Raw genomic sequence first — 142214 nt, 5'->3', positions numbered from 1 at the left:
CCGCACCCTCAGAGCGGGTGAAAAGCTGCCGGTGAAGCGTAAGGCCCATACAAGCTTTAAGACACACTAACATTCAATAGACTTAGACGAAGGGTTTTTAAAATATATATATGAAGCGTCTAGAGATATAGCAAAAACTAGTGAAACAGAATTTATCCAGCCTGACTACAAAACCCTAAAGCCAAGTTCAGGGGGTGTGGCCAGCTGGGGAAGACACAATTCGGTGCACGAGAGGAAAGCCCAGCGAACACAGCGGCCAACGCGGCCGGTCTGAAAATACTCTACAACCAAAACCACCCATTTGTATGCTGATGGAATTTAATATCCAGCATACCGGGTCCAGACCTGGGTGCTGGGAGACCAACTCTCACGCAAGCTGGACCGGTCCCCAAGGAGAATGCACAAAACAGACCAGAAAAGTTAGCCACCCCCTGTGATGCGCGGCAGCCTGCTGGTTGGGGAGGCCGACTTTGTGGTCCTCCCCCAAACCCACCATTGACTGGCGGTGTGACTTCGGAACAGCCGCGTAACCTCTTTGCACCTCTGTGTTCTCATCGGAAAAATACGCACACTCTGGCAACTACTCCAGTGAGATCATTCCGGGAAGCACCCTGCCCGTCTCAGAGGTCCTCGGCAAACTCACTCGCTGATAGTCATTACAGTCTTGTCGTCATCAGCATCGGCATTATCGCGGCGCTGGAGAAGGCATCTGGCCCAATGGGCCCGACAGCCGGTTTCTGATACGTGTTCCCTGAGAGACAGAGGAGGACCGTCTGAGGTGCGGGGCGGGGTGCGGCAAGGTATCCAGGGATGAGGGGACACCCCACTCAACAGTGACCACCCTCTGATAGTTTGATTCTGGCACAGAAGGTCTGGGTGTTGACCTTGAAGCACGTGGCTGTCGAGGTGCACAGCCGAGGAAGCACCCGCACCACCCACCATGTGTGGAGGCCAGCGCCCACCTGTGCCAACGCTGGCTGCCCCTTCCCTCACACCGCCTGTGGCTCCAGTACTGACTGGCAGAGCAGGTGCCATGCCATCCCGGTGCCCCCAATGAAATGCCCCCCAGGAAGCCCCTTCCCCTCTGGAGAACCAGCTGCCCTGAGCCCCAGGCTGGCCACACCCAGCCCCGAACACCCAAGAGCCCTGTTCCTGGGGTGGGGGCAGCTTTCGACCCACCAGGAGAGCATCACTGGACTCACGCCAGCGGAAACCAACTCATCACGGAACGTCCTTTCTCCACCATGGTCCTCGAAACCCTTCTTTTAGCCCCGTGACAGTCCCTTCTCGCCGGATTATAAAAGCAGCATGTCTCACTCTGCAACATTGGGAAGATGCGGGAAGGTAGGCAGCTGTTAATAGCCCTCAGCCCCCCAACTAGAGCTAAGCAACGACCGTGTTACGGAACACGTACCTGACATCCCTTTTCCAACGCTGGGCTGAGGAGATTCCCTGCACCCGGCGTCCTTTCTGTCACTCACCATTCCGATATGCAAATTTTCCACCTCGTTAGCTGAGCCACAAATCTGTGACTGGCACCCCACTCCACGGAGGGGACTCACGCATTGGGCCATCCCTTGTTTTAGCTACGTATGGAGTCGCGAATGTCTTGGGATTATACACACCACTGAATGAACACCACTATGCGCGGCTTTGCATCATTTCTTTAGGATGAAATTCTTCAGGATAAACCTAGGCGTTTTTCCAGTAGATTTTGCCTTTTAACTTGACATGCTATTTTTAATTTGCAAATATTTTCAATTTAATAGAGTCAAACCTATTGATCTTTGCCTTTCTGGGGTCTTCCTCATTCTAAGATCAGAAAATTATGGTTCATTCTCTCCTCTCTGATTCTTTTGTGAGACTTTTTTATTTTTTCCACATGGAGTTATTTAATCAACACGAGATCTACTTTGGTGCATGATGGGAAGCGGAGTTCTAGGTATTCTCTCCCGAGCGGTAACCTCATAGTGACCTGGTGCCCGAGCACCACTCACTGAAAACCCACTCTTTCCCCGCGTCGGTGAAAGGTGCAGCTGGTCCTATTCTAGATTGTTTTAAAATATGGGGACGTTTTCTCTGTTTCAGGTTTTGTCCTGTTACTCTAGTGTTTTCCTACAATTTGACTTAATATTCCTTTATAATACATTTAATGTGGTAGACCAAATACACCCTGAATTTTCTTTTCTAAAAATCTTTGTCTGTTTCCACCTATTTGCTGTTTTCTAAGGAATCACTTGGTCAAGTTCCAAAAGCCCCCTGACATGATTTGACTTGAAACTACTTATATATTGTTATTAATTATGGAAAAGTGTGTATTTATAACATCAGGTCTTCACATTTGGGAATGCGGCATAACTCTCCACTTAGTTAAATGAAAAAATTGTGGTTGTTTTTCATATGAGTTCTGCATCTTCCCTAAATTCATTTCAAGATATTTCATATACCATAATAAATACCATCTTCCCTCTCTTACATTTTTAAACTAATTATTGCCACATGTTGGCTAATGGTTTTATACTGTAACTAGGACTTTAGAACAAACTGTTTTAGTAGTTCCAATAATATTTTCAATTTACTCTCAAGATTTTTTTATGTGGACAATGAAAACATCTATAAGTTATGGTTTGGTGTTTTTTCCCCCTTCTGCCTTCTGGAGGTAGATATCATTCCTTATGTTTTTCTTGTCTTATTGCACTGGCTAAAATGTGTGGGCTAATGTTAGAGTAGGAAACTCAGCTCTCTTGTTTGTTCTTACGTTTAACCAGGATCTTTTGACTGTTTACCCTGGTGTCTGACGTTGGGCTTCAGTTTAAGACATAGAATGTTTACCCAAGTTAAGAAAGAATTATTCTACTCCTCACCTGCTAAAACTTTTTTTTAATCATAAATAGAGTCTCTCAGAAATTTATCAAAATGAATATTTTGTTTCTATCCTTAGCCTTACTGATGTTATAAATTATACCCTTTACGACAGCATGGATGGAACTGGAGAGCATTACACTAAGCAAAATAAGCCAGGTGGGGAAAGACAAATACCATATGATCTCAACTATAAGTGGAACCTAATCAACAAAACAAATGAGCAAAATAGAACCAGAAACATGGAAATAAAGAACAAACTGCCAGTGACCAGAGGTGGGAGGGAAGGGGGGTAATGGGACAAAGAAGGTGAAGGTCAAGTCAAGGAACATGGGTAAAAGACCCAGGGACAAAGTCCACAGTGGGGAGGATTGAATGTGGGAGAGGGGTTGGGTAGAGCAGGGGAGAGCAATGGGGGGAAAATGGGGACAACTGTAATTGAACAAAAATTAAATTTTTTTTTAAAGCCTACTATTTTTCAAAAAAAACATACCCTGTATGAAGCCATCATCTCATCTGTGACATAAATCCTTTTGGAGATCAAGGTGGGTCATGCTTTTAATATTAAGTAGTATTTTATTCACAGACTAATGCTTCTTACGCATAAGTGAAAGCGGTCTGTAATTTTTCATACTGTTTGGTCAAGAGTTATATAAGAATTATGTGAACAGTCAAAGGACGGGGAGGGAGGCTTCTCACTTGGTGTCTGAGAGAACAAACATGAAAACAACATGAAAATTATCTTTTCCAAACCAACAATGACACACACCTGCTCGAATGGCCTAAATCCAGGCCCTGACAACACCAAGTGCAGACGAGGACATGGAGCAGCAGGAATGCCCACTCTCAGCTGGTGGGGATGCCACACGGTGCAGCCACGGTGGGCGACGGCTCTGCAGTTTCTTATGAAACTAAACCCACTCTCCCCACAGGACTCAGCAGTCACGCCCCTTGGGCTCCACCCAAATGATTCTGAAAACCTACATCCACATAAAAACATGCACGCAAATGTTTGTAGCAGCTGTATTCTTAATTGCCAAAACCTCAGAGCAACGGGGATGCCTTTCAGCAGTGATGGGTAAATAAACTGTGGTCCTTCCAATAAGGGAATATTACTCAGGACTGAAAAGAAAGGAGCTATTGAGCCATGAAAAGACAGAAGGAACTTCTGAGGCACATGAGTGGGTAAAAGAAGCCAATCTGAAGAGGCTACCTCCTGTGTGATCCCAACTCTATAACATCCTGGAAAAGACAAAACTGTTGAGACAGTGAAAAGGTCAGGGGTTGAGGGGTGAAGCGGGATGAATAGACGGGCCACAGAATATTTTTAAGGCAGTAAAAATACTCTGTATGAACTATAATGATGGAAACACGTCATTATACATTTGTCGAAATCCATAAAACATACAACACCAAGAATGAACTCTAATTTAAACTATGCACTTAGGCCCTGACTGGCGGGGCTCAGTGGATTGAGTGCCGGCCTGCAAACCAAAGAGATGCCGGTTCGATTCCCAGTCAGGGCACATGCCTGGGTTGTGGGCCAGGTCCCCAGTAGGGGGCATGTGAGAGGCAACCACACACTGATGTTTCTTTCCCTCTCTTTCTCCCTTCCTCCCCCTCTCTAAAAAGAAATAAAATCTTTAAAGAAATAAAAATTAAAAATAAAGCATGCACTTGGGTGATGATGGTGAGTCAGTGTGGTCTCACCACCCACTGTAACCGGGGTACTACTGGGGGTTGGTCAGGATGGAGGAGGCTGGGGGGAGCAAGGGGGTGTATGGGAAATCTCTGCACCTTTCTCTCAGTTTTGCTGGGAGCATCAAACCGCTCTAAAAAATAAAGCCCGTTAAAAAATATTGTCTCTTCCCCGAAAGGGTGAAACAACTAGCCGCTCAGTGTCTGTGTCCAGAACTTACATTTTCTGGTTTAGAGGTGGACCTTCGACAGCATTTACAGGGGTTCCAGGACATCGACCTGTCTGCGTGTGGAAGCTCTTATGGAGCCAGTCTTCGTGTCACCAGGAAACAACCCAACTTCCCCAACCCTACAAACTTACAGGCAGAGAATTACAGCCATAAACGTTCCCAGGTTTACGTTTAATCACTTCACCCGCACCATCATAATTTCTGATTTTCTCCATTTCTCATTTTATGCATTTGTGCTTTCTTTTTTAAAATATGACTTTTTCAGATGTCTTTATTTCTGCGGGGTTTTTTGGACAGAGACATGCAAAACGATGAAACTACCTTCTTCCACCACACACAAGAATAAACTCAAAATAAAGACAGGACTTAAATGTAAGACTTGAAACTATAAAAATCCTAGAAGAAAACGTAGGCAGTAAAAGCTCAGACATTGCTCATAGGAATATTTATTCTGATATGTCTCCTCGGGCAAAGGAGGCAAAGGAAAAAATAAACAACTGGAACCGCATCAAACTGGAAAGTTTTTGCAGAGCAAAGGAAACCATCAACAAAATGAAAAGACACCCCACTGAATAGGGGAACATATTCGCCAGTTATATATCTGATAAGGGGTTAATACCCAAAATTTATAGAGAATTTATAAAACTCAACACCAAAACCCAAACTACTCAATTAAAAAATGAGCAAAGGACCTGAACAGCCACTTCTCCAAAGAGGACAGACCGAGGGCCCATAAATGTGTGAAAAGATGCTCAACGTCACTAATCACCAGAGAAACGTAAATTAAAACCACAAAGAGATACCGAGTCACACCTGTCAGAATGGCCACCATCAATAAATCAGCAAACGAGTGCTGAGAGGCTGTGGAGAAGGGGGAACCTTAGTGCACTGGTGGTGGGAATGCAGCCGGGGGCAGCCGCTGCGGGAAACAGTCTGGAGGTTCCCCAAAAGATGAAAAATAGAACTGCCTTTTGACCCAGCAATCCCACTCCCGGGAATATACCTGAAGAACCCCGAAACACCAATTTACTGACATATGCCCCCCGACCTGCATGGCAGCGTTACCTGCAGTCACCAAGCTCTGGAAGCAGCCCAAGGGCCCGTCAGTAGTTGATGGGTGAAATGACTACGGTGCGTTTACACCGTGGAATACTACTCGGCTGTGAAAAAGGAGGAAACCTCACCCTTTGCGACAGTACGGATGGACCCAGAGGGTATTATGCTAGGCGAGGTAAGTCAGACACAGACAAATGCCATGTGACTTCACATATGTGTGGAATGTAACGAACAAAATAAACTGACAACCAAAATAGAAACAGACTCACAGACACAGAGGACAGGCTGGCAGCTGTCAGAGGGGAGGGGACGAAGCGAAGAAAAATACCTCCCAGGCACAGACGACAGTGTGGAGATTTCCAAAGGGAAGCAGGGCAGGTAGAAGAGGGTGAAGGGGGGTGGACACACAACACAATATACAGATGATGTGTTCTAGAATTGTACCCTTCAACCCTGTGTAATTGTATTAACCAAGGTCACCCCAATACATTCAATAAAATTGTTTGAAACGGACAACAAGCACTGGTTTAAAATCTGAAAGCTCGCAACTCATGGGGTTGCCAAATAAAAATCTCACCCCCACCTACAAACAGACGCCATCCCCTCCTCGCAGAGATGTGGGGGGCGAGGCCGGAGTGCAGGGGCCGTTCCCAGCACAAACCACCAGGCCTCTGACCGCCGGCAGCTGCCCCGCCCCCAGCAATCTGCCGTCCACGACGCCGTTCCTGGCTGAAATGCTGGCACAAGTCCCTGGGGGGACAGAGGCCACTTTGAAACAAAGTACAGGTCGAAGTTTCCCAGTGACCCCCTCGTGGCTGTGGGGTGGGGAAGACTCGCCTGCCCTGGACCCTGACCCTCGCCGGCGCCCTGGCTGGGACACAGGCTCCAACCCAGTTTCCACATGGCTTTCTGCGCTCCACGTCACCCCGTGGTCCCCCGTCGCCCTGCCCCGGGCAGTTTAATCATTTCTCGAGAACAATGCCCGTGGAAATCAAAGGGATGGGGACCCACTCCAGGGCTGGGAGGCCTTGGCTCCTCGTGGCAGACAATAGAGGCGAGACTGCAAACAGATAGGACAGAGAACAGGATTAAATCACAGAGGTGACACGAAATCAATAGAAGCCGGGCTGGATCGATACTTGCTCCCTCCGGGCCGCAGCGGAGGCTCCCGCGTTCTTTCCGATGGCTCTGGGGTTGCTTCCCGCCTGCATGGCCCAGAGAGGGGCTTTGGGGGACTAAGGGGGGACCTGCCGCTTCCCTAAATGCCTCGCTGGATTCTCGGGGATGGAGGTACGTGTCTGCTGGGTTCGGCGGTGCAGCCAGTCACTGCCAGCCCTGTGCACCTGTGAGACCCCAGCACCCTGGACAGCTGGGCAGTGACCAGACCCAAGGGACTCTGGGCCGGCCACTGGGGAAATGGCGGAGCTGCCATCACCGCTGGAATGACCAGGCTGGTGCAGATCCAGGCCAGGCGAGCCGTCCCCTTTCCGCCCTAGGGCTCTGCGTCACTTGAAATGGGACGGTGGCCGTGGTCCACACAGCAGACTCCGTGGCTGGAGACCCACGAACCTAACAAACAGGTGCTCTCCCCAGGCGCATACGAGAGGCACCCTATCAACATTTCTCTCTCTCTCTCTCCTTTCCTCTCTCTCTAAAGCAATAAACATCACGTAAGGGCTTAAAAACAAATTATCATCCTGTAAAATTTGGACGGAGATGACTGTGAAGTGTTGTCACCTGGCGGTGACCAAACCGGGGCCATCTGGGCGGGGCCCAGCACACACCTGAGCAGTGAAGAGAACCAGCCAGACGAGCTGTCGCCGGCCATCGACCGCGCTGGGAGAGGCGGCAGGAGATGGCCACGGGTTTGCATTTGTTATTAATAGGAAGGCTGAATTTTCAGGACAAAAATAACATTATGCTCTGAACGGAGGAAATGTGGAACTGTAAATAAAATATGTGCGATCGTCAGCGACGGAGAGGAGAGCTGCGGTGGCTCTTCAAAGACGTCCCTCCTCGGGTCTCAGGGACAGAAAGGTGCCGGGTCCGAGTCCAGCCTGGGGGTGAGACTCAGCCCCAGGGACCCCGGGCTCGCTGTCCAGAAAGACTGAGACCAGATTTGCAGGGTCACATGGTGGCAGGAGGGGAAACAAAGTCCCACGCGGACACTCCAGGAAGCCTCTGCTGCTGGGGACCTGTGAGGACAGCGTCCACCTCCACCCTGACAGGGGCAGACAGCCAGCCTGCATGCCCCCCCACACGGCCAGGGCCCCCACTATTCAGACCCCAGGCCAAGGCGGCAGCCTCCGGGCTCCTCTCCTCCCAGGTAACGGGGGTGCTCACCCACTTCCTGGGCAGCTGGAGGCCAGAGCACCCCGAAAGGCCCTGGGAGCCCAGCTCAGCTTGCACAGATGAACTTCCGAGGGCTCCGGCCCCATCTTTGTCTCTGCCGCTTGCTTTCGTTTTCATCTTTTGGCGTTTTAAACATTCCCAGGCCCCAGGGGTCCGAGCCTATGCTTCCAATCAATCTCAAAGACTCAGTCTTTCGTGAGCCACGAGATGGTTAAGTGTCCACCTGCCTGGTTTTGCTTATTGCCTCAAAGGTGCTTATTGTCTTCAAGGAATGGCCTCGATTTTCGTTTTCTTTCCGGGGTGTGTTACGGGCTGGATTCTGTCTTTCCCCAAATCCGCACGTTGGAGTCCTGACCATGGAACTTCCGGACGGGGCCGTATTTGGAGAGGCAAAGTCTCTACAGAGGTGATTAAGGCAGAACGAGGTCATTTTGGGACCCTGATCGCACAGGAAGAGAAGATTTGGATGCGGACGCGTACAGAGGGACAGCAGTGTGAGGACACAGGGAGAGGACGGCCGTCCACATGCCCGGGGGAGCGGCCTCAGGAGGAACCAGCCCCGCCCCTGCCTGGGGCTTGTCTCCCAGCCTCCGGTAGGACAGGCACCTCTGTGGTTCAGGCCCCGCTGGGGGGAGGCACTGTGTCAGGGCAGCCCTGGGAGACAAGACAGGACCAGAGAATGGAACTGAAACAGTCGGGGGAGAGAGAGGCGTGGCCAGCCACTCATCCACTGCAAGGCAGAGAGGGTGCAGGTGAGATGCCTTGGCTCCTCCCACCACGAGGCAGGAACCCCATCGGCCGGCAGCCTCACTGGCCCAGGACAGACACCCCTAAAATGCTGGCTGTGCCGCTTCGCTGGTGGGGTGTTCCAGAGCCTCTGAGGAGTGGACCACGTGGCTGGCGAGGGATGGTGGGGTGAAGGAAGCCGAGTTTGTGCCAGGTCCCAGGGGGTCAGATGAAGAGAGGGAGGAAAAAGCATTCCGGGGCCAGGGGCAGGTCACCCCACAGAATCAGAAAAGGGGGCAAGTTCGGGGATGGGGAGCAGGCGGCGTCAGAAGGGCCGTCAGTCCCCCCGCTGGAACGGAGGCTCTGGGCCCCAGGCTGAGCCGGTAAACTTCACACACACATGAGGCTGCCTATATCTGAATCCCGATTACTCTCTCCTTCACCCCAAAAAGAGAAGACACAGGCTGATTCCACGTACGTGGGTTATTCATTTAAAAATATTTGCATGGGCCCTCCAAGATTTTTCAGGAGAAAAGAATTACTGAGGACATTTCCCCACCTGGGGAGGCTGGTGTCCAAGAAGGGAACCTGTCCCCGATGACCTCTGGCCAGTGTGCAGGAGTGGGACATGCCGGGCCGAGGGGTGACGTGCTTTCAAAGCCCCCACCCAGGTCAGCGGCCCCCACTGCAGGCTGTGGCAGCTGGACACGAGCCCCCACCCTGCCCCGGCAGCCAACCCGGGAGCTCGCCGACCCGAGAAGATTGCAGCCCCGAGGGTGCACCTTCCCGGGAGCTGTCCTTGCAAAACCAGACTAATTACTCCTGCGCCACGGGCCCAGCGGACAATGGTGGTCTCTTCTCCCCCCGCTGTGTGAGAACGGCCGAACAGCCATGGAATATCTATGACCCAAGTCATGCCTGGCCACCGCAGGGCACCGGGGCCCGGGGGCTCCTCTGCCAGCTTGTCCCATGAGCTCGGGGCCCCACGGCGGGTGAGAGACAGCCTGGGACCCACCAGGGGCCTGCCCAGTACATGCTGGGCCTGAGGTCCTCAGACGGAGATGTGACCCACTCTGCCCCCAGGGGTGATGTCCCCATTTGGAAAAAGAGAAACGTCTGATATCAAACTGAGGTCACACTCGAGGTCACAATGCACGACCTCCGGCCCCTGGCTGGGAAAATGGCAGCTGAGGGGCAGTTGTAGAAAGAGCCCCAGCCTTGAGTAAGGGGAGGCACGAATGGCTAGTTTGTACTCCTGCCCCCAAAGGCAGGACACCTGTCTTTCTTACCTCTGTGTCCCCAGTAGTCCCAAGGGAGGGTATTCTCTCCAAAAGTGAGAGTCGGTTAAACATGGGCAGCATGAGTGAGTGAGTGAGTAAATGACTGAATGAGTGAGTGAACGAATGAGTGAATAGATGAGCGAATGAATGAATTAGTGAGCGAATGAACAAATGAATGAGCGATTGAATGAATGAGTGAATGTGAATGATGAATGAATGAGTGAACAAATGAATAAGTGAATGAGTGAGTGAGTGGATGGATGGATGGATCCCAGTGTGCGTGGGGAGGACCACGTTGGCGTGACCCCTAGGGTGCACCCAGGACAAGCAGTGACAAAGATGTCCTGATGGCGCAGGGGCCGTGTGTCTGGCCAGGCAGCGCTGGGACTGGGTCTGACTTCTCTGCTGTGGGCGCACAAGCAGCCCCGCCCACGGGGGCCAGGTGAGCGCAGCTGCTGCTCTGCCGCAACCTCACTCCCGGGCGTTGACACTTGAGCTTCCTGCCATTTTCACACGCATTGGAAACACGCTGTTCAGCTTTCGATTGTTCTCCACCAGGTACACATGTGAACCCGGCCCTGGCTGGGCGGCTCTGCTGGTTGGGCCTCGTCCCGGGCACCAGAGGGTGGCAGGTTCGGTTCCTGGTCAGGGCATGTACCTGGGCTGTGGGTTGGGTCCCGGTCAGGTACAGATGTGAGGCAACCGATCGATGTTTCTCTTTCCCTCTCCCTTCCTCTCTCTCTAAAACCAATAAACACACCCTCCAGTGAGGATTAAACATAATAATAGCGATAATAAAAAAAAATGTAAAAACGACTCCTAGCTCCACAGTCACAGGAAATGACGTGGCTGGCCAGGTTGGCTGGCCACCGGCCCGGCGCACGGCAGAAGACACCAGCAAACCCGGGCAATTCTGGGGCAGGAGGGAGGGCAAGCCACACATTTCATTCCCAGACGTCCGTCACGGCGGCACGCTCTTCTGCCGGCAACCCAGACCCTGAACCCGTGGCCACCTCCACCCGCCCCCACCCCAGGTTGCAGACGAGAGCTGGAAGGAAGGGCCACATGTCACATTCCAGAGAACGCTGCGGTGTTCGTTACATGGCAGAACCTGTCCATGCTGCCGCTTCGACCCCTGGGTTTGCCACGGCCCGGCCTGAGAAGTGACCTCTACTCGGCGGTGAGCACACAATACAGCATATCGATGGTGCGTTATAGAACTGTGCCCCGGAAACCTGTATCATGTTATTAACCGAGGTCACGCCCGTCGATTCGATTAAAAGTAAAAAACACAGGAACGAGAAAAGGAAGTCTCTCTTGGGGGCACCCTGGGAAGTGCGGCCCTCCCTGCCCCCTGCTTCTCACGGCCCCTGAGACCACACAACTGCACGATCATCATTTGTCTGTTGCTTGACCTTGACAGTGTAGCAGATGCCCTTCTACCGACTTGGTCTTCCCGCCCTGTGAAGCAGCTCGTCCGTCTGCCCCACCCCCACCTGGGCCTCTGCCCGCTCCCCACCATTCACCAATTTCACTTCCATTGTTACCTGTTGGGAGCATCGACATCGGCGTTCCATCCCCCGGCCGTCATTAAGTCTCCTGGACCTTACTCCATTTGAGAAGACAAATAAACATTTCTAAAGCCGGTGCATTTCTGTGATCGTGGCTGTACGAAGACCATTCCCTTCAGACAAGGGGTTTGGCCCAGCTGCATCATCTGTGGGTCCCATGTCCAGGTGCTCTGCCACCCAAGGGAGGACGCTCCGGCCACCGAGGGTCCTCGCCTGCCTGAGGCGGCATCCCTCTGAACTTGTGGGCCAAGTCCACGTCATCATGGACTCCTGTTGGTGTCGGCGGCTGCCTGTGCTGGGCGCTGGGCTGGGGAGGGGACCGACGAGAGGCAGAGCCCTGAGATGTCCCCCGACGGGTGAACGACGTGGCTGGCTGTCTGCAGCCCCAGTTCCTCTGCACCCCACATGGAGGCAGCCGCGCCCCGACTCCCCGCAGTGCAAGGCTCCTGAGCACTTCGGGTCTTGCAGAAATTTGCTGAAACGTCTCCTGTCCCATCCTCCCCCTACGCGGTGGTTGTATTCCTTTGTTGTCACCACTGTCCCTCCGCAGGAGGACAGACGCAAACACAGGCTGACAGCTTCTCAACGTGGATGGCTTCCTCCGCTGAAACCCCAGGCTCTGCTGCTTCGCTGAAATGTGTTTGTAGACGTTTGGGAAATGAAACACAAGCCCCTCCGGCGCCATAAACCACAGCGAGCAAACCTCGGTGGAGCCCAAGATGACGCTCCCCCCGGGGCGTGCAGGACACAGCTCTGAGCTGCGGTCCCTCCGTCCAGCCGTGCTGGACAGCTCCAGGCCACTCCAGCTGCCCAGCAGCCCATGCGCCCCCCGCTTTGCACTGTGAGGGGCTGTCAGCACCCTGGAGTGGCCTCGGCACCCACAGGGAGGCAGCTGTGGGCAAGTGCTCCCTGCTGAGGGGCAACCCGTGGGTCTGCCTGCCCTCAGGTGGGGTCCGTTGGCTGCCCAGGGACGCCCTCCATCTGTTCTCCCTGCCCCAGGGTCTCCGCTCTCTCCTGGTTCCTGAGACCACCCCCAATGATGGCTCCCCCCTCCCTGGCTTCTCCCACGCTCTGCACAGGGCGGACTGTTCCCTGCGTCTGCATGCACGGTGATGTTTACCGGAAGGGGCTGCATGGGTGGAGACGAGAGGGCAGGCGGCCTCGGAGGCCACGTCTGGGTAAACAGGTCCAAGTGCAGGAGGTCAGGACATCTAGATCCAGGGAGTGGGGGGAGGGAAGGGACAGTGAACAGGGATGAGAGGATCCCATTACAGAAGGAGATCAGTGTCCCTGGGGCTCAGGAAGGACGTCCTGTGAGCCCCGAGGTGGGATCCCATTCAGAGGCAAAGCCGTGGGAGTCAGGGCCAGCCCCCAGGGCAGAAGCCGGACCCGGAGCCCCAGAGCCCTGGCCAGGCCAGCTCAGGAGGCCGGCTGCCGGGAAACCGAGTGGGAAGGCGGGGCTGCGCCGTCTGAATTTTATCTCCACACTATAACCAAGAGTCGTTTTCAAGTTGAAGTTTGCATTTAACATTTTAAAAAAGATTTTGTTTATTTATTTTTAGACAAAGGGAAGGGAGAGAGAAAGAGGGAGAAAAACATCAATGTGTGGTTGTCTCACCCCCTACTGGGGACTTGGCCCGCAACCCTGGCCCTCGAACCAGCAACCCTTTGATTTGCAGGCCGGTGCTCAATCCACTGAGCCACACCAGCAAGGGCTGCATTTAACATTTTTTAAATTGCAAAAAACTTCAAGGCCCACACTTGGACGAACATGTGACCTGCCATCAGCGACCCTCCCGTCGCTCGGGGGCATCGAGAATGGTCATCGAGGGATGTGGGTCAGGAGTGAGAGGCATACACGGGGCTGAGACACCAGCTCAGCAAAGCAAATGTTTGCATTCATTACGAAAAGCGCTCTCGTCCATCAAGATCGAATAATAAAATCAATACCTCCGGAATCGAGCCACGGCGGGCAGGGCCTGCTTCCTCGGCCTTCTGAGGGGCGACCGGGTAAGGAGGCCCTCCAGTCCATCCACTCAGCACGCTCAGGCCGTGTCCTGGGTGTGTCCATTGTCACCCACACTCCTCTCCCTTCCCTCCCTCCGCTCTGAGCCCTGGTGGCTGTCTGCGCCCCCCCCCCCCCCCCCCCGCCCCGCTCTGGCCCCCAGCTCAGCAGGAGCAGGGGTAGGCCCCTGGGTGCTCTGGGTGGAGGCATGGAATGTCTTTGAGTCCCTGCTGCCGCCCCTCCCTCGGCAGCTGCTTCCTGCTGACACTCCCTGAACGCCCAGGACGGCCTCGCACCCCGTCAATGATTAACCACCGCCTTCCTGGGTGCCTGTGCCAGACTCCTGGGCCGCTGTGATGGATTCCAGTTTCTCCCCTGTGAAGCCTGAGAACCTCTGAAGGAAGTTACTTCATGGGTCTCCCCGACACGATCTATTTCTGGGCTCTCAACCCAACAGAGGTGCGCCCTGAGACAATGCACTAGAGACTGCACGAGGCTGCAGAATGTTTATATCGAGATTCACGGTGACCCTGGCTGGTGCGGCTCAGTGGACAGAGTGCCGGTTCGATTCCCAGTCAGGGCACGTGCCTGGGTTGTGAGCCAGGTCCCCAGTAGGGGGCGCATGAGAGGAAACCACACACTGATGTGTCTCTCCCTCTCTTTCTCCCTCCCTCCCCTCTCTACAAATAAATAAATAAAATCTTAAAAAGATTAAAAAGGGACGGTTTCTGGTTTCTCCTTGGACACAGATATTTCCTGGGCGAGGTCACCTCACTGTCCCTCTGAGCAGTCGGCCTCTCTCTCTTCCTGGGCCCTTGCTCCTGTGCCAGCCACTGGTCCCTTCGGTCCCTCCTCTTTGCTCCTTTCTGCCTGCCCCCGAGGAGACACACTTGGGTGACAGGGACCAACTGGACCTCGGATAGAAAGGCCAGGGTTATGTTCAGGCTTCCACACCAGGAACCACCTCTGCTATCTCTGGGGGGCTGCGCCCAGGCCCCCAGGGGGACAGTCAGATGGAGCCGAGCTTGGGTCCCACTCTTCCTCATCCCAGCTGTGTGGCTTTGGGTGAGTCACTTAACCTCTCTGAGTCCTTCCAGCTGCTCGGTGGACATTTATCCGTCTTGGTGCCGGTTTCTCCTGGGACATGGCTGCACAACCCTCCCCCTCCCTCTCTGACATGTGACCCCAGCTCTCCCCTGGGTGACCCATCTGTAGGCAGATGCTGAGTGTGGCCCAGCTTCCTCACAGGTGCACTGATGCGCAGCCAGGGCTGGCCGTGGGGCGCGCTCAGCGGAGGCGCATCAGACAGAGGCTGAGACTTCAGTGGACTCTGCCAGTCCGCAGCATCTCCTCACAGGCGTGGGAAACGCCTATGTTTTGAAGGTGGCCCTGGGCTGTATGAGGGCCACCTTCCCAGCTGGGCTGTCCCTGGGCTGTTCCGGGGTGACCTGGAACCCGAGAGGCCCCTCAGTTAGGGCCGCCCGGTCCCCGGGGGCGGGAGGGCTGGGCAGAAGGAGGAGGGGGTCCATCTGCATGACCTCATCCTGCCACCACTTTCTGGTCTCCAACCCAAAGCTGACGTCAGCACCTATTTGCAATCCTTTCTCCTCTGCCCTGCAAGACAGCCCCTTCTGCGGGGACCGCACTTGGCAGCCAGCCCCGTTGTGGGCGCAGTTCCATCATGGAGAGCATTTCTCGATGGCCCGCGGCGGGGCCGCGAGGGATGTCCCCGGCCAGTGCCACCACCCCCAGGGCGATGCCGAGGGGCCAGGGCTTCCGGGGGGGCAGCTCCTCCAAAGGGGTCGTCTCGTCAAGAAGTGGAGGTCGCGGTCCTGCCCGCTGAGCACGGGCTCTGGGGAGGGGCCGCCTCAGGAGTGGACAGCCTGGGTCTGGGTCATCTGTCGGGGGTGGTGAAGCAGAGACGTCCCGGCAAGGACCACGTGACCAAACTGCAAGGACCCCTGCTCCCAGCGACGGTTCCAGGTCTGTGAGTGCGTTTCCGCTTCCTGTCGGCCAACCCCCGGCAACCCCCTGCAAGCCCCAGAAAGAGCGAGTTGTTAAACTCATCCTTCTGCTGCCCACCTGCCTGTGGGGAGAGCGGCCCACCGCACACCTGCCCAGGTGTCCGGAGTCCCCCATCGCCATGCCAATGACCCGTCCATCTGGAGGCGATCAGAGACACCCCACGCCCCATCCCAGCAGAGGGGGCCCTGCCCACCTTTCTCTTCAAGTCGCCCCAAAATTGGTCCGGTCCCAGGCTTGCATCTCACCTATTCAAGGTCAGGGGTCCCTACGGGAAGGACAGCCATGGTGAGCTCACAGGTACTTCTGGATGGTGACAAGACCCTGGGGGAATAAGGGGACATTGTTCTCACAGGTTTGCGTTGCATCTCGTCTTCATTTGGGACCTCTGGGACAACGTCCACCCCGACCGACCGCCACGGGCACAGGGGCCACTGGCTACACACCAGCAGCCGGGGCCGGCAAGGCCTTCTGGGGACAACCCCCAACGCCCACCATCCAGTCACCCCGAGTCACTCAATGTCCACTGCATGAGTGCAGAACCGATTCCAAGTTCAATGTCTCCCCACTGTTTCTGAGTTAAGGGGTGAGTCTCAGGGAGGAGACAGGCGCTAAGTGAAGGGCAGGCTGATCCCCCGCAGCCTGCTTCGGACACGATGCCCCCAGGGGCACACTGGCTGCAGGCACAGCGTGGGGTTGGGCTGGCTCCACCGGCCTCACCCGACCCACAGGGATCCGCTGGAGCGGCCAGGGACCCGGGAGCAAGGAGAAAGCAACGGCTTCAGAGGAGAAAGGAGTGGAAGCCGGTGCAGGCTGACCTCTCATCCACACAAACAACCCAAGGCCGCTTGGAGGACAACGCAGTCCCGACTCCGGATGGAGCGCAGCAGCCGGAGCCCCCGCCCACGCCTGCACATCTGGGGAGGGACCCAGTGTCCACGCAGGCCCCGCGAGGGTCCGTACCACCCCCATAGCAAAACCCGGGAGGTGGCCGCTCACGCAGCCCGCTGGGGGGCCCGGGGCCAGGACCACAGCGCAGGAGCGGGTCGAAATGAAGCCAGCGTGAGCAGGCCACACAGCCCCGGCGTGTCACCGGAGCCCGCCCGGTGAGGCACAGGAAACTCTGCAAGGCAGCGCCACGAAGCACAGGAGTTCTAACCCAAGAGGGGTCCGGAGAAGACCGTGGCCACAGCCACCGTGTGACACACCCCAGTCCTGAGGTCCCGGCTCCTCCCATCAGACAAGGCGGGTGGTGTCGACCTGCACGGCCCCATTCACACCGCTCACGCCTCCCACGGGGCACTGGCCTGGGACCTGAGTGTACACACGGCAGACATCCTCGAAAGTGCCCAGTGGCTGCCCTTCAAGGCTGGGTGCCACTCCTCGGAAAAACCGGCAACGTCAGAAGTCAGACCGCGATGGGCTGCAGGGCAAGGCCAGACTGCCGTGAGGGCCCAGCGTGCTGCTCCAGGACCCGGCAGGGAGGAGCAGCGCTGGGGTCTGGTCACATGTCATCTCCTTCCTGGGGGTTGAGTGTGCATGTGTGTTCCAGCATGCGTGTACACACACATCCACATGAATGTCGCTCTGGTTCTGAGGCCCGAGCCGGGTGCACTCGCTCGCAGGCCAAGGCCCCGAGTCTCACGGTGGCGGCCCCTGCAGCCAGTCCCCCTGGAGAGCGCACGGGCCTCCCCAAGGATTTGGCTGTGGGTGCGAGTGTTACCTCCGCCCTGCTCAGACTGGAACCTGCCTGAAGGCGGCCCACATGCCCGTGTGTGGCACATCGGGTGGGGACCTCGGGTGGAGAACTGGTCACAAATTCTTCGAACTGGGGGGTTTGTGAGACCACAAGGGACAGAAGTGCAGGGGTTTCGTAGTCAGGAGGGCAGTGGGGTGCCGCCCCCTGGAGGACAGGCCTCCGGCGGCAGAGCCTGTGTCCCGCCTGCATCAGACCACGGAGCGCCCCCCTGGAGCTGCCAGGCCGGCAGGTCCCACCAGCCCGAGCAGAGTCCGGTGTGTGGGCATGAAAGTGTCTGGCTGTAGAGTCTGCTCGGCTCTGCAAAGAGCTGCTCATGAACCCCATCTGAGAGCTGGGGGACGCGCCCGCCAGCGGAACAGGCACATCCGCCAAGTGCAGACCCAGCCTTTCCTGTGTTTAGTAAATTAGCGGAGACACGGTCTCCTCGTGGCAGTGTGCCAGGCGCCCGGCTACATCTCGGCCCCAACGGGCTCGGTCTCCCCAACCCAGGGAACGCGGGACGGTCCTCATGTCCACGGTCCTGAGGCCACCAAAGCCCACTGACAGAGTGCTGAATTCGTGACTTGGTTTCACACGTCTACACAGCATCACACCGATGTCTGTCACCTCGGTAAGGTCAGCCAGGGCTGCTTGCTGGCTGCGGAGACTCTGAGTCACACGACGGTGACTCCGCTGTACCCGCAACAAAGTGCACACACGTGTCCCGGTTGGCTCCCGGGGTGCCGGTGAAATAACCCGCGGGTCTGACCCCAGGACCATGACCTCAGGACATGAGGGAGGGATGCCCTGCTTCGTGGTGACGCAGAGATCCGAGGCCAAGCTGTCCACCGCCCCCCCCCCCCGGGTTTCACGGCCTCGCCAGGCGGAAGCTCCGTTTTTCAGAGCGCCCGTGAAGGGCGTCTGTGTCGGGGGCGGTCACCAGAACCAAAATGGCGTCTTCGATGAAAATGTGTAAGTTTCTAGATCCGCGATCACAGCCATAAGCCCGAACATCCACAAAAAGTCACCGAACCAAACTCGATGATTCCCGAAAAAGTCCTCACTTTGTCCTTCCGTTTCAGGGTTTGCGTCCTTCTGCCATCTGATGGTGCTTGGTGAGGGCGCCCGACGCTTGAGAAAACGCCACAGGACAGAAGCTTGACTCCGAGGGAACTACACCCACTGACTCGTGTTTTTAACACGTTTCTTCTGATTCCGTTCAGTGAGCTTGAAGCTGCCGTTTCAGGTAACAGTTCAGAAGCAGCCGCGCTGCCCCAGTTGGAACTCCGGTCCCTCTGTGCAGGTCCAGAGCGGCGTTTTTGCTGACTCGTCACGGGGGCTTCCTGAACAGCAGCTTGCAGCCTAGCTCTCGGGGGCCAAAGCTTCTCTCTCCTCTCCGCTCATCTCTCTGGCCTTCGCTCTGGCCGAAGTCTAGATTTAGGTCCCAGGCGTGGAATTCCTGACTCCGACTCCAGCCCCACCCCGGTCTACCACCAGGGGGGCACGGGCGGTCGGCGTGTGGAACCATGGACAGCTACCACCAGCTCCTGCTGGCCGTCCCACCGTCCTGGGCAAAAAGGAGACCTGCTCTGTGCCAGAGCCCAGCTCCCGGGAGGGGTTACAGCTTGACGGCGTCCCCCTGCCCAGGCCCCATCCAGGCCTCCATGGGCAGTGGGGGCCTCGGGGCCTGCTGACCTGCATCTCTCGACACAGCACCTTTGGGAACAAGCCGCCCTCAGGCCAGATGAGTCCGGTGGAGGCATCGAAAGTGCGCAGACCAGAAGGGGACCAGGTGAGAGTCTCCTCTCCTGGAGGAGGGGGGCGCCGGCTGGGTGCCTGGTACGCAGGAGGGCCCTCGCTCTGGGGTTAGGAGGCCCCAAGCTCCGGCCTCCAGGGGGCCCTGCCCTGAACAGCCTCTCCAGCCATCCTCCTCCCCACACTGAACCCCAAGCTGGGGCCTCGTGTTTGTACCGAAGGACGGACCAGGGGACTAGGCCATCTCAGCAGGGAGTCGGTGATGTGTTTGGGACACAATTGAACTGGTAGGCGTACAAAGACACAGGGAAGGGGACCAGTGACCAAGCTGCCCCGGCCTCTCCACGCCCAGGAAATAAAGGGGGTCGTGGCCCCTGCACCCCAAGGCTGGCTCAAGCCTGGCCTCTGTCCTGAGGGCCGCGGTTGTGAGTTCTAGGACTGCCTTCGCCCATTCCAGCCCGTGGACGCGAGCCCATCCCTTCCCCATCCTCAAAATCCGGGGTTGGGGGGGATGTCAGTTTCCTCCTGGAGTTCTGACCTTCAACAGAGCAGGCCAGAGCTGACATCACACGAGCTTGCTTTTTTTTTTCTTTTCTTTTTTTCTTTCTTTCTTTTCTTTTCTTTTTCTTTTCTTTTTTTTTTTGATGAGTCAGAAACTCGGAGGGGTCCCGGGAGGCCTGGGGCCCAGTCCACAGCCCTGCCCTCTCTCCGGCAGCCGTGTCTGTGCCCTCTGCGTGTTGGGTTCTCATCTCCGCTCCCTGAGCCATGATTTATCTGGCTTTCAGAACAGAAGGCTGAGAGGCCTAAATGAGTGTGTGGCTTCTGAGGTTGTTTCAATTTATAAATATTTTAATAGGACTTTTATTCCTTCATAACAAATACCTTCGAAACCTTCGTACCAGGAGCAAATTCCTTGTTGTTGCTTTTTTAACAAAGCCCATCCTGAGAGACAGAAAGAGAGAGAAGATTCAAGAAAATTGTCCCCATTTTTAAAGTCCCTAAAGAGTACCTGAGGGTCACACCTGGTTTATACCCACCTCTAGCGTTCTGATTACAGTTGTCTGTTATTCTTACAAAGCTCTGCCCCACCCGAAGCTGCAGGGCAGCTGGGGACGCAGGGGTCACGATTCAGTGAGACTTCTTAAGGACCGTCCTATGGAGGGAAGACACACTAGACCCTTAAACCTGTGGCTGAAGGAGCCATAAGTCCGCAGGAAAGCTCGGACCTGGCAGTGGAGCTCACAGGACCCTGGTGAGGACAGCTGCCCCACGCTCGGGGACGTGGAATCCAAAGTGAAAGTGGACAGTGGTCCCCACGTAGCCACTCACTCCCACGCCCGTTTGCACTACATGACTTGGCCACGGAGACACGGGCGCAGGTGGGACTTTTGTCTCTGAACCTGCGGTTCTCAGCTGACCGCTGACCGGAGGCCAGCTTCCTGCCTGCCCCTGCCTCCGTCCACAGCCTTCCTCCCCAGAAGGATCGCTTCCCTAAGGCTGGGATGTGTCCGTGGCACCTGTGAGTTCTCTGAAAACGAAGAGAGATGGTGTGTCCCAGACACTCGGGCAGTTTTCATTCTGCAGACACGGACTTCCGTGCGTCGGGGTGCAGAATAACACAGGGGGGATGCATACTGTGCACTGACTGGGTGGTCCCGCCCGCGCAGTCCACTCAGTGCTTTGAAAGCCACGGTGGTAACATGTAGTCCTGTCCTCGGAGCCGCTCGGGATGATGTTATGATTCCGGAAGCCAAACGATGACAGCAGAATTGAACTATTGCCCAAAAGCAATTACTGATTAGAATTGATTATTTCTACAAACAAAGGTGACCGATAGATTAGTTGTCACATTACAGGGCATTTGGGCAAAACATCTGTAATTGTTGAAGGGACCGAGCGTCCCGACGTTACACGGGAACAGAAGGCCATTAAGTGCCAAGGATGCTTCTGGGTCCGTCTGTGAACTTGGGAAGCACAGGGGCCCAGCCGCCGGGGTCTCCGGGGCTGTGCTTGGAAGATGCCTCCCCTTCCCCTCAGGAGGAACTGTGCTGTGCCTGAGGGGACGCTGGGAGACGGGAGCCAGCCACGCTGCAGAGCAAACCTCAGCCGTGGCTTTTACTTTAACAGGGGATTATAAAAGTGCAGACCTCATTTAAGCACACAGTCAATTAATGGGAAATGATATGTGACTAAATAGTTGAAATTTGTTGCCGCGTCTTATTTGATTCACCTAATTACACACTTTACTGCTGCCTTTATACAGCTGTTGCCTCAGGTAGCCACCCCCTCATGCCCACCTCTTCGCTAATAGCCGAATCAAAATGCCACGTGACCAGGTTGGCATGCAGTTGTAAAATCGCTTCCAAGCCCGCTGACGTGTGCGCCCTGCAGGGGGGTGGGGGCAGCTCTACCAGCCTCAGGGGGTGGCATTTTAAGAACCGGCGATGAGCAACCTTTCGCACCCTGATACAAAAGGATTTTGGGCCGCTGCCCCCTCTTCCACCCCATGCTTGCTCCACCGAGCACAGTGCAAGAGAATGAGGGTGGAGATATCACACCCAGCACATTCTCTTCTCAAGGAGAAAGGGACGCCGCACGCAGAGGGCAGGCTGGCCCGAGACATATCCGCAGAGGTGGCTTCAAGGCTGGAAGTGCTGAGCTCGAAGGAGCCCTGCACAAACCCACCCGACTCGGAGTCGAAGGCCAAGGGATGGCAAGAACGTCGGGTTAAAAGACAGAGACTGACCGGGGAATGCTGGGGACCGTCACCCAAGCTCACTCTCCACCCGTCACATGGAGAGGACAGCCTCAAAGCATCGCCGCACGGGTCCCGTAATCTTTGAAGACACATCGCATTGCAGACGCAGCACTCTGAGGCCACACAGATCGTCACAGAAGTGTCGTGAGGAGCCAGAGTGCAATGGAGTGTCGTGCTCAATGACACTATGAAAGAGGTCACCCTTAAGAGTAAGGGACACAGCCCTGGCTGGTGCGGCTCAGTGGATGGAGTGCCAGCCTGCAAACCAAAGGGTCGCTGGTTTGATTCCCAGTCAGGGCACATGCCTGGGTTTCGGACTGGGTCCCCAATAGGGGGCGCATGAGAGGCAACCACACAGTGATGTTTCTCTTCCTCTCTTTCTCCCTCCCTTCCCCTCTCTCTAAAAATAAACGAACAAAACTTTAAAAAAGAAGAGTAAGGGACACACATCTAGTGGGGTCTGTCCCATGCGGTCCCATCGCTGCAGCTCGTCCCCACTGGCTGTTGACAGATGCAGGAACCCAGCCTCCACAGGAAGTAAGATTATTTAAATTAACTTCATTTGGCGGACTGTCCTTTCTGTCCTCTATGAAAGAAGGGGCCCATGGTAGCCCCGCTCCATTTATTTATTTATTTTTAATCCTTGCCTGAAGATGTGTTTATCGATTTTATTTTTTCTAAGATTTTATTTATTTACTTTTAGAGAGAGGGGAAGGGAGGGAGAAAGATAGAGAGAGAGAGAAACATCGATGCGCAAGAGATACATCTGTCAGTTGCCTCTCGCACGCCCCCAACAGACGACCCGGCCCGCAACCCAGGCATGTGTCCTGACTGGGAATCGAACCAGCCACCTTCCAGCGCACGGGGACGACACTCCAACCCACTGAACCACCCGGCCAGGGTCCACTGTTTAAAACAGTCCCATCACATCACACCCCAGTTGCTTTGGCCTTGAGCGTATTTGCACCTCAAAAGTGGCAAGTCCCAAACGCGAAATTGCTTTGCACGGAGCAGAGCGGGAGTGGGTTGCGGGGGTGGGGTCACTGCCCCCTTTCAAGACAGCAACGAGGGGGGTGTTTGCTAGAGGGAGGGGCAGGGAGGACGAAGGCATGCGGCTGCCTGGCCTGTCTCAGGGGCTGGGGTGTGGGACTCCAGGGCGCCCCCGCCGGCCCGACACCACACTCGGCTGGGCCTCTGACAAGTGCTGAGAGGCCCCTGGGAAGCCATGCTGAAGCGGAGGTCATCCCCCAAGCAGGGTGGAGGAGCTGACGGGCGCACCTAAGGGACCAGGAGGGGCATGCTCACAGCGGGGCCTGGGGGCCAGGGGCCGGAGGCGAGTCTGAAGCACCAGTTGCCCTCTGGAAGGGAACTGTGGCAGCAGCCTGGGGGCTGGGCGTCTGTCTCTGAGGGCCTGAGGAGATGCGTCCTCCCTCGCCAAGGAACCACGCAAGGGAGCCCTGCAAGCAGCCACTGACCCTGCACACAAGTTCAAGTCCTTCCAGAAAGTCCATCCCTGAAAGGCCTGGGGAATCCAGAGTCAGATGGGAGGACCAGCCAGGTGCGGGAGGAGCCCGGTCTGACTTTCAGGGGAGTCAGGGCACACGCTGCCGCCCCGCTGGGTGCAGGGCGGGGGTGGGGGGTGAGTCTGAGCTCCCTGTGCTCCTCCACTGGCTGCCAGAGGAGCGCAGCCGCCGCTTCTGAGTGTACCCACACCCGTACACACTCATACACACACAGCCACAGACACTCGTACACAGAGCCACACACAGTTACACACTCACACATGCGACACGCACTCATACACACACCCACACATACGAGGTCTGTCCAGAAAAAACCCAGCATTGTTCGTATAACGACAACGGTTTGTGTGACATCGATGTAACCTGGCAGCCAAGGAGCGTGGACTGGAATGTGCATGTGTGAACAATGATGACTTCACTGTACTGGTCAGTGGGGGCAGTAGACGCCATTGAGTGAGCAGGTGCACTGTGTGGCCGTCGCATTTAAAATGACTGAGTGAGCAGAGCAATGAATCTGCATCCAATTTGGCATTAAGCTTGAACATTCCTCCACAGAAACTACTTGGATGATGCAGAAGGCTGCAACTATGGGCGACTGGTGATTGGCAGCTTCATCACGACAATGCACCTGCTCATGCATCACGTCTGCTGCAGAGTTTTCTGGAGAAACATCAAATCCCCCAGGTGACTCAGCCCCCCACAGCCCAGATTTGGTGCCCTGGGACTCCCGGCTTTTCCCAAAACTAAAATCACCTGTGAAAGGGAAGAGATTTCAGACCATCGATGAGATTCAGGAAAATACGATGGGACAGTTGTTGGCAATTGGAAGAACTGTGAGAGGTCCCAAGGTGTCTACTTTGAAGGGGACTGAGGCGTCATTGTCCTGTGTACAATGTTTCTTGTATCTTGTTCAATAAATGTGTCTGGTTTTCATGGTGTGTGGCTGGATACTTTCTGGACAGGCCTCTCTTTCTCTCTCTTTCTCTCTCTCTCTCTCACACACACACACACACACACTTACACATACAGCAGGAATGGGGCAGAACTGTTGGATGGGGGTGCAGCCAGGCCTTGCCTGTTGGGTCCGTTCCTGCATAGGGTCCCCAGGTGACCCCCCCCCCCGGTGCAAGGAGGGCTCATGGAGCTGCCCTTCCCAGGTGAGGGCAGCCGCGTCTCACCTGGGCCCCGGCAGCTGGGGCACCCGGATCCCCGTCCGGCTCCACGTGGGCCCACGGATCCCTGGCAATGGCTCTGACGCCGCCTGAAAGCTGTAAGGGCCATACACTCTGCAGGCGGTCCTGGGACCTGGGCATCCACTGAAGATGGGGTGGCACAGGGCGGAGGAGGACAGGTCGTCGGGGAGATGAAGTCCAAAAGCAGCACCCAGGAGGCCCAGCAGGCGCTCTGCCTGCACACTGGACCCAGCGCGGCCCCTGTGTCCCTGTCTGTCCCCCGCACCAAACCCTGAGGTCCATACCTGCTCTGCATGCCCGTATGGGGTATGGGAGACATGGGAGGTGAAAGGCGAGACGGGGGGGGGCCATCATGGCCTCCTGGGGGGAAAGAGAAAAGTCACCAAGAAGGTACCCCCTCCTGGGGACAAGCACATTACCCTTGGGGCTCCCGCCCCTCCAGCGGGCATACTAGATGCTCCACAGGTTTGCCGAGTGGACTCAGCAACAGCGAGGGCTGGAACCACAGGCCCCGGGGAGGGGAGGGGCTGCAAAACATCCCCTGTACCTTTGCTTCAGAAACTCACTCAGAGCAGGAAGGTGCAGGGCCTCCCCGCTGCGTGGTACAGTGCGTGGCGGGTGCCCACCTGCCATCCCCTGGCCGTGCCTGCTCTGTGCTCTGCTCCACTGAGAAATGCTACCCTACAAGCCCACGGGAAGCCACTGCCCGGCCAGCAGAGGTCTGTGTGTCCGGGCGGCCTCCTCCCTGGCATGGTGGGGACCGGGAGGCAAGGAGGCCAGCTGCCCAGGGGCTCTGGGAAGCTGGAGACTCATCCCTCAGGCCCCGGGGTTGCGCCCTGGCAGGCAGTCACAAGGAGTTATGGAGGCTCGGGGCCTCCATGTGCTGGAGCAGGCAGAATCAGAATGGAATTGAGAGGCTGGACGGAAAGACGGGACGGAAAGAGCCTGCGTGGAAGGGCTCCCAGGAAGGGACATCAGAGGGGAGGAGACCTGGGGAAGAGGAAACACACACAGCGAGCCGTACCCCAGAGAGGCGCGGCCACAGCAGCCACAGCAGGGATGCCCGAGCTCCGCTGAGGGCACAGCGGCGGCACCAACCGGGGCAGGGGTCGCAGGGACAGGTGACCAGGTCAGGGCGGGACAACCAAGTCGGTAACCCCACTCCCAGGGGCCTCCCCACTGGGTCTGCTCTGATTCCTGGCCGCAGAGCCGACCTGAAGGCAGAGTCAGGAGGCCATCTAGCGGCGGGGCCCGGCGGGGCAGCAGGGGCCTTGGCGGTGCCTCCTGGGGGTGGGGGCAGGAGGCAGGCAGTCACCCGTCCTCAGCAGGGATGCTGGTGAGCGATGGAGGGGTGGGGGGAGGGGTGCGGGGACCGCGGGGCGGGGGGCAGGGCCCAGCAAATTAGAAAAGGATCCTGAGGGCGACCTGGGGTGTCTGGCCAGGTCAGGCAGAGGTGGGGTTGGAGCCTCTGGCCTGCGCCCCTGGAGAGGGGGAGCCCTCTGGTGTCTGGAGTCCGAAGAAAGGAGAGGAAGGGGTTCACTTCTCCGGGTGCCTTACCGGTGCCCTTGTGGCCAAAACAATAAACAGAAGCCGAGGTGGAGTTTTGCCCAGACTCCCCACCCCCACCCACCCACGACGGGGAAAGTCCTCAGACAGAGGTGTCAGGAACCAGGATTTCGGTGCATCCGCATATCGTTCCTGAGGCTTTCCAGACCCCAGGCCAAGTGCAGCACCACGCCGGGCACCCCAAGCAGGGTTCTGGCTCCCCCTGCGCACAGGCCGCGGCCGGTGTGGTGGGTCTGAGGTCCCTGCATGCGCCGGGTCACCCGCCCGGGGGTGCGCGCCTGCCCTCTGCCTCTGCGCACCAGCGGCTGCAGGGTCGGGTCCGGAGCTGCAGCCCTTGGCCTGTGGCTGGCTTGGTCAGTGAGGGAGAGCCAAAAAGTGGGGGGAAGGGAAGGGACTGGGGCCTGGCCAGACACAGGGCTGCGGCAGGGGAGGGTGAGCCGAAGGCCGGGGTCCCCAGCGCCCAGGGGCTCTGAGGTGCCCCTTCTCTGAGCCCTGTGCCCCATTCAGGACGACCCTCCCAGGTCCAGGAGGGCGGGCCCTTCCCGCGCCTGTTCTGACCCGGACGCGTGGCCTGGACACTGAGTCACACCCCTGCACCTGTCTGGTCTTGGGAGCTGCTTGCCCACCGTGCTCAAGGGTGGGTGTTCTTTCCAGCACCTCGACTCACCCCTCATAGGGCAGAAAAAGCAAGAAAGGTGGGGTGGGGGCTGGGGTCACCAGGGAGGACTCGGACAAGGCCCAGCTACGTGGCTCTCGGCAGGTCCCCTCCCTCGCCCCCACCCAAGCCATCATCTGCAAGCGGGCCCGCCGGGGCGGCTGAGAAGGTCCCATTGTGCTTCGGCCCAGGCTTCAGACCTGGCCTCTCCCGCTCCATACGGTGGGGCTGGGTCACGGGACAGCCCTTAACGTCACAGGGGACAGTCCAGGGCCTGGCGGTCTCGGGGCCAGCATTTCCACCCCACACAGAGGGCTCTGGCTCTGTGACTTGTTCCAGAGCAATTCCTGCGAGAGTGGGGGAGGAGAGGGCATGTCCTGGGGGGGGCATCTAATTTCATTTTTCTGCTTTGATGGGACTTTTTCTCTGAAAGACGCACGGGGGTAAGAACACCAGTGTTGCCAGCTCTGAGCACCAGGCCCTCGTCTGTCTGTCCATCCAGATGCCCCTTCTGACCACAGCGCTGCTCCCCTGCTGCCCCCAGCGCCCGCTGCCTGCAGGGCTCCACGGACAGCCAGCTCCGCACGACGTGGAAGGAGCCTGAATCCCACACTCTGCTCGTCCCTGGCCTGCACTTTGCTCAGATCGATAGACCGTGGGGGTGGCGTGTGCAGGGCCTTGCCCACTCCCCGCTGCCCCCAGGCACAATGGGCTTCCACCCACCTCGCCACTGGCACCAGCCAACACCCTCCCCCCCCCACTTCTGCAGGCTGGGTGCAGCGCCCAGACCCTCTGGGCCCCGTCCTGGGTCACTGTTCCTGAGCACACCACAGCCAGAGGGTTAAAAATAGTGCATTCCCTGAAATGCAGTAGAGGAGCCGAATTCTCAAGTTTTCCTGAGGTCCTGAAAGCACCTCGAATCTCAACGCCCTCTGTGGTGGTCGGTGAGAACACCCCTCCATCCATCTAAGGATGCAGAATACTCCGAAAAACGCACTGACCCTCTGTGTGGAACAGGCAGGCAGACCCGGGCTGCACGCTTGAGTCTTTGGAAAAATAAAAACATTTACGTAAGACCTGAGCAGCCCTGCCTCTCCAACTCGGGAGAGAAGTCTTGTTTGATGGTGGAAGCTGGGGCAGGGGGCGGGGGGCGGGAGGGCGTCTAGACTGTCCTTTAAAAACTTAAGTTTGTTTTAACTGAAGCACCTACCATGCTGGAGACCCTGAAGGGAGAATGGGGAGCCCTGCAGAAAGCGGGGTGCTGGGTGGCCGTCCACGCAGCAGCCGCCTCCCTCACGCCCACCCTGGTCTTTAGCAGAGATTTTTTTTTTCCTTTTAACTTGAAGCCTTCAGGTGAAAATAAAGCAGCAGCAGCCACAGAAAAAAAATTCTAGTCTTTTTTAGGGTTAACATCAGAAGAGAAAGAAGCTTGCGCTGCTGTGGCCAATCAGATGCGCCCCTGCCAGCTATAATGTAGCACTGGAGACAGGCTCCCGCACAAGCTCCCCAGGCTTGCTACCATTGAAAATCAGACTCTTTTTGTCTTTGATTGCTGCCTCCCGCCCCAACTCCGATGTGCTCCGTTATCAGCGACCAGCAGCAGCCTGCCGCTCCAGCCCCCGTCTGGGTGGGGATCGGCTGCGAGTCCCCCGCGCCGGCGGCGGCAGGCAGGGTTCTATAGAAAGAGAAAGAGCCAGCCAGCGAGCGAGTGAGGGAGCGAGCGAGGGAGCAAGGGAGCCAGCAGCCAGCCAGCCGCCCAGCCAGCGAGCCAGCAAGCGAGCCAGGCCAGGGGAGCGCACACGGAGCCAGCCACCCGCGCATTCGCGCACACGGACCCGCGCGGGGACGGCTCGGGAGTCGCCGGTTTCCATGGACGAGATGCTGCTGGTGGCGAGATGTCTGCTGGTTGCGCTGGTCTCCTCGCTGCTGATGTGCTCGGGGCTGGCGTGCGGACCCGGCCGGGGGTTTGGGAAGAGGCGGCACCCCAAAAAGCTGACCCCTTTAGCCTACAAGCAGTTCATCCCCAACGTGGCCGAGAAGACCCTGGGGGCCAGTGGAAGATACGAAGGGAAGATCTCACGGAACTCGGAGCGGTTTAAGGAACTCACCCCCAATTACAACCCCGACATAATATTTAAGGATGAGGAGAACACGGGAGCGGACCGGCTGATGACTCAGGTAGAAACCCAGCGCTGGGCGTGGAAGGTGTTGCGCGCAGGGGGGCTCTGGGGGACCGGGCAGCTCCAGACCCAGCGTGTTTGCTCTGCGGGCAGATGGCTCGGCGACTTCACCCTGGCCTTCCCCACCCACCTGCCTGCCGGCCATCCCTCCCTCTTCCTGGAGGGAATGCAGGTGAAGGGTCCAGTGGCACAAGTTCAGGGTGGGGGTGGGGAGGCCCACAGGAGACGTGGTCCAAGAATGGCCCTGATTTGGTCGCTCCGGCTGGGATGGCCTTCGCACCCTGCCTCAGCACTAGCTGGTCACTGGGGGAGACCTTCACTGGGGTGGGGGGGGGGGGGCGTCTGTCCTTTCCAAGTTTGCGGTGGACGTGGAGGGAGGGGGAAGAAATCCCCCCACAAACATGGACTGGCTTCTAGGTCCCTGGACAGATGTAGCCTCTGGCATCAGACTCCTGAGCTCCTGGGCTCCCTTCTCTGTGCTTTTCTTTCCCTCCCCCCGCACCTGCCGCTGCACCCCACCGAAGGCCCTCCCTGGGAAGAGCCTGGTGGTGGTTCGGACCACAAGGCTCCAGAGCCTGGGGGCTGGTCCCTGGTGGTGTCACACAGCTCTGCTGCGACTCCCAGGCGGCAGTTGTGCCCGTCAGGGCGAATGTATCGATATTTCTTTAAGGATGCGCTTCCCTGCTCCCTGCCTGGTACCTGAGGGGAGGGACTTGGAACTTACTGGCGTCGCATCGGTCCAGCTTTCAACCTGCTCGCCTGGGGACTAGGGAGGGGGCTGGAGAGAGGAACCGAAGCGAACGCGCGCCCGCTCTCCCTCCCCGCCGCCGCTGGAGACCGCGGGCTGCCAGTCTCCCCGCCCAGGGTGGGCTGTCTGAAGCTCCGCGCACGTAGGACTGAAGCTAGAAATGGATTTCCTGGCGAATATAGGTCAACATCCTTTTTATTGCCCTATTAAAATATTCAAGTCCTACCTTTAGGGCTAGGAGCGCACCGCGGCAGCGCAGCTGATGGAGCGGCGCTGAAGGGGCGCGAAGGCCGGGAGGGTGGGGGTGGCGGGACCGAGACGCCACCACCGGGCCCTCTGCCCCCAGCCGGAGCCCGGCCTGGCTGTGGAGCGGAGCCAGGACAAGCGCGGGCAGCCGGGGAGCCGGGGGAGGAAGGAAGCGGAGAAGAGGGCCCTTCATCCTCGCTCTCTCTCTCATCTGGCCCAACCACCTTAAATCTGGACCGCGAGTGTGGCCGCGCGCGAGGATGCCCAGAGCGGCGCGAGCCGCGGTTAACTTTGCGCAGGCCTCGGGGCGCTCAGCGCGCCGCCGGCGGCGGGCAGTCCTCCAGCCGTCCGGGGCCCCGACCCCGGCTCACCCTGCTCCTGCGGGAGGGAGGGGGCCTTCTCGGCGTCCCTCGGAGCCCGGGAGGAGGAAGGCGAGGCTGGGGCAGGCGGGAGGCGGGGACACCAGAGGTCCCTGAACGGGAGGGGTCAGCATCCACCCGAGAGTGCGCGGTGCAGACGCCGGAGAGGGGGCCCCGGCCTGGCCGCCGAGCTGCGAGCGCGGAGCCGCGCGCCCAGGCAGACGCATTCGGCTCCACTTACTGCGGGCCGATCGATCCCGCGGCTCGGGTTTCAGCGCACGGGGCGGGCTGCGGCCGCCCCTCCACGCGCCCTGCGCCGCTCGGCCCCAGCTCCGAACAGGGCCCCGACGGCCCGGGTCGCTGCGCGCGGGCGCGGAGGCGGGTGCCAGGGCCGGGGCGCAGCGCAGGCTTCGCGGTCTCCGGGCCTGCAGGGCCTGGGCGCCTCGCCGGGGACCCGCGGCCCAGCGGCCCCGCGCACTGCCACTCTCGCCGCCGCGTGCGCTGGCAGCATTTGAACTTCTGACCTTCTGTCAACTTCCCTCAGACGAAGAAACGAAAACAAATACTTTTTTTCCTTGGGCAGTGGCTCTTCCCGTTCCCAGGACAAAAGGACGGGGGAGGGGCGGCCACCGTAGGGGTGGGTGGGGAGAGCCAGGCCCTGATGGGATCACAGACCGCCCAAAATGTCCCCCCAAATCGTAGGTGGCGAGGGGGCGGCCTGGAAGGTGCCCTTGGTTTATCCCTTTCTGTGCTTCCTTTTGCTCTGATTCCACGAGTTGGGGGGGGGGCGGGGCAGTGATGGGGGAGCAGACGGAGGCCGTGGGTGGTGAGGGGCAGGGCCGGGGTGAAGGGGTGAAGCAGGGACCGCCTCCCAGGCCAGAGGAGTTTAGGGCTCCTCCGGGAACCCGCGCGCCGCTGGCCCCTCAGTTAGGACACCTGGAGTCCAGGCTCAGTGCGTGTCCCTCCTCCCCTGTCTCGCCGCCCCTCCGCGGCTCCGTGCGTCTCTGTCTCCCCAACGTGACTGCGGCCCGAGTTCCTCAACCATGGCAAGATCGTCCCCAGTGGAACTTTGAGACCAGCTCTGGAACGCATGAGCTCCTGGTTAATATTAACTCCGCGAGGGGGGAGCGCAGACAGACGCCCTGTCCCCGCAGGCCGCGGGTGCCCGGCGGGGTGCGGAGGCCGGGGACTCGCAGGGGCCGGGGGGCCGCGAGGGCATCGGCCTGAGACGCCACGATGAGTAGATTTCTGGGTGCGTGGCGGCCCCGGGGCACCGCGCTCAGGTGTGGGTTTAAGGAGTGTTTTCCTGTTTTGATGGGTGGGGTCTGGCTTTCCGGAGTGGGGAAGGAGCTGGGGGGGAGTGTACGTCGGGACTGGGGCGGGGGGCCTCTTTTGAAGTTGAAGGACCCCTCCCCCGCGCTGGGGAAGCCCTTGGGCCGCAGGCAGTGACGGTCCCTCTCGGGCGCTAGGCGCCCAGCGTCTGCGCAGACGGGGGAGGTGGCGGGAGCTCAGGCGTGGGGAACCGCTCCGCTTCCGCGACACAAAGCGGCCGAGCGGCCCCGCTGGGCTTCACGGTGGCTGCACAGAGTCGGGCTTGATTCACGGCACACGACCCAGTGAACTGATGGCCGACCGGGTCTCAGCGCGTCCTCGCCGCCGCCTGCCCAGGCCGCGCCGGGGGGCGCCGGGGAGGGCGCAGAGGCGCGGGGCGCGGACTCGTGCCTGCCTCGGCCTGCGTCCTGGCCTGGGTCGTCCACCTCTGGCCCAATTGGCGCAGCTCAGGGCGTAGGGGTGGTCCTGTGTCCTCCCCACCCTGCCCCCCCCGCGACCGCTGCCCCGGGGGTCGCCGTGGAGAGCTCCAAGTGCCCCCAGGAGACCCGCGCTGCGGTGGGATGGGGGCTCGGGACTCCGCGAGTGTGCGTGTCGGCGCTGTGCGCCTGCGCCGCCGGCTCCACATCCCGGCTCTTCACTGACCCTGGTTTACTGATTGATTTTCATGTAAAACGCGTTCAGTCTTCAAGATGACCTCACTCAAACTCTGCCCTTCCGACTTTTTTTTTTTTTTTTTTTTTTTTTTTTTTTTTTTTTAAGAAAAGGGCTGTCAGGCCCAGAAACCTGCGAGCGCTGACCTGTTACCCCGGCCGCCCCTCCCCCATTTGTTGGATGTTTAACTCTACAACCGTATCGCTGGGTTTTATTGCTGCCCAATACACAGGGCTTTTCCTGTGGCACAATCCATCCCACCCCCTCCTGCAAGGGCGCCCCCTCCACTCTTTAGGAAATGAGCACCGCCCCCCACGCGGTTATCAGGGTCCTGGATGGGGCCGCCTTTCCAGCCCAGCGCCCGCCGCTTGCAGGAGGCCAGCCCTGCCCTCTGCAGACGTCGCCTTGAAATTGTCGCCCCCCCTTCTCCTTGAGCCGGCCTCTCCAGGGGATGCCCACTCTGTGAAATCCCGCACCCCTAAGCAGGATACGCGTCCACAGAGTTATGGCGGGGGGCGGGGGGCGGGGGCGGGGGGGGCGCACAACGCACACACTTGATTCAGCTGTTTTCAATGCTCCCCTCCCTGGGACGCGCGTTTGTCCGGAGACCCCAGCTGGGCGCACCCCGGTGGGCGCCCCGCCTGCTCGTTCCCTGACTCCCACAAGCAGCTTCCCTGAGTGTGTGTGGGGGGAGGAGGGGTGAAGGGTGGTGTCCAGAGGGAGACTCCCCCAGGCGAAGGGCTCCTAGGCCTCAGGCTTTTTTGCTGGCTCCCCATCCCCCACCCTCCCGCCCCACCCCCTTCCTCCCTCCCTCCACCTCTGAAGTTCGCTCTTCAAACTGGCCGGACACCATTCTGCGCCTCTGCGCCGGGGCCAAGAAAACAAGGGGGGAAGGGAACAGGTTAAGGAAAACAAGAGACACAATCAGACCACAGAAACGCCGGCAGAGAGAGTTCTGCGGGGCAGAGGAATGCGGCCGCCCAGATAAAGGCTGTTTGTCGTCCAGCCCGGCCCGCACCGAAAATCGGAACTCGCCCGGCTGCCTTTCACTGCCGTCTCTCCCTGCAGCCTGGCTATCAGCTTCCCACCTCCTTCTCTACCTTTGGCTTCCTTCTCACCTCAGATAGGCACAGGGCAGGAGGGAGGGTCCGCAGATAAGACAAGGCTTTTAGCTCTTTAAGAACCACCGTGTGTTTTGTTTGATTCCTGCAGAGTCGCACCCTGGGCCCCTCTCTGGCCTCCAGGTGAGGGAGCGCGCCCAGGGAGAAGGGCGGAGTCCCGTACAGGTGCAGGGCAAGGGGGCCCGCAGCAAAGGGGGGGGCCCTTGCAGAAGGAGGGAGGCATGGCCAAAGGTACCCCAGGTGGGTTCTCCAGCCTGTGCTTAAAAACACATGCAGTTTGCTTGTTTCCAAAAAAAATCTGATCCACGCCACACGCGGGCCGGGTCGGAGCTCCGCTGGGCCAGGGCTTGGAGACAGGCCCTCAGCTCAGGCCTGTGAGGAGCTGCTCCTCCTGCAGCGCCACCCCCACCCCCCGCCCCAGCCCAGGGCCACCTCCTCTGAGCCGACTGGGCTCATTCCAGGCCTTGTCCTCCCACTCCTCCGCTCGGCCCTTGTCCTTGGGGCAACGGTGTTGGCAGATGCTGATGTGTCCACCCCTCCTCTCCCCACAGAGATGCAAAGACAAGTTAAATGCCCTGGCCATCTCTGTGATGAACCAGTGGCCCGGCGTGAAGCTGCGGGTGACCGAGGGCTGGGACGAGGACGGCCACCACTCGGAGGAGTCGCTGCACTATGAGGGCCGCGCCGTGGACATCACCACGTCGGACCGCGACCGCAGCAAGTATGGCATGCTGGCGCGCCTGGCGGTGGAGGCCGGCTTCGACTGGGTGTACTACGAGTCCAAAGCACACATCCACTGCTCCGTGAAAGCAGGTGAGTGCCGGAGGCTTCCCACGGCCCCCAGCTCATGCCTGAGACATGCCCACGAGATGGCACCTGTGTGCCCCTTGGCCTGATTGAAGGCAAAGCCAAGAAGCGGGGAGGACGACTGAGGGCCAGGGAAGGGAGGGAGGTGGATGGGGACGGATGGCGTTTCTGGTGGGCACGCACCCTGTCAGGCTCGCCCTGGCCATGAGTTGCACCCACCCCTCAAGACCGAAAAGGTCTGAGGCCCTCTGAGCCCTGATGCCCAGGGCGTATGGCCTCGTGGGCTGTCCCCACCCCTGTTTCCAGAGCCCCACTGCAGGTGGGGGAGACAGGGAAGAAAGATGGGGGCACTTTCCTGGCGCAAGACTGCAGCCCCGCAGGGTCAGCCAGGTCTGGCCTGAGCCTCCCTCTCACCCAGGGCTTAAGGATCAACCGCCCCACCAGGCCCCCTGCCTGCCCCAGAACAGGAGGTTCTGTCTAGGGCCTAAGCCCCTCCAGCTTGCCCCTCCCCATGCGCGCCTGTGGATTCTAAACTCACTTAACTCACTGGCTAAGCCTTTGGGGAGAAGCCTGGTGGGAGGCAATAAACCCAGCAGTCGCCACTTCCAACATCTGGACGCCGCAAGCCCAGAAGTCCCGGCCCAGCTCGTTAGAAGCCAGCTGGGCTGGCCTGCTGCCGCAGGCAGGGCCAGGAAAGCGGAGGCTGCAGCTGAGGCCCGGCCGTCCCACCGCGCGCGCGCGCGCGGTGCGTCGATCCCTGGGCCTGCAACGCCACACGCGGTCGCTGGCGAGGAATCGCTCTGAAAGGAAGGCTTTACGCCAACGCGCACGAATATCCCAACTTGGCGACTGTTTGTGCCACGTCTCGGTCTCAGAATAAGTTGGCGCACTTAGCAAAACAGTTCACACTGAATTCCGGAGGAACTGTGTCTTCCCTACCCCCCTCCCCAGTTTTGCCTGTTTGTCTTCTAAACTGTATTTTAATAGCAGATGTGAGTAGAAAAACACTTTTGAAGTGTCGAGACACACTTCGTAAAGAAAATAGTGGCTTCCTTACACCACAGAAAGAAAAGGAGTGTCGGGGGACGGTGGGGAAGGGGTCTCAGTCTTGGAGGAAGGGAAGGCGGCACCCCCGCTTCGCGCGTCTCCGCCAGGGAACCTTCCGCAGGCTTCTCGCTTCCCGCCGCGCCCCTGCCCCATAACTGGGCGCGCCCTTCCCCGCACCTCGCGATTGTGCTCAAGAGCGCGCGCGCGCGCGCGCACGGTCCCCCTGGGGCCACCCCTGTTCGCGGGGTCCCCCTGGAGGGGGTGCCCCTGGCGGGGTGGGGTCCCTAGAGGTCTCTTCGCAAATGAGCAGCGGTAATCCGGCCCCAGGACCCTGCCGGGGAGCAGAGCCCGGCCGCGCAGAGCCGCTCATTGGCATTCCGCGCACACGGTCCGCGGCGCAACGCGCTGCGTGTCAGGCAGGGTCGTGCGACTCGACGACTCCGGCTAGTCTGCGTCCAGGGCCGCATTCCGGGGGGCTCCGGCGGCCCTCCCGTGGCCAGGCCCGCACTTCATGCCGGAGAAACCGATGAGAAGATTAAAAACCCTCTGTAATTCCAGCAGGAAGATTCTTTCTCGCGATCTCTATTTGCAAAAAGCCTGATCCCAGAGATTGGAATGCAAAGAAGACTGGGGCCTCCGCGCCCCTCCTCCCGGCCCCCCGCGCGCCGCCCGCTCCGATCATTGTCCTCGGGACAGAGAGCCACCGAGGGCTCGAGAAAGCGCGTCGTCAAGGGGCCTTGAGAACCCGGCGGCTTCCAGCGCTCTAGCAGGTCCCGCCATTTAAAATTCAAATACACATCTTGAGAGCTTGGAAGAGTGGCCTGGTTGTGCAAATAGCGCCTGTGAGGCCCGGGCTTCTGGAGAGCCCGCGTGTGAACCGCGGGGCGGGGGGAGGCGGTGCACCTGAGCAAATAGGGAGGGGGCGGCCGGGAGCCCCAACGGCGAGAGGAGACATGGAAGTGTCCTCTCTTCCGAGAGCGGCTCCCTTCCAGCGCAGCCATCGCAACCGCAATGCGGGGCCCTTTATTGGATTTTAATGGGAAAATCCACACAAGCCCCGGGTTTTCACACCTCGGCCGGTTCTCTGGAATGTTTGTCCAGTTGCTACAACTACTGAAGCTATTTTCACCCCCGCCCCCGTCCCCCAAAACACGGACACCGAGGCCCCTGGCTGGGCGCTGGGGGCAGGAGGGCGAGGGGTCCCCGCGCGCAGCCGGGCGCTGGAGCGCGGTGGGGGTGGGGGAGTGGGGGGTGGGGAGCGGGCGGGAAGGCGCCCGGGTGAGCTCAAGGAGGCTTCCCGAGGAATCCAAGTGGAGAGCAAATACCTCCTGAATTCGTGGCGAAGTTGGGTGTGTACTGAGCGGGGGGTGGGGCGGGAGGAAGGAGGAAGGGAAGGAGTGGGGCCGGCCTGCCTTTATCACCGCCAGCCCAATCCTGAAAGAGTCGTGAAGGAATGTGGCTGCGTGTGAAGTTTGTCGCCCGGGCGGTGGGGCTCCCGGAGGGAGGTCTTCTTCGTCCGACCATCCCCTAACCTCTCCCCGGAGCTGCGCGCATCCCCGTCTGGGCTCGCGGGACACCGAGCGCGCGCCGCTCCCCGCACACGGCTCTGTCTGAGGACTCACCGTCCTGTCCGCTCTTCTTTCCTCCTCCCCGCAGAGAACTCAGTGGCGGCCAAGTCGGGCGGCTGCTTCCCGGGCTCGGCCACGGTGCACCTGGAGCAGGGCGGCACCAAGCTGGTGAAGGACCTGCGCCCCGGGGACCGCGTGCTGGCGGCCGACGACCAGGGCCGGCTGCTCTACAGCGATTTCCTCACTTTCCTGGACCGCGACGACGGCGCCAAGAAGGTTTTCTACGTGATCGAGACGCGCGAGCCCCGCGAGCGCCTGCTGCTCACCGCCGCGCACCTGCTCTTCGTGGCGCCGCACAACGACTCGGGCCTGGGGCGGCCGCCGGGGGGCGCGCCCGGGCGCCGGGCGCTCTTCGCCAGCCGCGTGCGGCCGGGCCAGCGGGTGTACGTGGTGGCCGAGCGCGGCGGGGACCGCCGGCTCCTGCCCGCCGCGGTGCACAGCGTGACGCTGCACGAGGAGGCCGCGGGCGCGTACGCGCCGCTCACGGCGCAGGGCACCATCCTCATCAACCGGGTGCTGGCGTCGTGCTACGCGGTCATCGAGGAGCACAGCTGGGCGCACCGGGCCTTCGCGCCCTTCCGCCTGGCGCACGCGCTGCTGGCCGCGCTGGCGCCGGGGCGCACGGACCGCGGCGGGGACGGGGACGGCGGGGGCGGCGGCCGCGCCCCCCAGCCGGCGCCGGGCGCGCCGGGGCCAGCGGACGCGTCGGGGGCGGCGGGCGTCCACTGGTACTCGCAGCTGCTCTACCAAATAGGCACCTGGCTGTTGGACAGCGAGACGCTGCACCCGCTGGGCATGGCGGTCAAGTCCAGCTGAAGGCTGGGACCGGGGTGGGCGGGCGGGCGGGGAGCGCGGGGTGGGGGGCGGGGGCAACAGCAAGATACAGCAAAAGACACACGGAAAAAACGCACGGAATGAGACGTTAATTATAATAATAATTAATAATAATAATAAAGTAGGACAGCCCAAAGTAGACTTTAAGGAAACCAAGGCCCCGGGGGAAGTTCTGGCATCGTGTTTAGTTCGGTTTTTTTTTTTTTAATTTTTTTGTTATTGTTTTGATGATTTTTTTTTTCACCTCTCCTGGCTATTTATTTGTTTGGTATGAATAGATGTTTTAAATAATATGAACCGGACCTTCAAGAGCCTTAACTAGTTTGTGTCTCGGATAATTTATTATTGTCGTGTGAACTGTACTCACAGGGGGAAAGATTATTTTGTGAGGCCAAGCGACCTGCTCAGAATCTATTTTTGTACACGTCCCTGGTCCCGCCGCTCGGAACGCGCGCGCCGCGCTCCCCGCCCTCCTGCGCTGCTCCTGCTTCTCAGCCAGTGTACACGCTTCGTGGGGGCCCACAAAGTCTATTTTTATACACAGAATTGTAAATTAGATTTTTTTGAGAGATCAATACTTAACTGAATTACATTTCATTTTTGAAATAGTGTAAAATATGAAAATATATTATTTTTAATTTAACTAATTTCCAACATCACCGCCGTCTCCTCTGGTGTCTTCCTGGTGTGAACTTTGCTTTGTCGTCACCGTTTGGGCCACATTCTTGGAAGTCAAGACTGTTACACACTCACACACACACTTTCCCTTCTTCTTCTTCTTCCTCCTCCTCCTCCTCCTTCCTCTTCTTGTTCTTCTCTCTGGACAAACTGGAAGATCTCTGTTATTTTTAACTTCAAAGAATTTATTAGAAAATGATATTTTTTAAAAGCGCACATAGCGATGAGCCCACGCGGATGGAACCTGTCGTGTGTACAGAGATAAACAAGGACGTTTTGCATTAATAAATTCAGAATAACTGCTGTAAATTTACTAAACTGTATTTTTGAATATTTTGTAATAGTTTTATAGAAATAAAACGTGCCACGCACAGCCTGGTCAGTAAGTAAGAACTGAGAACTCCTGTTGAAACCCTTTCTTTTCGTTCCGGCCCCACGCCAGCCCCCCCCCCCCCCCCCCCCCCCCCCCCCCCGTTTAGATCCGCTTGCTTACGCTGGGAATTCAGGTCCACGCACTGCCGACTTCCATCCCTGGAGAAGCCTCAGCTCTGTTTGTGTTTATTCCGTGACCGCCTTCCTACGCTCCACAGTTTGGGGGCGCTGTGCTGGGCACTGCTTGCCCCCTCTAACTAGCACAGCCTGACTGGTAGGCCCAGAGGAGGAGGTGGCCAGGGGCTGTCACCCGGAGCTTCCTCTCAGGCTCCCAGTTACGGTTGGCAGACCTTGCTCCAGGGGCCTGGCTGCCCAGGTTGGAGAGGTGAGTTCCCTGGCCTTGTCCGAGGGTCCTTCGCTGCTTTGTCAAGTCTTGGGGGCCTCTAAGGGGGGTCCCCCAGGAGAAGGCAGTATGTTGATCTGTCTGGGCCTGCCACGCCTTTCCTCAAGGCTCCTGGCAGGACCCAGGGCAGGCCCACGGCAGAGTGCGCATCCAGCTGTCCTCTTCCGGCACGGCTGCTAGGGTCTCCAGGCCACGCTGGTGGCCTCAAGTCTCGTTTGTCTGGAGCGGTTGTTCAGCATGGACTTTTGTCCCTAGGGCCCAGCTCTGTGTCAGTGGGTGCCTGCGTCCCTGGGTATGGGGGAGGGGATCCTCCACGCTCGCTGCTCCACCCAGAAGGCTCTGCTCTGGGCAGCCTCGGCATTTGGGAGGCTGCCGCCACCCGCGCTTTGTGCTTCCAGCCCTGGTGTCTGCACAGCCGACCAGGCTTTGCAGGGGCAGCTCCGGAGACGGAAGCAGAATGGGGCCTGCCGGCGTGTCTGGGGAAGCTGTTCCGGAGGCTGGGCCTGCGTCCTCGGGGGCATCTATGCCGAGGGTCTGGCGTGGCTTGGCTTTTCCAGGGGGCTGGGACCCGAGTACACCCAGGGCAGGGCCCTCTGGGCAGCAGTGGTCCTCGGTTTCCCTGAAGGAGATTTTTTTCTGGTCCTGGAGGTGGTCAGCAGGCTCAATGTTAGCAAGCCCTGGTGGTGTTCGGTGGTTCCCGTCTGTTGCCTGTTCCAGTGTGCATGTAAGCTGGTCGAAGGTAAACCAGAAGCCCCGGGCACAGCAGCGTCTCTGGCTGCAGTGACCAACCTGAGGAATTAGCAGTGCGGCCCACTGGGTCGGGAGCTGGCAAGGCCCTGAAGTGCCTGTGTCAGCGGCAGAGTCCTGGCCACCAGTTCTGGGCAGCGGGCCCTGCGCGGCGCCCCCTCCAGGCCAGGCACAGCGGTCATGTCCCACTGGTTACTTACCCAGCACCCCCTCCCACCGCCCTGTCCCACTTTCAGCTTTACATGAAGAATTCTCTTTTTCATGGGCAACAGAAGGGAGCCACCTCACAGAGGAGCCACACCCAGGACACGAAGAGGGGGCCCGCTCCGCCGTACGAGGCCCCCACGTCTCTGTCCGCAGGGCTGACGTGGCCATGAGGCTACCACATGTACCCCAGGCCCCGTGCCGGTCCCTCCTGTCAAACACCTGTGTCAGAATGTACTCAAAACTGTTACCTTTGTGCTCCCTTGTTTGAACCATTAAAGAAGTTAGAGACTTCCGGTGTGTCCGTTCTGTGGCCGAATTCCCGTCCCACCCCGCCGTCTGCGAGCTTTCACTTCCTGCCACGGGGCTGCAGGGGAACTGTAAGAGGAAGGTCTCACTGAGCACCCTCCACCCCCCGCAAGTCCTTTAGGGGAGGCCCAGTCAGGCCAGGGGTGGGGGCGGAGGGCAGGAGGCACCTCACTCTCCCTTTGCTGTCGGTTCGCAGTCTCATGGGAAATATCGAGCGGACCTGCCAAGAAGCCCAGTTGGTCGCAAGATTTGGCAAGAAAACAACAAAGGGCCTGCCGGGCCGGGCTGGGAGCCCGCTGTGGGGGCTGGTGCCGGGCCTGGCTCTCAGTCAGCGTTCTGGGTTTTCTGGTGGCTCAGAAAAGGGGTCCATCCTTAGGAAAGAACAGCCCACTCCAGGGGGCTGGGTGAGTGGCCCAGGGAGGTGGCTTTCCAATGACGTCTTACGAGCAAATCACAAAACACTTCGGGAGCCTGGATGTCTCCCAGCCTCTGACGGAGGAGGTGCGTGCTGGGACAGGGTGGAGATGCCTTGGCCCAGACCCAGCCCCCCGCCTGGCTTTACACAGCCCCCCCGGCTTAGACTGGCTTTGCATTTTTGAGGGGTTGGGGAGAAGGCCTATAGGAGAGCAGCAGCTCATGCCTGGTGGGACATGGGTGAGATCGTAGATCCAGTGTCCATCAGCAAAGCCGAGTTGGAGCCTCGGGGACCGCCGAGCTCCCACAGGTTGGTGGGGGGGGTGATCAGCAGGTGCACCAGAGGCTGTGACCCGAAAGCACGGCCCACAGAGTCCGGAGTACTTGCAATCCGGTCTTTACAGGGAAGTCTGTCCCCTGCATGCAGATCTCGAGAACCCAAACCACACTGGGCTCTGGGGTAGAGTGCGGGCGGGGCCGGGGCGTGTGCAGCGGACAGGGTCACAAGCATGGGGTTTGACTGGAATCAGGAGGATCACCACTGGATAGCATGCCAAGCTGTGCCGGAGGGGCGGGGGAAGGCCCGGGGGCAGCCCCTCAGGACTGGCCTTTATGCCGAACAAGCTGGAGCTAACCTGGAAAGAGGCACCCAGAAAGTAGGGGACCCCCCGGGGCCCGAAACATGGTCAGAGGTCGCCCCCCAGCCTTTATTCTCCCGACCCCGTGAAAATCATCTGTCTTTGGCGAGAACCTCCTTTTCTCTTCCAGCTGAGCTTGATATTCTTCAGTTAAGAAGAAAATCTTAAAATCCACATTTCCACTATAGAAATGAGCTCTGGGTCCTCTGACTAGGACACCCTGAACATCTCTGGGGCGTTGGGTTCTCGGTGGGCGTCTCTGGTTTCCGGGGTGAGGGCGGCTCTGTTCCCAGATCGGGGAGACTGGTTTAAACAAGGTTCAGAAATCTGAAAACCGAAGATCGATTAGAAACACTATGATGCCAAAACCCCAAGGAAGACCCCCACCCCGCGCCAACCTGGTTCTGGAGTGGGGTCCCGGGTCCCTTTGCCCTGGGCGCTGACCTTCATCCCCGGGGGAGGGGCCAGGAGGGGGGACTCCCATTCTCTGGGCCCCAAGAGAGATGCAGGATTTCTTCCAGAAGCCCTGCAGCTTGAAGGCAGCAAAAGCACCCAATGTCTTTGAGAGGGAGCCCCATACCCAGGGTCCCCATAGTCTGTCACCCTGCAAGCCCATGTCATCCAAGTCCCAGCTGAAACCTTTCAGCAGGCGGGTGCCGGCCTCCCTCACTCAGCGCTGGGCCCAAGGATGCAGGAGCCCAGCCCCGGGGGTGGGGGGACCCATTGGCTGCCTTAGAAAGAGTCTCAATGGGTCAGCATCAGCGCAGGGGCAGGGCTGGGGTGGCACTGTTACCAGGACTGGGTGATATGGGTGGTATCAGAGCCTGGGGCTCTGTGGAGCTGAGTGAACCTCGCTCCTGTGATCCCAAAGTCCAGTGACCCCAAAGGCCTTACCTGAAGCCCCTTCTCTGCTGAGTGCGGAGGGGCCTGTGCGCACATAGCATCCATTCTGCATGCTTCCCGCCCCCCCCACCTCCCCGCCTGGCTCAGCTCTGGGTCCACTGAGAACGCAGTCTCCTCCTCTGCCTGCCAGGCCGCGGAGGCCGCACGGGCAGGCCTCGAGGAAAGCTGGCAGGAGGGGATACGGGTCCTCTCCCTGCCCCAGGCCTGCTCACCCACACGGGTCCAAGGACCCTGAAGTTCGGTCTGTGTCCCCGAGCCCTGCCCCTGGCAGGGTAAGCGCCAGGCATGAGAGGCGGCCGGGAGTGGCGGGGCGTGCCTGGAGAGATGCGAGGTCTCGGGCCGGGGCGGGGGCCCCTCTCGGTTCACCCCTGGTCCTCGGCCCCCCTCGCCAGCGCGGTGCGGACTCCCAGAGCCGGCGGAGGCGCGCGCCTGGGTGGAGTCCGAGCGCCCTCTGGTGGTCGCGGCGGGACGGCGCGGGCGCGCCCAGGCCGGGACCCGGGCGGGAGCCCTCGGGGCCGCCCCGCCGCCCGCGGCGGCTGATCCACGCGAGTATCCGAAGTGTCTCCGCGGAACGGAGGGCAAGGGACAGCAGGACACCCACAGACTGCAGTGTCAAAGGCCTGGCGGGTGCAGTCAGGGCGGGCAGTGCCCCCGTCCCGCGTTCCCTTTGCCGCCCCCAACAGTAGCCTCACCCAGCCACGGCACCGGGCCCCTGTCCTGGCTTTCTGCGGGAAAGGGAAGCTTTGTTCTTCTTAGATTCCAGCGGTAAGAAAAGAAAATAGAGAAGAGAGAAGAAGAGAGAAGAGAGAAGGGAGAAGGGAGAAGGGAGAAGGGAGAAGGGAGAAGGGAGAAGGGAGAAGGGAAGGGAAGGGAAGGGAAGGGAAGGGAGAAGAGAAAAAAAAAAAGAAAAGGAAAAAGGAAAGCCATGTAGGGGACACTGAAGACTGCAAGCGCGGCTCCTATGGCGTCGGAACGCAGGTGCTATGTCCCGCCGCAACCTTTTAGGGTCCCAGGACTGCAGGCCCTGCAGGGGGCGGCCCATCGGGTCCTGGGTCCCGCCCGCCCGGGCCTTACAGACCTCGGGGGCTCTCGGTCCTCCTCCCCCAGGCTCGGGGTGGGGGGTGTCTGGAAGGAGCTGCTCGCAGACTGGGACCCCTCACTTAGCTGTGTGGCTTCCCTCCCTGGAAATGACTCCCCACACCTCGAGGTGAGCAGATGACCTGTGAGAAGGTTTGTACACGTGGACAGTGGTCATGGTGGCCTCTCTGAGGCCACATGCCCTGTCCTTATGTGTGCACAGCCCTCCCCAAGAGGCCACTGTGCCCCCCCACTAACCAACCCTGGGACTAGGAAGGCCCCATCCCCTCACAGTGGGGAGGCAGGGGTCATCCTTGGGCCTCACCTGCATCCAGGTGAGCTGCTGAAGGAGCCTCTGCACTCAAGAGGAAACTTGAGTCTCTGGAAGTCCCAGAGGTGCTCGGTGTGCCCGTCTCTGGGCCGGCCCCAGTGGGGTCTGTGATGTCACGCAGCTGTGTCCTGGGTGTCTGTGGCCTGGGCCCAGGGCTGGCAGTGCCAGAGACACAGTGACAACAATGGGAAGGGCAGCTCCGTGGTCAGCCCAGCCCAGGTGTCCCCCCAGCTCCTCCTGGGGCCCGGGGTGCTGTCAGGAAAGTGCCCTGTGGCTCAGCTGCAGGGCAGAGTGTGGCCTGAGCAGGTACCAGGGCTGTGACTATCAGGGGGGAGGGACAGCTGGCTGGCCCCGAAAGAGCCTGGGAGGCAGATCTGAGGCCCCAGGAGGTCCCACCGCGGCTCTGGGATTGCTGTCAGGAGGAGCCCGCCTTTCAGCGAGTCCTCTTTTAAGGAAGATGTTTTGGTTTAAAAAGAGCCTAGCAGACAACGGTCGCTCGTTGCTTGCCCTGCCGTGAGACGGGCGCTCTCAGCCCACCTCTGTCCACGTCACCACAGCCGAAGTTCCGGAGGAAATCCCGCCCCTACTGCCTGCGAGGTGCTCCGATGACTCGTTCTTTCTGTTCAGATCAGGCCACAGAGCTGATTTCACAATCACTGCCCCCCACCCCGGCCCCTGGGGAGCTGTGTTAGAGACCCGGGGCTCGGTTAGTGATGAGACGCAAAGGGGGAAGGCACCTCCTCCATGCAGCACCCAGCATTGCACCACTCTCCTCCAGGGCCAGATTCCCCTGGGGCCTATTCCCCCTAGGTAAAGACCCCTGGTGTGGTCCCCCAGGTGTGGGTCCCCAGGTGCAGGCCCCCAGGCTTGAGCACAAGCTGCCTCATGCCTGTCCCCTGCTCTGCTCTCTCTTCCTGGGGCTGGAACTGCCCTTGCTCACCAGGGCCGTGAGTGACCCTGAGGCCGGGCTGGAGGAAGCCGGAAGGAACCTAAGTACTCGTTCACAAAGGGGAGAACACAAAGGGGAAACCGAGTCATGCCTGGAGTGGGCAAAGGCGGAGTGGGTGCCACCCGAGACCTTGCCCAGCAGCAACAGCATCCCCAGGGCCAGGCAGGTAGGGCCAGGGTTTGGGTGGGGGGGTGGGCACGTCCCCAGACCAGAGCCAATTCTTGAGGCATCAGGAAGCTGGCAGCAGAGATCGGGGTGTGTAGCCCCCCGCACCCCCGTGTCTTGGCCAAACTGGGACAAGGTGAGGCTGGGGTCACCCACACCCCACACGGGAGGGGCTCAGGGATCTTGTGGATAGGGCCACATTCGTTCTATATTTTGTATGTTCCTAGGTCAATGCAAGGAGCACACTCATTGTTTGAAGGAATGGACGTGATTTCAACTTGTGGAGCTAAGATCCTGCCTGGGGCCCCCAGCCCCACAGCCCCCAGGCTGGGCCACCCTCTGGGCCGCCCCACAGCTGCGCTGAGGGGCAGGACAGGCAGCAGCAGGACCTGGGGGCGACGGAGGCCCATCTCATCTCTTCCGGGTTCTGTAAGTGGGTTTAAACAAGCTACACACCCCCTCATGGGCCCCAATGCCTGCAGGGGTCTGAGCTGTCCCTGGGACCGCTGGCCCCCCATTCAGGGGGACATCTGGATAAAGTGAAGATGTGTCTGTGTCTGAGAGCCAGACGAGTGGGCACAGGGGTGTCACCTGGGTGCCGGGCTCCCCTCCACAGGTGGTGGTGTCAGGCCACCGTCCACTCAGGTAGGGCAGGTGTGCCGGCCACACCCCACCATAAAGGGAACCCAGGTCCCTTGACAAGAGCGGCAGCTGCCACATGGAGCCGTAAGGGCTGTCTGTGAGTGTCGTCCCCTGGGGAGCAGACTGTACAGGTCACCTTGAGAACAGGTTTTGAAGGAATGGGACCAGGGGCAGGTGGTGGTGACCGCTGTGCCCAGGTGAGGTGGGGGCCACGGGGCACGGGAGGGCTGGCAGCGGTGATGATGCCCTGGGTGTTCGTGAGTGTGCACGCACTTACATGTGTCTGCATGTGCACACGCCAGCACGTGTGCATGCAATGTGTGTGTGTGTACATACACTGACACCTCCACGATGGTGCCCTCCAGGTGGCGAACTTACAGAGAGGCCTCATTCACCTCCATGACAATTTAGTAGACTCCAAGCAAAAATAAAACCCTGTATTTTGAAAATGTTTAGGAAGTTTTCATGTTGACTTGTTCTGGGCCCCCTCCAACGTCCACCCTAGTGGCCTCGGTCAGCAGTTGATGCCGTGGCCGCCACGCACTGCTAACGGGACGGTCTGCAGTGGGGGTGAGCAGACATCCCTGAAGGGCTGCTGGCTCCTCGGAAGGGTTGGGCGTCTTTCAGAGAAATGCCTTGTGGGGCTGGGAGAAAAACGGATACTGGGATGTGCCCACCCGGAAGCGGCTTGTCTTTCCACATTCGAAGCCTGTGCCCCCCAGGCCCCCTGTCCCCCCAATGTCCTCACTGCTGGGGCGACCCCCGGGGTGAGTGAGGGCGACCTGAGAGCCGGGCTCTGGTCTCAGACCTGCGGCATCCTGACCGAGCCACGTCCGCTCAAGCCCTAGACCCAGGTCCGGCCCAACCCTGCCGTGCAGCGTGACCTGCCTGACCAGCGCCAGCAAGGCGGGTGCCCCATGACAACAGAATCAGTGAAGCAGTGAGCGCAGGGAGCGACAAAAGAATGGGTGCAGAACGGACAGTTTTTCAGGGAGTGCCACCTGGCTGGCCTCGGTGGCCTCCTGTCCCCAGGGAAGCTGGCTGTCCCTGCGGGGGAGCGCCATCTGCTGGGCGGTCACCGGAAGCACTGGCAGGCTCCGGTTTAGGTTTCAGCCTTCCACCAAACTACCCCAGAGTACTTCCATCAGAAATAGGAGCCCCTCCACCCCGTCGGTCCCTCCTCAACCTCAGGGCAGGGTGGGGAGGGGGAAGAGGATACTTCTAAAGTGACATTTCTGTGTGGGAGGCAGCGCATGGTGTTTGGAGGGCACTGGCCCCTCAGCTGCCCCTGTGCCAGTGCCCCCAGAATTAGAACACGTGCCACACAGGTGACCCGCACCGGGAGGGGGGGCCCTGGGCTTCAACCCTGTCGCTGGCCACCCACGGTCGACTTAAAGTGGTGACCTTACAGCGAGTGCCCCTCCGAAGGGGGCACAGAGCTCTCCTGTCCCAGGAGGGGCGGTGGGTCTCAGTCCCCAGCCCCTGCCACCCGCCCAGCTCAGGGACAAGGGGAACAGGCTGCAGCACCACTCTACTCCTCTCTCGAGAAGCCCCTTCGTGCCTACGAGAGCTGGGATGGGGAGCCGCCCACCTACGCGGGACCCAGCCGGGGAGTGTGGTGCGCACGTGCATGTGAGAAGACACGGTTCCTCGAACATTCCCTCCAGCCTCACTTCCGGGAGCGCTCTGCTTTGGAAGCCCCCCGTTTTCCACACAGGCGGTGACTTGTGAGTGACCTGGGGCAGCGGACAGCATACCCGGCCCATCACACACACAGGTGCGGGGGTGCTACCTCCATTTGTAGGGCTAGGGGACAAGTTTCCTCTGAAAAACGGTAAAACTGGTGTGTAACGGCTTCAAAAAATTTAGAAAGAGAAGGCAACCCCACACTTCCGGAGCAGTTCAGACCCACACAGCCCCTATGCGTGCAGACAAGGCCACCTCGACCCCCGGGGCCATGCTGTCTGGCTGTCCTGGCGGGCAGCAGGCAGGCTGGGCTGAAGGTGAGTGGCGAGCGGAAATGAGCGCTACAGAACGAAAGCAGCAACTTCAAGTATTTTATTAACACATCGTTCCAATTACAGTACAGCTCGAAACACATTTCTGCACGGCATCACATCACACAAGGGTTCACAGCAATACAGTCCCACTGCGCCACCCTGCTCCCCACGCCCGCTCCCAAGGAGGCCGTCACAGGGCCAGCAGCAGGCGTGAGGCCCAACAAGGCACCCGGCCCCACGCCGGGGCACCGCCTGCTCACTAGGACACACCAAGCCGGTCGGCCCAGAGGAAGGACGCAGTCAGCTGGCGGCTCTGAGCGCTCACCGTGCCCGCAGCTTCGCGCCCACATGCGGCGCGCACTAGGTTAGGAAGGGTCACAGTCAGCCAGAGCAGGGACAAAGGTCGCACGGGCGGGCGGGCACCTCCCAGCAGAATAGGGCGTTACTACTAACACTGAACCGACGCACAAGAGGTCCTGCAAAGTGGGGGGCAAAACAGAGGGTTAGTGCTGCCGCTGCCGCCACGCTGCCGCCTGGGCGTCTGGAGTCACACTGCAAAGTAACAGAACCCAAGTGTTATTCTCTCCGACTGAAGACCTGGAGGGACAAGGCACAGGGACAAACCTGTCAAAGCAAAGCTGAGAGGTGATCCAGTGTGTACAGTGCACCACACTCCGTTCCGGAGCCCTGGAGTGCTGTGCAGAGGGCGAGGCTGCCCAGTCCACAGCAGGAGGCGGGAGGCAGACAGGAAGGCTCAGCCAGGAAGAGAAGCGGGGTGGGGTGCGGGTGCAGGGAGAGTCTAGGGGAGGCAGGGGGCCTGGGAGGCCCAAGGCCCTGGCCCTGCCCAGAGCAGCAGCAGCAGCTGGCCTGAGGATTCGGTGTTGTTGAACCTGGAAATTAAACAGTGGAGTTAAAGCTTTGGCATTAGAGTCCTCACAGAGGAAAGCACGCCAGGCCCCGCGCCTGTGGAAAGCAAAGCGGAGTAGTGAAACCGCAGGGCCAGCTGCTCTTCCGTCAGCAGTGTGGGTGCACCGACACCTCCAACGGCCACTGCAGGGCACAGAGCGGCTCTGTCCTTCCCACGCAGCGTCCCCTGCGCACGCCCTTCCACTGGAGAGCAGGGTACAACACAGTCGGGCTGAAAGGAGGCCGAGGCCAGCCTTCTAGAACGTACAACATTCCTAACTAGGGGATATATGGCACCCACGCATCTGCCTGCCTACTCTACGTGAAAATTTTACCACTGCGTGATGTTTCTTTAAAGGGCCTGCATTTTTCTACAAACCTTTTAAAATTAGTAAAATAAAACAAGAACAAAGCACCAACACGAGGCCCTGTTCACAGGCTAGTCAGTTAAAAGTCAAAGGAAAAAGCCCCTCCTCAGGGCCAGGACCGGCCCACCTGCCACCTCACGGAGAGGGCCCCTGCCAGCACACGACACGCAGGGCCGAGGTCCGTCCGTGCTCTGCGAGAGGCAGGCCACTTCCCGCCACGCGCCACCAGAAGGTGTACCTGGGATCCAACATGAATCAGTGGATTTGGCTTTGGTTCTAGGACGCAAAACCACGGCACTCAAAGGGATGAAAATTAAACAGGTTGCAAAAAAACCTTACACAAAAATCCTTAGGATTCAGTAGTAAATCAAGGCCACATGCCTTTATAAAGTTATTTAAAAGTGTCCAAAATAACACTTCATTCATAAATTTTAAAAACAGTTGAAAAGGTTACTTGAAATGCTCATTAAATAAATAAACTTTAAAAGTGCCTCAGCTCCCCCTACTTGATCTATGCCGCTGCCTTCCTGGGTCTCATGGCCCCACCTCATCTCCCCCCGCCCCGTTAGTGAACCTCCCGCTAGAGTCCATCACTGGCAAGTTTGTGAAGAACCCACAATACTGAAGTATTTTCTCCCCCGACCCAAATAAACAATCAAATGGGGGGCGGGGGAGGGGGGGCTCTACCTGACTGAGGGCAGGAAAGGCAGGTCTAACAGCGGCTGGACCAGGGAGGGACATTAAGCCTGACCCAGGAAGGGCGCTCCGGCAGGGGGAGCTCAGAGCCCCAGCACGCAGACCTCACCCCAAACCTAACTGTCCTCGGCGGGGCCCCATCAGTCCGCTGGTCTACAGGCACGCTGAGCTTACCTTCGGTGAAACAGAAACAAGAAACAAAATGAACAGAACAGAAACGGAAAGAACACAAGAGAAGAAGTGACAGCTGCCGCAAATGAGCTCCCTCAGCAGGGCTTACTTACTGTCCCACAGGAGCCACAGGGCCCTCCTGGCACAGGGCAGGCGCCCCAATCGCTCCTGGCAACCCTGACACCACCCGCCCGCCCACCCTCCAGTGGGAGCCGTCCAGCAGACGCTTCCCGAGACGCCGGGTGCCCAGCACCCACACGCTCCTCCACTGGCCTGCCTGCTTCCGAGTAGGTGCATGCACTAGGAGACAGACGAGGGCGAACACTCGTCACAGCTGCTCCACTCTGCAGGCCTGTCCTCCCCCACGGCCCTTCCTCCTGCCCCTTCACCCTCCCCTGCCCCTAGCTCCTCCCAGCAACAAAATCTTCTGTTGGCAGAAATAAGTAAAATGCTGTCGGAAGAAGGACCCCTGGGTGCAGAGTCTAAGCTGCCACAGTTCAGAATGCTACAGAACCAAGCATGAACAATTGTTTCTCAGGACCTTTACAAATCACCTTTACAAAGCGACAACCCAATGGGAAGTACTTATGAAGAAGCCTGCCCCTCCCGCCCTGCCTCCCTGGGGCCGAGGCCACAGACACCTACTGGATGCTGCCTGTTCAGGAACGGGGACCCTCAACATTTCTTCTGGAAAAAGAGACAAGACTTCTCCTTCAGAGGAACACCAATATAAGGATTTAACAAAGGCGGCCAGACCAACAGTACCGCAAGGTTATGCCCAGGTAGCTGGGTGCACTTGTTACAGCACAAACTCAGAACAAGGTAACGCAAAAGGAAAGTACCTCTTCGGCTCCACAAAGCCGCCTGCTGTGCTTCCCTTACGAGATACACGGGTAGTTACTGGCTTTAAGCTTCTTGAATTTGTGAACAAATAATACACAGGTCAGGATAAATGTATTGACTTACTCCCATCTTTATAAAAATCGAATATACACACGAACACATCAACAATTATGGAACTGTATCCATTAAACTTTCATGAGACAACACAAAAGAACTAGCAAACAGCTAAGGTGTTGCTGAATTGAAAGCATTTCCAATAACGCTTGGATCGTAAAAGGTCCGTATTTACACGGTCTGTGGGACGCTCCCGCGACCCGTTTACACGCATGATAGAGAAAGAACAGAGATAATGGTTGCAACAGATCTTCCAAAAGGGCTCAGCTCTGGTGCCCGACTTCCCCACAGGAAGTGCACCGAGAATGGAAGGATCATGACTTTCTAATTCTTCTTTCCTTTTCTGCAGTTTCCTCCCAGGAAACGCAGCCACGCCCCTAGGTCCAGCAGCGCTGCAGCGCGCGCTGAGCAGCAGTGAGCATGGAGCTGTGCCTACCAGGGCTCTGGGAAAAGCCCACTGCAGCTTGGGGTCAGCCTTGCAAGGGCTGTGTGTCCAGAGAAAGCTGGCGTGCGTGCGCACACGCCCTGGGCACCCGTGTGCACTCCGAGGCCAGGAGGCCGGCCCAGTGAAGGGCCCACACGGAGTGTGCGAGCACACGTTGCTGACAGAGAGCAGGCTCCTGTGCCTGCTCCTCAGAGAGTGCATGCAGGCTTTGGTGCCCACACCACAGCACACTCGGACTACTTCAGGTGGCGAGAGCTGGCTGGGCTCATGCTAGTGCCCCACGCGTCCTCAGCACAGAGCCCCCTGACTGTGAGCCCCTGCTGGCACCCAGCATGGGGAAGGGGTCTGGGTTGCTCTGAACTAGAGCTCCGACTACCTCCCCGCCTCCACGCAGCTCTCCGTGGGCTGAGCTAACTCCACTACACGTTTGCACGGGAACACACCTGCAGCTACTTGTAGAGAGGGTATAGTAAGCCCGTGTCAAGCAGCCGACAGGCACAGGGACCGACGCCTGGGAAGCCCCACGGAGCCTCTGGAGTGAGGGTGGCGGGTGCCCGAGTCGCAGGCAGTCCCAGGGGGCCCTGCAAGGCCTACACTTTGCTGCACTGGCGTCTCCTGTGAATGGCCGGCACACCCCCCGGCCCAAGCTTGCTCTCAGCACACAATGCCACCTGAGAATGAAGGTGACATGGGGTCTCACAGGGTCTGGGGACTCCCCTCCATTGCCGGCCACTTACTTTGAAAAAGTAAAACAATACAACTGTGCAGACAGGATGGCACTAACTCCCACAACCTGGGTCAGGCGCCCTCCGCTCCCACAGGGGGCTGGGCCGCACAGGCCTCTGGGTCCCCATGCGGGTCCCCGCCAGGCTGACCAGAACGGCCAGTGGCAACAAGCTTCTATTTCCGCCGACTCTGTGGGTAACTCGGATGTGGCATCTCAGGTATGAAGCACCGCAGAGAAGTCTGGGTCTGCCCTAGTACCGTGGCTCCAAAGCTCGGGGGCCCATGGGGCTCAGTCCCGATGCGACTCTTCCGCGAGCGGAGGCACAGTAAGGCACTTGGTCAGCGCCGGCCCAGAGTGCAGCTTCCTAAGGCTACTACGGGAACACGGGTCCCACCTGAAAAGGCCTCCGCAGAACCGCCCAGGTGCGGTCATGGGGGACACACCAAGCTCACTGTCCCTGTGACACAGTTGCCCACAGCACACGCCACGGAGAGCGCCGGGCCAGGGTCAGGGCCCTCCCGGGTCTGCTGAAAGACAGTGCCTCGCCCACTCAGAAGGCCTTCAAAAACAGAAGAAGAAGGAGAAGAAGAAGAAGGAGGAGAAGAAGATAGGTTAATCAAAGCAATAACCAGCTTCCCAAAGAACGGTGCATGCCAAGAGCCAGTGCCCTGGGTCTGCCACTTTGCACTGCACTAGATAAAGAGAACGCCACCCCCCAGGTCTGGTCAGGCTCTGGGCTGTGCCCCTGCCCGGCAGGTGCGCTGTGCCTCCCACCGGGCAGCGGACACCCACGGGGGCCATGGCCAGAGAGCAGCACACACAGGCACGGTGGCGACCGCCGGGTCCTCGCCTTACGTGGGAAGTTAAATGGGGCGGGCAGTCCCTTAGGAACTCACATTCAGACCCTTTATAAGAACCAGACTGAGCCGCACACGGCACCCCGCACCCACACCCTGCTTTCCAGGACATGCAGTTGGTAGCCATGGCCACCTGCATTCCCATCTGTGGCCCGAGAGCCTCTGGGGGGCTTCCAGAAAAGACAGCCCGGCCCAGCCTGCGCTGAAGATGAGTGCAACCATTATCAAATGCTCTTTGCTGGGAGAAGCACGGGAATCGGTGCCGCTAGCGCCCTCCCTGACCCTGAGTCACGGGGAGCGCTCGATCGATCAGACAGTGAGGTCACGAAGAACAACGTCTACATGCATTGTAAGCACTTTGAAAACAAAAGAAAACAAGGACTAGAGTTCTCGGAGGTGACGACAGAATCTGAAGCCATCTAACACCGAACTGCAGCCTGCCACGTCCCACAAGTCCGGCTCTCCCAGAATCAACGCTGGGCCACCCGGCACTCCGGACGGTCGGCAGGGCTGGGTAGAGCCCGCAGCGGGTGCCAGCAGCTCCCTTGAAGAAATTCCTCAGCTTGTGTGTGCGGTGTGAGGTCGGTCTCCCTGTCAGAAGTCACTCGACAATCAGGGCCACGTTTATGTGGGACAGATCTATCATGTGCCTGTGGGGACGAGAGAAAAGAAGGCGTCAACACCATAGGCCAGAGAAAGCTCCAGGGGGCGGCGGGCCCCCGTAAGGGGAGCCGACTCCAGGACAGTGCAGGCTGACAGCAATGCCGCGTGCAAAACGGACACAAGGGCCACCTGTCCCCCCCGAGGAAGGCAGCAGCACCCACTGCGAGTCCCTGCGTGCTTCCCCAGGGACGGGCACACGCACCAGCATGTAAAGAGACAGCGACTCTGACCCAACGCGGATGGCAGAGGAGAGCCCCCCCCCCCCATGCCCAAGCCCCCACAACCATGGTGTCCACGGCTACCTGTGGAACTTCTGCTGAAATGCTAGCGCGTGGGCTGGCTCCTTAAACTTAGCTATGGCTTTCCGTTGCTGGGGAAGCATCTGTAAACTCTAGAGAAAAAACAAAGACATTTTAACATCACGCTATGTGGTAAAAAAGAGACACATATGTGTAAACATTAACACAAAATTCAAATTCAGACGGACGCTCGGATCTCTAAAACAGTGTGCTTTAGTGAGCCACGCCCCGAGAGCATGTACGCTCTCCAGGCCTGGGGTTTGGGCCTGCCCACGTCTGCCCACAGCAGCAGGCAGTCTTCCCTCCACACCGCCTCTGAGCCAAGGGCAGGCACCCTGCAGAGCCCTCCCTGTTCTCTTTCCCCATCAGGCAACTGTCTGTGGAATCTCGGGTTTGAAAATGCTAGGCTCCTCTCCTACAGGAAAACACCTCCCGACCTCAGCGGAGAGCACCTCCCCAGGAGACTCCCCAGTGTGGAATGAGGACACATGGATGCGTCTTCACCATCTGCCCTGTAAGCCGGGAACACACCCACTGAAAGAGGAAGTGCTGGCGCAGAGCAGCGGGCAGTCAGGGGGGCAGGCCCTCCAGGGCAAGAACCATCCCAAGTCTGCTTCCTGTCTGGTCCCCTTTATTTGCATTTTGGTGCCTTTTCAAAAAAAACAAACCCTATTTTCTAGATATGACAATGAATCTCAAAAATTGTCCCCTTTCAACTTATCAAAATGACAAGTATCAGCGATTTCTTAGAAGCACAGTTAAAAAGACAGCTGCACTAGAAGCTGAAAGGCTCACTTACCATTGCCTCCCTGAAAGGCTCTGGCTACAAGCAGGCCCGCATTTCACCCAAAGTTCAAACCCACCACGTCCCAGCCTCCCACTGGCACGCGACAGAAAGGCTGACTGCCCGACGCTCGCCTGGCCCCCTGGTCAGCCCTCAGCGGCAAGGTGGCCCCAGACGGGTCCCAGGCAGCAGCCGCCCTGCTGTAAAGTGCAAACTGCTGGAACGCTCAAGCTGGCACTTCTGCACTCGCACCTCTGCCCACGCGGGCCACAGGGCCACCCAGCCTGCGGCACCCGCTCACAGAGAGCCTCGCACGTGGCCCATGGGCCCGGGCCTCCTCCCCACCGGGAAGCACGACCCCTGGCCAGGAGTGCGAGTCCACGTGGTCAGACCCACTGGATGCTCTTCCCTCTGGCCAACAACCCCTCACACCTTCATGAAGTCCCCACCTAAAGCCAACAACGCTCTCCCTTGTTTTAACACAACAGTGAAACTGCTTCAACGTGGCCCGTTGAGGGGATGGCCCCAGGACCTGACTCTGGGGTCTTTCCCACTGGCAAGGAGGCACCAGGAGGAGCAAGCACTGTCCCAAAGGGGCCTGAGCAGTAATTGGGGGACCTTTGCAGCAGAGTCCTGGGCAGCCCTGTCCCACACCGATGTCACGAGATCGATTCTGGCTCCTTTGCATAATCATAAAAACAAACCCCATGTCCTAGCTGTCCCTGTCCAGCTGATCCAAACCAGCAGCAGCAGCCCCGCCGGGGCCGGTCCTCTCCAACACAGACTCCACGCTCGCACGTGCTTCTGAGCTCCCCACACCCATGCCCACCACGGCCACCCCATCTTCTGCAAAGACAGGCCCTTCCTCAGAGTTCTGTGTCCTCGCCCTGTCTCACAACTGCCCCAGAACTTGGTGGGACAGCCTCTGCTGACCTGTCTGCCATGAGAGCTTCAGGCCCTGTGGCCACGCCCAGACCTTCTGTAAGCCTGGCGGCGCCTGGCCACCCCGTTCTCCTTCCCAAATGTCCTGGGTGCCAAGCGACGGGATACCTTCACGGGAGATACTGATTGTCTTCCAAGTCATCTACCAGCCCTTCCCTGTCAGTCGGAACCAGACCCGGTGCCGGAGGTGCTCTCACTGGCCCGGGCGCCTTCTACTCAGACTCTCCAGTGGGACCCTGCCTTCCTGGCCGCTCAAGGGGGCCCCTGTCTGTGTAGACTGGGATGCTTTCTCAGGCTGGCAGTCCAGTGGCCTGAAGCAGCTGCAGGACCGCCCCAGGACAGGCCAAGCTGGTGTCAGGCGCTGCCATGCTGTCCTCCCTGCCTCACCACACCACCCCATGGGGACACGGGGCTCCCTGTCTGTCGTCTCCCCCGTCCCGGGTCAGGGACCAATGAGTGATGTGGGAGCGCTGAAGGTCTTCTGTGGCCCGTGAGGGTCTGATGGGGACGCCTGCACTCACGGAGGGAAGCGCTCTATCCGGAAGCCCTCTGTCCGGAAGCCGCACAGTAACCCCCACCCCAGACTGATGCCAAAACCTCACCTCAAAGCCCAACTACAGCTTCCGCGCTGGCTGCGTTCTGCCTCCAGGACCATCGGGAAGGCGAGACAGACGTCGGCAGAGACACAGTGACAATCACAGAACTGGGCCCAGACAGGTGGCACCTAAGCACCGGCTGTTACTGCTTGGGGGTCGCAGGGACCCCGAAGTGAGAAGGAACTCTGTGCTCTCGGGAGGAAATGACCTTTTGTTTCTCTGCCATGGTTTCTCAGCCATCACAGGGTGACGAACTTTTCTGAGCACATGTCAGGCACGACCCAGACAACAGGGAAACAAAGACCACGAGTGAAGGAACCTCAGAAGTCGTGACTCCCCTGCTCCTGGGTCCAGCCCCCCAACGGCTGAGTGGGCTCTGTCTTCCAGACAGAGCAGGCAGGGAGGGTCAGCCCCTGCAGGAGGCCATTCCTGCGGGCAGGATGGGCCCTGTCACTAGAGAGCCCTGGACCTCCACAAGCCCTGCCCCCATACCCTCTTTCCCCTACGCCCCCCCCCTTCCATGTGCCTGCAGGTGACAGCCAGGTTCCGACTCTCACTGCGCCCTCTCACCTGGAACCCTGAAACCCTGAAACCCACCACTTACTCTCTCCTGCCACTCCTCCCTTCTGGATGGAAACGCTACTCATCCCTCACTGTATGAACGGGCGTCTGCAGACAAATGCCTTTGAGACAGACTTCCCGGCGAGGTGTGTGAGTATAGTTCAAGAGGAGACCATAACCTGAGAGCAAGGTGGCTGCCTCAGGGACCCCACAGCTGGAGCAGCTGCAACTCCGTAACTGAGGGGCCCAGAGAGCTGCGTCCTGCCCAGCGCACCACTGCTGTTGCACTACGTGGGCGCGAGGTGGCGCCACAGCCCAAGGGCTCAGCTGAGGCTGCCCAGCGGGAGGCCTCTGACCGCCCACCCCCCCACCCCTTTCAAGCCTATTTGTATTTAAACCACCATTGTAACAAGACATTGTTGTAAGCATTGTTTCTAAAATCCATGCTCACCACTGACCCTGCCGCAGAAGCTGGTTACCCCAGTGTCATATGGCCAGGAGAAGCTCAGCATTCGTGACTGAAGGTTTAACATAGGCTCCCCACTCAAGACCAGCCCCGGGAGCGAACCTCAGGGACTTCACGGAGTGGGGACCCCCCTTGTGTCTCATTCTAGGGGTGACTGATGCACCTGAGAATGTCTCCCTCCCATCCCTCCCTCACTCTGCCATGAAGAGGAGTCATCAAACAACCCAGAGTGGCTTTGGTTGCCTTCAGGTGCCCTCCCTCAGACTTTACAACCTCTACCACAATGACCTCTAGTCTTCCTTCCTAGGAACAGTGGACAGAAAGGTGGAGGCGGGGTGGGGGGAGGTCATCCCAGAGAGGCAGAACTCCAAAACACAGAGTTCCCATTCCAAGATGGCCACGATGAGGCTGAGTGGCAGAACTGCTATTCGCAGCGACAAACCCGGGCTCTGCCAGCACGATGAACACCACCAGCACTGGCCGTGGGTCGGGAGGCAGCATCCACTCAAGGGCACGCTCAAAAATCACTGCGGGTGACCTGAGGAGGCCGGGCCCCACCACCACTCCCTGCCCCAACAGAGACAGCAGGGCAGCGGGCTGCAGCACCGGACCTCACTGGGAGCCCGGTTCTCAGGACTTTTACTCCTGGGCTCCCTGCTGACCTGTGATTTGACCCCAAATTGTCAGCCACTGCTGGCCTGAGTCTCGGAGCAGGACGGCCACATCTGCGCACCTGATATCCTCCAGTGCCCGCTGTGTTCCTGCCAATGAGTCCCGAAGACTGGGGACTGTCTGGGAAACAGCGTCCCTGGGCTCGGTGCTTCTGATGACAAGGAAGCCCCCCTCCACCAACGGGAAGTGCACTCTTCAACAGAAGCCAGCGTCCTTGGTCACCTTTTCACCCCTGCGTGCAACATGATGGACCCTGCTGTTGTCCCGGGAAAGGAAGAGCTTTCCGCAACACGGGAGGTCTAAGATGCACTGAAAGGGAACTGCCCGCGCCTGCTCCCCTCTGGACGTGCTCCCCCTCGTGAAGCTGTGGCCACGGCACACCCTGAGAGGAAACGCCGGGCGCCCCGGCACCCTTGAGTCTCCATCCATCAGCCACAAGTGCAACATGCCCAGTGCTCAGGCGCGGCTTAGGCGCGGGCGGCAAGAAGGCAGGCTGAAACAAACGGGAGCCCCTGGAGAACCAGGCAGCACCACCAGCGCCACCCAACACAGCCACAGCCGCTGCGGGGCCAGGGCCTGGACAGCAGAGCGGGCCTCTGCAGCTGGCCCGGCAGCAACCCTGAAGCTCCTGAAGTTTTAGCCAGTTTTAAAATTAAGGGACTGAAATACAGTCCATGTTACTTCATGTTTGTGAAATTGAATCCATGTCCCACAGCTGTCAGTGTGGGAGGTTGTTTCTGGGTATCAGGGTCAAGAACACTACATACTTTACAAATTTTAAGTTGTCACACACAAAACAAGCGTATGGCATAAAAACACTACTTACACGATTGCATATGTGAACTCTGCGATAACGTAAGGATTTCAAAGCATCATTTGTTGAGATGGAATAATTAGTCCATGAAGTTTGTAAGTGAGCACCTGCAAATTTCCAAATAATCTAACTCTGAGGCAACAGTTCCGACAGGAGGTGCACACAGAAGGTACCATTCTTCTGAAACGCATTACCTTCACATGCAGTGACCCACGCTCTGCATTAAACCCAGAAATCACGGGACAAAGAGCCCGGACACCACAAGCCAGGAGGCCTACCTGAATGGGCCCCACCGACGTGAGCAGGCTCCTCAGCTGGGCGTCAGTGGTGGACGACGACAGGCCTTCCACAGACACAACACAGGGCTGCGGCTTGCACTCCACCACCCGCAGGTTCTGCTTGTTGGGCATCGGGCGCCCACGGCCCATCGGCCCCGCCGCTCCCCGGCCTCTCCCGTGCATGAGGGCCTGCCAACGACAAGAGTGACCAGTCAACTTGGAAGCTTTGCATTTTTCTGCACAACTGCTAAGACATAACAGTGAGCAAGTAACTCAGAATCCATTAAAATGTACCACAAGCTACGCATTTCCCACAGTTTTTGCCCACTCTCGGAAAAGAACGGAATGTCTACAGAGACACCACCACCCAACCAACGAAAGGAAGGGCCGGACAGGGGCTGAGCCGGAGCAGGCCTGGGGCACAGCAGGGACTAGAGGCCCCTTCTGCACTCCCGCCGCGCTGTGTGACCAGCAGGACCCCGGGGCCCAGGGACGTGTGGTAAGTGGCACACTTAGCGTTCAGGCAGGTCCTGAGGCCCCCCCCCCCGCCCCGAGCCCAAGGTTCTCCCTCCATACTCCACGCCTGCTCCGCAGGGTGGTGCCACCCACTACCGCCACACAGGGACTGCAAGCTACCACCTCACCGATCCAGCTCTCGTGGATGGTAAACCTCCACCCTGAGCAGGAACTGCACATCACAAACTAGCGATGATGCCCTTTACCAGGGCACCGGGCTTAGGGCACCGACATCACAGGAGGGCAGATGGAGGGCAGGACAAGGGTGCGGAGTTTTGTTTGGGCCAGCGACTGTCCCCAGTGCGCCTCAAGGGTGTTTCACACATGCAACACCAGGTGGGCTCCCCTCAGATTGTCAAATAAAACAATGGCAACAGCCAACACAACAAAAGCCATCTGGTGCAAATGGAACAGAGTTATACCTATTTTTTGTTGGATTAGCAAAAAACAGTATTTTTTTGGTGTGCCGCAGAATTCTGGTAATCAGTGTGTGTGCCACGGGAGGAGAAAGGCTGGGCGCGCGCAGAGCTGCACAGGTGGGGTGCCTTTCCAAGGCCTGCTTACTGCACACCCACGGGGCGCCCTGACTGAAGGAGACCCGCACCACACCGCCCAGCAGCAGCACCTGCAGACATGACTTGCTGGGCCTGCCCACCTATGTCCTGCTGCCAGAATGGAAGCCTCCCCCCCACCCACATTGTCGCATGGCTGGGGGTAATGTGTCAAAGTAGTAACGATGCTCTCAAGACCCAGAACCGTCCTCATGTCACACACTACTACTCAAGTGTCCCAGCACTCTACAGGCAGGCAGGCAGGCTGGACTAGTCGGTCCCAGAGCTTTCCAGGAGACCCAACATGTGCCACTGACCCCCTACCCTCACCCTGGCACATCTCATCAGACAGGGTTCGCGCGGCTCTGGGAAGGCTGCGCAGGGGCCCCTCTCTAGGGGCAGGGAGCCGGCCCTCCACCTGTGGGACAGACGGGACAAGGTGCCGTACCCCTCGGAGAGGAGGCCGTAAGTGCAGCTCACAAAAGGAGAACACCTACCCCCGCAGGAGGGGTCCTGCTGCCCGTCCCTCTTGCCAGAGAAGACGATGCCCTGCTACCCACAGGGTGAGGGAAGGGCTCCAGAACCAGGGTCGGAGCCACTTTGCTGGGCGGGGTGCTTCACCTGCAAGGCCCCGGTTCCCCACCTGCCAGTTGGGGTGCTGAGGAGAAGACAGACAACCTGTGGAGTCTGGAAAGCCACTGCACCCTTGTGCTGGGTGCCGTCCTGGAGCTGAGCCATTAAAAAGTCGTAACAGGAGGCGTGCTTCTGCGAGCGAAGGCAGAACCAAGGAAACTGGGGTCCCTCATCCGGGCACTGCTGTGCACCAGGCACTCCCTCCCATCAGATCCGCCAGCCTCGCAGCCCGGGGCACCTATGGGGCGCAGGCGCACCTTCTTGGCCGGGTGGATCCCCTGGATGCTCCTGATGCCCGGAGGGCCGGCTGAGTGCACGTGGGCCCCGCCCGGCAGGTGCTGGGGCTGAGGGAGGGCCCCCTTGGTCAGCGTCACCTTGCGGGCAGGTTGCTGTCTCACTTCTGGGGGCTCGGGGGGCCTCTGGGGCTGGCCATCCAGGTGAAAAAAGCCATCACTCTCTCCTCCCTGCTGAAAGGAACAAGGCAGCAGACTGGTCAGTGTCTGTGCGGCACGATACCCTGCCTGCCGCACCAGTGAGTGTTCAACCAACCAAGAGGCAAACCATCGAACCCCAGAACACGGAACCTGTCGCGGCACTAGAGCCACCAGGAAATGTCTCACCTGACAGTGTCTGGGTTTGAGTAACACCTTTGAAATGAAAACACTGAGCACCTGGATGGCCCACTCGGGAGGTCTGTAATTCAAGTCAATGCTGCTTAGTTCAGTGAGACAGTGCTGAGCTTGAAACACACTTCACACTTAATATGCATTTTCCACTTGCACGAGCATGAGTGTTCAAACCACAAGAGTCTGTGTAAGTGCTGGTATTAACTCTTCCCCGCAACTCCACCCTGTGGTAAGCAGGCCACCATGTTCTTGCACCCCTGGCTGTGGTCATAAACCCTGGGGCATGTCCAGCCCTTCCTTCCTCAGATACAACACCGAGCACTCGGACTCTGGGCACAGGGCTGACAGGCTGGGGAGTGCCATCACCCCCTTCTGCTGAGTCACAAGTGCCACCAGCAGCCACAGCTCCATGATTTCAGAAGGGGAACTCGTGTATCCTAGTAAGAGCTTTCCAAGTACCAGCAATCTCACCTTTTGCATTTCACTAATGTTTCCTCATTTTATAACCTTAAAAACCGTTACGCATTCAGGAGGCAAGTGCCTATCAGGCTGCACCACCTACATCAGGACGCGGCGGGCAGCGCTCGGACCCTCGGGCTGTGCCCGCCAGGCTCCGGCAGCGTCAGGGGTAGTGTCTCTGAGTTGGACCTGGAAGGAAGGGTGGGTACCAGACAGCCACACCTTGCCAGCTAAGTTACGTGATCTCACCAGACACGGATGCTTGGAGGTGGACAGTCAGTTCAGACTTTCACGAGCACCCAGGGACACATCGGTTAGGGGTCAGGAACCCTTCCCTGTGCAGACTGCTCTGCTATGCAGCGTTTTCCAGGAGGAGCTTGGTAACTTGGCCCAGAAGCAGCCCATACAGTTTCTCTCTTTTGGAGACAGTTTAATGAAACTCGGGGCAGGAACAGGGGCTGGAGCAAAATGGGTATAGGTAAAATTATTGCAAAAACTGCCCCAACTAATGGGACCTAAGGAAAAAATGAGATTAGACAGTCACACAGAAAGGGGAGGCTTCTGGCCGTGGAAGCATGGGGAGATAGGCAAAGCCACCCCTTCACGGGCATGTAACTGGACAAAACTGTCCAAAACAAACATTTCAGGACGCAGGATATGAAACAGCGAGTGCAGTGGACGCAGGGCAGGGTCCCCAGAGGGCTGGTGAAAGGGCTGTCAGTGGAGGCAGCAAGCTGGGTGGAGGGGACAGGGGAGGCCTGCAGAGCCTCCAGCCTCCAGCTTGGCTTCTGTGTGCAACAACATTTGACTGGCCAGAAATCTGAGAATGAGAGCAAGGAAATCCTGGCCATGGGACAGCTACTGAAGGCCTAGCTCAGCCCCCCACAAAGGGCCTTGGGGCCGGCGGGAGGGAAGAGCCAGGGGGCTGCGAGCGTGGCTCAGACCTGCACAGACGGCTAGCTGAAGGGCCCGGCGACCCGACCCAAGTCCTCCTGAGGGGCTGACTGACCGCTAAGCTACGTGGTGATGGGGTCAGCCCCTAGGAAACCAGGCTGCGAAAGAACAAATACTTTGAACTAAATGAAAATGAAAATACAACATATCAAAACCCAGGGGATGCAACTACAGCACTTATATCAGAAAGGAAAAGACAGGTAAAATCAGTAACTTGAGCTTTTATCTAAAGAAGCTAGGGGGGAAAAACAGAAGGAAATGGATCGCAGTGAAAGACAATGACATAGTAAACAGGAAAATAGAGAAAAATCAATGAAACCGAAAGTTGTACTTTTGAGACCAACAAAATTAATAACCCTTTAAACTGACCAAGGAAACAGGACTTCACCAATGACTAAACTCAGAAACAGGAGAGAGGTGATCAGAACTGGTACTACAAAAATTAAAAGGGGTATTATACCAACAAATTAGACAATCTAGAAAAAACAACAAATTCCATAAAAGATGCAAGATACCAAAACTGATTTGAGACGAGACAAAAATGCCGCAGAAGAAAAATCCAGGCCCACATGGATTCAGCGATTAACTCTGTCGACTGCTTCATGAAGAAAGACCACCAGTCTCACACAGCCTCTTCTGGAAAGCAGAGAAGGAAGGACGTTCCCACTCGCTCCTGACCCCGGAGCCAGAGAAGGATGCGAGAGGAGAAAGCCACGAAAGCACACACCTCATGGGCACACATGGAGAGAGATGGCGCCAGCGTCTTGGTGAACTGACTCAGCAACACAGAAGATGGACCGCACACCACGACCACAGAAGATGTGTCCCAGGGCAGCAAGGCTGGGTCAACACTGGAAAAAGGGTCGGTTGGCCCAAGCTCGTTCCCAGACAGCGGACCAAGACCAGTCCTGCTGGTACAGGCAGCACTGGTCAGGATGGCCGGCCAGACCAGACGGGAGGGGCTGCTGTGACCCCGACAAAGGGCTCCACCCCGAGGGTTCCCTTCACACCCACGGCAGGGTGGAGTGCTATCTCCCCAAGCCCATTCCTACCCCAACTACCCAGATGAGTCAGCACACCCATCACCCGGGCGGCTTTCCCACACCAGTGATCCCCAGCTCTAACCCAGACACAGCCGCTCTACGGCTTCTCAGTGACAGCACTGTCCAGCGAGGGCCTGGGACACCAGAACCAGGCAGGCCCCTTGGTGTTCTGTGACTCTGCCTCAGTGATGTGCGTCACTGCTGCCCCTGAGTCACTCCCACCCTGTGAAGACAGAGCCCCAGGAAGACAGACCCCCTGCAGGGTGGTGGTGGTCCACATGAGCAGGCTGCTGGCAGGCGCACCTTGAACTTCCCCCCAAGGCCTTTACTCCAAGGTGTGGCAGGTTCCCCAGTTGGGCAGTAACAACCTGTGCTGAGAGCACAATTACTCAATAGCTATGAAATTTTCTACGCCAAAAAGTTAAAAAATTTGTATGGATATGTACGTATAACATGTCCCCACCTCCCTTAAGAGCCAGTGACGCATCACACAATAATTTATCTAAAACCCTGCTGCAACTATGTTTGCACAAGATTCATACACGCACGACTCTCATGTTAAGTCACACGGTTCTGAAAACGTCTCTCCCTCCCATGAGCTGACACGTCACCGCAGCCCTGAGGCTCCCCCCACGGCTGGGCTCCACAGCCTGCTGACTGCTCTCCAGCGCCCGTGCGCTCCACTCGTGTGGGTTGCAACCCGGTCATGCTGGCACCCTCAGCTCTCTGGGGGAGTCTCCCATTTTATGGGGCTCCCTGGAAGCTCACCTGACGAGGTGAGAGTTCAAGGGCACCTGGCACACATGCTATCTTGTAAAACTCTTCAGACCCCAGGAAGTCTAGTTTTGTTAGCCAAGCGAAGCCCCAGCGTGCGCACAGGCTGCACAGGGCACACTGACACATGAAGGGGCTCTGCACGTGCCGGCACAGCCTTGGCGTGCCCAGGCCGTGCCCGTGGGCACACTCGTGCCTGCTACACGTCAGGCCAAGGCCACAGAGGCTGGCCTCTGGGTGCACACAAGCCTCACACTGCCCCAAGCAGACAGGCCCATCAGCGGGTGCAAGGGTCCTGAAGGAAGGGGTCCACATGGACCGTGGACGGGAAGGAGCCCTTGCATGATGAGAGCCGGAAGGCAGGCGTGCTGGAAAGCCTACTATGACTGACACAGAAGAGCTTGCGCCAGCCCTAGGGGACTGCTACTGGCCTAGTTGAAGGTATTCGATGTACAGATATTTGGGTGACAAATATACAACCCAATGACTGTTGAACTGGAAATTGAGAGCAAATATTTAGTAAATAAACACCCCAAAGAAAAATTTTCATTATTATTTTGAATAACTGATCATTTACATGTGACCATATTCATGTGAGGTATGAATCCTAAAAAAACAAAGTTCTAAACTTTTATTTTCCTTTCAAGAAAAGTTTACTCTTTCATGCAGGTGAGATCCCCATTTACAGTTCAGAAATACAGGATAGGAGAACTTCCAGACAAGGTGGAGGTGTAGGTACACACACACTGCCTCCTGGCACAACCAAAAGAAGGACAACAACAAGTTTGAAAACAAAAAACAACCAGAACTGCCAGAAAACCGAATGGAAGTCCAACAACCAAGGAGATAAAGAAGAAACATTCACCTGGACCGGTAGGAAGGGCGGAGACGGCTGCCAGGTGGAGAGGACTCGTGGCAAGGTAGCAGCTGGAGGAGTGGCCGTCCCACAATCCTGTGCAGATAAACAGGGAGGAACAACTGGGGAGCGAGACAGACAGGCAACCCAGGGCCCCAGCGCAGGGAAATGAAGCCTCAAAACCTCTGACTGAAAACACCTGTGGGGGTTGAGGTGGCAGGAGAAACTCCCAGCCTCACAGGAGAGTCTGTTGGAGAGACCCACAGGGTCCTAGAAGGTACACAAGCTCACCCACCGGGAATCAGCACCAGAAGGGCCCAATTTGCTGTGGGTAGTGGGAGAGGTGACTGAAAGCTGGCAGAGAGCCAAGCAAGCTGCATTGTTCCCTCTGGGACTGCTCCCCAACATTTAGCGCCACAATGCAGACACGGGTTGCCCCACTCTGGCAAATACCTAAGGCTCCGCCCCTTACTACATAACAGGTGTGCTGAGACCCCCCCCCCCAAAAAAAAGGCCCAAATGAAAGAACAGATCAAAGTGCCAGAAAAAACACAACTAAGTGATGAAGAGACAGCCAACCTATCAGATGCACAGTTCAAAACACTGGTAATCAGGAAGTTCACAGAATTGGTTGAATTTGGTCACAAATTAGATGAAAAAATGAAGGCTATGCTAAGAGAAACAAAGGAAAATGTACAGGGAACCAGTAGTGATAGGAAAGAACTGGGAATCAAATCAACGGTAGGGACCAGAAGGAAGAAAGAAACACTCAACGAGAACAGAATGAAGAAACAAGAATTCAAAAACATGAGGAGAGGCTTAGGAACCTCCAGGACAACTTTAAACTTTCCAACATCCGAATCATAGGGGTGCCAGAAGGAGAAGAGGAAGAACAAAAAATTGAAAACTTATTTGAACAAATAATGAAGGAGAACTTCCCTAATCTGGCAGAGGAAATAGACTTCCAGGAAGCTCAGAGAGTCCCAAAGAAGCTGGACCCAAGGAGGAACACGCCAAGGTACATCATAATCACATTACCCAAGATTAAACAGAAGGAGAGAATCTTAGAAGCAGCAATAGAAAAGGACACAGTTACCTACAAAGGAGTTCCCATAAGACTGTCAGCTGATTTCTCAAAAGAAACCTTACAGGCAAGAAGGGGCTGGAAAGAAGTATTCCAAGTCATGAAAGGCAAGGACCTACATCCAAGATTGCTCCATCCAGCAAAGCGATCATTTAGAATAGAAGGGCAGATAAAGTGCTTCCCAGAGAAGGTCAAGTTAAAGGAGTTCATCATCACCAAGCCCTTATTATATGAAATGTTAAAGGGACCCATCTAAGAAATAGAAGATCAAAAACCACGAACAGTAAAATGACAACAAACTCACAACTATCAACAACTGAACCTAAAAAACAACAACAACAAACTAAGCAAACAACTAGAACAGGCACAGAATCACAGAAATAGAGATCACACGAAGGGTTATCAGCGGGGACAGGGAGAGTGGCGGAAGAGGTACAGGGAATAAGAAGCTTAAATGGCAGGTACAAAATAGACGGGGAGGTTAAGAATAGTATGGGAAATGGAGAAGCCAAAGAACTTATATGCACAACCCATGGACATGAACTACACAGTGGGGGAATGCTGGTGGGAGGAAGGATACAGGGTGGAGGGGAATAAATGGGAGAAAAAAATGGGACAACTGTAATGGCATAATCAATAAAATATATTTGTAAAAAAAATACAGTTCAGAAATACAAGTATAACAAATTGCCTCTCCACGCTTTTGGGGGCTGCCAAAACTGTGTGCCTTCCAGAGCTGAAAATGACCCAGGAAACCCCACAGCAGGCGTCTCCAAGGCCCTGCTGGGGTCCTCACCTCCCACCAGGAGAGAGTGTCACAACCACTCAGCGCACCCCACTCCAGGCAGGGACGGAGGAGCTAACGTCTGCCTCACATCTGCACTATGACCGAAGGGTTCCTGCGTCTGCAGGACACTGTCTGCCCCTCTGCCCTCCGCAGAGCAAACACCGTCATCCTCACTTTACAAATGAAATCCCCAGGCCCTGGTCACACTGGAACAGCTGGGCCTGCTGTCCCCAGGAAACAGAAGGTCTACCCATCATTCAGCTAAATTAAATGAAGGACAACTATAATAACGGGCTTTTGCATTTTTCTGAAAACCATATGGAGCACTCAAGGCTTAACTACAAGTAACAAATTATTTCATTTTCTAATAAAAACAAAGTTTTTTTCCTCCCAATTGAGAGAACAATTCTTGCTTTTCTAATTGGCACAAGGAAAAGCCAATTCTTAGGAGAAATGGTAAATTCCAGAGTTGCCGCAGCCAACACCAGGAACAGAGTCAGACACAGTTCCTTACGAGGTGTGGCTGGGGACAGACTGCCGCCCCTACTCAGACAGACAGAACGCCCCCCCCCCAGCACACACGTCTGTCAGGAGTCTTCTAGAACTCCAGCACAGAGTCAGAGTGCCGGGAGACGCGAATTCGAAAACACCGTCCATTCAGATCAGGAACTTCAGAGCCCTGGCACCTGACGGTGAGGAAACCAATGGCCATCTGCGGAAGGCAGATTACATTCCAGCCCAAAGGCAGCGAGTCTGCTCTGAAATGCCTTCCTCTGGGCTGCAGAGGCCACTTCTAAATCCATTCCGTGGCGGTGCACTTGGATGCTATTTTAAATGTCTTTCACACCCTCCAAAACAGATGAGAAAAAAATAAGTTGACCAAACTGGAACTACTTTGTTGATTTTTTCACAAATGATTATCTTTTATAAAATGTGTCTTTGGAGTAGTTTTTCTTAAGTATAAAGGTACTACCTCAGTTAAGAAGGCTTAGGGAATACTTTTTATCAGCTTAATCTTTAAAAAAATGTGGTTTGTGGCCACCAACATTAGCAGGACAAATTTATTTATAACAAATGGTTTAAATGTACAGATAAAAAGGCCTATTGATACCACCAGGGCATCTTGCAATTTGACAGATCAAATCTTATTTTCATTCTTAAAGCCCATGAAGAAGAGATATCACTGACTTGCATTCACTAGTGAGCAAATTGATTAATCCCTCTCTATAGAAATCTCAACTCTTGATTACACCTATCAGACGCTCAGCAGCATTATTCTGGACTGACAACACTTTGACAAATTCCCCAACCGTTCTCTCAGCCTTTGTGGCCCTTCTAGCTCGCTAGCATTAACCCTGATGAAAAATTAATTTTCCTTATCTTTTTCTAAACCCCAAAGTCCAAATCCGCCAAACTGGCAACTCTTTCTGTAAAGGTATTATAAAAACCTCTGGAAGATTAATTGCATGTCTTCAGGTGACATTAAATTAATTTCTGTGCCATGACAGACACTTGATACTCGCACTGAGAGGACAGATAACATTGTCAGGACACACAGGAGCACAGTGGCTGGGGTCCCGGGCAGCCCCCTGTGAATTCCCCTCCGACAGGCCTGCTGCCCTGTCTCGGCACTGAGCTCTTGGGGCCTCCTCGCTCACCCCGTGCACAGGCTCCCATCCCCACCCCCGTGCCCAGCCTCGCCCTGTCACCTTCCTTAGGGTACTCAGAATCGGGACAGTGAATGACAGGCGGGCTGTGCGAGGCCCCACACGCAAATACACGGAGGCCCTGTGCTGTCTCTGAAGACGACACTCTCATCCAGGCTCCTGGGCCGAGGCCCTGAGGAGAGCTGCAGCGTGGTGTAAGGACACTTCTCGTCTGCAGCTTCACCTGTTCTCCGCAGCGAACTACCCCGGCCTGTGGCGAGCGTGCCGATGTGTCAACAATGTCCATTGAGAAAGCTTCTGTCACATTCCGGGAATGGGTGCAGGCAGGCCGAGCCGGGACAGCCCAGGTCAGAGAGGGGCAGAGAGGCAGGCCCCTGGCGCGCCCAGCTGCTGGGCCTGACAGAGGGGATGCAGGGTGCAGGCCCTCTCTCGGTGGGCGGGTTGGGGCTCTTTAAGAAGCAAAACGGGCCTTTGGAGTAAAAAACACAGCCCTGAGCGTCGGAGGGAATCACGCCCTGGGCTCCCCAGTTCCTGCTGCAGAATCTCTGCCCGAGAAGGACAAAATCTGCTAACTCGGGTGCTTCTGGTGAGAGTGTCGAGTGGGCCGAGGCCCAGGCTCTGGCAGGGCAGCAGCTCCAAGCCTCTGTCCCAAGGGGCATGGCAGCAGGTGGGCAGGGCAGGAGTCAGCTCTCATGTCGCAGTGGCCCTCCCACCAGTCCCTGCCCCTCTGTCCACACCAGAGCAGTGTCCTCACCAGCTGGTCCTCTACTACCCGCGGTCCGCCTGCCCTCTCCAGGCCTTCCAGCACCTGCCCTCAGTTAGGAACTGGCCACGGTTTCCCTGCCACAGGAACTCTGCCTGTGTCCCCTCCGCCCAGAGGGGGCTTTCCCTCCCTGGACCCACACCCCGCCATTGCCGCCACTCCCCTCAGTCGCTCCTCCAGGTGTCCCTGCCATGATACTGCCTGTGCCTGCTGTCGGCCCTGGCCTGTGACGGTGGCATGGGGGTCTGCACAGCACCCTTTCTCTGCAGTGGCACACAGAGCTGCTCAGCCCCAAGTCAGGTCTCTGTGACAGTCTCAATCCCAGCTGCTGGCACTGGCACATGACCCTTGCCGGACAGCAGTGAGGAAGTGGCTGTGTCCCAGCCAGAGCTGCCAACCAGCCCTGTGGCAACACCCAGCAAACAGAACGAGCTCCAGCACACGACTCCAGGTCCCGCCTGTGCCCAGTGCGCCACAGAGGGCAGGGCCCCCAGAACCCTGTGAGGCACCCCCACCCCACAGGAGCCCTGACATCAGTGCCTTCAAACAGTGAGCCCAACCCCAACCCCACCCCTACCCCAAACGTAACTGTAACCCTAACCCTAACCCTGGTCCACAGAAACTCATTTTTAACATTTAAATAGTGGTATTTAATCCTCTTAAAATTCTCTCACAAGGACAATTGTTCAAGAAATAAATTCAATGTGGCAAACAGTATTTTCTACTCAAATCAAAGACCTATGTCAACAACTATAATGCACAACCGAATCCAGCCGGCGCAGGCGGTCTCCCAACATGCACCCTGCCTAGGAACTCACTGTGGACAAAGGCCCGGCCGAGAGCCCACAGGTGGTGGCACCCAGGGAGCAGGCCCAGGTGCTGACCACCATGGGGACCCAGGGCTGCTGCAGAGCGCCGGCCAGAGGCCACAAGAGGAACTGAGTGTTCTGCGCCAGAAGGGATGGGTGTGTCTGAAGAACGCTGGAGACACACCCCAGGACAGCACCGGCTTACAGCGGCTCTCCCAGGCCAGCCCGGGAGCACTCTGGGACCACTCTAACATCAAACAAACAATGGCAGCAACAATTCACTGGGCGCGATCAGGGTTCGAAGCCCACGCTGCTGTAATGAGTGATCACGGGACAGGCCAGGGCAGGGAGGAAGCTGCCCTAGCAGGGGTGAGCCAGCCGCCGGCAGAAGAACAGGGTGGGCTCTGGGGAATCGGGCGCTGCTGAGGCTGTGCAAGCCCACAAGAAATGGGACCGTCCATCTCCAAGTGCTCTCCCAGGAATTCCGCATCATACAGGGTGAGGGGTGGCCCTATGGAGGAGACTGGGACCACACCACATTAACTCAAGTCACCAAAGTGCCAGCCAGCAGTGGACAAACCACCGCTATGTGCCCAGGCAGGATGCTGCGAGGAGGACTCCCTATCCCTCTGCACATCCCCACCAAAAACGCCAACCCAACACGGGCCACGAGGGCACGCGAGACAACGCAACTCGAGACAGAAGGAGGCCGAGATCGGAGCAGGCGATCCTGGACCCTTGTGCCTGGTGGAAACAGCGGCTCTGAAGGACAGGATGGGGACCGCTGGCAGAACCCGCGTGTGTCCTGTGGGTCAGGGGGCAGCGCTGCGTCAGGGATCGCTGCTCAGGTTTTTGGTGACATACGAGTGTGGTTCTGTAAGAGACTATCCCTGTTCTAAAGTGAAGACACTGCATCTCCAGCCTGTGCTCCAATGGCTTGAAAAAAGCGTGTGTGTGTGCGCGCGCGCGCGTGCATGTGTGTAAAAGGGCAGAAAGTGAAGCAATGGAAAGGCAAACACAGCAAAACACAAACAAGGGGTGAATCTGGTAAGAGCGCCCGAGTCCCTTACACTAATTTTGCACCTTGTCTTAAATTACAATTATACCAAATAAAACGCTTCCCACTCCACCACCGAGCTTGGGTATGTGCACATTGCCTGTCCTACCCTCTCAGAAAAAAACGGGAACTTCCAGGCTACAGCCCTGATGACGACACCAGGGCACTCGCCCGGGGACAGCCAGCTGTCCTGCAGGGCTTCCTGTGTGGCTCCCACTCCTCTGTGTGGCCCGCAGCACAAAGGAGTGCTTACTTCATTTGCTGCCAAGTTCTTAAAGTCTGCATCGTCTCAACTAGATAGAATAAGGCAGTGAATTCAGGATTTGCTTTTTATTTCTGAAAGAACCCTATAACTGCGGCTCTAAATAAATCAGGTTCTCATCCTTAAAAATACAAGAAAAGCGTGGTAATATTTATTGAGCTACTACCATGTGCTGAGACATTTAAGACTTTTTAATTCTCACAACCACCTGGGAGGAAACTGGCCCCACCTTCCTGAGGGGGGGTCAGGTAACCATGGTTACAGGGATGCACAGGAACCCCCCACGCAAACCCACAGACCCCACAAAGGTCCCCATTTCCCTTCAGTGGGAGGACAGAGCTGCAGGCCTAATTAAATTCCTCAAGAAAGGAATTTCCTGTGGAATGTGCATGTTCTAATTCCTTTTTCTGAAGTTTAATCACAAAGAATGGCTAATGATGACGATAGCATATTTACATTAAGTAAACATTTTATAATTTTATATCACTGTTATTTGAGCAGTTTTTCTGGATTACATTATAGAAAAATTATGATTGAACAAGGTTGCTCTTTATGGTTTCTTCTGAAAATTAAATACTTAAAAGTAGCCTTCTGAGAAATGAGTGAATGGAGAACATTTTCCCATTTTAAGGAATAAGCAGAATCATTTAAGACAATTCTTTAAGTAGATTACTCACACCTAGCACGCAGACACGCCGCACTTTAGAAGTGGTGTTTGCCTGCACACAGCTCTCTGTATAAGCAACATTAATTTGTTCCTTTTGAAATCTCACCTAACAAATCCGGACAATAAAATACAGACGGGGAAAAAACTCACATTCACATAGATGACAGATTGATTAGCTGTATCGTATAACAAAAGGTCTCTTTATATTCCAATTACTCCTACCGTCCTCACCCAAAGTTCCAGGTGGAAAGCGTGCCCCATCTGACCCACACAGACCTGCTCTAAGGGACGTGGGTCCACAGTGCACAGCAAGTTACAGCCGCACTCAGCCAGGACACATGACCAATGGCCTGCGACGTGGCTGCTGGGATGTCCTAGAACAGGGATAATGGAAGCCCAGCTACCCCCCGCCCCTAGCACTGCCCCAGTCACGCTGCTCTGCCGTTCCTCTGGGCCCTCCCCAGAGCGCTCGCCAGTCGGTCACGGGCAGTCGGGGCTGGCCAGCACAACAGGACTTAATCACCCTCACCTAGAAGCCCACTAAAAGTTTTCTGAATCAGCTCGGACAGCTCTGTACTCTCACAGCAAACAGAATATCACCCTTAATCAGGAAAAAAGTCACACTATGGGGGAAGCAGCAGCAACAGTAACTATTATCAACCATGGCTGGGAGCAGAGGGTTCAGAAGCCTCGCTCCGCTGCTGGACAGCAGCCAGGTGACCCAGACTCCCAGCACCAGCGCTCAGAGTCGCCCTCATGGCCCCCCACATCCCCCACCAGTAGGGGGGAGAGGCCCTTCCGCGGGCGCTGTGAGTGCAAGGGAACCCCGGGCTCCCTGGGCTGCTGCCACGACCACCAGGCGGCGCGGCGTGGGAACCACAACATGGACTTCTGGAAGGACCTCAGGGGCACTGTGAAAGGAAAACGGGCGCCTGCGAAGTGCCTTCCGTGTGGGAGAAGGCTGTGTTTACTCATCCCTCACAGCGTCCTGAGGACCCTCATTCAGACTGGAGACTGAGGTTCAGAGACGTGAAAGGACTGCCTGGAGCCCCAAGGACAAATGACACCAGATGACTATCCAAACACTTCCTCCTCCAAAGCCACCATCCCCAAGTGCCCCCGCCTCGTGCACAGACACCCGCTCCAGTCCCGGCGCAAGGCAGCTGCAGCCACGCCCGTGAATGGGGCTTTCTGCAGGCACACAACAGGCAGGACTCCACAGGGAGCCCCCGTGAAGAGAGGGAAGAGGGACTAGGAGCTGTGAACCCAGACAACCACGGTCCCCATGACTGAGAACCAGCACCAAGAAAGGAGCCGCAGGAAGTCCTTTGTGAAATGCTTCCTATGTCTGTGACGCACTCCCTGTGACCCAGAGGAGGGACCACAAGGGTAAGACAATGCCATGTCAGTGACTGGCAGCACAAAAGCAGACTCAAAGCCCTGCCGGGGACTCAGGCCATTTCACTTTCAGAACGCCCCATCGCACAAAACCCAAAGATCACTCATTTGGTGCAATGTAATGCAGCGGGGACAGACAGGACAGGCCTCAGGACTGAAGCACTGTCACCTCCCAGGTCACAGTACAGCGAGAGAACCCCGAGGAAGCCGTGAGGCGCCTCCAGCCTGTGCACGGAAGTCAGAGTCCCGGGGAGAGCTGCCCTGACTGGACCCCCAGCAGTGCCCTGCTCTGTCTCCTGTCCCCGCCCCGGGAGGCTGCCAATGCAAAAGGGCACTGCCATCAGCAGCATCAGAACCGTGTGCAGGGGTGGGGGGGCGTGCGCATGCACAGTGGACCCCAGCGCCAATCTCTCCTGGAACCTCATAGAGACGGTACACAGTTTGTCGTGGTGCAAACAGGATACAAAGATGCTCACAGCAAAATACAAAAAAAACAGGGCTGACAATGGGATTAATTGTGTTAACTAACCCACCACTACTAGTAGGAGCCTGAGATGCACACAGAGCCCTCTGCACAGGCACAGCACACAGGCGGCCCCTCCCAAATGCCAGGCCCTGTAAAAGCCTTCCTGCCACTGCCAGCCCCACCGCCTGCCCCACGCTGCCCTGGCCCAGGGCGTCAACGCCACAGCCCACGGGGAAGCGGGGGACCAGCAGGGGCAGGAATGAACGGCAGAACTGTGCACGGAAAACTCGTAACCAAATGGCTTCCTTCTGAATCGCCTGGAATGAGCACCATTACGACTATGTTCTCTTAAATACAGTTCCTGCCCGCCCCGCCCCACCCCCACCATCAGAGAAACACTACTTCTTCTACTCCAGAGGAGCACAGAAAAGCCATCTATCCTCAGACGGTCACAAGTGGCCACCATGCTGCTGGAGGAGACGGTGGAATGAATCCGCATGCCGACTTTAGACCTGCTGGTCAGCTAACTTACTGCTTAGGAATTAGAGCTACAGAGCTACTCCCCGTTTTGGCAGACAACCACTTTCACGCAAACTCCCTCTGCTGTTTTCCTGTGCACTGTAAAACTATATAGCATGACTTTACAATACAGCCTGAGGTAAAAAAAAATTTTTTCCATTGTAGAAAAAGACAGTAAAAACTTAAGGGGATAAATTCTTTGAAAGGAAAGGTGTTGTTTAGTTTGAAAGCTGTTCTTTGATAGACAAGCCACACCCGCACCTGGCCCGCCAGTGTCCTATCTGCATTTGGCTCGCTCTTCCCACCAGCCACAGAGGCCACGGGAAAGGTTTATTCCCGTCCCAACGTTGGCCCCAGGCCCCTCCTTTCATAACTCAAGAAGAAAAGTGAGACACTGACAAAGTGACACTGTGCCTAAAACAAAGTCAAAAGCAAAAGGCCACAGACCCTGGAAACTAACCCCCGCGTTCTCATCTAAAGATAACATGTATAATAGTGAAATAATTTGGGGGAATACAGGCCACCTACTAATCAATATTTTGAATCACAAGAAATGGAGTTGAGAAAAAGCAGATTCAAGTAAAACACAATTATGGGTCTTACTGAATATGGAATTTCCAATTCATACTATCCTATTATAAATTTTCTTACAGCACATGGAAAACTACCGTATTATGCCGTATATGATGCACTTTTTTGCCCGAAATTTGGAGGGAAAAATAAGGATGCATGTTATACATGGGTAGTACTAGTTCTGTATCTTTATAAATGTTTTTAATTCTTTTATTTATGCCTCCGTGTTGTAAGTGTAACTCTAGAAAGCAGTAACGATATCCGGATACAAAATAATACCCTGGAATATGATCATCGGTTTTGTTTCTAAATATAAATAAATAAAAACTGAATAAAAAAATTAAAAGACTTTTTTCCTGAAAGTTTGGGCCAAAAACGTGGGTGCGCATTACAAATGGGAGCACCTTATACACGGCGAAATACGGCACCTTTCTAGCCCACAGACCTGCAGATCCAAGCCCTGAGCACCACGCCACATGAGCTGCGCATGAGCAGCTGCTCTCAGCTGGCACCTCCCCACCCTGCCTGGGCCGTCCTGCTTCCCCTTCCTCTCTCAGCTCCCATACGAGTGCACACACCGGGGAGCACGGTGATGGCGGGCACTCACACGGGCCGTCCAGCACATGCTTCAGGAGTCCCTGTGGTCACAGCAAGAGGGTCCCCTTCTGCAAGGAGCACGCATCCCACTCACGCCTCCCGATAAGACCATCTGCCAAGAGCACCTGTCTGCAGGCCTGTGCAGGCACTGACCCTGTCCACCCGTCCTGGACGCAGCCACGACTCCGCCGCCTTGCTTGCGGAAAGGGCTCTGAAGTGGCCGTGCTGAGTGGACACAGATGTGGGGCGAGCTGTCCGCGGACAGCAAGTGGGAAGACCAGCACACTCTCCCTTCGTGCCCCAGGGCTCATTGCACCTACAGCTAGCACAATAAATTACTCACTCTATGGTAAAGGCAATTTATACTTAGAATAAACTGGATGACTACCACACATTTCTACAGAAAGAAGCTAACGCTGAGAATGGTCTAAGCAAAGGGTCGCCACATGGTCATCCACCGAGACCCACAGACAACTGGGTGCCATAGGAGCAGGGAGAGGTGGCTCGCCTGCCCGCCAGCTTCCAGCCAGAGGGCAGGTCCGCCACCCGCTGGGCTGTGCAGCAGCACCCTGACCTCCCTCCGCTACACGCCCGCCCTGGGAATGAGGACACTCTAAGGGAAGGGCTCAGAGGTCCCAGAGGTGCAGTGACCTCTCCACTTACCCCGCCTGACAACTTAATCACCCTGACTTTGGAGCTGATGTGTGGCCCGTCTCCTCCACCACTGTTGGCCCGGTGCATGACAGTCCTCTTGGCGCTGGGCTTGGCGTCCGGGGGCCGGCCCTGGAGGGACGTCCCTCGGGCAGTCTGTGCTGGGGGCGGCGTATCCCCATCTGCAGGCTGCACCTGCAGGACTTTGTGTCTCAAGTGCTTCAGTGGTTTCACTGCTTGTCCCGGGTACGGCACACTAGCACCAGATGGCACAAAGTTGGGTGTTTTGGGCTGAAGATTTGAAGGAGTAGCATCTTGGTTCTTCACGAGAAGTCTGTTTTTCACACTCTGCCGGACCTGAGCACCAGGGAAGGGCAGCAAGGGGTTCCCGTTGGTGGGCAACGGGGACAGTGCCACTGGCTGCTCCTCATGCTCTGCAGGTGCCATGGGGGCACAGAGCTGCTGTTGCTGCGCCAGCCTCTCCAGCAGCTCCTTCTTCCGGGCCCCAGCCTGCTGCTGCCGGCGCAGCTCCTTCTGCTTCAGGATCTCCTCCCGCAGGCGCTTCTGCTCCTCAATCTTCAAGCGGTACAGCCTCGTTTCTTCATCTTCATCGGGGAGCTGGGAGACAGAACGCGCACTGTTTACTGGGCAGCGTCAGGTAAGGCAAGGCAACTGTTCCCATTATTTCTACACACTCCAAAAGAGCAAAATTCACAAACCTTCCGTTCAAAATTTGAAAGACACTCTTCAAAATCTGCTTACAGACTTTAGGTATAACTCCTTCCTCTGGAGAGGGAAAAAATTACACAGCTAAAGCTAATTTGGAAAATCTTATCAGAATATTAAAAATGAAAGAATGTCTATTTCCATTTATTTAAACCTCTGAAACCAATTAAACCACTCGTTTAAGATATCAAAATATGCTCCGAGTGGAAGTGGCCACAGCAGGGGCCACGCTGTCACACAGGCTTTGTCTGGCTCTGCTCTGATGGACCAACAAAAGGTGGGTATAAGTGACCTGAAAGGGCCTGATTAGAACTATTGATTTTTCGTACAGAATTTCAGCCTGATCTCAAACTCATTTGTCACAGAATAATTGGTTGTAATGAACAGCACAAGTCAATCTCTCTGACCTTGAACTCATGCACTCTCCTCAGAATCAAAATGCTGCCAATGGCAGTACTGGAATATTAATGGTATATAAGGAAAGCCTTAACAGTCAGCCCCAACCATTCTGAAAGTCTACCAAAAAATCTCAAAAATTTGGTAATTTTCATTAAAACCATGAAATCGGGAAAGTTTATTAAAAGTTAAGCATTTGTTAAAAATCAGTCATTTTCTTTAAAAGCAACCACAGCTACACTCGATCCACAGACCCTTCACAAATGAATGTAATAAGATTTAATCTAACTAGAGGTCTGATATTAATAAACCTTAAGAATTAGGAATTAAGACCGAAATATAGCTGAGGACCCTGCTGGTGGCCCCAGAGCCCGTGCCCTTGACCTACAGGACAGAGTCGGGCCCTCACCAGGACCTGCTTGTCATTTTAGAGGCACTTCTGCCCGAGGTGGTCACCTAACTGCAAGGTCAAGGACAGACGTGGAGCAGCACACCTGAAGGCAGGTGAGGGCCCAGGCAGGGATGACATGATGACAGCATTCACACAGCGCAGGGCCAGGGTCCTGGGGGGGGGGGGGGGGGCAGCCTGCTGGGGGGCAGGGATGTGCCCCCCGCCCCCAAGAAGGAGTTAAAGCATGTTCCACAACACAGGTGGGAAGACTGGTGAATCGGTTAGTCCTTAATTGTATCATTACTAATTGGGTGAATGCAAGAAAACCAACTGCAAGACAAATCAAAGACACTTAAGAAGGAAAACAATTTTACTCCTGGTCCATTCTACCTGCACAGGACACACTGAAAGCGAACACCTGAAGACAGGGTGCGCACATGGCCCCCTGTGAGTCCCTCTCGCGCACAAAGCTCCTGGCTGGTTGCACAGGGGACTGCCGCTGCAGAGCCCTGCTGAATCAGTGGTACGGAGGGACGTGCAACTGTGGCAGCCCTGTGCTCGAAAGGCTACTGTTGTCACTTTATTTAGACTCTGTTGTCATAACAGTAAAGTGCATTAACTTAATTCTTCTGAACCAAATCAGCTTGCAATATGAGTGAGGATGGCTATACAAATTGAAAGCAGGATTAAAATTTTTAGCAAAGGTATCTTTTTATAAACTGCCCCAATCAATTCTATATATCTACATTATTTTTCCATATATTGTTTTAAAACCAAAAGTCACCCTTCTACGGAAGAGCTTGACCCTGTACTTATAGTTCTGATTAGTAATGTACTACAACTGCTACTACAATTTGTGAGAAAATCTGACTCCCTCCAAATTTAACTGGGAGATAAAACCAGCGCTCCTTGGTTTTCATGTGACTCACAGGCCGTGACTTGCCTACACCTCTACCAAAGGAAACTCTTCGTGCTGTTGTTCTTTATATGAAGGCCAGACACAGTACTAGATTGTTACAGTCTGCATGAGCTTCATCAGAACCTTGTCCCAGGTGCATACCCCCAGCAGTGAAGAGAATGCAGGCTGTGAGCAGTGAAGTGGCTTGCTCAGGGGCATGGTGCTGTCCCTCCCCAGTGCTGTGCTGCGCCAGCATCCACGATGCACAATGCTGCCTGTGGCTTGTCTCTGTGCGTCTGCGCAGCAGCTCGGTACTAAAACTCGACTGCACAGAAGCCTCAACAGGTCTATCTCAGCCACAGACCCCACTGACACTGAACAAGAGCCCATTACAAAGTTCACGGCCAGCACTGTACTAACGCTGCGCCGGCCCTACCCAAAACATTCACAAGTGGCCGAAACTCATTCAAGGTACAAATAAGATCTCAAGTGGAAACCATGTCACACTGACTTGTATTTACCATGTAGTCTTACCACATTTACACCTATTTAAAAATCAGTAATAACGTAACTATTCAGAATGCCCCCCCCACACCCCTGCCAAAGAATGCTATTAGAAGGTCTGCTTAGAAGTTCAAGTGGTCTCATCTCCTAGTTGTGCACCATGTAAATCCAGGAAAAGTCACAGAAATGTCAATGGTGTGCACCAGGGACCAGCTAACTGCAGCCCATGGCCCAAACCTGGCCCAGCACTGGGCCCTGCCACACAGTGTGACTGAACACAGCCACTGCCATCCCTATGGCTGCCCGGGTGCTAGAAACACAGTTGAGTGTGATGAGAAACAGCCCGCACTCTCTGGTCTGCAGCCCTCGCCACCTGGGCCCTGAAGACCAGCTGCCGAGCCTGCACACACAGCCTCTGCGGCGCGCAGCTCTAGCCGTGCCAGTGCACAACCACCACTGTGCCGGCACCAGTGAGGTCAGAGTGCACGTCTGTGTGCACGGCCAGGAGGCCGATAGAAAGGCCCAACGGAGACGCGGGGGGAAAGACTTGGTGAGTGACTCGCTGAGTCAGAGCGAACCAGGAAGTACACGTGGGTTATAGGGCTTCCTGTCTGAGGCCAAGTACCACTTTCTAATAACACCCTACCTCTGGTTCTGCTTTTGCTTCCTCCTTAGGTTGACCCCCAGGGCTTCCGGGCTTGGCCTTCACGTCTGTCTTCCCCTGTGTGTTCCTGGGCCCCAGCCCGGGCCTTGTGGGTGGCGGCGTGCTGCTGGTTGGCTTTCCGTGAGAGGCAGGTGTGGAGGCGCAGCGGCTACTGCTCATCTCCATGACATGCGAGGGCGCTATGGGTAACTCACGCAAGTTACTGTTTCTGGGAGCAGTTGGCTGCAGCTGCTGCAATGGCCGTTTGGTGACGTTCTGAGATGTCGTATTCTACCGCAACAAGAAAGAAATCGCAGTCACCACGGGAAACTTGGAAGAATTACCACAGACAGGCTCGTTATTAGATACAGATGTTTAAAAACCATTCTAGTTAGTGAGTTGCTTATCTCTCAGGGCACATGTGCCTCCCATTTGTTAGCACTGTTCGTCCCTGCTCAGTGTAGAAAAGCACGCCCTGCAGTTGAGGACCGGGGCCACCAAGGGGACTCTCCCTACAGACAGACAGGCTCTGGTGTGTGGAGCTCACACCAGGGGCCTGCAGGTGGGGCTTGAGCCAGGGGACAGAGCCAGCAGAGGACTTGGTCTGCACGAAGAGTCAGCAGCAGCATTTTACTGGGTCCTCTACATGTGCGGTGGCACAAGCACCAAGCACGAGGTCAGTGTCCTCAGAAAAGCAACTCTCTGGAGGAGAGCGATGTCCACAAGTTTTATCTGAGAGGAAACACTTGATCACGTTAATCCTTGGGATTTTTTTTATCCTCACCCAAAGGTATGTTTATTGATTGTGAGGAAGAGAAGAGGGGGAAGGGAGAGAAAAACAGAAAGAAACATTAATGTGAGAGAGAAACATTGGTTGGTTACATCCTATACATGACCTACCCGGGGATCGAACTGGCAAACTTCTGGTGAACAGGACAATGCTCCAACCCACTGACCCGCCGGCCAGGGCCAACCCTGGGATGCTTAGCAGAGACCCAACACCTGGGGGAGCTCACAGACGTGAGGTGGGGACTTGAACTCTCCTATCCCTCACAAGGGTCAAGGCTGGGCATGCGGTCTGCCATCGCTCCAACAAATTGAGACCTAGGGATGGACCGCCATCTTCCTAGGCCAGGAGAGACTTCCTTACGTCTTACCCCACTTTAGTCTTAATGTTACTTAATGAAAGAAAGATGCAGGTATGAGAAAATTTGAGATGAAAAGTAACTAAGTGACGTGCTTGAAGCTCAAAGTCACAAAGGACAGCACTAAAAGGAAAACCTATGTCACTTATAGCCGAGAACACTAACCATTAGATGGATTCTTTATAAAAGGGTTGTTTAATGGAAAATAAGGCAGGGACAGTGACTACCATCTCTTATTTTTGAAGCAACACACTGCCCAGTGTGTCTCCATGCGTGACCAACCCCACACTTGCCAACGGTCCCCGCGAGTACAGCAGCCTCACAGGTCAGCGTGCTGGCACTCTCCCAAGGTAAACAGGGGCTCCCAGGGCCTAAAGGAGTGCCCAGCAACAGAGGGCTTCTAACACCTGACCCCAAGTTCCTTTACTGATCCACTCAGAGCCCAAGGAGATGGAGATCATCTGTGAGTCAAAGAGCAAGTCACTAGTGCCTGCCGGGTGATTCTGTTTGTTAGAGCATCGTCCCATGCACCAAAAGGTTGCAGGTTCGATTCCCGGTCAGGGCACATACCTGGGTTGCAGGTTCGAGCCCCAGTCAGGGTGCATACAAGAAGCAACAAATTGATGTTGCTCTTTCTCTCTTCTGTTCTCTCTAAAAGCAGTAACTGTATCCTGAAGTGAGGATAAAAAAAGTAAGCCACTGGCAATGGCAAAGGGGGGTGACCATTAGCAGGCACTATTTTCTGAAGTCACGTGTCTGTTAAACACCACTGCAGGAATATGGAGGTACACAGAAGTGAGATGCAGGTGCACATCACATGAACAGAATCTTAGCGGCACAAGAGAGGCTATTACTTCCTGTGGTCAAGAAGACCAATTTCCCAAGCAGGTTTTAGACAGGTTTTAGACACTCAGGCACTGCAGAGCAGCACACCACATTTGTCTCGTTAATGCCCTCAGAGCTGGAGACTACTCCAGCCCACGAGCTCTGCCCCCACGGTGCTGTGACCCGAAAGGCAGCACCGGCAGACGGCTGGAGACAGGCAGACACTCACATGCCGCAGCCCCTGGCGCTGGGGGCACTGCGTCCGACCGCTGTTCTGCTGGGGCGGTGCCGTCTGCACGTGAGGCCTGAACTGCGGCTGCGCCACGGGCATCAGAGGCGGAGGGGGCACGGACAGGTGGTGGTGGTGCTGGTGCGGCTGCGGCTGGTGAGGAGGCTGGTGCTGCGGCTGCGGGGGAGGCGGGTGCTGCGGGGGTGGCTGCAGCGGGGGCTGCTGCTGGGGCTGCGGTGGTGGCTGGTGTGGAGGGGGCAGTGGGGGATGCAGGGGTCCCTACGGTGCCAAAAGAAAGAGAAACAACAGTTCATAAGTGCACATACTCGTTCCATTCCAATTTAGCCATTCCTTTAAACACCCCAATGCCAGAAAGAAACTTCAAGTGCTACCAACTCATGTCAGATGTTTTTATGAAGGTAATATTCTATTTGACCTTAGCTGCTTTAATCCAAAAGTTCCAAGGCTCTGCCTTAGGAAGTTACTAGGGACACAAACAGAACCCCTAGGAGGTTTCCTGTGGCAATGTCTGCAAGTTATGCGGCAGAAGCAGCCTGTGCAGGTGCACGTGGTGCCGTGACAGGTGACTCCCGGCTGAGATCACCTCCGCAAGTTACTGCAGGTCTGTGCCGTCAGGGACATGAGCCCACAACTGACAGGACCCCACCCACAGGCCACCACAGAGAGGCGCGCTGTGGAAGCGTGCTCTGAACAGACTGGGAAACGGGAGTACCCAGTGTTAGCGGTGACTGTTTCAGGGTCGGGTTATTTAATTTCCTCTTTAAATACTTGTCTCTTCTGGAACCATTCAGTACTGAGAATGCAGTTACTGCATCGTTCTCAATAACAACAAGAGACCGTTCTACCCTACTCTCACACCCCGAACAGCCACCGCTTTCCTCTCGTCACGCGACATACCCTGTGTATCCCACATGGCTGGTTCCAGATTGCTGCTGTGCCCACCGTGACAAAGAGCGTCAAGTGCAATAGCAGCGAGCAGCGTGTTCTGTGAGGAGGGGCTCAGGGACCGAGGCAGCCCGGCGGGGGATAGCCCATCAGCAGAGGGCACTCAACTCATCCCACGAGGAGGACTGGACGGCATCCCTTCCTCCGTGCAAAACCTTCCCCTGCCCGACTGCAGGAATGCCAGCTGACAAAGAACTTGACTCCTCCTGTAAACCTCTTATGACTCCCAGTGATACACAGAGGTATTATCAAAACGTCCTAATTATATTAGCGGTATAGCCACTAATACAATTTTAAAATCCTACACTGAATTTCTTCATTTCCCCAAAAACGACAATCAACTTTTCCATTTCTCCCGTGACTGAGGAAATAGACGACGTTGTCAGAAGAGTTGTCTGCAGTAAACAGTGCGTGTGAGATGAACAGCCGTACTCTTTCAATAATTCACACATTTAGCAGGCTGGAATAAAACCGTGAAACTCCTCCGCCTTTGGAAACAGGAGACCCACAGCTGCGGCACACTGCCCCCCGCTCCACGAGGGCCCCAGCCCCGCATACCTGCAGGTTAGGCTGGGCGTGGGCGGGCAGGAACGGCTGTCCAGGGCCCGGCAGGAAGGGCTGCCGAGGGGGAATGAAAGGCCGAGTGGCTGCAGACCCCGGCTGGCTGAAGTGAAGAAGGCCCACAGGACCTGGAGGCTGCAGGGTGGGCCTCACAGGCCTGTCTCTGGGGAACACGGGCTGCTGTCCTTGCTGATTAAACGCTGGTCCGGGCTGAGTGAATGGTAAAGGACTGGGCGCGGGCACAGGGTGACTGTTGCTGATAAGTGTGGGAGGGGGTGGTGGCGGCGGGGGGCTTCGCTGCTCCAGAAAGAGATGACTCGGGAAGCGAGGGTCACCTGAAACTAAAAGGCACCAGGACGTCAGCTGCTGGCTGTACAGAGGCGCAGGTTTAGGAAAGGTGGCGACGCACCGTATTCCTACTGAAAAGCTACAAGTAGTGGCAGGCGTGAGTGTCCAAAAAGAGCCCTAAGTCTTCCCTCCGCTTCTCGATGGCTTCATTGGTCATTTTCTCTAACTGATTTCCTCCTTTGTAAGGGGGTGTTCTCATTTCAGATAGCAGTTCTGTCTAGTGTTAGTGCTGGAAATGACAGGAGGAAGGGCTAGGGCACAAAAATCTGACACTCCTAGTAAAATCCCCTAGTGGGAGCTACATCCAGTTAAAACCAGCCTGTCTGGCACCTCACCTCCCCAGCTTTGGTCATCACTCCGCACCACCCTTTACCTCCTAAGAAGAAGGGGTCCCGCTCCTGGGGTGGGGGTGGCGCTCTCCACTGGTCTTGAAGAGGGAGTCGTGGGGGCTGGCTGAAGCTGCTGGGGACAGGCCCAGGGGTGTGCTGCGGGAACTCCGGAGGGCCCTGCAGCACAACAGGGAAGGAAGATGAAAGGCAGAAAAGTGACCCACATGGTTCCAAGTTTCCCCTGAGAACATCAAGTGACTTACCTCCACACCCCCTACATGTATATAAGCACACATCGCCCAGTGACTTGCCATATGAAGGAGTCACACATCAAAGTGCGGCCTCTAAAAATTCTGTGTTTTAATATGTCTACAGCACCTCAAGATTATTTTTAAACTTACTGAAATCCATGCAATTATTGACCTTCTTGTACATTAATTCGAAAGGGGAAATGTCTCCTTTCGATGTTCCTGACATTGACCTCAAACGTGCTATTCTTTGCTACCTTTGTAACACAACCAAAAGCTACAGCTGTGAACCTGCTTTACTTTAAGTCCTGGCTGGTGTGGCTCACTAGATTAAGTGCCAGCCCGTGAACCAAAGGGTTGCTGGTTAGAGTCCCAGTCAGGACACATGCCTGGGTTGCAGGCCAGGTCCCCAGTAGGGGGCATGCGAGAAGCAACCACACATTGATGTATCCTTCCCCCTTTCTCCCTCCTTTCCCCATTCTCTAAAAATAAGTAAATAAAATCTTTTTAAAAATGATTCTCTTACATACAGCATATAGTTGGATCTTACTGAAAAAAAAATTTATACGAAAACAAAAATCAACAATCTCTGACAAAACAGAAGAATGTGAAATGTTTAAGAAACCACATGACTACAAAAGGAATACTACACAGTTGAATTGCACTGGATAGAAAAATTTAAACTCTTATAGATTAACAATTTTTTTAGTAACTAAATGTTACTAGTAGACTGTATAGATAAAACTAAAATCATTTCATTTTTCAGTTGGCCTTTCAAGAATTCAAAGATTTAAAAATACACATTTGCTTAAGAAAGCCTCATGATTTTGTAGGCATAAAAAGGTCTCTCAATTCTTTTCCCGTCTCCAGAAAGAATTCATTGATTTTACACGTCATCAAAATAATTATTTAATAACACCTCATTCTTTGAAACTCAGCCATTATTTCTCAATTTTTAAAAACCACACTCTGTTCTCATAAAATTCTAATGCATTTTCTGTCATTTTATCACTAATACAATGAGCTGCTCCCTCTAAATGTGACATCAGTGTATAACGTTGCACATACTTGTGCAAACTGCACTTGCCTTCCTACTCTAAGGGTGTGCTCTGCCCATGGCATTGTGATAGTGGTGCAAAAGGAACGCAAGCATGAACACAGTCCCGTAAGACCTGTGGCTATGACGCTGAAGAAATCACGTGTAAGCACGAACGTTCACACAGACAGGCAGCAGGCACGCGGCAAAGCGTGCAGAACAGAGGCCCTGGAGACCACACACTCAGTCCGTCGCTCCTGCAGGTGGGAACACGGAAATTCTCCCCTCACCCACATCTGACAGCAGGGACTGAAGGCGTCGATGAACATGCTACTGAAGCAGTAAACGCCAGGAACTGAGAGTGGAAGATGTGTAAGTGAGACTACAGTGTGCAATCACATTACTTTCTTAGAAAGGTCCTCTAGCCTAGCAAATGCATACACTTCTTCATGGTAATGCGAGACCTGCCGACCCAATCCTGGACCTGGACAGCCTTCACATTTAATGTTTTCACTGCGGTGGCCCCATGCTGGAAAGCACACTTCCGACGGCATGGCCCTCACACGCTGCTGCTCAGCAACCACGCACCAGGTGCTAAGTGACCCGGCCTGCTTTCTGCCACTGCCACGTTCTTGCCCCTGCTTTTAAACATAGTCCCATTTTTGGTTTGAAGTCGATGAACTAGGTGCATTTACACGCATATTTCACCAGGTAACTGAGATAGAATATGTGTTAATAGAGGATTTATTTATAAACTGTAGCATTATCCTATTTTTAGTTCCCCATACCTTTTTTCTCACATATACACGTACTCCAAAACATGTTTTAAAATCACCTTCAAAAGGGTCTTTTTTTTCATCAAAGAAAATATTTTATTCAAGTTTTCAAAACAAATTTAAGGAGTTATGTTGAGTTTGAACTGAAGAAAAAGGCCCAGTTGAAACACGGAAACAAAGTTTTCGTTTGATCGAAGCTGAAATCAGTGTACACTCTGATCAAAGATCTGTCCCATAGGCCACATTTCGCATTGTTAAAAGTCTACCAGGTGGAGCGCTTAGCCGCCTTCACAGCTTTTGCTCTTTCCCCTCCCTCCCTCTCGCTTTGCTTCAGCCTTTCTCTCTGCCTGTGGCTCACCCCCGGGGGCACTGTCCGTGCTGGTCTAGGAGACCCTCCTTGCCTCTCTTAGTGTTAGCCCCCGTTTTCACCACACACTGGGTTTTCGCTTCGGAATGGGGAGCAGCAGCACAGTGGCATCTCTTGAGCATCTGTCACTGAAACGTCGGCCCCTGCTTTAAGAGTACTCTTCAGTCTGCTGAGTCCCTCTGGGGCGTTCTTTCTTCTCCTTCTGCACCCATCTTCCTTTTCCACTTGCTCCGTAAGCTTTTAGCCATGTTTTATCGGAAAAGGATCACCACTCGCAGTCCACACACTCACGGGGACCAGTCCTTCAAAAGGTTCTGATGGTGATGAGTGAGTGGCAGGGAAAATGAAGTTAAACCCGCCTGTCCCCTGGTTCGCAGCAAGGTCCGACTGGCCACCCAGCCTACGAACACGCAGTCCGACGGCGACCAGCAGCACTCGCCTGCAGTAAAACCCCCTCCACTGAAAGGGCTGTCTCAGACGACTTCAAACTGTTTCGATGAATACTCGACTATCTGTCTTCTGGGGGAGGGGACACCAGGAAAGAGTATCAAACAGGGAAGTACAGAAGGGACAGGATAAGAGTCACTAAGACAACTCACAGTGAGAAATGCAAACCCACAGATCAAAAGTATGCCTCCAAGATGCTCAGAGGGAGCACACCGCAGCCTGAAACCTGCTACTGCTGATGTAAAAGGTACAAGAACCACTGAAAGGTGAATCTGTTAAAAATGAAAAAATAGGTAGTGTTCATGAGTTTTTAACTTACAAATCAGTAAAGAGTACACCCATCTGAAGACAAATGACAACACTGTCAGCCTTTGCTGTGCTATCAATGACTGCTGTCCCCTCACACTTGACTGTGGCCGTCACAAGTTGGTGGGTGGGGGCCCGCACAGGAGACAGCCGGTCTCCGCAGCACTGCAGCACGTAAGAAGCCCCTCTGCAGCAGCTGTGGGGGGTGTGCTTCTGCTGCCGCAGGGACGGTCCACGGGCACAGGCCTGGGGAGCACTGGGTCTGTCGCTCCATGCCCCCAGCATCACAGGGCACCATGGCAGACGGCTCTGTTACCACATCTGGTCAGACCTCTCACTGGAAAACAGGAGCGGCACGCTGACTCACAGGCTAAAAGTACTGGGCTGCCACGCCATCAGCCACATCTCCACTGCTCACATCTGGTTAATGAGTTGTGGTCTTGCTCACAATTAAAAGATGCTTGCAAAGGGGCTCCTGCCTTTCTGTCCTGACTGATAAACATGGTTTTCTTCACTACTTAACACATGAAGCCCCACTGGTCCTTGCTGCTTCCCTTGCCGAGCCCTTACTCATAACCCGTATCTTCCCACAACTGCCCAGGGCTTGCCCTCCTTTTGAGGTGGCTGCCACTCCGGGCTCTGCCCCTGGACCATGCTCCCTCCCCCTCCCGCAGAGCTAGTGCCCCGTCCTCCCACACTAGGTTTCCTCATTACAGTGAGGCCAAATGGGACTGCCAAAGCAGCTGCTGCCCCGCCGTAAGCACAAGGTCTGCCAGGTGCAGAGTCTGGCTCTGTAGAGCTGCGTGGAGTGCTCTCTCCTTGACTCCTTTGCCCTCTTCTAGAAAAGGGGCCTGCCAAGTTATGAAAACAAACTCAGAAAGACAGACCGGGGTGGTCAGTTTTCATAAGAAGTTCAAGCTGCCTGAGAACTGGGCACATTACTTCTTGGATCTCTGCGCACTTTCAGATTTCCTGGGAGATTATTTTAAGTAGTCTTAACTTCTAAAGAAATTTTTTGTTATTAAAGTGGAAATATATTGGGATCGCATATCTTGCCCCCTTTGGAACGCTAATACCTCGAAGTCCCCAAACCATCTTGTCTTTCACTAATCCATAAGCTGCCTAGCCACACACACAGAGGCAAGCAGATGTCCGTGGCCACAAGTAACCAGGCAGGGCCCGGCTCTGACTCCCAGCTGGCCTGTTGCCCAGAAGGCACCCATCAGCTCACACAGTGGCTGAGCAAGTGCGCCAGGCCTGCTCTCCCGCACAGCCCTGAGTCCATGGCAGCCTTCTCTAGGCCTTGGGCCCCCAACCTGTAGAGCAGGGATAGTGGGCAGTCCCTCCCTCCTGGGAGCAGGTGGAAGAACACGACCAAGCACGCACCTGTGATGCCCCCCACCCTGTGGACTAGATGCTCACTGGGCCTGGCACTGTCATTTCACAGGGCTCTGCGCAGGCAGCATCCCACCCTAAGAGGGACGCATTACTTCTGACAGTCACATGTCAGCACAGGCCCCTTCCTGTAACCTCTCTCTGTGCTCAAGCCGGAAGCCTGCCCAGAGAAGGGGTCACCCACCCCAACCACACTCCTACTGCAGCTCTCAGCCCCGCTCCCACTTCTGCGTGCCCCCAGTGCCGGCCCGTTGGTGTGCCTCACCAACACACTGCCACGCTCGGCCTGGCCCCACGCTGCAATCGAGGACACCAACGCCTGTTCAGTGGCTAGCTGCCCACAGAGCGCAGTGAGCGGCGGATGCTTCAGGAGGAAGTGAAGGAAGGGAGGCCAGAGAGAAGGAGGCTGGTAGAGCAGCCCGCAGGGTCCAGGGCTGGGTAGCCCTGGCCTACCTATAGTGTGTGGGGACCTGGGGCGGCCAACAGGCACCCAGCCTACCTCTCTTGACTCACCTCTAGGACTGACATCACTGAACTGGCACCACCGTGAGGTTGTAGAGAGGAAAAGTGAGGGAATGTAGGGCACCTCCCTCACCTGGCACCACGTGCCCACTTCTGAGGACCAGGTATTCTCTGAAGAAGGAAAGCCAGGAGGAGAGCACGGGATGCGGAGCGGCGCCACTGAGCAGGGCTGGGCGCAGGCGGCCGCCCGCCCTGGCTGCAGTCGAACCACGACTCACACATCTGACATGCTGCATTTGTCTCAGAAGGCAGTGCCTAGGAGTGACGGTTCACCCCCACACGCAGTGTCATTTGACAGAGTCGGTCCTAACAGGAAAGACAGACCGGCAGGGAGCAGGGAGACACAGAAGTCTGCAGGTCAGAGAAAGGGCAAGTCCAAGCCCGGAGAGGGTGGTCCCATGGGACCCAGGAGTGCCCGCCTAGGGGGACAGCTGAACTCAAGGACCTGAGTGCAGAAGCCCATGAGAACACTTTAAGCTGTCAGACCCTGAAGGCGGCTCCAGGAGAGCCCTGGGGCACCGCCTTTTTGAAACAGAAGGACACTCCCTGCAGAGCGGTGGCACTCACTCTCCTCCGCGTGTTGAACACAGACATCCCTCCCTCTGCGTGCCTGGTGCACGCTCTCACTGCTCCTGCAGGGTAAAGAGGACAATACTGTCCCTGGCTGAAAGCCCCCACAACCCAGCTGCAGCAAGGACCCTGGGCCTGGCTCTGGCCGACGAGATGAGATGGCCTCACCTGCAGCACCTTCTACCCTGCCCGTCCGCCACCTTTCACCTGGAATCCAGCAGAAAAAAAATAGGGTCCCTGATAACATCACAGAATGGCTATACCACCGTTAATCGAGGTTTTTGTGACGCGCAGTCCCTACACACCCCAACTGACCAAAGCCAGTCACAACGGTGTGGCCCCCACATGCGCAGAGGCAAACCCGGGTCCAGTGAGTGCCTCTCCCTTTGAAGAGAGACCCAACCCCGGTCTGCAGGGTGGAAGGCACATGACCCAGCACTTCCTGGTCAACTCAAGGCGTGAACCACACGCTCAGACTCTGGGTGTATCGAGTGCTCTTTCTTCGGTGGCCCCTGCTTCTGCTGGGACCAACCTGTCTTCACGTGATGCCGCAGACACCACGATTCCCCAGTCTGACTAGCCTGGCCTAAGAGGTCCTCTAGATGGGACTGTTTGTTACATAACGGCCATCCTTTCATGGGAGTAAAGGATAATAAATGACCAATTCCTTCTATCAGAAGCAGAATTAGTTAAAACTGTTAGCACCTTGTGAATACCTCACTTAACAGAAATTTTAGTACTAATGTAATTCTATCTTTTGTAAGAAAAGGCCACTTTAATCCTTTCAAATAATTGCTGTTTTGCTTTTCTTTATATCCCTTTAAAAATCCAAGGTAAGAAATTATCATTCTCTTTCACATAATTCTTACACAAATTGTACTTCCACTTTTTCGCATCTCTTGCTAATTACATGATGTTATCTCCACTAATCCTATTGAGGAAGAACTGATAACTCCCCTTATGAAAAAAGATGGAAACTTTGCATAAATTGCTTAGCACAAAGTTAATCATATAATGCAGAGAATAAAGAGGCTCTAACAGCTATTATATGACTTATCAGCTCCCCTAAAAGGGTCAGTTGATCTATTTTAATAAGACTAATTAAATACCTTAACAATATCATTGAAACTTCATGAATCTTTCAATAAATTACAACCCTCCTCTACATGTTTTCATTTCTTAATCTCACTTAAAATGCAAAGAACTATATAAGAAACCACAGACTCTTAAGAAGGCCTCTCAGTTAATTCTGATTAAATGGGTTAAATGGAAAGACTAAAGACCACTAGTGACCCCTGATGATGGAAATCACAGCCCTCTATGAAAATGCTAATCCTCTTATTTCAGTGTTTTCCTCAGACTGCTTTCTCTCGGCTGCAGCTCCCACACTCCCCTAGCAGGCACTCATTTGCGCAAAGACGCTGTGCGTGTGGTGAAGAAGCTGCCCCGGAGCCAGGCACTGGTTCACACTGGTGGAGGGAAGCCCGCAGGACCTCCCGACCCAGCAGGAAGATGACAGCGGGCACCCGGCAATGCTCGAGAGTGCGCTGTGAGCTACAGCATCTTCAGTCAGTTCAAAGTACTGCTTCTGGTACACGCACCAATACCTACTTATTTACATTATTTCACAGAAGAAAAGCCCTCTATTCCCACAGCTCACCCCCATTCTCCAGCAACAGCCTGCCCAGTGACGGTCCCCACACAGCAAACATTTCTACTTTACCACCTAGTGATGAGCACAGTCCGATACGGAGGCGATTCAACTACAGACCCCCAATTTCCGCCTGGTTCGCTGAGCAGCAGGTCAGTGCTGAGAGGAGGGAAGGGCGCAGCACCACGAAGAGACTCAGGCTGTCCCGGTCCCAGTCCCACATACTGCACCTGGTAGGTAGGTGGTCCTCAGCAACTTCATCTCCCAGACTCGGTCCCACCATCTGCACGGTGGAGCAGAGGGCGTCTGCCCAGGCGGAACAAAGGCCTGCGCAGAGCCTGGGTATGGCGCCCACTCAGGATTTCCTCATTGCCACTGACCTCCACCATCCACGCTCTAGGAGAGGAGCCTGTTCACCGGGACTGATTACAAAGGAGGCAGCAGCTGTTAGCTGGGCCACAGTCTGCGGGCTGTAACACCCTCCACGGGGTCCCTGACAGACAGCACCCGGACCCACCCCAAGCCACCTGCAGACACCCCTGCTCACCAAACCGAGACACAGATGCTTACAGCAGCTTCACTGACAGCAGCCTCAGGCCGGAAGCAATCCAAGTGTCCAAACGGGACAGACAGACAGGAGCACCCCCATAAATGGAATAATACTCATCAGTAAAAAAAGGACACACCACTGACAGGTGCAACCAAGTGGGTGTGCGAGTCCCAAGTGTACTGCGCTAAGTGGAGCGACAGGCTGAGCAGGACATGTGCACCATGGTGCCACCTGTGTGGCAAAGCTCTGGGCCCAGAGCCCAGGGAGAGGCTGTGGGCTGGGGAGAGGGCTGACAGCAAAGGGGCTACAGTGAGGTATGTGGGGACAGCATTGCTCCCCCTCTTAACTGCGCCAGTGACACAACTGCACAGACCTGCCAAACCCACAGACTCGTACACAGGGACTAAATTTTTTAAATCAAAGAAGTCTGATCTTTTAGAAGAAGCACTTTCAGGTACTTTATAACAGAACAGGGCCTCTTTCCAAATTTATCTTAAAAATGTATCTAAACAGAACTATGGGTCTTCAAAAACTCTGGGAAAATAAATAGTAAAAACAACCGGTGTGCTTCGCAGGACATGTCACTAGAACCGACAGGAGTTCTGAGGCTTCGGAACTTTGTGTTGTCAGCATTTTACTGGGTGAGCTACTGAATCCCAGGGGCCAGCTGCACTCAGTTTAAGTCTGCGCTATGCGGGGTAGGAAGCCTTTGTGGAAGGCTCTCATTTCAATCTAATGGTTTTTTACTTGGCCAGAGCACACAAAATAGATCACCAAACGCATCACAGTGCAACATTTACCATGGGGCAGAACCACCCCGTGACTGAGCAAGACCTGATTTCATGACTCCCACAGGCACCCCCGCCCCCTAGTGGCCTGTCCTACCCCCACCCACACAGCGTGTATGCTGACGGGACACAAGGCCAGTGGATGGGGCGCTGCAGTTTATGAGCTCCACGTTTAATCGGTGCTGCAGTGTTTAGCTGCTCCTCTTCCTGCTGCAGATGGGAATCCACTGATATGATTAAATTTGATGGTATGATAATATATGGTAATCATGATTAATCAGAAACCCACCAGCAAATGGAGGATGGTGGGTATCGTGTCACCTGCATTTTAAACTGCATTCTCTCCATGCAAGCCTGACGTCTTGACAGCTGGAAGGGCCTCGCACACGTTCCCTGCTACCACCCTTAGATCTGATAAAATGCCCATCGCCCCTTCCCCACTGTCAGTGCTAATAAACAGGAGGCATTGCAGGCAAGTTGTAACAACAGGATGGGTTCAAAAGAGAGACTGTGTCCGAGATGGAAGGGAGCCGGGTTCACAGCTGCACAGACCACCATCAGGAAGAATGGAATTGGATGCAGCAGTCTCATAAAACACAATTTGCATGGAAGGCCACCTAGAATGCATCCAGGAGCTGTCAATCACCACCACCTGGTCCCAAGCATGCCCTCGACACATGCGCACACACACAGGCACACAGACTGCACTCAGACCTACCTGTGAGAGCTGGGCCGACACAGGAAACGCCAATGGAAATCTCACTCACTGGGTCTACCTCAGGAGTGATGCAATGGGTAAGGCGACGAATTTAAAGAGAAAAGTCTTTTTTTAATGTGATTTTTAGTTTTAACTTAACAAAGTTCACTACGAAATTACTCAGCAGCCAAACTACTTAGTACTTAACTGGCCACTGTTGAAATATCAGCATTTCCCAACATAGCAAAGCAAGATCAATGGCTGGATGGGTTTGGAAACACCCGGGTCGAGACCCTTTCCCACGGGAGGGTGTCGGGAGTGCCTGCTGCACTCAATTCAGCAGCGCAGGGCATGGAGGACCCCCAGGTCAGCAACCTCTCAAGGCTACACTGTCAGATATTGTGAATCCAGATTTCAATGTTACTTTTTGAATGGGTAAACTTTAGAAACAATAAACACCTCTTGGAGGACAAATACATAACTGGAAAGTATACATAAGGAAAGGGCTTTATATTAAGAACAAAACATCAGAAACAGCCTCTGTGGAAAGTGGACCCATTAGACTAACCTGGGAAACAAGCAGTGCTGGGAAGTGGAAACAGAGACAGGTCTCAGGTTAGGCTGTCTCATCTCTGTGACTTTTAATTTAAAAAGGGCAGACATCATCACCTAGCCCAATTTCTAAGCATACCAGTTCTATAAGGAGAATTTCTCAAGTCTTCGTAAGACTGTCAAACAAAATAGACTTTTACGAAAGTGAAGTTGAGCGCTGCTGCGGACAAGAAGGGACACCGCAGCATCACTGACAGCTGTGCCCCAACGCCTGTCCAGTGCGGGAATCTAGAGGCCTTGCACTTCCTGCCTGTGGCTTCTACTCTTCCATCAGGGGGAGAGCTGAACCCCTGCAGCGCTAAGTGCACAAATTCACGTGTGTGTCCTTGAAAACAGCAAGTGAGCGAGTACTGCACACCCTCGCTGCGCTGCTCACCGTATGGAGCGCCCAGTAAAGGGCAGGAGAGCTCACTGCTCTGCTCCCTTGTGCGCCCTGCCAGCTGCTCCCCGCCCCTCTGCGCACAGGCCCAGGTGCCCCCTTGGGCACAGAATGACTGGGACTCCCTGGAAGTTTCTCTATGGACATGAACCCGGTGCTCACGGATCGAGGTGAAGCTGCCAACGAAAGAACCCCCCATCCCAGGAGCGATGAGGCCTCACTTCATGGCTCAGGCGGAGACAAACGGGATCCCAGGGACCTCGCTCTTGCTGCCCAGAGTTCCGTAACACTCAACCACGCCCGAAGAGGAATCCGCCATTGGCCTCCTGACATGCTTTATCAGCGTGTGTCTCTGTGTGCACTCATTTTACAAAACAAGAGTCAATTTGGGGCACATGGACCCAAGAACAAGGACCGCGCCCACGGGCCCTGGCCATCAGGAAGCCATCCCCAAGGGGCTCTGGAAAGCCACAAGCCCTGGTCCCCCTGCTCTTACAACACTACTTGGGGAAATGGCCTTAAGGGCCACAGCTGGGCTCCCTGCCACTCTGCAAGCCCTCATCAGGGTCTGTGCACCGGCACCATGCGGAGCACTCGGCGTGGAGGGGAGATGCGCCCATGTTCCCAACACTACATTCACCACAAGAGCAGCATGATCAGTCTGGTCGTCCTGAAGGAAAAGCCAGTGTCACTCAAAAACGACATTGCGTGAGTAAGACAACAGAAGGTGACCTAGCATGAACCTCCTGTCCCAACAGCATTCTAAGGGGCAACTTAAAAATGTAATACTTCCACTGTATGTTAATATCGACCCCACATCCGGTCACTCTTTCTAAGGGAGACTAGCTACAGAAACAAACGGAGCACTGCATTTCCAAGAGCCCAAGTCCACTGTAACCAGTTAAGATCTAGCATCTGGGGCTTAAGAACAGCCGCGCGTTACAGAGCAAGGAGCATCCGAGCTGAAGCAGCATTCCGCAGGTCATCGCGCTACATGAGGGACATGTGGTGCGACTGTTTCCTGTCATCTGTGCACGCTCCCAAGCTCAAAACCAACGAAACCTAATGCTGCACTCCTCAGCCACTGCCCAAAGCAGCCCTGAGCCCTATGGCAGCCGAAGTGCAGTCTCTCACAAAGCGCTCTGTCACTGCCCCCTTGCAGCAAGTCCAATCTGGGGCCTCCAGTGTCACCGTCCCATTTGCCCAGCAGGAAAACACAGGTGAAAACTGCAAACAATATTCTAATTTTATGTTAGTGAACATATTTTTGCAAAAATATCAATTACATACAACGTTACTTTATGTTTTTCTTCAACTACAATTGCTTTGTTGTGTCAATTTTTTTCCTACAACACACGTTTTTGGAAGTCCAGTAACAACCCCACACAGACGCTCACAACCCTGGGAAATGGTGCACACTGGAATGGCCAGGGCTCTCCAGGCTCTGGCCAACTCGCTGCCTCCCCAGGGGCTGCAGTCTGATGCCTGAGCACACACAAGCTTGGCCTGGGGTGATGCAATTCATAAGCTTACTGACTGAAATCAACAGTCTGAATAGGAAACTGTACGAAATAAATATCACCTGATTTTTAAAACATAGTTAGTTTTTAAAATTTGAATAGTAGTTTAAAGAAAAAATTAGCTAATATATGGGAATGAAATCAGTAAAAATCAGTTTTAGAAACCATATTGTAATTCACAAAAAATTATTACAGCCCTGGCTGGTGTGGCTCAGTAGATTGAGAGCTGGCCTGCAAAACAAAAGGTTGCTGGTTCAATTCCCAGTCAGGGAACATACCCGGGTTGTGGGCCAGGTCAGGTCCCAAGTAGGGGGCATACAGAGAGGCAACCGCATGTTGGGGTTGCCTCTCTTTTTCCCTCCCTTATCCCTCTCTTTCTCCCTCCCTTATCCTCCGTCTAAAATAAATAAATGAAGTATTTAAAAAAGATTACTACAAATCGAGGAAGTTTCTAAAATACTCCAAACCTTAAACCCAATACTGATTTCATTTTTGAATAATCATCTCACTACACATCTAGATCCATCATTAAAACCTTTTGCTAAATTGCACACATAAACCTATCTACTGAAGCATCAAAGCTGGAGTCAATAATCTAAGTAGTTCATGAAGAACAGGCTGGCTAGCCGAAGCAAAACCACATTTGTTGTACAGACAAATCACATTAAAATTTCATGCTTGGCCCATGTTTCCAGCATTGTTTTTAAAAAGAACATGTCCTCATCGAGTCCCGAAAACCACGAACCAAAGGCAAATCGAACCCAAAACTCAAATAAACAATATTTACTTTCACAGATACAACTATTTAATGGATTATTTTTCCTTCCAGTTAAGACATGTTAGAAGAATGAGTATTTAAAAGACAAAGCCTTCCTTTTCAAATACACAATCAACTGCCATTAAGACTCCTGAGGTCTCTTTAAAAACAAGGAGACACCTCATCAGCATTCCCCAGAACGTCACACATACGCCCACGTGCCCACCCGCACACACTCTACCAAAGCGAGGCTCCTCACTTAACATCAGGAAATAATAAAATCTAAATTCATGCTGTGTAAGGTGAAAAGCGTGCCACTGATGACTCTGATTCAACTGTTTTACAGTTAAACAAAACTAATTCCATTCGTAAAAATCCACTGCCCTAAGGCTTTTAACAAACATTTTCCACTGCAAAAATAAAGTCAATATTTACACATCCTTAAACTTTGGTGCAGCGGGACCCTCATGTGTGTGGCACTGGTGTCCCCGAGTATGTATGTGCTCAGCACCTGGGAGCAGGAGGGCAGCTGCTACTCACGGGGAATCGCTGGGGTCCCACGGCAGGTCTCGGCTGGCTCGGCACGGGCAGCAAGGGCACTGTGGAGAGACAGCTCGAGTTACAAACACGTTGCTCTCACTCCGACCAGCGGCCCCAGCAAGCCCAAGCGCTGAGTTTAACGTAAAGCACGCACGGTGCACACAACGTAAAACACACCAGGTCTCCACTGAGGGAAAGTGGTGAGCAGGGCTGCTGTCTTCACACAACAGCTCAGGCAGAAGCTGACATTTCAACAGTGAAGTCCTACGTACAGCTAAAATATTTTGCAACAAAAGAACAACCTACTTTGTTTTTTACACCCATACCAGGTTACCCAGGTTATCCAATCCCAGTCCTATCTTCCTGCTCCAATCAACCCCACCTTGAAATCTAAACCCTCTAGAGCCGTTAAGGAAGGGCAGGGCAGAGGAAGGAGAGCATGAAGCAGGCGGAGGAAGGAACGTAGAGCCCAGGGACTGGCACACAGAACCGCCTCCTGTTCTGCTGCTCTGAGACAAGCAGAACCCCTACTCTACCAGGAGGACAGCACTGCCTTCACGAGGTGGGGAGGCAGGCGCCGGGCCAGCACCCTCCGCTGTGCCAGAACGCCAGGGGGCGCTCCTGACCTGGGGTGGGCAGCCCTCGGAGTGTCAGGGCCTGTGCCAGCCCTGGCCCCTCCTCAAGTTCACATGCTGGAGGCCTGAATCCAGCAACTCCCAGCAGGGCTGTATTTGTGGACACAGAGGTGACGAAGGCAGAACGGGTCCTGTGAGTGAGACAGGCTGGTGCCCTTGCAGGGAGAGAGTGCACACAGACAGGCACAGAGGAGCAACCTGTGAGGCCGCCGCAGAGTCAGAATATAACTTGTAAGTTAGAAATGTAGTAATAACTATACGCTGTCTTAAAACAGCACATTCTAAAGAAATGTCTGGTAAATTAGAGTACAGAAATTATCCAGTTTAAAAGTCAACCAAAACTGCTTTAAAAACAGTGTTGAAATATTTTTTTTAGAACTATGGTTACTCAAGGCATTCTATAAGCCTTGTTAATGTCACGTGTCCAATTTATAAAGTGACGGTGTGTCTGAGCCTCTGATACTACTCAACCAAAGCAATGTGTCACTGAAAATACTTATTTTGATAAAATGTAAAAAAGGCAGAAGTCCATCCCTCTCTGAAGAGTTTAATCCAATGAGTCAGAATTTCAAAACCAAAGTCAATTTGCAAGACTTCATAAAAAATAGTACCCAATATTCTATAACACTGGCTAAAAGGCACTGGGTACATCAATTATATATGCAAAGCAAACAGATCAGAAAGTGGGGAAAGAAACTAGAGTGTCTCTAACCTCAAAAGATTATCACAAAATTGAGGAAGAAAAAAACCACATGTTAACATAAAGATAACAGTTTTGAAACTATATACCAAATATAAAACTCCCAGATCGTTAAGAACACATACCACGTATTTTTAAACTTGGATTTAAACATCAATTACTATCAAATAATCCCAATATAATAAATGGTAAAAAAAACTTAAGGCTGTTGAACTGGGGGAAACAGCAGCAAGAAATCTAGGGGAAATCTCCTGGAAAAACCTGATTATAATTAAGAGATTTCTTACACAGAAGCCTTCTGACCACTGGCATTTTAAAAAATAAACAAACTGCAAAAAGCCGTAAGAGAAAAAGAATAAAAGTTGACGAGAGCATCTGACAGCAGGCATGAAGGGGCAGACACGAACCTAGCCTGGCCAGGAGAGGGCCTCTGTCAGCCCACCAGGGAGTCTGCGACCTGCCCCCACAGGGCTGGGTCTGCAGGAAGGAAGTTGTGCCCACCTCTCGGAGTACCTAAAACTCATGCTGTTAACCTGAACCTTGAACTCTGAATATGTGATATTTAACATGTTTACCTTCTGTTGTCTCATGTACTTAATGGCCTAGATCAGCTTCCATTCACTGCAGCAGTCGTAGCAGTGAGCATCTCAAGAATGCGTGGCACTTGCACCAGAACTGCTTAATCCCAATTTGATGGAACACGCATCCTCGAAAAGTGAGCCTGTGCCATCAGGACTCCATGTGCCGACGCCATCAGCTCTCACAAAGACTGTCACCTCCCCTCCTGCAGAACCACAGCCCCAGGAGCCCCAGGGACCCTCCGTCTATCCTGGGCAGCCCGTGCTAGACGCACAGCCTCTCTCAGCAAGAGCAGCTCTCCACCTCAGCCCAGTCCCTGGCTCCCCCTGCCAGTGCGACTCGAGATCAAAGTGACCGTGGCCCTGGGGAAGGAGTGTGCGCCACAGCCCTGTGCTCTAAGGCCACAGCACAGCCTCACAGGGCCTCCAGGCTGCCGGCCTGCTCCACACTCCCGAGTCCTGTACTCGGGCTTCTCCACAAGTACTGAAATTTCTCAGCCGCACCTCTGCCAGCCCAACTTCACGGCCCCCAGCACCCATGCTGGCCTCAGCCCATCCCTGTCTGCTCTGATGGAGACCTAGCTATCCCAAAGGATGAGGCTGTTTTCCTCCCCAGACGGTCCCGGCTCTGGAGGTGGGGCGAGGGCCTTCTTGGCCTCTACTGCTGTTCCCACCCCAGGTATTCCACATGAGCTGCCTGTCTCCACCCCACCAGCTCCCGGCCTCCCTCCTCTCTGACCTCCCAGTGAAGGGAGAGGGGTCACTTAGAACTCACAAATGAAGGTGGATCTGTACCCTCCCACTCCCAGCTAGGAGGAGGACTCGTGGGAAGCCCTGAGTGGGACCCGGGCAGACCACTGCACAAACACTCCTCCCAGGGGATCCTGGACACACATCACACTCTCCCCATGCTTCTGCTTCCCTCTCAACTCAGGGCTTCCCACCCAATCCGAACCGAAGACAGACACTTCTCAGCGAACGGCCTGGCCCCGGAAGCAGCAGGTGTTGGAGTGGCTGGGGAAGGCATCTGGAAGCCACACCGTCCTTTGGCCACGGCAGCCCATGACTTTACAGCAGTAGAGGAGACACATACCCTGGACGGGTGTCACCACCGCCCCTTTGAAGTGGGGATTTATGTGGATGTTCTTGGGCTGCTGAGGAGTCACAGGCGGAGGGGTCATCATCACCCTGGGGGCTTCCATCTGGGGCGGCACGTGCATCCCCTGCGGTGGCGAGGGGTGGTGTGGGGGCTGCAGGGGCAGCAGCGGCTGCAGGGGCTGCTGCTGGAACAGGCTCCGGATGGGCTGCTGCTGGGGCGGTGGCGGAGGCGGGGGAGGCTGAGGCTGTGCTGGAGGGATTAGCCTTGGAGAGTGCGTCTAAAAACCACCAAAAAAGACAAAATCACAGGAATTAACATTTAGAAGCAAAGTAGACAACTGACATGGTACAGATTTACACGGACTGAAATGTAAAAGTTACAAGTTGGAACTGAGTTCACAGTAACAAGTTGTACGAGACAGCTCCAACTTAGAGTGAGTTCACACCAACTACGTGGACCAGACTCCAGGTAGAGCAGCTGTTCACCTGCGCAGTGAGCCTACCATCTCGTCATGTGATCGGTCTCAGGGTGAGGAGGAGGTGTGGCAACCAGAAAGACCTCCGTCCAACCCAGCAAACTGCCCGCAGAGAGCCCAGCCCCATGCTGAGGACCAAACACAGGCCGCCCCGGGCCCGCGCCGCAAGGCTCCTCTGAGGTTGTCCCTACAGAGGAAGGTCACACTGCAACTTCCTTCCTGAGCAGTTACATGCAGAACGATTTTTCCTGCCCTACAGATCCCAGAGGACAGAACGTGGAAGACCACACAGAGGAAACTGTGCTGGACTATAAAGAAATGTTAGCCGTTATTCCTACTACTAAACCTCACTTCCAGACACAGAACACCACACCCAGAAAAGCCTACTTCCATCTGCTCTGGTTTTAGGCTCTCAATGTGACTGTGACGTTACCACGACAGGAGGCTGTGTGGGGAGCAGCGCGGGGCGGTGGTCTTTCATGCGGCCCCGCTCGCTGCTCTCTCTCCGCTGGTCCCCCAGGCCACGACACATCAGGGCGCCGCCTCTCCGTCCGCCCCGCCGTGAGCCATAGCGGCCCTGCTTGTGCTGGCGCTCCCTTTCTTCAAATTCGAGCAGCGCAGCTTTGGCCTCCGCTGAGAGCTCTGTTGGGAAGGAGGCACACGCGTCAGAAACACGCAGAGAGTGGGAAGAGGGCTCTCAGGGAGCACTCAGGGAAGACGCACGGGACAGCAAAACCCTGCCACAGCGGCATGGCCCCCACAACAGACAACTGCTCCACAGGAGTGAGTAGGACCCCCAGGGCCACCAGTGAGGCCTGCTCAGTGAGGGCACACTCTGCCTGTGGGCCACCAGCGTCTCCTGTGTGAGCGAACCGGAAGGTGCCTTCACTCAGGACCACTGACGTCCATGTGCAGAGGGCAGCTACAGTGAGCACGTGATTTGGCTGCTGGGCGTGGGCCGCCATGCCCTCGCACCGTGCCGGCTGACGGCACCGCTCAGGGCCCGGCTGCACACGTGGCTGTCCGAGGGACCTCGGCACACGCACCCTTGAGGCACAGGGGCATAGCAACTCAGGAAGTTTATGCGACAAAACAAATTCCTGACTCTTCTGCATTTAAAATAAAACTATTAGTGCAATCACTCTGAAGTCAAATAATTAGAGTCAATTTTATAAAGAACAGAAAGCATTTACTACTATTATCATTTCAAATTTCTAGTTTTGTTAAAAAAGAAAAAGTCTTTAACACGTGAAGAAAGATTGAAACGCACGCCCTCTGACGAAGAGCCACATCAAATGAGAACTCAGTCAGCTGAGTAACAGCCCACGATGCCAACCTGTATGGGGCACCAGTAGCCCCCCACCTCCACCCCCGTCTGACCGCTTTAGGAATCTGAAACACAGGGACTCTGCCCTTAAGAAACCCTAGGGGCACATTATCCTAAATTCTAAAGAAAAAGACTGGCAGACTCAACGCGGCTCCTTTATTTAAGTACTGGGGTAGCCCAGTACTCTTACGCGTCCTCATACATGATGCACGCACATCGAGAAGCAGCCTGGCGCCTGCCTGCACAGTGGAGGGGCAGTGCCAATGTCACTGGTGTGTCTCCTCCCCGGTCAGCTCCAAACTCTTCCAAAATCTCTAAGCCCCATTTCATTTCCTTGAAACAGTTTCTATGGTAACCCCTCCCCTTCAAATGAATCAAGACCCCACTGAAAAAGAAAATTTAATTTCTTCTTAACGAGCACGGACTCTCACTCTCATCTTCACTGCAGGGTTGGCTCACACACACTTCTTCTGTGGTGAATCAGCGATTATTTTTCCAGTGGTTCCAAGTGTCAAGATTAATTTCACTATCCCCAGTAATAAAATGGTTTCAAATGACATCTTTAATCAGCAAGAAAAATGCCTTCCTCCAATTGAGACAAGCTGTCACAAAAGGTCACCAAAATATGACAGGATGGAAATTACATTTGTAACTTCAACTGAAATGTTAATTTCCCTTTCCGTGTTTTCTGAACTATGTCCAGATTCTGAAGTAAAGGGATACAGGTCAGCATAAGGAAGTTCTGCACCACACTGTTCCTTTCTAAAATGCACTTAAGGAAAACATATTTCCATACAAATAATTGCGTAACAGTTGGACTAACACACAACGAATAAGTACTAATGGAGCACACAGTTTATCTGGCAGAACAGAAAGAACGAAGGGTAGTCCGGGTTTTGCACGACTGAATCGGGGAGTGAGTAGAAAGCTGCACACGAGAGCAGGCGGAGCAGGGGGAGGGCAGGGCCGGCACCAGGGTCTGCAGCTGCTTGTGCCCAGAGGAGACACTCCCTGCAGGTCCTGTGCCTTCAGCAACACTAACCAAGGGCAGTATTTAAAGTGAACATCATGCATCGCAAGATTTTCTTTAGGCTAAGGCAATAAAGCATAATTGAACATAATAATGTGCCAACAAAACTTGGAATATCACAAAATCTAAATGCCTACTACTAGACCATGAGAAAAAGCCTAACTAAGATAAGCAGTCTCTCCTTTACGCCAGGCGCCGCCCTCAGAGAGAACGGAGTTCACCATGGGGCCGAAGCTTCTGTGCCGACGCCTTAGAGGAACTGGTCACTGATGTCTGCATTTGGGAGATGGCTTCTGCCGTTACCATTTAAAACAAGCCACTCCCTTACCCTCCCAGGTTCCAGAAACCCTTCTCCGCCAGGTCCCCCAGGAAAAGCCCTTGTACCCCGTGGCACCCTTAGTGTGTAATGAATGAGCGCACCTTCCAGGCATAACGATTTGTACCATCCTTGGGAACATTGAGAAACAGACATGTTTTCTGTAAGGTTTTATTCCCTGAACCTTTGTTGAGGGAAGAAGTTCATGACTTAAGATCTTAACCTAGACAAAGGCCCAAAATTCTAACCCACTCAGCATTCCAAAATGCAGACTGCCAGCTCTGTGCTAGGCCCGCAGCTGTCTGGACTGCCATACGTTGAGTCCGCGTTCTTCACCCCTCGGACTGCCATCGCACACCTGCGGTGAGACGGCCTCACTGCGCCCAAAACACCCCAGAGACTGTGAAGAGAACTCCCGTTGCACATGCACACTGGAGCCTCAGAACCTCATTTCGTTCTTCTTTTTAAAGACCGGGACCTTCTCAATAGTAATCAATGATTTCACAAAATAACTGTTTTTACTGGTATTCAAAATGTTAAAGACATTATTTTCCAAAATGCACGAGATGAGAAATGTATTCTGGTAGCAAGATACTAAAACTAAAAGCCGTTACAAAGAGCAGGTGAACAGCTTTAATCAGACAAACGCGAGCACTTCTCCCCAAAACCTCAAGCTACAGCCCCATCATCACACGCACGCAGACATGTGGTGGGGAAGTGCCCAGGTCACCGGCCCCGGCCCCAGCGCTCTCTTTAGGAGAGCATCTTTCTTATAAACAAACCTGACCTTCTGTCTAGGGGAGGAGAGGTACATGCTAAGGTCATAAGGCAGCTCGCTGTTCTAGGAAACCAATCTTTAAATGGGCAGAAAAATCCCTTTTGTACCCGGAATCACCCTAACTTTTTGGTTACTAGAAACCCTGTTTCTGAACACTCAGCCATCTCAGGCTGCAGCTCCCACGCATGGAGCCGAGAAAGAACTTGGCAGTCCCAGTTCTGTGATCTGACCAAGCGACTATCCTGCTGCACAAATGCATTTAAAGTCCTTCTTTAAGCTGCAGGAACAGTAAGCGGTCAAACTGTTTGTGTGTGACTCACAGGCCTCTGAGGACCTCAGGCGTCTTCCCCCGTACTTAAAGGGGCTGACTTGCCCACCACTAACCCCTTCCAGCCTCTGGTCGCGACATGACATGGCTAGAAAGCTGCCAGAGGCCTTAAAAAAGTAAAAAAGGAATTCTACACAAGTTCTTTAACAAAGGAAGTACAAATGGCCCTGAAAAGAACAAAGTGAGACAAGGTCCTGAAAACAGAAGCAAGAATAAACCAAACACAAGTTTGGAACAAGGAAGGACAAGCTGCACATCTCGCCATTGTCCATACCAGGGTCGAGGTGAGGCGGACAGTGACAAGACAGCCAGAGGCTCCGCAGAGGCAGCGAGGGTCAGGGGAGGGTGACCCATGAAATCCACCACAATCTATAGGGAGCTGGCAGCAGAGGGAAAGGTTCCTCTGTTCTTAATGGTGACTGTCAAGTGATTTCTCAGCCTCAGAACATGTGGCTACCCCAGTTTTGATGACTGGATGCATCAGGTCCCCAGCTGATGTAACAAGGCCACGCCCAGCTAATGCAGCAGCACAGACACCTCTGCCCGCTCCCAGAGCCCCAGTCTGACAGGCGTGCCCAGTGGGCCTGCTCTGTGACGTCACCGCTCCTCCTGCTCAACTGAAGGGCACTTTTGCTTTTCTCTCATGCCTTAAGACCTTTACTTCATCTCCTTTTACCCAAGACCAAGTTCAAATCCTCTTTCTTAGAAATTTCTACAGTCCTGGACTGGCAACTTTATACCTAACTTGAGAAAAGTCTTAGGAAATCTTGGGCCCAGAGGTGGAGAAGGGAGAAACTGTTCCGGGGAAGACATGGAGAATGACAGGACAGCGTCTAGAACGACCTCCCCACGGGGATCAGCAGTAGAGAGCATGGTGCGACTGGCTCACCGCTGCTCACCTGTGCGTCTCGGGGGTGCAGTGTCCTCTCAGAGAATCACACTCACAGGTTTGTGCTCATGTTTTTAACCAAAAATGGGTACAAATAACAGTTTTAAGAAGTAACAAAGGTAGTAACTAAAGGTTAGTTTCTTGGTTGTTATTGGGATCAAGACCAGAGAGTGGGCACAGCTGTCCATCCTCTTCCCTGGCCCCCCTCCACCTCAGAATGGACACCATACCCCTGTGGCTCTCAGAGTGTGGTGGGAGTGGGGAGCAACAGCACTGGGGAGTGCAGCAGAAAAGCACCTGCACTGGGCCCTCCGTGCACCTCTGAGGCAGAAGACCTGGGAGGGGGACAGAAATGATGACAAGCCTTCCGGGTGCTTCGGGTGCCCACTCGTGTCTGAGCACCACGGCTCTATTCTCTGCTGTGGGCGCCGGGAGAAACCCTGGGGGCAGGGCTAGCACTGGAAGAGGCTCTCTGTCGATCAGCAGCAGCCTGCTGCCAATCCTGAATGGCAGGGTTTGCTCAGAATGTGGGCCAGTCGACTTCACCCACAAACAAGTTGCCTGGCAGTGTCGCAGAATGCCTGTGACAGCACTGCAACCCAGCACCAAGCCCACACGGGCACCACCCTCTGATGGCCTCTGTGATGCTCTAGAACACCAACTGATCTTCACCTATTTGATTACTCACAACAGTGCTATGGAAGAAGCTGGAATGGGAAGTGAGGAAAGATAAGAGGTAGGTGAAATAATTACCCAAAGTTTCTGGAATGTTTCTTCTCTCTCGAGTTACATCTGAGAGTCTAATAATTGTTCCTTCTTTCCTTTCAGTTTTGAAACGTAATCGTCCAGATTCTTCATCCTCATCATCTTCTTCATCTGATTCTTCTTTTATTTCCTTCTGCAGTTCCAAAGTCTCCATGCTCCCCTACATGGCAGACACACACAAGGGGGAAAGAAAGTGAGCTCATCTCTTGAATTAAAGATGGAAGAATATTAAGTTCTTTACATTTAAAATGTAAAAACACCTCATAATGTCCTATTATAAGGCCATGTGAAACACTGAGCTGATTCCAAAATAAAATAATGTCAAACATTAAAAATTAACATTGTTAAAAAAAAAGATGACATTCCCACATGTTGCTGGTTACACTTTAGAGAGAACAAACATGAATTCCAAACACCCCTGCAGGCCGGGAGTCCGATCCAGATTCTAGCAGAGTTTGATATATTAACGAAACTAACACTAGAGTTCCATGGGCTCTAGTATGTGACCCACCTCGCCACCTTGTCACTTATACCAGATGACAGCACACTCCTGCCCACTACACAGGTAACGGCTGAAAGTCTCCCCTTCATCACCGCCCCTTCCCCCCAGTGCCAGTCGGCAGTCGCTGCAACTACTGAGTCAGCCGGCCTGGCCTTGCTCCTCAGTCTCTGCTGCTCACTGACACCAGCCTGCACTTCACACTTCACTTCGCCACATCGCCATTCTGCCAAAAACCCTGCCTGCTCCAGTCCCACACCCACTGCTCCTTCTCCACCCACAGCTCCCCCTGCCCAAGCTGCGTGTTCTTCTGCCGCCAGTCATCCTCCACCTCACGTTAGGTCTTACTGTTGGAGAGAGGCCTGCTGAGTGCTCGGTTCACTGAAATACTTTTCATAAACTTAAAAAACTGTCTATCTTCATAATTCGTAATTTCTACATGTCCTTTACACAGGATGAAAAACGAACCACTGTACTTGCAAATGCACACAACACCGAATGAACCACGCCATCATTGCCCCCTTTCCCTACACTCACTGCATGAGAAGGCCAACTACAAATGCACATACGTGTTGCTATAAATCCTACAAGTAGAGACACATCTTCAGGAGCACAAACACCTGAAAATAAAACAATGAACGTAAAGTAAAGCTTTAGTTTAGGCCTGGTGACCACAATACAACCCTTCAGCATTCTGACACTCAGTACACATTATAGGGCTATAAAGTACCAAAATCTTGGCATTTCATTGGTCTGATACCATGATTTCTGTCTCATTCAATAGCTGAAACCAAAAGGAGTGACGTGTAAGACAGACCCAGCCAGGTGTGTGCTGCACAACGCTCACTCACTAAAGGGGAGCACATGCACGAATCCCCCGCCCCCAACACCATACTCCCACCGCCAGCAGTGCGTCCTGCCACAGTGGTGCGTCCTGCCACAGTGCAGACTCTGGTGCTGAAGGGCCAGCGCAGGGCCTGAGCTTCTGCACTGCAAGCAGTGCGGGGAGACGCCCACAGGCTGGTGCAGACCACGCACGCTCTAGGTAGAAAGGCCACAGAGGAGGAAAAAACTGACAACTCATAAAGCAAACTCTATCACAACAGCCGTCTCTCATCCCACTGTCAGCAGTAATGGCAGTTCAAGGACTTTCCAAACAAGCTGAATGCACAACACGGCAGCACCAAAACTAACATGCTTTATTCCGTGTCCGTATCTCCACCTAGGATCAAAAGAGGGCCGAGTGTGTTGAAAACTGTCTCTGAAACACATACAGCTGACTCTGGAGCACAGTGGGGGCTGCAGCACTGACCCTCTGCATCACCCAAATACCGAGGCAAGGCGTCTTCCCTACTGTCAAGACCAAGTCAGAGCAGAGTCCTCAGACGTGAGGCCAGTAAGGCAAAAGAAAGAAAAAGACAGGTTGGAAATGCAAGGTGGAACTGTGTTTATTAATGGGCAGCACGATCATTGGTCTTTCCCCACTGCGATCTGAGACACGATGCAATCTTCATCACAGTCCAACCAAATGTGTAGCAGACACTGCAAGTCAATGACAGAGTTACTATGGAAATCCAAAGGCCCTAGCCTAGAAATGACCAATCTTCGAAAGGAGGACCCCGCTGGTGCATTCATACCACCCGAGGTCACGCCATAGTGATGAGGGCCATGCCGCGCTGTCAATGAAACAGGGGGCTCCGGAGAGAGATGCAGGCTTAAACCTGTCAGCTGACCCTCAGCACAAGTAGTAAGGCGATGGATTCACACAGGAAGGGAAAGCCTTTACAACAAATATCAGTGCAACAACTAATAAACATACCAAGAATGACAATCCCATGCCACACACACACTTCTTAGCTGAGACAGAGCATGGGCCTAAGCCCAAAACAGCTAATAGTATAAAACTTCCAGGAGAAAACACGGGATTTATCTTTGCAACTTTGGGGTAGGCAAAGATTTCTTGGGTCATGAAACTAGTATTCATGAAAATTAAAATTTTCTGCTCGTGAAAATATACCTTTAAGGAAAGTAAAACACAAGCCATAGGCTCAGAGAAAATGTTCATTCTGTGTGTCTGCAATGGACTTAGATTCAGCACATACAGAAAGTACACAGGCTTTCTGTGTACACACGTGTGTACATGTGCATGTACAGCTATTGCTCTGTGTAGACTATGGACAGCACATGGAGACAAAAATTAAAAGGACTGAACGGACACAAAGACGAAGTATAAGTTCAGCACAGAGAAAGGCACCAACGGTGAGAGTTACCAGGAAAACACGACTCAGCCCGTGACCACACCCCCACCAGAAACACTCAGCAGAAGAGACCACCACCACCGAATGCCGGGGAACTGAGACCCTCACACAGGCTGTGGCGGGGGGAGACACAGTGCGGTTGCAGTGGAAAGCCCTCTGGTGAGTCTGATTGGAACTGGACACACTTCCACCTTGCCTCAGTACTTCCCCTCCTAGTTCCTACCAAGGGGAAAGGTCCAGCCCCAAAAAGGTGTGTACAGTAATTTCCCGACCCTAACTGTTCACACAGCTTTGGGGGGTTTCTCAGCACTGTTCGTCCTTCTGATGCACGCAGGTATTGTAGCAAATTTTGGCGTGGCAGTCACCACTGCGCTGCTGAGAACAGAGCGCAGCAGGGAGTCCGACCATGGAGGTCGGTGCCAGGCTCTGCTCCAAACCCCAGGGCCCTGAGAGCCGCTCACTTGGATGAAGTTGGCACTAAGGAAGGAACCTGAAAAGAAAGCAACCTCATGCTCCCAGGAAGCAGTGAGGCTGGAGTCACACCCGACCCAAACCCCTCCGACAGCAAGAGAAGACAACAAAAGCAGGGCAATCGGGCTCCACACACGAGCCATCCTAAGCATCATGGGCCAGAAGCAGTTCCTCCACCAGCCCCTCCTGTGGATGAGACACGTCAGCAGGCAGAAGGCCTGGAGGGCACACAGGAGGAAGGGACCAATCCCAGAGAGAAAGAAGGTCCCTGAAAGTGTCACTAACAAGTGACAAGAATATCTGATCCTATAGGGGAGCTGGATGTCCAGCACCCCCAGCCACTTGCTCAACTGCGTGGTTACAAGGCTGGCAACAGAGGGCAGCCAGGCTGTGGCGTCTGACCGACCTTCTGCGCAGTATGGAGGGACAGCCATGGTTCCAGAGTGAACAGACTTCCAAGACGTCCAAGGCAGATGAGACAGTCGGAAACCACTGTCAGCACCCACAAGTCACTGAGAGCAGAGCACACACGGCCGCACGGTGCTCCTCAGAGTCCAGGCAACAGGCACTCGAACGCAGCCCGCACCGAGGGACAACTCTCCCTGGGAAGCCTGATCTGCTACCCTGCACATACACTGTCAGACAGAAGCTGTTTTCACAGAACAACGTTTTGTGAAATCTCACTGTGTTCATTTTTCCCTCACCCAAGGACACTATTTCACTGTTTTTAGAGAGAAAAGGACAAAGGGAGAAAGAAGCATCAACTGGCTGCCTCCTGTACACGCCCAGACTGGGGACTGAACCCACCACCTTTCAGTTACGGAACAAGGCTCCCACAGACTGAGCCACCAAGCCAGGGCTCACTGCGTTCATTTTTAAGGCTACCAATAAACTAATTGCTTAAAGCATAAGTCATCTGACAAAGTATAAATTTGTACATCAAATCCCTATTCACTCTCAAGAACAGGATCAGCAAAAGGTCCAGGACGCAGGGATCTTCCCACCTTTGGGTGCAGCCACACTCCGCAGCTGCAGTCTGCCCCAGTGACACACAGCACCCTCTCAGGATGGCCAGGGTGGGCGTGCAGGGCGTGCTCCCAGTCAGCACCGTAGAGTGCGAGCCAGCAGCCCTCAGCAGGACCTGCCACAGTAGGTGGCACACCATTCAGTAACCTGTGACCTGCCTGTGGGCAGTCAATCTGACACTGAGGAAGGACTGCCTCGGGGAGGACTCGCCCGAGTCCTCGGTGGCAGGTCACGCCCACCATCCTCCTCCAGCCCACAGAGAAGGAGGCCGGGCCCCAGCACTGTGAGCTAGAGAGACACCAGGCCACAACTGCAGAGTGACGGGTCAGAGGAAGGAGCACTGACATGAGCTGGCACTGCTCACAGGGGCACAGCCGACGACTCGGCTGCACCTTGACAGTTTATAACTCTCCGTGGAAATAGTAGGACACTTTCAGAATTCCTAGGTAATTTTTTTAAAATTCTGAAAGGAAATGAATTCCTTTTAATGTGGAAAAGTACTGTATTTTTTTTTTATTTTTGAGGCCTCCCTCTAGACCCCAAGAGGCTGGATAATCCCACAGGATGTATCCAACCAGGGGCCTACATGGAACCTGCAGAGTGATGATGGAAAGGGAACATCCTCAATTCTCTTCTCAACAAACTCTGCCAGAGTGCCACAGACAAGGGACCCTTCCGTGTGGCCGTGCACGCTTGCAAGTCCAGTCCTTACCCACTGCGATCTGCCCCACTCACATCTAAGCTCACAGAAGGTAGGGCCACGCCTCGTGCCTGAGCAGCACCTGCGCCCCCAGTACTGGGGCACCAGTAAGGGCTTATTGGGCTGCTGCGGTTACCAGACAGGATCAATGCGATCTGCCAGCCAGCCATCTCCTCTGCTGATGAGCAGTAACAAGAATAAGATGCTGCAACTAGGGAATAACAGGGTGTAGTTTTAAAAGATCGGGGCTTAGCTTTCAGGAAGCATTCTAAGGAGCGTCCCACACAGAGGAGGGTGCACAAGAACCACACCAGGGACCCAGAGAGTGCCTGCCCACACTCATGAGGATGGCTGAGAGCAGCCGTCACACGGCTGTCAGAGAACAAGTACCTTGTACGGCTTCTCCGTGACTCTGCCTACCGAAATCCCAGACATTTTCCAGTACTGTATCTACTTCACAGAAAGCACTCAAAAAGAGTCAAATCTTAAAAATAACTACTGAGACACTCCAACACAATCTGGACTACGCAGTCTAAGGTCCCACGTCCACGACCCTTTTTGAAATTACATACATACTCGTATATGTACCTCAATGGCCCAAATCCAGCAATTTTTTACTTTTTTCTCCAATGCGAGCTTCCTCAGAAGGAGAACATAAGGAGCAAGGGCGGAGGGCCCCCGGCATGGAGGGGGGGGGCCTGCATCACGCACCCCAGTACAACTCCTGTGTTCTGAAAACTCCAATACCCTACTGCAGCTATGGAGGCCACGTTCTTCCCGCATAAAGCTCAGTAAGTGCTTGTTTTTAAAAATATACCACTTTTTCTTCCTCTTCCCGAAAGCAACCAGAGGGGACCTCTGAAGATGGTCTGCTCTTCACTGGACCCAGACAACCCCACAAAATCACGCCATTCAAGAGGTTCAAATCTCCATGTTCACCTTAAGAAGACTTGTGAAACTGCTGAGGCCATCAAGGGTGTGCATATTCAAAAAGCCACCAAGTATCTGAAAGATGTCACTTTACAGAAGCAGTGTGTCCCAGCCCATCAGATACAAGGGTAGAATTGGTAGGTGTGCCCAGGCCCAGCAGTGGAGCTGGGCACAGGGTTGGTGGCCCAAAAAGAGTGCTGAGTTTTTGCTGCACGTGCTTAAAAATGCGGAGAGTAGTGCTGAACTGAAGGGTTTAGATGTGGATTCTCTGAGCACATCCTGGTGAACAAAGCTCCCGGGATGCAGCTCATGGGCTGCATCCGCCCACATACGCGCTCTCCCCGCCACCCTGAGATGGTCCTACTGAGAAAGAGCACTTGCACCTGACCCAGAAGAGGACGCTGCACAGAAGAAAAAGATGTGCCAGGAGAAACTGAAGAAAGAAAAACTTACAGCCTGGGAGTAAATTCAGCATAAAATAAATACTAATAAAAGTAAAAGCGGGGGGGGAGGGGGGCGATCTCTTTTCACAATGAATCACTACAGACAGATGAACAACCCAGCACTAGCACCTTTCTCTCTATTGATACTTCAACTTCAAAAAAGAAAATGACTGTGGAAATCACCTTTCTGCAATTCGAATCAGCACAATCTCCACTTCCTGATCGCAGATAACAAATTCCTCCTGGTCCCCTACACGGACCTCCCATCTCTTTATTCCATTTGGACAGGTCTCGGTTAAGGAAAGGGTGAATGAACAGGACATCAATCACCGTGGGACATTAGCACTGCAAAGATGTCTTTAGCAGGTCAATAATCTTTTCACCTTCGGAGGACTTTATCAGATCCTGTCTAAAGCCGGATGAAAGCTCGGCATTAAGCACTGCGAACAATTGACAGTGTGTCCCCAACACACAAAGCTGTTAGCTTCCTCAGGGCGTACTCTTCAAGGTCACCATTCCTGCAGCCTTCCAGAGTGACAAAGGAGCATCACCTCCAGCCAAACAAGCTGTCAACACAAACTTTGTCATAGCTCAGATAAAGAAACTGGCAGACAGTGATAATAAGGTCTAATTTCACTCCCTCCCGAGGGAGGGACAAGATCTCAAACCCATCTAGAAACCGGCTGGCAGCACGCTGTCTGCAGTGGACAAAGGAGGACTCACTGTGAACTCATCGAGAGGCTCGTTGATCTCGATGTCCAGCACCTCGTCATTGTAGAGCTGCTCCTCCTCGGGCTCCTCCACATACTCCATGTGGTCTTCAGCCAGCTCGGCCCCCTGGCCTTCGTACTGGCCTTCTTCCGGGTACTCATGAGCGTACATGGCGGACCCGTCGGACTTGGGGTAGCCCAGTCCGTCCTCTCCTTGCGCATACTCAGACTCCTGCTCTCCGGACTGGTCATGCGTGCTGTCAGACAGCTCGTAGGATGCAACCATGCCAGATGTGGCTTTCAGACTGACTGTGACACCCTGAGAACTAGAGTGGACAAAAACCCAAAGAGAGGAGCCGATGAGAGTGGAGCTCAAAACTAAGTCATCATGTCAATTAAGTGTTAAAAGATAAACCTTGACTGGTGAAAAGTTCTTTCAGCTCTTGTGAGTACACACAGACTCCAACAATGGCTGAAAACAGAGCCCCACATGCGGACCCGAGCCGGCATTGCGCTCTGATGCAACAACACCCATGATCAGCAGCTGCGGGTTCTCCAACCCACAGCAGCAGACCAGCCAATGAGGACATGGGTCTGACCAGCAGCAGCTCAGGACTGAGAGCAGATGGAGTGTCTTTCATTCTAACCACCGGAATGGAAAGGACGGCATTGGCTTGCTAATGTTTCAAAGTAAAAATAAGGGCACTGCTCTATAAACAGAAAATCATAGATAGAATTATTTTTTTTCAAATCTATGGTGCAAATTATAAACTCCCATATAAAAGATATTAAAAATGGGTATAAAACTACAGTTCAATGTTCAAATACATAAAGTTTACCCTAGTCACAAATACGAAAAATATTACTTCATTATTTCTGAGTAACATACAGGAGGTTTTAAAACTGCAAAAGAAATCATATTCTACCTATTAAGTCACAAAAGCTAAATACCACCCTGGCTGGTATGACTCAGTGGATCGAGTGCAAGTCTGAGAAGCAAAGTGTCACTGGTTCGATTCCCAGTCAGGGCACATGCCTGGGTTGTGGGCCGGGTCCCCAGTGTGGGGCACTCAAGAGGCAACCACACACTAATGTTTCCCTCTCTCCCTTCTCTAAAAATATTTTTTTTTAAAAGGTAAACACCAACAATAAGATATAAGGTAACACTTAAAATGCAAGATTTTAAGAAAGGCAGATAAATCTAAATCCTACACATTAAACAGCTCACAGTAACAAAACATTAAATGCACCACACAGACACGTGGCTTAAACGCCTGACAGGTTGTTTCGAGGGCACCCCGCAGTGTGACGGTGTCTGGAGGTGGAGGCTTCTGGAGGTGCTTAAGGTGTGAGGACGGAGCGTCATGATGGGATGGGTGCCCTTATTAAAGGAACCCCAGAGAGCCGCTCACCCCTCCTGCCATAGGAGAGCCCGGCGAGACGGCGCCCTCTGAGCACAAGGAAGTGGGTCCTCACCAGAACCCCACCAGCCCCAGCACCGTGAGAAGTAAAGTCTGTCATTTATGGGCCGCCCGGGCTGCAGGTGTCATCACAGCAGTCCAGACAGACCACAACAATTATATTCAGATGGCTGACTGGGGTCTATAGTAGAAACCAAAGGAATGTCCACAGTGGCAATTCCCAGATGGCAAACGGCCAGGTGTAACTCACACCTAGGGACACCCGAGAAGCAGCGGCAGCAAGCAGCAGCGCCCAGCACGGGAGCCCACCGGGCAGACAGAGGGACTCCTGAATGAAGCGTCACAGGTGGCCCTGGGCTCCCCCGTTGCTGCCACGGCGGGGGGGGGGGGGGGGGGGGGGGATTGAATGCATGGCCAGCAAGGGTTTCACACGGCTGCCCTGAACAGAAGACTCTGCTTTTGCACCACAGCTACACTGTGTTCCACTTGCAGCGTGATCAGATGTTACAGACCACGCGAAGTTATCTCTAGTAGAATCATGAATTACAAACAGTTCTTATCCACTCAGCTAAAGAAAGTACACTTTTAAGAAGTTAACATTGAGTACCTGAAATTTTCTTCCTCTTCATTATCACTCTGTAAAAGATCATCATTCAGTTCTTCATCTGACAAATCAGACTGGTTCTAATTAAAATAAGAAATCTCATTAATGCATGTCACTTCCATAAAAAGACGTGTTATGAAAGTGCAAAATCACGTTGACTGGATTGTTTCCAACCTTGCTATGAAAACATTCGCCATTTAGGAAATTTTCCCGGTTGCTATAACTAGCAACAAAATCAAGAAATCCCATACACAGCACACTGGCTAACCACCCCAGGCTAATTTTTAAAGGCAAAGTCAAGTAATACAGAAGCAACAAGCATAATGATCATACTTACTCTTAATTCTAGCCAAAAAAGGGGGAGGGGTAAGTTTTTTGATGACATCCTACAAAAATTTTTCCCATGAACATACACAAATAAAATGGTATTCTTAAGACTTTACTAAATTTAACAGTGTTAGTACCCAAAATCTAAAGACTTTTTAAAGAGAAAAAGAGTACAAGGTCACAAATGAGCAGACTTTAGATAGCCAGATTGCCACCCTGAAACGGTAACAGATGACAGTACCACTGGGACCGGGGAGCATGTGGAGACACGCGTGACTTGTTCAGGGCCCGTCCCGCTCCAACGGCCCTGTGCCCTCATCACGTCTGCGACAGGGCGGCCTGGCGACTCTGTCAACTGGTGAAATTTCTATAGGTCCAGGTTTTAAGTAAAATATTCACCACTATCTTAGACAGGGGGAAGGGGCGACTGCACACTTTCCTTCCCTATTAAAGTTATTTCTATGGGATGTATAAATTACCACTCCCCCTCCAAAAGACAACCCCTTGTTCCCACACAAACACTGGGGGCAGGGGAAGACTTGGTTTTCTGCTTCAAGTTGAAGGAAACAAAGCAGTCCTTTCCTGGCATTTTTATAGCTATAAAAACAGGTTCCCTCATACTTGTCTGTATAGTCCCCATTACAGTATTTTTGATGTAAACCAAAAATCTATCATCATTTTTTTCATCCACACTGGAGGATGTGCTTATTCACCTGAGAGAGAGAGGAAGGAGGAGAGAGAGACACACACCAATCAGCTGCCTCCGAGTGCACCCTGAGCAGACACTGAACACGCAACCCAGGCCTGTGCCCTGACAGGGGATCGAACCCTCAGACTTTTGGTGTACAGGGTTATATTACAACCAACCGAGTCACACAACCAGAGCAAAAATATGTCAATCTTATTAGTAGTTCTAATTGGTCCCAGGGGGCCCCACCTAATCGCTGACACTAGAGTAAGATAAAAACAGACACTAGTTCACTTGAGGGGAGGCTGGAGCGGTTGAAAATGAAGCAGAGTGTTTGACAGAGTCAACAGGAAGTTTCACCCAGCTGCCCACAGATTGGCCTCCCAGCTGGGCCAGTTTTGAATGACAGGAACGCCACTAGCAGGTATGAAGAGGGTCTGCCACGGGTAAGGTTAAGTTTGGTTGCCCAATTCATTAATTTATTAAACTGCTTTCAGGAACTCTTTATAAATTAATCCTTCAGTGAAACCCAAATTTCATCCAGTTAGAGGCTGCTTCCTTGAGTTTTTTAGTTGAACTTTTATTTGTCAAAAATCAGTGAACCAATGAATTATTCACCAAGCAAATGTTGTGACGGAGCCCCACGGCAGCAAGTGCCATTTCTGAGCTCTGCAGGCTCAGCCGTGCCATTTCTAAACCTAATGAGCGAACAGACACAGGAGACAGCGGTCGAAGTGCCCACCGCAGCGACAGGGCTGGCTCAGAGAACTAGACTAAGTCTTTGGGGCCAAAACTCATTTTCCACTGCCTCCCAAAGAACTAGGGTGATGGAGAAGCCAGGGCGGGTTCTGCTCAGGATGGTCTGCCAGGAAGCAGGGCACACAGAGCCCAACAGAGTAAGAGACAGCGGCCAGGAATGCTAGTGAAGCCCTTCTCCCAGGTTCACCAAACTGGTAGTCGTGCCTCCCATGGGGAGAACAGCAAGAAAGAGAAAGAGTGGTTCTCTCCAGTGGGTTCCCACAACTCCCAGGAATGCAGGAGCCTCTGTGGGGCAGCAGGGATGCACGTACAGGGGGCAAATGTCCAAGCCTGGAAGAACCCAGGTGTGCTGGAAGAGCGCCTGTCCATTGCCAGCTGCCGCAGAAGGAAAGCTGGAGCTCCAGAAGGAGGCATGGCCCGGCAGGAACCTGCCATCACAACCTCCGCTCATTTCCGTAAGCTCTCGCTGGGTCAAGCCAGCCTGCTTCAGCTGACCTTCACAACCTTTTAATTTTTATCCTACATTTAAAACTTGACCCTAATCTCCTCCCTTCTTGACACAGAGGGACCTGCCCTCAAGCTGCACCCCCCCCCCGACATGTTGCTACACTCAGCACACGGAGTGGAGTGGAAGGAGAGGCCATCACATGCTCCAGCTGCCAGCGGCCTAGAAGTCTCTCTCCAGATGACAAAGTTACACCTCTGTACCTTTCATGGGAACCCATGTGGGAAAAAAGACAGTGGTCAGGCAGCCAGTACATCCGCCACCTGGGCTCCACTCACAGACCTACAATGAACGCGCTAATAAATACTTGGCCCAATGGCCAATCTCATTAGCAATCAAATAAATGGAAAGTAAACCAACTAGACATCGTTTTTCATCTGTCGCACTGACAAAGATTTTTTTTAACTGATACCAAAGCTAGGGAATGAAACGGTGAAATGTTTACACGCGGGTGCTGGGAACAGAGAAAATCTTCCTGGAAAGCAGCCTGGCAACAGGAAACAGGCACCTAAAATCCTTAAGCCCTCGGGCCAGAGATTCCGCTTTATGGCAACTGCCTAAGGAAAGACTCTCCGATCACAGTAGAACTTATACAGTAAAATGCCATTACTGTGCTTGCTTTCGGGAGCACATGTACTAGAATATCATAACGTCTGAGGTTCACTTCAGAATAACTCAGGGTGTGGGGAGTGAGTGTGTGAAGATGAAGCCTTTAACTAAAAATTGCTGACGCAGGTGACAAGTGCATGGGGTCCTGTTATACTGTTCCCTCTTCTTTTGTACAGGCTTTAAATTTCCCATTAAAAAGATTTTTCCCCCAAGAAGTCATAAGCAATTAGCTGAAACAACCCCAATACACATAAAAAGGACTAGCTATACCATAGCATACACAACCAAGGAAATAATATGTAGCCATTACAAAGTACCTTAAAGTAACATTTAGGGACAATAGGCATTGATACAATGATAAATTTAAAAGAAACAATGTTTCACATATAAAGTGTACTTTAAAGCACAGGAAAAAGAATAAAAGGAATCCTAGCCAGGTGGCTCTGTTGGTTGGAGCATCATCCTGCACACCAAAAGGTTGTGGGCTCGATCCCTGGAGGCGGTGTGTAAGGGAGGCAACTGAGAGATGTTTCTCCTTCTCTCTCTCCCTCCCTCCCCCTTCCCGTGTTTGAAATCAGTACAATGTAGAATGAAAGAAAATACGGCAAAATGTCAGTCCTGAGGGTTTATCCCTAGTTTTTCATTATTTATTTGTATATTACTGAACTCTACCTCTTACAAGGTACGAGGTATTTATTTCACATCAGCAAGGAGGGGGACAGAGAGAGGAACACCACTGTTAAAACTAAACAAACTGCCGCAATGCCCAAGGCAAAAGAGACCATCAGAGAGTGCTGGCGCGTCAAGGGCCTGGAGGGCCGTGGGCACACGCTGTGACCCACCTGAGATGCGCCCGGGGCCACAGACACCCACCAGCCCCGTTTTGTGAAGAAGAAGCCTGCTCCCCCACAACGGCCACATCACTATCCGTATCACATGGTGCTGTTCCACCTCCACTGGCAGTCAGGGTCCTGACAAGTGCTTTCAGGAGATAGGACAAACCTGCAGGGGGTCACTGGGGCCAGTGGGGCTCCCTGAGAGAAACATAGGCATCTGTGACATACCAGACAGCCTGGGGACAGGAGTTCAACTTCAGGCACAAGCACTCTACTAACTTGAACACTGGGACACCTGACTGGCACCCTCACCAAACACTTACAGGACCACACAGGAAAGCCATGTCGGCCTCAGGGGCGGCCCCAGCACAGCAAGTGCACTGCAAGTCTCCGCATGCGAGCCCGCCTCTCCGACCTGGCTCAGGCAAGATGGCCCTGGCGCCTGCAGCACCCCACAGGGGTGGCGTCCGCAGGCCAGGGCTGAGCCCAGCATGCAGGGGCTGGGGGGATCCCTCATGGCTTTTCACCTTCCAGCCTGCTGTATCCCCCCCACTTCCATGAGACCAAGTGGATCTGCAGGTAACTAAAGTAATTCTTACCCAGAGTTACAGGTGGTGGCAGAGCCACTTGAGGGAGAAAAGGTTGGGGACAGCTAATCCCAAGCCACTTGCCAGCCACGGGTGCAGTAAGAAACAGGACACAGGCAGGAAAGTGACTTCAAAAGAACCCCACAACACACCCACCTCTCAGAGACAATGCAGCACAGTAAGTTACAAGAAAATGGCACGCCTGTGCTTCTCCTAGTACGGGTTCTTCATCAACTAGACTACAGACGAGATCACAAGGGAAACCTAATCAAATCTGACAAACGATGTGGCCCAATCACCTAAAAGTATAAGCTTGAGTATAAATGTTGACAGTAAGAAGCCACCACAACCTTAAAACTTTAAAATACTAAGCATAAAGAATTATCATGTCAATTATACTTCAATTAAAACAAAAATCTAGCCCCAACTGGTAGGGGCTGAGCGCCAGCCTGTGAACCAAAAGGGTCGCCGGTTTGACTGCTGATCAGGGCACAAGCCTGGGTTGTGGGCAGGGTCCCCAGTTCAGGGCACATTGCAAGAGGCAGCCGACTGATGTTTCTCTCCCTCTCTCTAAAATTAATCAATTAATTTTAAAAAATTAAACTATTGATATGTAATGAGAATTGCAAGTGTTTTCACAGTTAATAATAAAATTTAAAATTATTATTTCACTTTAACCTTTGGCTTTTTATTTCTATTTTTTTAACGTACGTTTTACTGTGTTCGAACGATTTGGGCAGAGTGAGACACACACGATACACAAATAATAGATGCACATGAAAGATGACCGCGTTGAAGTTTTCAGTTAGTCAAAGCGGCTGAGAGGAACTTAAACTGGGCTTCCGACTGCCAGTCATAAACGCCTTACGTTTGTATGTTTGAGCGCGCTCACCTACTAGCTTATCTCTGAATGCTCCCAAACGGTGAATTCCAGACCCAGTGTGCCCAATACTAGCCCCAAATACTAAGTTCCTTCAAGGTAAGTCGTGGCTGTGTGGTTGTCACTTTCTCAAACTCAGTACCTGCTGGAATGGCTTGGATGATGTAGAACTACTAAAGGGTGTACTGCTTGAGTTGTAAGTTATCAGAGAATTTACTACAGATTCAACAGCTCTTTGTGCGCTTAAAAAATAATTCAGTTCACAAAATTTTAATCTATACCCAACGTTCCAGTAATGCATCCCATGCAGAAGATGTATGAGTGTTCCCATATTCTCGGTGTAATTAAACGACTACCGTTTACTAGTTTCAGGAAGACCTGTATTTCTTACCTTTTTGCCAGAGAGCAAATCTTCTCCAAGTAAGTCATCTTCAAGTTCACTGGGGAGAAGCAGAGACACACCAATGTATCATCCTAATATACTGGGAAGTTCGTGGGTGGTTGGGAAAATGCCCAAGGCTTTCAGGCTTGGGTAGTTTCATGTTGTGTTTGCCATACTTTCCCTTTCCTTTATTAACAATAAAAATTCATTTTCAAATATATAGGGAACATTGATCCTGTAAGCCCGAGAGGCTTTGCTATAGGAGGTGGCTCTCAGCAGGCCTCTAAGCTTAGTTTTCCATTGAAGAGGAAAGTTAAAAACCCAAACCACTGAGTGCATGCGGTACTCATCACGATGCAAACAGTGAAGCAATGAAAACATGACGAAGTACTGCTGGAGAGGACAGGCGCACGAGTCAGAGTAACTGAGAGAGCCGTCTGCGTGTCAGCGTCTGCAGCCCGGCCGGCACGGCTGCACTCTGAAAGGGGGAGGCGGGCTCTCTCCCAGGACAGGAACTCAGAGCAGACTGGGCGCCGACCAGAGCTTCTGCACTCTTCCCGCAGACACCCCCCACCACATGTTCGTGAAAGAGAACACGCGACGCCGTGCAGGATAAGACTGGACACTGAATTGTATTACTGACAGAAACCTAGTTAGGGCCTGTGTGCCATTCAAGGGGACACGGCCACAGACTCTGAGGGGATCTCTATAAGCACAAAAACTTCCCAAACTATAATCAAGCCCTAAAGTCAATGAAAAGAAGAGACCCCCCCCCAAAAAAACCCACATAGGTTTGAAAAGAGAACTGACAGAAGAGAACACCCCAATGAGAAGCAGACCACACTTTGCATTCACTCAGCTCGTGTCAGTCTCGTAAAGAAGGCCTGCCAACGCTGCTTCCTGGGGCACCCCTTTCTTTTACAGGCACCTCTGCTCTGAGCTCTGAGGAAGTTCCACAGGCCAGGTGAGAGTCCCGGGAAGCAGCGGACTTTCCGAAGGCCAGGAGAAGCCGTTTCCACCGCAGAGAGGCACCCTGCTGCCCAGCAGGGACCGGGTCTGCTTCAGAGCAGTGCGCCCCTGCAGTTCTTCAGTCAGGGCCATTTCCTTTATAGCAGACTTTCTGATCACGAGCCAAGGTCACTTTCAGACTTTCAACACAGCTTGTGAAACAGAAAGATGTGTGTGCAGCAGAATCTTCACCACCGGACAACTCAGCCACCCAGGTTCTGTTCCGTGGACTTCCAGTACACACCCCTTCCCCCGCCTGAGCCCCTCACCAAAAATAATTGCTACCCTGCACTGACACCCATCACTCCTGGGGACTGTCCGTATAATGAGTGTGTGTGCGTGTGCATGGGCAAACACAGGCACGTCTAAACAGATACAGCCCATCGTCATCTCCACTAGGAATCAGGGAAATGCAAACTTAAACTGTAGTGAGATACCATTGTATGCATGTCAAAATGGCAAAAACTTTGAAGTCCACCAAATACTGGGAAGGACGTGGACAACAGGAATCCCAGCAGAGAACCCCAACAACAGCTCTGAGTGCCCGCCAAGCCCAGCCCATCAATGCAGAGAAACAGTGAGATGAGACCACCCTGCGCACAGGACGGCCTCTCTCCGAGCGCCTGCCCTCACTCCCCAGCCCACTCGGGAAGAGCATCTGGCGGCCCACACACTGTTTGCAGAGAAGATCTCTGCAGAGCCACGTGGTAGGAGACGCATCAGCGTGGACGCAACCCACGCAGGCGGTGTACCTGTCCCAGTCCTCGTCTGCAGCCCTCCTCCTCCAGGACCGCTCTGCTCCAGGCTTGTCAAACTGGTCGAAGTCATCATCTGCGAGAGAGGACATGAGAGTCAGTATTCCCAGAGCGGAACCCATGCCACACGCTTGGGCACGGACACCGCCTTTCTCTGGGGATTTCTGGTATGACACTGTCCGTATATAACTCCTATAAATGCTTTTGCCATTTTTAACATTCAAAAACTTTAAAGTACAAAGCTACCCAAAGAAAATCAATTTATTGAACATTATTAGGCATGATAGTCCATTAAGAGAACTCAGTTATTATACTTTTACTACAACTACAGGAAAGAGAAAACTGCTGATCTGGCTGACAGTTGTAACACTTTTTTGTAACTGTTACATTGTCTTCAAATGAGTCTGGAGAACAAAGCCCCTGGCTAAGGAAGTGTAGGATGATGCAGAGAACTGCTTGACAACAGGAACACAACACATATATACAGAGCACCCTGAACAGGCAGGGGTTGGGGCGCCAAAACCCAACCCCACCACACAGTTGAAAGTCCACATGTAACTGTGGCCTCTGCCAAAACTTAACAGTTACCCCCAGTGTCCAAGGAGAGCGGTTCCAGAAACCCTGCGGATACCAAAATCCAGGGAAGCTCAAGTCCCTCATGGGAAATGGCCTAGCACAGCGCACACGGTCTGCCCTCTGCACCTACCGTCTCCCAACCATGAGTCAGAATTACTGCTTTCCATCCATGGCTGGCTGAGTCTGCAGACCAGAACCTGAGGATACAGACTGCCAACTATGTATTTACTGAAAAATATCTGTACATAAGTGGACCTGTGAAGTTCAAACCCAAGTTGTTCCAGGATCAATCATATTTTTAAATTCTTTAGTAGTACCCTGGCTGGGTGGCTCAGTTGGTTGGAATGTCGTCCATACACCAACAGGTTGTGGGTTTGATTCCCTGGTCAGGGCACACACATGGGCTGCAGGTTTGATCCCCAGTCAGGGCGTGTATGGGAAGCAACTAACCAATGTTTCTCTCTCACAGTGATGTTTTCCTCTCCCTCTCTCGCTCTCTAAAAATCAGTAAACATATCTTCAGGTGAGGATTAAAAAAAAAAAAGAATTCTCTAGTAGCCACATTTAAAAAGTAAAAAGAAGCATGAAATTTTAACAAGTAAAATTTTAAAACATGTATTATTTAACCTAGGATATCCAAAAAAGGTCATGGTAGTATGTAAAGAGTACAAAAAATGTAAGATATTCTGTATTTTCTCCATACTAAGTGTATATTTTGCACTCAAGCATATTTCACGTTGTTCTTAAATTTACTTTCACTATCCCACAATCAAAGACTCGGAATCAAACATTTTCACCCCAGATGCACACGCACACAGCAAGGAGGCCTGAGAAGCATGGCGCACAGACGCCGCACAAGGAGCCCACTGAGGGCAGCTGGACTGGCTGTCCCCAGCCTGGGGCTGGAACGGGAAGTTCTGACCAGGACGCACCCCACCCCACCCCACCCGGCCACACGGCACAGGCACTCTCTAAAGCCCCATGGACGGAAGACACGAGGAGTCGATGTGCTTGCCAGCTGCACTCCCAGCAGGCAGGAGCAGGAGGAGCTGTGCAGCGCCACCCCCCACCCCCCAGGAAACTGGTCACTTTCTGTTAATGGGGTGACTGTTTAAGGTCTCTGGAACTGATCCCAAAGGCCTACATCAAATGGAAAACAATCATTCAAGAAATTATGCAATCCAGGTGCACTAGAGAAATAAAAACAGAAAAGGGCAAATTCTACAGAAACCGTGATTAAAGAATTAGAGGAAGGCATGATGATAATGTCGCATCAAACAACCTAAATCACAGGTGGCAGACACAAGGCCCGCAGCCCGAATCTGGCCTTCCGTCTTGTTTCTACCCTGCGGCAGCGCCAAGCTCCTTGCCCCTTGCCCCTAGTTGAGGAGTAGTTACATTTATACAGTTCTAAAATTGTATTTGGCCCTTTGAAGGCAACTGTGAGGCTGATGTGGCCCCCGGTGGAAATGATTTTGACATCCCTGATCTAAATAAACAAATTATTAAAAAATAACAAAAAGAAACTCTGGAATTGAAAAGGAACTACAATGAAAACCTCACCAGTGGGCCCTCCAGTAGATGTGAACTGGCAGGAGGACCCATGACCTTGAGAATAGATCGACAGAGACTGTCTAATCCAAAACAAGGCGCACCCAGACCACGCTGCCATGTGCACGCTTGGCCCTAAAGTGGTTCTTAATAAACTTCAAAAGGTCCACATCATACATAGCATAGTCTCTGGGTTAAAAAAAAAAAAAAAAAACAACTAGAAATCAATAATGAAACAAAAACTGGAATATTCACGTAAATATTTAACAGCACACACTTCATCAACCAACAGGTCAAAGAAATAACAGGGGAAATGACAAAATACTTTCAGACACAGGATGCAGCAAAACCGGTACTGGGAGGGAAATCTGTGACTAAATTTTTTCCTAACTGTTAAATTCAAGCAATTCAACTTCTAAAAAAATCTACAGGTCAAACAAAATATGCCTCTGGGCTGTTCTACGAAGTCGCCAAACCTGTGAGAAAAGCAAACAGAATCCAAACACTTATTTTCAGTGCTTCCCATTCTGCTTCCTGCTGCACTTACGGTCCATGCCGCATTTCTTACACTTACTTTCTAAAGGGTTTCCATGTTACTTTTCCCTCCCCCACCAGGTCACACACTTCCTGACACAGGAGAATTCCCTGTGCAGGAAAACACGAACAAAAAGTTTTGCTCACGGCTTTTGTCACATTAATACTCAGTGAACAAGTTAATACTTAGTCACAATCACCCTTGGCAGACATTGCTAATAAATTACAACACCCAATTCTGTTGAAGCCAGGAAATCCTTACGCCAAGCTAGCTAACAGCAATCACGTACAAACATTGCTTAAAATTATACAATCCTTGGCCCCTCCCTGATCTGATTGAGCAGGCTCTTTTTTGTTTGTCTGTTTGTTTGTTGTTTAAAGCCGCCCAGTAACTCTGGCAGACAGTTAGGATTGTGTGGCCCCAGCCCAGCCCTGTCCCCCAGCGCACGCTCCAGAGGGAGGCTTTACTGCCATCTCGGCACATAAATACTTCCTGAAGGGAGGTCAGTCCCACGAAAGTCAAAATTAGAAGCCAGGATCTTGACAAAATAATTAAAATAAACACTTTTCCAAACAGAGAGACCCTCCACACACACATAACATGTCCAAAAGCAGTGGCTATGAGGTCATTCCCAAACAAAGAAATGCAAGGCAAGCAAGAAGAGCTCCGACTAGAACTGAGGTCACAAAACCCGCAGTTTTCATTATCCAGCAGGTACTAGCTGAGCCTTCCACACGTTCCAGGTGTCAGCATACACACTCGGCACCCAGGGTGCGCGAGGTAACAGAAGCCTCTCCCTAGAAGAGGTCACATTCTAACAGGAAGAGACAGAATGACCCCAGTGCACATGGACGCGACCCACTTTACTGGGAATGCCAGAGCAGGGGTAGGTACCAAAGAGGGAGGCGAGGAAGGTGGCCAGCTGCCACGCCACAGCTGCCGCATACAGGGGTAGCCCACCCTGCCAGTGAATGCAGAAGGGGACTCCCCCCGACAGAGGGCAGTAGGAGGTGTTTCTCAGCGCGGGAGCTGGCTGACCCCGTGCAGGTGTGTGCAGTGGCACCGAAGGCAAGAGGAGGTGGTGAAAGCCAGAGCAGCTCCTGGGAGTCAGGGCCTTCAAAGCAAAGGGGTGGGGCCCGAGGAAGCGAGGGAAAATCGGAGGAAGCGAGGGAAAATAGAAGGAAGCGAGGGTGGACAAGGTGCTGTTGAAAAGGCAAGTGGAGGCCGTTTTTCTGAAGAAACCCATCTCACCTCCTGACACCTAGTAAACAGGGGAAAACTGTAAAAGTAACTCAGTGAGATATCGCTACAGCACCGGGTAGGAAGAGATTTCCCAAAAGAAGTGAACAGTAGTGGCAATGAGGGCAGCCTCTTGCCTGGACAAAGGCCTGTGCACACAGCAAAGGCAAGACCCCACCTACTGAGGCAAAAGCAAGGGCATGCGCTCTCCCACCACCCGGGGTGCAGAAGGTAAAATGGACGTGGGAACGGCCATCACTTGGAACTCAGAAACAAACTCGGACAAGAGCCCTGGCCGTCATCTACTCCACGGACACTTGCTACAGTCCTTCCCACCTGCCCCCTCCAGAGCACCAACAGGCCCTCATCACCCCGCCACATGGGGCAGAAGTGCCAGAACACACGTGTGAGCCAGGGGTTAAAGGAAGGTAGGTGCGCCCCTGATGACCGGGGAAGGCTAGCTCAGCAGCACAGAGTGGCCAGCGCCGTTGTCTACAGACTCTCCCATAACCCTTGTACTAAACATTGTTCTAATAAGGGTGTCAACTAAGTATCTAAAGTGAACCCAACTCTTTTACCTAGATTTCTCACAATTTCCTCATCTTCTCCAGGATCCTGGAACTTGCATTAGAATCTTACAGAATATTAACTTGGAACAGGGTTCTAGCAATTGCCTAGTCCAAGGGTCAGCAAACCAACCCCAGGCCACTGCCCATTTGTGCATGTGTTACTGGAACGCGGTGTGCCAGTTCAAATGCACAGCATTCAGAGCTGAGTTCAGGCGTGGGCAGAGGCGCGCACAGACGCCAGGTGACGCGCAGAGCCTGCTTCAGGCCTTTACCAGGTCTGCCGGTCTGTGCTCCAGGCCAGCACTTTCCAACCGTTTCTCTCTCCTGGCGCACACAAAGTAATTACTAAAGTTCTGCAGCACACCAAGAAAGTGTTTCTTGCCAATCTGACAAAAAAATAAGTTTAATCTTTATTTACCAAAACAATAATAACAGCAACCTACCCTTTTTGCTCCAAAGTGACTTTTTAAAAAATCAGGTGCCTATACTTGTATATAAGGATTTCTGGGGCCAAGAAGTAACCAAATTCAACCTTATTATGCGACATGACCAGTAAGATGCAACACTATTATATGACCTGCATGTGTATCTACAGTTCAAGCCAGGGCACCCATTCAAACAGCTACTGTGTTGGCTGTTGTCACTTTTCAGCTTGACAACCCAAGGGAAGAGAGGCCCGTGCGCCTGACTAAGGAACAGCCGGGTGTCGCATGCTTCAAACACTCCACTGGCACACCAGCTGAAAACCGTTGCTGCAGTCCTTTCGCTGGCCACACAGGAGTCTTGTGTGTTCGCATCACTACTAGAGTCAAAGCTCATATTTTACTGGTGAGGAAATCCAGAGCCTTTACTTAAGTAGTAATTAGGAACAAGGATCAGGGTAACCAGCAAGCTCCTGGAAAGTGAGCACACTGGCCCTACAGTGTAACGTTCAATTCTGAGTAGCCAAGCAAAATTTTCAGAAACTTTTACCCAAATACCATGCTGCTTAAATAATAATTTCCAGGCATTGTTTTAAAATATCGTATAGGGCCCCAGACAGGTCCTGCCCAGCATGAACTTGTGTTCACACATGCTGCGCACCAGGTCACCTGTTGGCGTGGCAGCAGACCCACCTCTTCCTGCATGGGGAAACCAGTCCCGCAAAGGTTCCTGGTGGGTGGCAGGGCTCTGCCTCCAACAGAAGGCTGCCAGGCTGACCCCGAGTTCTCTGCCATCCTGGACAGCCTGGAAAGGATGAAGTCTGAACTCAGCCCATTGGGTGTTCCCATCTTGACCCAGAGTCTAGAGGAAATGACACCGTTTCTTTTCTCAGGAGTCTAGACTCTGCGTTTTAAAAATGAACCCTTCTAAAATACCGAAGGTCAGCTGCTGAACTGTGCAGTGTGAGAAGCGTTGAAGGCGGGAGCGGCCCCCCCACCAATCTCTTCCCCCCACAGACACAGTCACAGAGGGGCCTGCAGTGGCCACTGGGCTCGCCATGCAGAGCGGTCAACCCTGCACTTCTGAGGCTCCTCGCCTGCAGCCTTGGGGTGACAGGCTACACTGGGGGCATGGCTGACGGATAAAACCCAAATAACGCCAGCACCACTGAAAATGCGGATGTGGGCTCCATCTTCCTTCAGCAAGCTGGCACTTTCACATTCGTTCTTCTCATTTAATCGATCCCAAGCCCTCCTTCTGCAGAGGTGCAAACCAAAGTTAAACAGCAAACCCAGATTTCGACTCAGGTCTACCAAGAGTCTCACCTCTACAGAGCTCTTAAATTTATTTAGGAAACAACCTGGGTAACACAGCCTCTGATTTCCTACGTCGAAAGGCTGCCAGGCAGCCAGGACCCCCTAGAGTGCAGGGGAGACCACCATGTGTAAGTGGCACCCGCTATATCACTCAGGGGGGTCGCTCTGATGTGCAGGCTGCGGTCTGGTGGCCTGCAAAGACACAAGCTCTCTTTCAGTTAGGTTCCTTTTGTTAACCCACTTAGTGGTCAACATTTTAAAAATGGAATTTGTATAAGTATAGAGTTCCATTTTCTCTCTCAAAAAAAAGGAGGAAAATGTCAAAAGGTCTGGAACAATGGGCCCACATTTACCACAGTGAATCCGCTGAAGAAGAACAGCACATGGCCAAAGAGGAGAAAAATTCCTGCCTCTGTGAGAGAAGGCCGTCAGGGGGGAATGGCCCCACAGGGCCTGAGGAGAGGAGCCGCCGGGGCCTCCCCAGGCTGGAACCCCAATCTCTGCCCTTCTCCAGTCTTTGCTGTCCTGTCTTTTACCTGACTTTATGAACTACCGAAGTACCTATCCTTCCAAAACAATCTCAAGGAACTGCCACACCAGTCTTACGCTTTGTACATAAATGAGGCATCAAAATCCAGTAACGAGAGTATCAAAAGCTGAGAAAAGAGAAAATGGAAGGCAGAAAAACAATAATGAGGAAAATTCCCAGAACTGAAGTATTTCCAAACTAGCGAGTGTGTCCACCAAATGCTCAGCACAATGGAGACAGACTATGCCAGAGGCAGTAGGAGCTGGCGGGGGGCGGGGGGCGGGGGGGGGGGGGGGCATCGCCCGACCTCTCCAGAGTGGACCTGGAAGACAGGGCACTGTCCCAGAAAGCTCCACGACTCATGCCAGGAGGCCGCCCTACCTCCTAAAGAACAGGACAGCACATGCGTATACACAAGCACAGAGGAAAACAAGCACAAAACAGTCTCCCACAGTCACAAATGAGCCCTAGTGTGAAAGCAGCAACACAGGAAGAACGAAAGTGGAGAACAGGGTTCAGATCCAAGAACACAGGGCAGGCTCAGCACTGGGGATCTGTGGACATGCTGCATTGGAAGGCGAAAGAAGGGGCCTCCTAAATCACCTCATTAAATGCAGACAAAGCACCTGCTAAAATTAAAAACCCAACTAAAAAAACCAAACTTTCTTGGCCCTGGCTGGTGTGGCTCAGTTGGTTGGAGCGTCATCCCATAACCAAAAAGTCACAGGTTCGATTCCTGGTCGGGGCACATATGGGAGGCAACCGATCAATGCTTCTCTGTCATTATCAGTGTTCCTCTCTCTCTCTAAAAGTAATGGGGAACAAATGTCCTCAGGTGAGGATAAAAATAAAAACTTTCTCAGCTAACCAAAAGAATCAGAAACCCACAGAAATACTGTACTCAACAGCAAAATATTAAAAGAACACTCGTTAGACTTGGAAGACGAGGACAAGACCGAGACGCCTGCCATCACCATTACTCAATACTACCTCAGAGGGCTTGACGGTGGACACTTCTAAGACAAAAAGCGCGAGAAAAAGAGGTGAGATACAAATGTCAGAACACAAGAGACTGCAGACAGGCCTGTAACTAGAAAGCCTAAAGCACCAAACTACTAAAACAAGATTCTAATAAGCCCGTTGTCTATAATTCAATTACAAAGAATAAAAAACCTTTTCTACAGATCAGTAACAAGTTTGCGAATAGGAGAAACAAAATGATACCATACTTGACAAAGAAAACAAACACGAAACATCTAGGAATTAAAAGAACAAGACAATGAAAGGAGCATAAGAAGAAAGCTGCAGTGACCTCAGCCCCGCGGGGGCAGGAGTTCCTGTCTGCTCTGCTCAGTGAGTGCCAGGCGCAGCCTTCAGTAGGTGACGAACAGACCAAGAAAAATCACCTGACACGTTCTTACTGCTGATGGAAGAGCCCAGTTGGTAAAAATACTGATCATCCCCAAATTACATTAATAAACGTAATGTGATCCTAATAAAAATTTCAGAAGAATTCTTTATAGAACACAAATAACGATTTTTAAGTTCACTTTTTAAAAAATGCACAGGGCTAATCAAAAGACTTCATTAAAAGAAAATGCTGTTTATTTAACACATATACAATGAGGCAATAGTTTTTAAAAATTATGAATGGGAATTTATTATAAAGATGGAGAAGATGGAGAATTCAGTAAATCATATTAGAACTGTCAGAGGCCCCAAATTCACACCATCCCAAAATAAAATCCCATGTGAATAAAAGCTAAAAAATATTTTAAAAATAAAAGCAAAGTAACAAAATATTGAAGCATAGAGGAACTTTTGGCATGGCAATGCCACTGTGGAAAAAATTATTAAAAATATAGAAAGAGCCCTGGCTGATGTGGCTCAGTGGATCCAACACCGGCCTGCAAACCAAAGAATCGCTGGTTCGATTCCCATCAGGGCACATGCCTGGGTTGCAGGCCGGGTCCCCAGTAGGGGGCGCTTGAGAGGCAACCACACACTGATGTTTCTCTCTTACCCCCTCCCTTGCCCTGTAGAGAAATAAATAAAATCTCTTAAAACTATAAAGAATTATTTAAAAATGAGAAAGATCAACCACTCAATGGAAAAAATAAGCAAATAAAATAAATACAATGTATGAAAAGATACTTAATTTAACTAGAGACTGGAAAAAAAGTACAACACTGAGGCTATTTTTTCTGTCTCAAGATTATCAAAAATATTTAAAAGTCCCACCCTGGCTGGTGTGGCTCAGCAGGTTGGGCATTGTCCCCCAAACCGAAGGGTCGCCAGTTCGATTCCACATCAGAGCACTGGCCTGGGTTGCGGACGAGGTCCCCGGTTGGGGGGCACGTGAGAGGCAAGTGATCGATGTTTTCTCTTCCTCTTTTCCTCCCTCCCACCCCCTCTCTGTAAAAATAAATAAATAAAACCTTTTAAAAATATATTCTAAAAGTGTCTGGGAAGTGGGGCATCCCCTACATCACTGATGGAGAGGATCAAGTGATACCAGTCTTTCTTAAGACAACGTGACAAAACAATCAAAACTAAACGCAGTAACTCTCCAAGCACTACTTCCACGTGGAGTGGTATCCCTCTGCCAGAACCATGTGCTAGGGCACACTGCAAACTTCCGGCGCCGTCTTTTCCACGGAAGTGACAGAGCCGGAAGGCCCAGCGATGAAGCAAGGGCAGGTCCCAGCCCTGCTGCCTGCGTGGACACGGAAGCTCCAAGACCGGAAGCTCCTGGGCAGGAAGCTCTGGGGCCTACCCGCCAGTGAGCAAGGACCGCGGGGGCCACCTGGCTCCAGGTCACTTCCGGAGGCCACCCCGTTGCGGAGGGACCGCTGGCACCTGCCCAGGAGGGAGCGGCCAGGGGGCACTCGGAGACACCTCATACCCCAGAGGCTTGCTCAGCAGATGTCCCCGCCGGGACAGCGGAGCATGTGCACGGACCAAAGGGGACACAGCAGCCCTCTGGGGTGACAGACCCCCAGGGTGGGCCATGATGAAAACAGGGCAATAATGAAATAACACTACAAATTAACATGAGCGTCGGAAGGAAAGCAGGGAACCAAGGGACAGCAGGATGGAGCAGGCGGCGGACACACTGGACCCAGAACGAAAGCTCGAGCGGCAGCGGGAAGAACGAGGGGAACCTAAATGAGCCCGAACTTCTCGGGCTCGGGTTTACTGAGGACACTAAAGCGCTTTTCTTTCTGTGTTCTACCGCAGCGTGAGGACGGGAGGCCGCATCCAAGCGCCCGCATCCGGAAGCCGCTGGCCCTGGCCTCTGGGAAACCTCGCTGTCCACGTGAAAGCTCCAGACAGGCCAACCACCAATGAGAACTCCGTAAAAGCACGGACACGCGCACGATGCCCGGGACGGGTGGCGCCGTGGGGTGGGCAGCGCCCCGCACACCAGGGGCCGCCCACGGCCCCACCCAGGGCAGGGCGCATGCCTGGGATGCGCGCCAGGCCCCGGGTGGGCATGCGCAGACTGCCTGTGGACGTGGCTCACCTGCTCTTCCCCTCCCCCCCAAAAAAGAAAAAATAAGGTCGTGTTGACCCAGGGGCTCCCAGACCAAAATCTGAGAACAAAACAATAAAAAAGTAAATATAAAAACACCACAATGACGCCCCCAAAAGTCACCAAGTGAGGAACGTAAACCATGGCTTTCACAGTTTAACCTGAAAAGCCCGAAAGCCCGAACACGGAAAAAAAAAGATCTGACACCCAAGTGGCACACGGCCAACCCACCCACAAAGCGACGTGTCGGCGACAGTCTCCACACGAAGGTTTCACACTTCGGCCCAAACTCCTGGGGGGTGACCAGGCCAAGGCAGGCCCCGGGCCGGACACGCGTGGGTCTCACTGTTGCCATGACGACCGCTCGTCGCGGACACTCACCTCCGCGCCTGCCGTGTCAAACTTGAGACTAACGCTAAAAGTCACTTTCAAGTAGTCTTCCGTATTAAAAAAAAAAAAAAAAAAAAAAAAAAAAAAAAAAGGGGGGAAAAAGCCTCAATCAACAACACAACGTGATTTCGCCAGAAGGTGACTTTCTGAGACGGGAGAGTCGGGTGTCCCGTCAAAATCATCTCCGCCGGGTGACCGAGACGAAACACCCGGGGACGCGGCCCCGTTCCCCGCACCTGTGTGTCCCACTCCCTGTGTGAGACGCCGACGTGAACCGCGACCGGGTCTCTATCAGACTAGCGTGAACTCACGTGGACGCACGGCCGGCTGAGATGACCTCTCGGGAACACCGCCGTGTCACCGGGTCCCCTCCAGTCCCCTCCCGACGGCTGGCCTTTCATTCTGGGCTTCACACCCACTCCGACGCGCCAGCGAACCCCCACCCGGCGGCGACCACCCCCGCCCTCCCCGGGTCTGGGCGGCCCGCTCCCAGCCACCACTGCTCACGGGCCCCGCGCTCCGTGCGGACGCTAGAGCCGGGGCCCGCGGCAGCGCACCGGGACCCGGCCGGGGCGCGGCGGGCAGGGCCTGGCGGTTCACGTACCTGCGGCGCCAGCTCCTCCGCCCGCTCCCAGCGCGGCCGCCATGCTGCTGCTCCGCCCGGCTGCAGCCTCGCCCCGCCGCGCCAGCTGGGGGGCGGCGGGCGGCGGGCCAAGACGGGGGACGCGGCGAGCGAGGCAGCGGGTCCCGGCCACTCAGTCCTGCTCCTCCGGAGGAAAACAACAAACTACTGCAACATGGCCGCCGCTCCGCCGCCGCCGCCGCGGTGCACGTCGGGAAGAGGGCGGCCGGAAGGCGCCTCAGAAGCCCGCCCCTCAGAGGCCGCCGCGCATCCTCTCCTCTTCAGAGAGGCCGAGGCCGAGAGAGGAAGGGAAACGGGCAGGCGGCCGCCCTGCTCGGCTCCACAAACCCAAACGTTTAACGTGGACACGGGAGCGGCTGCGGCCGTACTTTGGTCCCGGGCTCTGTCCGTCGCAAGCGCTTTGCAGCAGCTGGCGCCGTGCTTTACGGCCGGCGGCTCTCCCGTCTGTAGTGAGAGCGAGTAGGCCGCGCGTAGCGAGTAGGGACCGACTTTAGTTTCTGTGTTTGGACAGTGAAGCGGGGAGCCGGGGCGGGAGTGTCTGCGGCGCGGACTGACGAGGAACGGGAGCGCGCACTCGGGCAGCGTCGACTCGAGCGCGGCCGCGCTTGTGCACAAGCTGCGCATGCGCACTGACCGGGTCTGCGGCCGGGCAGGTGCGTGCGGTGTGCCAGGTGCGCGGGCCCCTGTGTACACAGTCCACCTCTCAATGCTGCCCTGACACTCGCTTCACGGAGTTCATTTTTTTCCTTTTTATTGAGTTTATTGGGGTGACACCGGTTAGCGAAAATTATACAGGTTCCAGGTGCACAACTCTACGACACATCATGCGTACACTGCATTGTGGGTTCACCACCCCAAGTCAAGTCTCTATCATAATCACCGTTTATGCCTCGTGTACCCACTCCCACGGCCATCACCACACTGTTGTCCGTGTTCATGAGTTTTTTTCTCTTCCTATTTTTGCTCAACCCCTCCACCCTGGCACCCCCCCTCCACAGCTGTCATCCCGCTCTCTCTGAGTCTTGTTTCTATTTTGTTTGTTCGTTCAGTTCACTAGATCCCACACATGAGTGAAATCAAATAGTTCCTGCTGCCCATGACTGGCTTAGCATAGTGTTCTCCAGGTCCATCCATGCCTTCGCAAAGAGTAAAATTTCCTTCTCTTTTTCGGCCGAGTAGTATTCCATTGTGTGCGTGTACCACAGTTTCTCTATCCACTCATCTACTGGTGGACACCAGGGTTTAAATAAGAGCCAGAGTTTTCATTTCTGAGCAGCAAGAAGGTCACAAAATGAGGCACTCATAAGTGACCGAAGTAAAGGGTATTGGGGGACAAGACAGTGACTTGGAAGGAAAGCTGAGGGCTACTTGGGATCCAGTGCCCACAGAAGGCGGGTCTGAGTTCTCTGCAGTTGGCAGCGGGGCAGGGGCTGAATGTAATTGGGTCTTCAAACACACACAGGCTGCAAAGGTTGATTCCATAAGAGTGAGTGTGGGGTGACGGGGAAGGAAAGGGTCATTTTAGGCAGAAAGAAGACTGACAAAGGCTCTGAGATGTCGGGTGACTTGTGCGATCAGTAGCTGGAAGCAGTACCTGTGGCGGCGGGAGCGCTCGTTGAGAAAGGCAGCCACTAGCGATAAGCCGATAAGCCGGAAGGGGGTGCAAGGGCCAGAAGGCATTCTTCTGAAGCCATAGGGAGTAGGGAATGGTTTTAACAGCAGAAGCTACAATGTAAGATTTATGCTTTAGACACATGGCGAGAGAAGATGCGCAGCATGGAGAGGCATGAACTGGAGTTACTGCAGCCAGTCAATAACACTCCAGTAACAATCCCAGTGACGGTCGCAACGTCCCCTGCAGGAGATGGGTTCCAGCAGGGGCAGGTGAGGAAACAGTGTAATCACATGTTAACAGTAGCAACGAGTGAACAAATGGAAAACGCAGACACAGACAACAGTGTGGTGGGTACCAGAGGGATGGGGGGGGAGATAGAAAAAGGTAAAGGGGTCAAATATATGGTGATGGCCGGAGATGTGACTTTGGGTGGCCAATGTCAATACAACACACGATGTATTATACAATTGTACACTTGAAACCTGTATAATTCTATTAACCAACGTCACCCCAACAGATTTAGTTTCTAATAAAATGTTAAAAGACAAGTTTAAATGTTTAAACTTTACTTTTTAAAGTCAGTCTTGTTCAAACACTGGACCGAGACGGAATGTGTCATGGGCAGACAGTTCCAAACCCAGTACATCAGTTTGCGTGGTGAGCAGCAGAAACATTGAAAGGTATTTCAGAAAACAGAGTACAGTGATCCCCCAAAAAAACTTAATGGCAGAATCTTCGGTGACCAAAAGAATTTTGCTTTAAAACTTTTTCAACTTTTATATGTTTAACATTTTTCATAATAAAATGTTTAAAAAACATTCTGGTGTAATAACTAATGTAATACTCATCTAAAACATAAAAACAAAAAAAATGTTTAGAAATGCTTTCATTTGATTCAGCTGCATGTAAGCACTGCAAAATAATTATAACAATAAAATAATAAATAAATAAAATAAAATATAATAATAAAACTAATAATGCAGAAAAAATGCTGGGCGAGCAATCTCAAATAACTGTCTCCATTGCAGAGCACATTAACACACCCAGATTTAAAACAAACTCCCAAAGATGAAGCAATCGCATACTTTTAGCTACATAGTACTTCAGAGGAGACAAGCATCTCACCTGTAAACCGCCAGAAACTAAATTTCTCTAGGACAAGAGTCCCCACACTTTTTTGATCCAACACCCACTGGAAACCCGTTTGAGCTTGGGCACCAAATATGTGAAGATCTTGACTCTGAGTACAGATTTACCAAACCCATTTTTTCCTCTACTTGACAAATGGCACTTTCGGTTGACTTCCTACCTCATCCTAGAAACCTGATGAAGGTGGAACGTCAACTGTTATAAAATAACATTGTATCACAAACGCCCTCTGAGTGGGAATCTCCTTCTGGTTTGACGGGAATGAATACTCTCTAGACACCTGCCAGGGAGCTGTCCCTACCTTTAGGCTCTTCTCACTGTGTGCGGAGATCTAATACACTCAGGTAACTGCCAGGAGAGAGATTGGTTGCCAAGGGTGAAGAGCTTCTAAGCCAGAGCAGCTCCTGCACCCCGATCTTCTCGCACCAGAGATCATACATGGGTGGGGCTAACGCCCACCTGTGTGGACTGCAGCAAAGAGCACCCGAGGCCGCCCTGCTACCATCACAGGGCGCTTCTCCGTCTCCCTAAATGAAGCTGCTGCCAGGGGTGCTGTTAGGTGAGTGTAAGTGCTAGACCTGAGTGAGCGCTTACCGTTTCATACATGTCCTCCCGAAAATTAAACGGCTTGGCTTTGTTTTCAGTTAAAAGTGAATACAGACGCTTTCCTCCTCTGTCGATATGACGGACTCAGTATGGAAATTCTAGGGCCCCTCCTTCCCACTACAAAACAGATTCTGCAGAAAACATCTGGCGTTGTTGCAGTACTGGCTTTTAGAAATTATATCTCCAAGGGAGCAAGAGAGAAAGAAAAAAACCCAACCCTGAGCGATAAGTGGCAAGGAAGACCCCTCTGTCAGCACTGCTGAGGGGAGAGAAATTCCCGGCCCCTGTTGGGGAGAGAGAGGAGCACGGCTCCCAGACCAAGCCCGAGATTCTAGAAAGACTTCCTCAAGTGATGCTCCCGCATATTTCACAGTTGAAGATCAAGCAAGCCCTGGCTGGTGCGGCTCAGTGGATTGAGTGCTGGCCTGTGAATCGAAAGGACGCCGGTTCGATTCCCAGTCAAGGAACATGCCTGGGTTGCTATTTCGGTCCCAGGGCAAGGACGAGAGGTAACAGATTGATTCTCACACGTCAGTGTTTCTGTCCCTCTCTTTCTCTCTCCTTCCCCCCCTCTCTAGTAATAAATAAATAAAATCTTTTTAAAAATGGCGTCCAAATTTTGTCCATTAAAAAAAAAAAGAAAAGAAAAGAAAACAAACTTGTGCACCTGCACATCTGCTGAGCCAGAGCTTGTGCGCCCAGCACCAGGGTAGGTGTGAAATGAACCGTCAGATAAGAACTTGAGCTGACTAGAGGCTCCAAGTTCACCTGGAGATAGACAAACAAGACAGATGAAGAACCGCGGGTCAGAGGCCTGAGGGGCACGAGCCCAGCTCAGTGGGAGCCTAGGGAGGCACCCACCCCACCGGACAGCTCTGGGCTGTCGTCGGGGAAGGTGCCTGCGGAAGGCGGCCCAGGAGGTGAGCTTTGCAGAACTTTGTAAGCCAGTGGATGGAGGGACGGGTGGGGCCAGGGTTGTGCTGCCAGTGTGGCAGATAGTCCCCATTTCTCAACCCCATGTGCCAGTATGTTTTAATATCTAAAAGTAAGTTATTTAGAGGAGGGGCTGAGGGCTGCATGGTGGAGTTGTGAAGGCTGCAGCATTTGGAGCAGGGCACACTGCTCAGGTGTGCATGCCTCATGACCAGCTGACCTAGAGAGACGGGAACCAGGGCTCAGGTAGTCTTCTGGGTCGGGGATGGAGCAGCTCGAGTGTGTCTCTATCCACAGATAGAGCTCTTGTCAAGTGGAATTCTAGTGAGCCTGGTTCTGGCCTCCCTTCTGCATTTCTGCCGGGGTTTTGTGTGCCTCATGTAGGTGGACACCTTCAGGACACTGCCCAGCTGGCCCGCCCCAGAGGGGTGTGCCCCAGGTTTCCCTTGTAATTACTAAGTATCTGGTGGGGAGGTGCGTGGAGACTATGTAAACATTTTGTTTCTACCCGCTGATTTCCCAGGGGTGGCTGACTCTTGCCTGGTGGTAGTCACGTGGGGTGCCCACCCGTGCCTTAAAAGTCTACATTTACTCCGTGCGATGCTACTTACAGGAAAGGACTTTCACTATTCCCCGCTTGTTTGCATATTCAATTATTTATGTATGTCAGTAAGGACTCGTGGATTCTTATTTTCTCCTACGGATTGTAATCTATTATTATGCTCAAACTGTCACAGATTCAGCCAATGGAAACCCTTCGAGTCGGATCTGGCATCCCTTCACCTTTAGCTGTAAGGTATATGCGGTGAGGCAAATGTTTGTGCCCCCCCAAACTCATACTCTGGTGCCCGAAGCCCTGGGGGGGGGGGTTAGGAGAAGGGACCTTTAGCGGGTAAGATTAGGTTAGACGAGGCCAGGAGTGTGGAACCCAGGCAGTGAGATGAATGTCTGTACAGGAGACGAGTCCAGCGCTCGAGTTCGGCTGGGGGAGCGCACCGGGAAGGGGCTGTCAGAACCGCACCCAGCTCTCCAGGCCTGTGACCAGTAAACGCCCGCTGGGAAAGCGGCCCTGGTGGACAGCAGCCAAATTACCATTTTCCAAAGTTGCTTAGGCGGCTTCTTTCCTTGTCCACCCCCGTTTCATGTTGCTATGTGTTTCTTTGGAAAACAGCCAGGTTTGTGGTTTCTGTTTGTGGCTCAATCGGGGTCCTTCCCCCAGCTTTACCAATTGGTTCACGTATGGGAAACACTAGCTGGGTTCTCAAGTCAGAGCCACAGGAAGGGTGGACCCCAAGGGGGACCTCCCCCTCCCGGACCCCCACTCCCACTCCCTTATCTTTCTACCCCCCTCCATCACCTGCTTTAGGTAACAATCTCACCCGGTTCTGATTTCTCCTTCCTTCCTTCCTTCCTTCCCTTTTTTCTTCCTTCCATCCTTGCTTTCTTCACCCCTCCTTGCCTCTGTCCCAGGGCATCCTCACCCTCAGCCCCACCCCGACCCCGGCTGTGGAGAGGATTTGGTGAGTTCATGCACTCAGTCTGTACTCGGCCTTGGGGGAGGGTTGATCAGCTTGATTACTCCTATCACTACCACCACCACCACCACCGTCACCACCACCACCACCGTCACCACTACCACCACCGTCACCGTCACCACCACCACCACCATCACCATCATCACCACCATCACCACCACCACCACAATCACCACCATCACCACCATCACCAGCTTTGAGAGAGAGAGAGAGAGAGAGAGAGAGAGAGAGAGAGAGAGAGAGGAGCATGAGTGTGAGAGAGAAGCATCGACTGGCTGCTTCCTGTACATTCCTGGACTGGGGATCATTTTGAGCCTGCACCAGGGCTCAAACCCTGAACCTAGGCATGCACCCCGACCGGAAATTGAGCCCACAACCCTTCAGTCACGGGACAACACTCTAACCTACTGAGCCACACCAGTCAGGGCCAGAGTTGCTTTTCAACCGTGGATCACTACTTGTAAGTGGACGATAGAGTCAACTCAGTGGGTCACGACCAGCCTTTTGAAAACACGAGGTAGTGTGGAACAGATTCGAATCTACCAGAGCACACCGCACCCAGCGAAGATGTTACCTTGTGGAAACGGTCACTGCCTGTGCACAGGAGAAAACTCATGCAACAAAGATGCTGGTCACAGTGATCTTCAGATCTCATGGCTCAAACCTCCACGTGGGCCACTGAATGAAATGAATGCGTGACTGAACTTTCCCTGCTTCCAAAAATCCACATGTAGCTTCACACAGCACCTCTGCTGCTCCCAACCACAGAAAGAAAGCTGCATCCTTTCTGGAGGTGAAGTGGCGCACAGGGGTCAATGACATGGGGGGAACTGCGCCACCTACAGGCAGCCTGGCTTACAGCGCTGGGCCACCTGGACTGGTTTCTGAGGCATAAAAGGGGGTCGTGAAAGCCTGGTGGACTTCAAAGGGGAGGTGTAAGGATCCATAATGCAACAGAGACAAAAGTGTTTTAAAATGCAATTGCTGCCCAAATGGAGAATAGGATGTGTTAAAGAAACTAAGGAGTAGCGAGTATGAAACTTTGTTTTTACAGTGGTAAAATGCAGAAACAGTAACATTTCCATTATAACCACTTTTCTAAAAGATTTTATTTCTTTATTTTTAGGGAGAGGGGAAGGGAGGGAGAAGGAGTGGGAGAGAATCATCAATGTGTGGTTACCTTTCACACACCCCCTACTGGGGACCTGGCCCCCAACCCAGGCATGTGCCCTGACTTTGGTCACAGGCCAGCACTCAATCCATTGAGCCACACCAGCCAGGGCCCATTACAACCAGTTTTACATGTATATTAAATGCACGCACACTGTTGCCCCATCATCCTCACCACTCACCTCCAGAACCTTTGCATCTTCCCAACGGTCACAAAACTTTGTTCGTGACATTAAAAAGTGCAATTCACAGCTATGAGTGGGCAATTCTCTGAGTTCTCACAAATACGGAGAGCTACCCACCCACCGTGTCAAGCAAGATGTAGACTAGTTCCACATCTCCCCAAGTTCCTGCCCCAACCCCAGCCCTTGGCGACCATGGATCTCCCCCCACCCGGGGGGGGGGGGGCGAGGGTTGCCTTTATTCTCTCTTTTCTAGGATGCCGTGCTCATGGAGTCACAGAAACGGGCGCAGACACTGTGGCATCTCCTAAACCTGGCTTCGTCTACACAGCACCGCGCGGCCGGGTGGCTCCGTGCGCAGTGGCGTTTGGCCGTGAAGACAAACTGAGTTTCATTTCGCGCTCACCGGCCCAATGGGGGAGGGGGGTGTCAGTGGTTGAAGACTGGGAGTGACAGGCGACACACATTCACGACCAGGTGTTTGGGTGGATGCACGTTTTCACTCCCTCTGGGCAAAGAGGAGCGGAATTGCTGGGGCGCCTGCATTTAAACTGCAGGCATGGCCGCGCTGGCTTCCCAGGGGCGGCGC

At 54.0% G+C, this 142214-nt stretch overlaps 2 protein-coding genes across 5 annotated transcripts; one reads left to right on the top strand and one right to left on the bottom strand.

Annotated features, from left to right (window-relative positions):
* The first annotated feature begins 28223 nt into the window (after nt 1-28223).
* Nucleotides 28224-37933, top strand: SHH (sonic hedgehog signaling molecule). 2 transcript variants are annotated; one of them, XM_053927438.2, is made up of 3 exons: nt 28224-29168; nt 34179-34440; nt 37138-37933. In XM_053927438.2, exons 1-3 carry the CDS (start codon nt 28860-28862, stop codon nt 37923-37925), a joined length of 1359 nt encoding a protein of 452 aa, XP_053783413.1. In that variant the 5' UTR covers nt 28224-28859; the 3' UTR covers nt 37926-37933. The 2 variants fall into 2 exon arrangements, with proteins under 2 accessions (XP_053783413.1, XP_053783414.1); XM_053927439.1 differs by lacking the exon at nt 28224-29168 and adding an exon at nt 29219-29342.
* Nucleotides 37934-50129: 12196 nt separating this feature from the next.
* RBM33 (RNA binding motif protein 33) lies at nt 50130-134720 on the bottom strand. 3 transcript variants are annotated; one of them, XM_053925979.2, is made up of 18 exons: nt 134397-134718; nt 123127-123205; nt 121376-121424; nt 115797-115873; nt 113782-114094; nt 106720-106891; nt 101732-101940; nt 100818-101100; nt 97812-97870; nt 84695-84827; nt 83971-84314; nt 82447-82725; nt 80251-80538; nt 76702-77307; nt 60935-61144; nt 58978-59166; nt 53868-53956; nt 50130-53552 (listed from the first exon to the last, which is right to left on the bottom strand). In XM_053925979.2, exons 1-18 carry the CDS (start codon nt 134437-134439, stop codon nt 53504-53506), a joined length of 3471 nt encoding a protein of 1156 aa, XP_053781954.1. In that variant the 5' UTR covers nt 134440-134718; the 3' UTR covers nt 50130-53503. The 3 variants fall into 3 exon arrangements, with proteins under 3 accessions (XP_053781954.1, XP_053781955.1, XP_053781956.1); XM_053925980.2 differs by having other exon boundaries at nt 60935-61141; XM_053925981.2 differs by lacking the exon at nt 60935-61144 and having other exon boundaries at nt 134397-134720.
* Nucleotides 134721-142214: the final 7494 nt, after the last annotated feature.

Source organism: Desmodus rotundus, chromosome 6 (assembly GCF_022682495.2).
Source record: "Desmodus rotundus isolate HL8 chromosome 6, HLdesRot8A.1, whole genome shotgun sequence".
Classification (NCBI taxonomy): domain Eukaryota; kingdom Metazoa; phylum Chordata; class Mammalia; order Chiroptera; family Phyllostomidae; genus Desmodus; species Desmodus rotundus.
Note: the sequence above shows the minus strand (reverse complement) of the source record. Positions and strands in the feature narration are given on the sequence as shown.

Excerpts from the sequence above, each read along its gene's own strand:
- SHH (XM_053927438.2), top strand. The coding sequence starts at position 28,860 with ATGGACGAGATGCTGCTGGTGGCGAGATGTCTGCTGGTTGCGCTGGTC. Across the intron at positions 29,169-34,178 it reads CGGACCGGCTGATGACTCAG|AGATGCAAAGACAAGTTAAA; the intron begins GTAGAAACCCAG and ends CTCTCCCCACAG. Across the intron at positions 34,441-37,137 it reads CCACTGCTCCGTGAAAGCAG|AGAACTCAGTGGCGGCCAAG; the intron begins GTGAGTGCCGGA and ends TCCTCCCCGCAG.
- RBM33 (XM_053925979.2), bottom strand. The coding sequence starts at position 134,439 with ATGGCGGCCGCGCTGGGAGCGGGCGGAGGAGCTGGCGCCGCAG. Across the intron at positions 59,167-60,934 it reads GGATCCACCCGGCCAAGAAG|GCCCTCATGCACGGGAGAGG; the intron begins GTGCGCCTGCGC and ends TGTCGTTGGCAG. Across the intron at positions 53,553-53,867 it reads TTTCAGCAGAAGTTCCACAG|GCACATGATAGATCTGTCCC; the intron begins GTAGCCGTGGAC and ends TCGTCCCCACAG.